General features: G+C 57.2%; 1 protein-coding gene across 1 annotated transcript; it reads right to left on the bottom strand.

The window, feature by feature from the left end:
• Positions 1–60,201: 60,201 nt before the first annotated feature.
• Positions 60,202–118,564, bottom strand: COL6A3 (collagen type VI alpha 3 chain). The gene is given in 44 exon segments (XM_090285131.1): positions 60,202–61,009; positions 61,725–61,889; positions 66,753–66,851; positions 68,028–68,291; positions 69,430–69,923; positions 71,953–72,055; positions 73,311–74,009; positions 74,639–74,735; positions 76,397–76,890; positions 76,983–76,994; positions 77,095–77,131; positions 77,215–77,247; positions 78,416–78,478; positions 79,422–79,484; positions 79,911–79,946; positions 80,122–80,172; positions 81,263–81,325; positions 82,197–82,259; positions 83,685–83,747; positions 84,464–84,526; positions 85,096–85,131; positions 87,273–87,326; positions 87,739–87,804; positions 88,394–88,456; positions 88,913–88,966; positions 89,083–89,127; positions 89,232–89,258; positions 89,938–90,009; positions 90,808–90,861; positions 91,385–91,477; positions 91,732–91,877; positions 92,822–92,900; positions 93,468–93,805; positions 94,420–95,019; positions 95,898–96,512; positions 98,090–98,695; positions 100,672–101,274; positions 102,606–103,178; positions 104,378–104,977; positions 106,574–107,158; positions 111,189–111,411; positions 111,413–111,792; positions 116,379–116,996; positions 118,452–118,564. Coding segments are annotated over 44 exon segments (9,624 nt in total). The 5' UTR covers positions 118,543–118,564; the 3' UTR covers positions 60,202–60,968.
• Between the last annotated feature and the right edge of the window lie 22,958 nt (positions 118,565–141,522).

Consider the following 141,522-nt stretch of genomic DNA (forward strand, 5'->3'; position numbering starts at 1 on the left):
GACAGAAGCCAGGCTGGAGGTTGAACTGATCCCCAAAGGGCAATGTGTTACCAAATCATGGCGACGTAATGAAGCCTCCATAAAAGAAACAAAGGGAGGGAGTTAGCTTCTAAACTGGGGAACCGAAGCACCTCTGTGTGCCACCATGCTGGCCCCAGACTTCCCAAGGGCAAGAGTTCCTTCTGGGACCTCACTCCATGTATCTCTAATCTGACTGGTGAGTTGAGCCCTTCGGGATCCTTTGTCATAAACCAGGAATTCAGCGAGTAAACCAGTTTCCTGAGCTCCGGGAGCCCCTCTCGTAAATTAATGGAACCCAAGGAGGGGGTTGTGGGAACCTCTGATTCATAGCCAAATCTGTCAGAACCCCAGGTAACAACCTGGACTTCCAGTTGCCATTGTAACCACGTGCCACGGTGGGCGGGTCTCCAGCCAGACCGGCGTCACGGGCACTTTGGAAAGACGCCTCTCCCAGGGCGATGGGGCACTCGGCACGGGTGTTGCAAACGGGAGCACTGGGTGGTCGCGCGATGCGGCTCTGCAGGCTCAGCCCCGGGCGAGGAAACGAGGTCTCCGGCCGGGCAGGGTTTGCGCGTGCGGATCTGAGTGTGGGAGGGGCCCCCGAGCCGCAGACAAAGCAGCCTGAGACCTGACGGTCCGGTGACGCGTGGGAGTTCAGCGTGCAGAAAGCACAGCCGCCTTGGACGGCATGAGGAACCTGTCCCAGCTCACACGTCAGAGGAAGGCCAGGGGAGCCATGCGGTCACCTCCCTGTCCTCCTCAGACCAGTGTCTCTGTCCTTTAGCAAGACCCGAATGTTGCTTCCAAGCGGAAATAGTGGAAAATTCTTTTCATTCAGCCCCGTTTTGCTTGTTCAGCATCCACGGGAGCGAAACGTTTGCTGTCAAACTTCCTGGTTCCTACATCCTGATTCCTCGCCAGTGGAACACACGGCAGATGAGGAAATGTCACCAAACCTGCAGGGCTGAAAAGCAGTCATCACCCCATCACTCTGACTCCTGTGGAGCCGGGTCTCCCACCGCCGACGGGCGGGCTCTCAGCCACGTGCGACACCGGCACGCAGACCCGCGGCACTCAAGGCTTTCCTCCCACGACGGCCCACAGAACATGAAAACCCAGTTCTGCATTCTACTTGAAAATCCAAGACCATACCCAGCGGATCTTCCTTCTGTCAAAGAACATCCTATTTATTTTGCTTGTTTCTCTCTGATGTAATTTTTCACAATCCTCAAGTCCAAGCGTGGAGTCAACATGGCTGATTTCCGGAGTCCACACTGCCCGCCGGCAATGATGAGCGCTCCTTCGGGTGACAACAGTCGAGCAATGGCCACGGATGAGGGAGGGACCTGCCCCGGACTTCACCCCACGGAGGCTGGCTGCAGGGTCGTCCTCCACGCAAGGCCTGGAGCCGTGGCCAACTTCAAACTTATATTGAAACAAGTCAGAAGCTCTCTTAGGGTCATTGGTTGCAGCAAAGGGCAGAAACTCGTAAACGTGGGTGGGGAGGGAGGCTGTTGTGTGCTGCTTTAAAGCGCAGTCTGTGTGACTTGGCCGCGCTCGCTGAGCTTGGCTGGACGCTGCTGCTCCCGGGGCTGGAACACGGCGCTCCTTGGTGTCAGGAGCCGGTGATAAGACCCAGTAAACGTCTAAGCGTGGTAACAGCCCACGGGAGAGCGGGCTTTGGCTCCACAGAGATCCGGAGGGGAGGTCCAGCTGCCTTCCTCCTCTTCCCAGCCGCAAAGCTGCCCCTTTGGCTTCCTTTTAGAAAACGTGGGAGGGAAGTTGGAAGGGGATTATTCAGGTCTGGGACCCTGATCTTTGCCCCTTGTCCCCCCATCTCTGGGACAGTGTCTCATGGCTTGGCTCTGAATGCCATCCCCCCTGAAGCGGGCGGGTCTCCACGTAGAAAGGGTCTCAACCCCATTGGAATCACGTGGGGAGTTTAAAGAATTCAAGGCCTGCGCCCACCCCAGCAGCTCCGGTTCCCTTGGTCCGGGGGAGGCCTGGGCGTGAGGTCTCCGGCCTGCAGGCCCAGGGTCTTCCTCGCACATAACGGGTGTCTGAGTCAAGATGGGGTCTCAGTGCGGTCGAGCTGCTGTAACAAAAGTACCCTTGATGGGTTCACGTCTCACAGGTCTGCAGGCTACAAGTCCAAGGTCAAGTGCAGGCAGGCCCGGTGTCTGCTGATGGCCCACTTCCTGGTTCACAGCTCCCGTCTTGTCACTGTGCCTTCATGGGGCGGAAGGGGTCAGGGCACTCTCGGGGTCCCTTCCACAGGGCACAGGAGTGAGAGCAGGGCCCCGGACGGGCTGCGCAGTGACACGTCCCGAACCCTCAGCTCCGTGGCCGCTGTAGACCCAGCTCGGCTGACCGAGCAAACGTGCAGCCACACGGTGCCATCGGGATGCTTCTGGGCGTGACAGAGTTGGAGCACACATTTCACATGGAGAGAGGTTTCTAGAACATTCATTTGACTCAAAGGGTGTAAAACAGTGTGTGAAACCCTGTCCCAATTCTATGCGAAGCCGTCTGCACATTCATACTGAAGTGAGTCTTTATAGTCCGACAGAAAAATGGTGATGGCTTCCTCTGAGCTGGGGGACCTCCAGCTTAGGCTCAAGGTCACAGAATACACAGTGTCACCACCAAGTGGGACCGGGTAGCAGTGTCACGGCACACTCAGACCCCGTGAGCACACGCGGCTGGGGTTGCGGGCCCAACCATCTAGATAAAACCGAGGTCCGTCTCCTTGAAAATTGCCTGGGAAACTGCTCCTGGTGAGGCGGGAATGATCTCTCTGTTTCAGACTCTTTTTCTGGGAGGAGAGGAGACATCTTGTAAGGAAAGTCTAACTTGGAACGCAGCCCTTGGCTGATGGCCTGTGCCGGCCCGGGAACGTCGTGGGCCGCACGAGGAGGACCGAAGCGTCCCTGCCCGCCCGTGGTGCCGTGACAGCCCCGGGGCGCTTGCAGTGCCATCAACAGGGAGCCCCGCTCTGTCCCCCGACTTTCCCTTCCAAGAGACCTGGAGTCTGGCCTGGAGGTTTTCGGTTTTATCTTCTGCTCAGATACAGATAGGAGCTCCGTCAGAGAAACCCGAGCGGTTCTGATAAAACGCTCCCCCCTGAGACAGAGGAAACGATCTCTGAAAATCGCAAACATATGCTGACGAGGCCAATAAAACCGTGTGCGCACCGCCGGCTGCGCCCACCGCACTGTGTGTGACCCGTGCCGTCACCCCTCGTTCAGCCGCGAAGGCGTCCTCCCTGCCCGCGTCGGCAGACGAGTGGGGAGCTGCTCTCTCCCTCCCTTCCCCCCTCCTTCTCTCTCTGTCTCTCTCTGTCTCTCCCTCTCTCCCTCTCTCTTTCAGCTGGGATCACATTCCACACGCACATGGCTTTGCTTAGCAAGGCGCACATGCTCCAAACCAGTGTCACCTGCGGCTTTTGATTTTCTTTCCCTTTATGGAAAAACCTCTGTCCAGCCTGGGGGTGGATTGCCTTTGCTATCCTGGCAGGGCTGGCCACGGGAGGCGGGGGGCGAGCACAGGGTCTTCCGAATGCTGGTTCTTGGGCACGGAGGGGGTTCCTCAAGGTGCCCATGACACAAACAGCCGGGGGACGAGGGGCCTTCTCCAATGGCACTTCCGGAGAGTGCGCCCTAAGAAAGGTTTGCTGGGTTTCAGGGTGACCCCTTCCAGAGAAGGGTAAATATTTCCCATCACCCACGGACCTCGTGTCCCTGAGCTAGACTGAATCAGTCAGAAACGCTCTGTTGTCTTTTACGAGAAGCAACAGAACAATAACTCGGGGGTGGGGAGTGTTTTCCTCACATGATAAGGAAAAGGCAGGCACATCATGGGCTGGCATACGGTACAAGATCCGCGCAAAGGGACAGAAGGCCCTTTGCAGGGACGACACCTAAGACCCAGCTGAGAAAGGAGAATGTCACCGTCTGCGGCAGGGTGTGGTGATGGCAGCTCCGGCCCCTGGGGGGTGAATTGAGGGTGTCTCTGAGCAATGAGTCTTGACCTGTGAGAAAGTTGAATAGCGTGCCGACTGAAGTCTGCAGATTGTCGGAGTGAGACCCAAGCGCGGACAACCAAAGGACCTGCAAGGCTCTCATGTGGTTATGCATGGCCCAACAGTAGCGTTCATTCCACACGGGATAGTCCAAGTCCTCGTGGGAAAGTACCGCCACGTGGCAGGCGTGGTGCAGGGCACTGACGGGCCCTCCCACGGGGAGGATACTGCGAGTACGACCCGGCCCACTTTCCCGCGATGCAGAGATGGACTTGTTCCTCTACGTTTCCAATTAATTGCTCAGAACACCAATGTTCCTCTTGCACACTTGATAGCCCTCCCCTCCCCGAACTATCCCAAAATTCAGCCCCAGTACGCTGCAAGCTGGAGCCCACAGGCTCAGTGGAAAATTACATGGGGTCTTCCACTCCACTGTCACCTCAGTGTGATTGCTGGGAACAGAGGCCACTCCGTTGACAGCGGAAGCTGCCTGTCCTTGGCCACCAGCATGACCATTGCTCTGGCCCAGGCGTTGTCCATGATGGGGCCCCAACGGGCGTTCATTCATTCACCAAACGTCAGTGAGTGCTGACTCCGCCTCGGTGCGGGGGTGCAGCAGTTCTGTGGTTGTGGCTGCCCCTCACATCCTCAGTGGGGGCGCCAGGAACGCGCTCACCCAGCACCCTTCCCGCGGCAAAGCCTTCTTCTCCGTGCCCAGTGGGATGACCTCCCAGACCTGCACTCCCTGGGGGGTAAGTTTAAAAAACAGTCTTTAAGGCATTCATTATTATTTTTGGTTTATAGAAGACATATATGAAGCTCTGCTGGGTTAAGTAATTTGCATAACGAATAAGTAGTAAAGAGTTTTGAGTCTGGCTCAGTTTGTTGTCTCTCTAATTCACCAGTTTTCTCTTACTCTGAAGAAGGTCGCAGTCTAGGAAGCAGAAGACCCATCAAAATGTGCTGTAAAAGGTATAAATAAAATCTTCTGTACTCACAGGCAGAGGTCTTGGCTACCTTCTCCAGAACCTGACGCTAAACGAGGAAGGATTGGGTACAGGGGGGTCAGGAGAGGCTTCACGGAAGGGGTGGCACCCAAAGCAGGCCTTGAAGAGCAAGGCGAAGATGCCCCCCCCACCTCTGCTGAGAACTGCACTAACGATCTCAGCCATTGCAATAAGCCAAGAAAATGGAATTAAAGGCTCGACGGTCATCGAGGAACAGCAAACAAGTGAAATGGCCTCCTCGGGACTGTCCCAGCAGAGACCGAGGAGGAGAGAGCCTTTGTCTGCCCGCTCTTGTCCCCACATGTTCATGGTGGGCCGCCCCTCTCCAGAGCTAGATCTGCCCCCAGCCCAGAAGACCCCCCAGAGCAAGGGGGAACCCCTCAGGAAGAGGGGAAGAGGGCACAGGTGCTGGGAGGTGGCCAGAGCTACAGGCGAGCTGAGGAGATTGAGGGTCCCCACACTCAAGCATAAGCCAAAGTTGCTACCTCTCGCTTCTAAATAATATCACGTTTGGTGGTCAAGTCACCCCATAAAGTAAAGAACATGAAGAGAAGGTGTAAACAGTAGAAGGGGGTGTACCAGGGCCATTATTAGACATTCACAGCGGGAACATCATGTGGTGAAGACACTTTTCTTAAACAGGCGCTTTTTATTTGTGGCAAAATAAATGGAGGTCCCCAGTGGCCGGAGCTGAGGAAAAGATGGCAGAACCAAACCAAGCCACGCGCGCATTTAAACGCAAGCCATTGCAATGACCTGAAAACGGGCGGAGGGAAAGATTTCAGAGTGAGTCCGCCTGCCCCTGCACTTGACAACGGAACGGCCCGTGCACTCCCGAGGGTGAAATGGGGGCAGTTGTCCCTCAGCTGGTCCCAACCCCCAGGACCACATCGCAACGCCAATCTCAACGTGTGAGCACCTCGCAGCACGGGTGGGATGCATGTGTTTAATGACAGGTATCTCTCATGCTGTGGTTTCCTTATATCATTAACTGCTCAGAAAACTTAGAAAAGTAAGGACGATGTCGTATGAACCCACGAGAAAAAGTGTGTTGGCCTTCAGAATGAAAATTTCAGTCAATTGAAAACGATATTTGCAATGCAAATAACTGAGATGGATTGGCAAAACATATAAAGATACCTTACAAATCAGTAAGAAAATGATAAGTGACATAAAATGACCCAAAATGACCTACAGGTGTGATCAGGCAACTAAGGAGGAAAAGAAATCCACAGGGTCGTTAGATTTATGAAGACGTTTCCACACTTCTTGGTAATTAGAGTAAGTGCTAATTAAGTCAATGAGATATAATTTCACCCCATCAGAAGGCAAAAGTTAATGATTCTGAACAAATTTTGGTGATGTCTGCAGGAATAGAACTCATTTTTTTTTTGGCAGAAGTATGAAACCTTTTACACGCGATGCACATCAAAGTTGGTGAAATGCAGGCTCACTCAGCAACTCTACTCTGGGCCATCTGGGAGTCGGTTCTTGGAAAGTCTTGAAAGAAAATGCAAATCTAGAATTCTATACCCAGCAAAATTACCCTTCAAAAGCGAAGGGCAAATAAAGACTTCCTTAGACGCACAAAAACTGAGCAGACTGATGATCAGCAGACCTGCCCTGCAAAAACTGTTAGACGTGGGTCAGGTACTTGGAACCACATAAGGAAAGGAAACGCATTGGGGCAGAAATACATGAAGGTAAAATAAAATCATCTTTCCTATTCTTAATCTTAACTGATCTAAAAGAAAGTCGTTTGTTTAAAGCAATAATAATCACCGTGCACTGGGTTTTGATGTCCTGCAGGTAAGAGAAGCACGTTAGAGCACCAGGAGGAGGAATTGGAGCTGTTCTGTCATAAGGATCCCACACGCCAGGCGAAGCGGTGGAGTGTTCGTTAAAAATGGTGGTGGATTGTTTAAAAATATATTGTGTTGGCCAAAAAGTTTGTTTGGTTTTTTCTGTACGATGGCTCTGGTAGCGCTTAGCTGTCTGTAACTTCATTCAAGACAATTTTGTTAGGTTGCATTGTGACAGCTGTCCTGTCAGCGTGGATTAAAAAAACACCAAAATTGGTGGCTATTGAAAATGGAAGAAAATGCACAACATTTTTGGCACATTATGCTTTATTGTTTCAAGGAAAGTAAAAGCACAACTGAAGCGCAAAAAAAAGATTTGTGTGGTGTGTGCAGAGAGCGTTGTGACTGCTTGAATGTGTCAAAGTTGGTTTGCGGCTGGGCTTCTGGCCAAGATAGAGGCCTAGACAGACACACTGCATCTCCCTCCACAACTAAGAAGGAACACAACTACGTCCAAACTAGAGACAACCAGAAGGTCTAGAAAATCTAGCTGCATGGAAGTCCAGCAAACAAAGATATAAAGAAGAAATACTCACCCAGACAGGCAGGAGGGGCGGAGCCGGGGCAGAGAGGACGCGGTGTGGTGGTGGCAGCAGTGGCAGTGGCAGCAGCAGGCCAGAGGAAAGCAGTTACACATTTTAAAAGTCAGGAGGGACACCTGGGGAGCGCTCCCAACACCAGACCAGACCACACAGCTCACGGTCCCAGCGCCGGGGAAAATCAAGCCTCATTGCTTCTGACTGTGCAGACCAGTGGGGGTTGGGGTGGAGGCAGAAACTGCTGGTCTCTGAGCAGAGTTTGCTTGTTTAAAGGGCCCCCATGGTCCTAGAACGTCCACAGACCTACCCACTCTGGGAACGACAGCCAGGGCAACAGCTAGAGGGGCGCCAGTCCCATACAGAAGTGGGAGAAGTGCCTGGAAAAGGGGCGAGTGCTGAGCAAGCAGCATTGTTCCCTCTCAGACCCTCCCCCACACACAGCGCCACAACGTGGTGAAACGGGTTACCCTGTACTGACGAATCCCTAAGGCTCCGCCCCTTACAACATAACAGGTGTGACAGCTCTACCTAAGACACCTAAACTCTACCTAAAACTAAAGCTCTACCTAAAACTCCCCAAATTTGGTGAAGGAAATAGACATACAAGTCCAGGAAGCACAGAGAGTCCCAAACAAGCTAGCCCCAAAGAGGACCACACCAAGACACATCATAATTAAAATTCCAAAGGTGAAAGATAAAGAGAGAACCTTAAAAGCATCAAGAGAAATGCAGAGAGTTCCCTACAAAGGGGTGCCTATGAGACTCTCAGCTGATTTCTCAAAAGACACTTTGCAGGCAAGAAGGGACTGGCAAGAAGTATTCAATGTGATGAAAAGCAAGGACCTACAACCAGGATTAGTCTATCCAGCAAAGCTCTCATTTAGAATGGAAGGGCAGATGAAGTGCTTCCCAGACAAGGTCATTATCACCAAGCCATTATTATATGAAATGTCAAAGGGACTTACTTAAAAAAAAGAAGATCAAAACTATGAACATTAAAATGACAACAAACTCACAAGTATCAACAACTGAATCTAAAAATTAAAAACAGAATCCAACAAAGCAAACCAGAATAGGAACAGAATCATAGGTGTGGGGATCATTTGGAGGGTTATCAGCTGGGAGGGGGGAGGGGGAGAAATGGGGAAATGGTGCAGGAATTAAGAAGCATAATTGGTTAATAAAAACAGACAGGGGGAAGTTAAGAATAGTCTAGGGAAGGATGAAGCCAAAGAACTTATATGTACATGGACATGAACTAACGAGGGTGGGACTGCTGGAAGGATGAGGGGTACTGGGCAGAGGGGAGCAAAGGGAAGATATTTTTTTAGTGGTTTGCAAAGTTTCGTACTAGAGATTCCTTGCTAGGTAAAGGCTCCACATTCAGGTAGACCAGCTGAAGTTGATAGCAATCAAATTGAGACATTAATTGAGAACAATCAACTTTATACCACATGGGAGAGATCAACATACTCAAAATATCCAAATCAATAAAGTTATTGATGAAAATGAAAAACATGTTTTTTATTTTACAGAAGAAATACTATACGGATGCTCTGGCAAACACCATGTATCGTAAGCATAAGACCAGCACTAAAATGTTTTTGGAGGACGTTTAAATGGCAAACCACCAGAGGAAATAAAGTGGAGACACATTTAATGCTGAATGAGAACCGAAGAAGGGAGGACTTCAGTGCGGGAAGGTAGAGTAGACACACTTCTAGCGAGTCCTGGAGGTCATGTGTAATGATCTATAAACGAACGTAGGAATTCATGAAAGGAGGAAAGAAGGGGGAAGATGGGTAGGGACCTTGGGACCAAAGAACCACATGGCGGTGAGTCCTTGGGGGTCCTTGGTGCCTCATACCGACCCATGCTGAAGGGGCTGGTAACCCAGAAACTCTAAGAGGTGTAGGCAACCCCCCACCGCCCGCCACAGCAAATGCTACTCTCTCTAGTCAAAGGGACGGGGCGTCTAGCAACAGAAAACTTTTAGACAAGAATCGCTCTGCTCCAGGCAACAGGAGCACACTCGCCAGCTCTGGCCCCTCAGCCACATCAGCAAAGGCCCCCCCTTCTCCACGCTCCCTGAAGCGTCCTCACCTCCCCCCAGGGAAGTGGAGGCAGAGGAGACCAAGCAGGGAGCTGGGGCTTCCGCCCCCACCAGCAGGGGAGACCTAGCGGGGACCCAGGACTTTCAGCACCACCCCGAGGGAACGAGGCCACCCTCCCTCCATTTGGGGAGCGGACCCCTCCTGGGGAGTGCTAGCTGGGCACCCCCCTGTTTCTCCCAGTCAAGGAGGGAGCAGCGGGGGCAGATGGCAGCTGGAACTCCCACCTCCACCCAGGATAATGATACCACCACACCCCCACCTTCCATAGAATGACACCACAACGTTCTGATTTCTACCCGGAATCGCTCATCGTACAGAGGACCAGGAATCTCGCGCCTGAGTAAAAACAGGAACAACGCCGCGGCGACAGAGATGAGGCTTCTCTGGCAGAGATTCTAAAGCAGCCGCCGTGAGGTGTGCCAAGGAGCCGTCACAAGCACATGGGAACAGATGCTGAGGAATAGTCTCAGAAAACAAACAGAAGAGGTAAAGGCGACCCCGAGGGGGACGTCCCGCCCGAAGCCAACATTCCAGTCTTGGACTACGTCCCGCCCGGCCCCGTGTGTCATCCTTCCTGCGTGTGGCTGGGTTTGCGTGGCAAGTACTTTGTTGTGGGCTTTCATGTCTCTGTTCTGGCCTGTAGTTTCCCCTGAAGTCTTTGTCTGGTTTGGGGAGCAGAGTCGTACTGGTCTTACAGAATGAATTGGAGAGTGATCCGTCATGTTCTTTTTTTTTTTTTAATGATTTGTGAAGGATTGGTGTTAATTTTTTCAATGCTTGATTGGATTCACCAGTCAGGCCATCTTGTCCTGGGGTTTCTTAGTGAGAAGATGTTGGATGAATAATTCCATCTCTTTATTTGATATAGGTCTGTTGAGACTTTATATTAATGCTTGATTTCATTTCAGTGGTTTGTGTCTTTCTAGGAGTTGGACCCTTTTGTTTAGGTCAAAGGATCCCCTTATAATACAATATATAATTTTTAAAATTCTGTGAAGGTCTGTAGTAATATTCCCCACTTTTAATTTGCATATTCTGAGACTTCTCTCATTTTTCTGGGTCACTCTAGCAAACCTGTAGATTTTTTTGCTTTTTAATCCTTCGTTAGATTAAGAAAATCCCCTTTTAGTCTTAGTTTCTTAGTTGTTTTATGGGCTTTTTAAAAAACCATGGATGGGTGCTGGGTTTTCTCTGCTTTCTCTGCTTCTGTGGAACAAGCTCACCCCCCATCTGCCACAGTAAGAACCACAGACCCGGTGGTATGAACACCGCTGGGGTGCACGCACGTCACGACAGCAGGGCTGCTGTTTTCGTTGTAAATGCTGCGGTGGCGTTGTCCTTTCCAACTCGTGTGCATGTTTTCACTTTTTTAAAAAGTGTTTTAAAGAAACATGTAAAATAATGTGCATGCCGTGTTTTTGAGGAGAAGAATTTATTCTGCATATTACTGATCTCTCAATATATCTGTAAATTCGAAGCAATGCAATAAAATTCCAATGGGCCCCTGGCCGGGTGGCTCAGTTGGTGGGAGCAGTGTCCCCTACCCCACGGAAGGCTGCAGGCTGGGTTCCCAGTCAGGGCACGTGCCTGTTCGGGAGGAGGGGACAGACCTGTTCGGTCCCCGAGTCAGGGCACGTAAGGGAGGCAGCCAGTCGGCATCTCCCACACACATCCAGGTCTCTCTCTCTCTCTCTGTCTGCCCTTTCCTCTCTCTCTAAAATCAGTGAGGATTAAAAAAAGTCTTTTAATTCCAATGGGAATGTTGCCTGCTAGCATGGCAGAGAGAAGAACCCGGGAGAAGGGCTAAGAAACGCTGGGCGGGGGAGGAAGGAGAAGAATCACACTCACGCTCTCAGAGCCTCAAACGCACTGTAAAGTGACAGCGGGACGTTGGACCTGGACAGGAACAGAAGGCACGTGGGTGGAATGAAAGACGAGACAAGAACGTAAGTAAGTGGAGGAGACATAATTTATGATAACAGGGTTATTTCACATCTGTAGGGAAAATGGATCATTCAACAACACTTTGGGGACATTTGTAAAAAAAATAATAAAGCTGGATCTTTGGACCATTCTTAATATTAAAATAAGTTCCAGATGAATAAAGTATTTAAAAGAAAATTATAAAATCATAAAAGAATAAGAAATTATTTTTGAGTGAAATCATTAACAATACTCAGAAGACCAGTTTCGAAACCGAAAACTTAGAAAATAAAAGAAATAGATTCAAATATATAAAATTGTCATTTAGAGAAGCATAGTTAAAAGGAAACTCCACTGGAACACATTTTATCATCAACGATCTATTAAGAAGAAATCGTTGCCACATAGAACAGAAAATGATTAATTTCCTTAATACACTGCCAATTTAATAAGAATTGGAAAAATTAACAAGAGACTTCAGGGCTTTCTGTTAAGTAATTGCCCTAAGTTTCTAGAGGTTTAAAATTTTAAATTTAGGTATTACTACCTATTTTTTCCTTCGTGATTTCTTCTTTTCCTTTTATGAATGAAGTGTTTTCCTTATTTGAAATTAACGTCTGCTTGTAATTCTTGTTTCTTAAGGGACCTATTTTTCACACGGAGCTCTGCTGTGTTCAGAGTCCTGCCAGGGTGTTGGACGCCAAGTTCAGTCCAGGACCGTTCCCCTCCGGGCCACTCGCGGCCCAGCAGTCCGCGCTGTGCAGCCCCTCCCTCCCAGACTGTATCACGTGTCTTAGGTGGGTCTCCACGTGTTGGGCCCTCCTCGCCTAAACTCACACCTCCATCTGTTTCTGTCCGCCAACACCTCGCTGGGGACGAAGAAAATGAAGATCAGGGAAGGATCGTGCTTGGCACCAGGTCACGCAGCTGGTACAGGGTGCGGTGGGGGTGGGGCCCCCGTCCGTCCCCAACACCCCCCCAAAACAGTGTTGTCTCCCTAAGATGCACATTCTCCCAGCCAGGCTTCCCATGAGGTGCGGAGTGATGACTCCAGCCTGCCCCCCCAGAATACCCCAGCCTCTGCTCCTCTGTTCGGGAGGAGGGGAAGAGACCCGTCTCGTGGGCAGGGGCCCTTCCTACGCCACGTCTGTGGAAGAGAGGAGCATGACTCTGTGCTGAGTCCGGCCTGTGTCCTCGGAAGCCACATTCCACGAGAGAAGGTCCCCTGGCTGGAGAATCAGACACTGCTCCCTCCCCGTCCCAGAGGACTCAGCCTACCTGGGTGCTGTACCCAATGTGCCTGGGCGCTGGACTCAAGCTCCCTGAGTTCAAATCCCAGCTCTGCCACTTCCTACTCGAGGGACCCGCTCTGTGCTTCAGTTCTCCCTCTTGAGAGTGAGAATAACAGGAATGGCAGACTCACGGGGATTTTGTAAGGGTGGATGGCACTAACCCATATAAGGGGGTTAGCACAGAGCTTGTAAATAGATGTTAGGAGTAAAGATTAATTTTCTAATGTTACTCCGTTGAAGTGTTATCTAGTCAGCTTTATAGTGTTTATTTTAGAAGACATCTCTCCCTGTTTACTGTTGGAATTGGCACTCTGGACGCTTGTTGTCATCCCCCCACAAAACCAGCCCGCCTCCTGAGAGCACACATCCCCCCGGCCCGTGCGGCCGAACCGCGAGGACACGGCCCTTGCGTGCAGATGCAGGTGCTTTCCTGACCGAAGAGGAGAGCGATCGCGGACGACGCGTGTCTTGTTGACAGTGCACTTGGGGAAATGGGTGTCTTGCTCATGGTGAAAACATTCTTTTTATCTCCCTGGGTCAGGAAAAACAACAGACTGCAGAGACAGAACATTTTTGTCTCATGAAAAACCGATTGGCTTGACTAACGATTGATTGAGCGGCTACGTGCGGTTATTCCCCGGACAGCAGGAGTCCTGTGATCATGGAACCTCGCAGGCAGAGGTCATCTGTGGTCAGCGAGGGCTCACCAGGGCAGTGCTCTCCCGGTGCGATGGCCCCCAGCCCCACAGCGCCTAAGGTCCCGTCGGGGGCCTGGTTTGGGGTAGAGGACATGTTGCTCCCGGAGCCCCCATTCCCCACCACTTCCTCAGTTTCCCTAAAGCTCAACAATCGGAGAGGCCATGTGAGGTTAGGGCAGGTTTCATTGTACGCCTCTCTGCCCAGCTGGGCACGGTCCAGATGAGTGGCGTCAGCTCTCCGCTTACCTACCCGGTAGGTCCAACTAGGTGACAATTTGAAACCCAATTCTTGTGTTCCACTCAGAGAGGTGCGGCCCCATCGGGCCAGCCGAGCAGAACAGAAGAGCTCCACGCAGCCGTGCGCATTTCTGAGATTAGCAGAAAGCCATCCGTTTGCGCGCCCCGTGCTTCGTTCACACGCGCATCTGCATGCCTGGCATGCATGCACACACGTACACACTCATTGCACACCCGCTTTTCCAGGGTGGCTGAAGCGCAAGTGTCAAGAGGAGCTCAGGGTCCTGAGGGCCAGTGTCACGGCAGAGCTCCAAGACCCAGCTCCTCCTGGAACTGCTGCCAGGCCTCCCCGGTCCGCGCCGGCGTTCCCCAGGAAGAAAGCGCGCCCTGGTCTCGCGGGCCACGGTCACCCCGCCAGCCTGGCGACAGATTCGGCGGGCCTGGACTTGGAGCCAGCGGGGTCTACGGAAACCCTGTGGGGACGTTCTGAGCCTTGGCCAGATGTCTGGCACCAGCCTCCCGTGGCTGTGAGTGTTGACTCCTGAGGGCTCACAGCTGCCCCTTTCCCAAGGAGTGTCCTGCGGACAAGACAGCTTCCTGGCCCAGAAGGTCCCATCCACACACAAGGCAGTCAGAGGCCAGCCCTGGCCCAGAGAGGGATCCACTCTGGGGTGCGATTCAAGATTCATGGTCCAGGGCTCCCGGGGGAGTAGCAGGAGCTGCCATCGTGCCAGGGCCACGTCCCTGCCCAGCCCCTCCCACTGCCTCTCGGCTGCCCTCCCCCCCCTCTGCTGACAGTGCCCCCCCCCTCGTCCCCAGGCACTCTCCCAAGGCTCCTCGCGGCTCTGCTGGGGAAACCCCTCGCCTTCCCACAGGTCATGGCACCCACCTAGCAGCTTCCACATAGACAGTCAGCCTCCCTTCAGATTGGTGGCAATGGGGACAGTAGTCCTGCCGTCCAGACCAGAACAGCCACCGCCCCTTCCCTGTCTGCCCCCCAGCGGGATCACCACCAGCGTTCAGACCCAGTAAAGAGACTTAGACCGGTAGGTAGGGCAGGAAAAGAAAAGACGCCACCCATAAACCGTGCCTTTCAAAAAGCATGCAGGTAGTGACAGTGTGGTGATCTTTATTTGCCTATTTATTTCTTTATTAAAAACCACGGAAAGTGAGGAGGGTGAAAACGAATTCTACAAATAAGTGGGCCCATTAGCAAAGCCCCAAGGCTCCGGACCACCGCCTGCATTCGTGACCCAGCCTCAAATTCTGACGTGGGCTCTATCGTCGGCCGCAAAGACGGTCGCTGTGGCCCTGGGAGTGGCAGGCTCACCTCATCTGTCCCTCAGCAGCCCTCTGTGAAATGCCCGCATCTGAGAGCCCTCATGTGCCCGTCAGTGTTTCTTTCAGGTGAGCACAGTGTCCTGTGAAAGGAGGGGGGCGCGGGAGCAGGACATGAGCGCAGCTCTGGCCCCAAACGGCCGCGCGAGTGCTCTCTGACGCCACCCGCCCTTCTGCGTCCGTGGGCTGACGTGCTGAAGGCCGGCTTCTCGTTTTGCTCCTTAGAATGTTCAAAAGACAGCCACCTGGGGGGCAAGGGCTGATAGGGCCGCCGGGCGCGCCGTGACGGGGCAAAGGGCAAAGACTCGGCCCACGGACGCGGTCGGCGTCACGGCCTGGACTCCTGCCTCAGAGCTGACACCCTTGTGTTTGCACGTCAGGGAAAACATCAACACCGTGGAAAAGGCACAAAGTGCCTTGGTGGGATTTTTTTCATAAGCTTTTTATTGGAGAACACTTTACATTTACAAGCACATTGTTAGGACAGAGAGTCCTCGTGAGCGCCGCCCCCACATTCCCTTCTGATTAACTTCTTGCACAAGAAGGTACGTTTCTGATAACTGAGGAGCCAATGGCGAAACACGAGAGCTCATCCGCGGCCACTCTGGACGCAGATGTCCTCCGTCATTACCAAACGGCCTTCTTCTGTCCCAGGGGCCCATCCAAGGTACCGCGCAGCATGCAGTCACCATGCCTTCTGCATGCCTGTGGCAGTTTATCAGACTTTCTTTGGTCTGATGACCTGGACAGTTTTGAAGAATACCAGTCAGGTGTTTTGTGGGATGTCCCTTCCCTGCGGTGGGTCTGATGTTTCCTCTTGATTAGACTGGGTGGGCGGGCGTTTGGGGAAGGAGACAGTACAGAGAAAGTGCGGCTCTCGCCCCATCGTTGCCGGGGTGCATGCCAGCAACACGGCTGCTCACTGTTGGTGCCGACCTTGGCCGCCTGGCGGAGGCTCCCCCCTTCCCACCGTCGTCTTGGGAAAGAGGTCGCGATGAGCAGCCCACCCTGAAGCAGTGGGGAGGGATGTCCACGCCATCTCTGAGGGCAAAGGATCTGCCTAAATGTCTTGGAATCCTTTGACAGAGGATGTTTTCTGAGCATTATTTTGAAACCAGATTTGACTTTATGGAACTCGGAAAGGGGCGTAAGGGAATGCCGGACAGTCCCTCAAGCTCCCTACACAGCAGAGCCAGAGTGGGGCGCGTCCGGAGCCGAGGGCGCACGTCTTGGTACTGCTAGGGTTCCCTAGAGGTAACAGTGAGAGGACAGTCATGGCCACTGTCACCTGACAGGCGCAGGTCTGCTGAGGGGCTGAGACCCCACCCGGCAAGCAGCCCAGATCCACAGAGCGCTTCGGCCCAGCGAGGAAATTACCGATCGCGCAACGGAAAAAGGTGGGGCGTTCTCCGTGTGGCTTTCCCTCCTGCGGTGCCGAGGACGGCCTGTGCTGCCCCGCGCTGTCTTCAGTCTACAGGGGGGTGTCTGGCCACCTCACTGAACGCATTCTGCCACAGCTTAGGCTGCAAAACAGGAGTGAGGAGGTCTCGTCCCGATAACCAGTGAGATGACACTCTCGGGGGTGGAGCCGGATGCACGGTGTGGCCGGGCTGGAGAGCTGGGCTCTCCAACATGACTGACGGGCCCGCTCCTCTTTCGGGCGCCACAGTGACAGCCAGTCGTGTGAGCTGGGGACGGGCTCCGACCCGCTTCGGTCAGATATCACCGACAGCACCCGGCCTCGGGCCCACACCGTGCGCCTCCTTGGCACCGCCCATGGGGTGCCCCAGACATTCTCCTGGTGCTCCCAGAGGCACACCCCAGAGAGCTCTCTTAGTCCATTTGGGCTCCTGTAGTAAAATACCACAGAATGGTTGGCTTATCGCTTATTTCTTATAGTTCTGGAGGCTTGGAAGTCCAAGGTCATGGAACTGGTAGGAGCAAGATCTTCCTGATTCATAGACGGCCACCTTCCAGCTGTGTCTTCACATGACAGAAAGGGTGAGGGACCTGTCTGGGGGTCAGGAGGACATCAATCCTATGCACGAGGGTTCTGTCCTCGTGGCTTGATCACTTCCCACAGACCCCAAATACCATCCCCTTGGGGACTTGGATCCCACCTCTGAATTTTGGGAGGAACACAAACATTTGGCCTGCAACAGCTGTTAACTGCCCCACTGGGTAAAGCTCTGAGCAGAGACAGATGGGACCCGGTTCATAAACGCTCCTTCACACCCCACCCACAGCTCTGGTGCCGATTCCTACTCACGCTCCACGTGGCCTCTGTGAAGGGGTCACAGTGGGGTGGGGGGGAGTCCCCAGAGCAGATGAGCTTCACCGAACACCCCTGCCAGCAGCCTCTTCTTTACTAAGACACTTCCCCATCCCTTAGTTCTGTCCTGCACCACTTCCCAGCGACGCACCAGGGTTTGCCTTGGGCCCCTGTCCCCGGGCAGCTGGAGCTAACCCCCAGCCACGGCGGGGAGCGCAGCCCACCGTGCTGCTGCCGCTGGCGGAGGTAGGACCCTCGGGGCTCATGTGGCCGTCCCAGGTCACACGCCCCGCTCAGAATCCCCCACGCTGGCTCTGCGTGTCCTTCCAAAGGTGACACCCTCTCACGAGCTCCCTTGGCAACAGGCTTGCACACGTTCTAACTCCATGAGCTGGATCCGCTGTCTGAGTCACACTCAAACACGTGGTGGGACAGAGGCGGCCTCGCTGGGCTTTTATCTCCCGTTCCTCAGGAAGCAGCTTCCGTGCCTAAAACATTTTTGCCAACAGAGAATCCTCGGCCGGGAGAGCTCGTGGTCGTGACAGAGCAGAACCAGACTCGCGGGGACTTTCCATCTGGGAAAACTCAAAGCGGCGCCTTCCAAACTGTTTTTAATAAGGAAGTGTGATTTTTCAGCTGAAACTTGGCAGAGAAAATGCACAACGCAGATGAAGGAGCAGTCCTGACTCGGTGGCCGAGGGGCGGGGAGACCCACGGGTGCCCCAGCCCGCATGCCCGGTCACCCAGAGGCACCAGCGCCGACCTCAGAGCTGCGGTAGTCTCCAGAAAGGCCGCCGGGGCCGGGGCGTCCCTGGGTCACCAACAGCGGGGTGCGGTTGGGGACGGAACACAGGGGCAGACAGGGCACGGCCCAGGCGGGCCTCCGCCTCCAGAAGCACTTCCCAAGTGGGGGCCTCTCTGTGACGCAGCCTCCGCCGCCCCTGGGACGTACTGATGCCAGAAACGCCAAGGGTCGTGGGCAGGAAGCGTCTGTGTCCTTTAAGATCTTTGGTTGGAAGCAGCAGAAATTGGCCGGCTGCCTCAACCCCCAAAGAAGTTTATCAGACAAACATGGGGTGGCTCACGGAAGCGGAAAATGGCTACAGCATCAGGCTTAGCAGGGGACCCAGCGAGGTCCCCAACTCCAGGCGGCAGGACCTCTGGGTGTGCTCGGGGGGCGGCCCTGTGCGGAGGCAGTGGCGGGGCGCTCGGCCTTCCGGCCCCCAAGCCTCGTGGTGAAGCGGCCGCCCCCGGTCTTAGCTGTCGTCGGTTTTTCATGGCTGTCCCGTTCAGCTGTCGCCGAAGCCTTTTATTCGATGTCTGCGAGTAACAGCTGTTCGGAACCCTGTTCCTTCCCTCTCCCTTTGGGTGAGAACGGCCCGCGGTCGCCCGGGGCCCGGGGGGGCTGTGATGCAGGGGCAGAGGTTGGGAAGGACGCCAGAGACGCAGACGGGTCAGCTTGGGAAAGTTCTGGAGAAACGAAGCCAAGCGCTTAGGTTTTGTCTCTTCCCTGCCGCTACCCGAGGAGACGTCAATAAATATCTGCTCAGTGGATAACTGAGATGTTCTCGAACAAGAGTGTCGGTTCTGCCAGTGTTGTGAAAAGAGAGACCCAGCGGATACCGCAGACGGGCCCTCTGGTTCCGAAATCGTTAAACGCCCAGACGTGGGAGCAGGGTCTGCACGGGGCAAGGGCACGTGGACCGGAGGGAGGCGGGCGTTGCAGTCTTTGGCGTGGAGTTCAAGTTGATTGTGGGAGCATGAGGGAAGCAGTCAGGCGACCTCCGCCATGGGAGGAAAGCACGTCGCGGGGTCTCCCCTGGTGCCAGACTTGGCAGCCCCCCATCACCCCCAAACACCCAGCTGAAGCCCGCAGCCCCGGTCAAGGTCACGGGCCTGCCCGGTAGGCCCACGGCTTCCCCAGACGGGGCCCCGGTGGGGGAGGGGCCTTTCCGAGTGTCCAACACATGGGAGCCCAAGAAGGGCTGGCTGAGCCGCCCCGTCTGTGAAGTGCAGCCTCCTGGGGGCAAACACGGGCCCGCGCAGGGAGAGGTCACGCGGTGTTTGATCGACGGGTGGAGTCCCATGTGACTTACTGGGTTTCAAAAGGAAAAACGCCCACACAAACGTCTGTCCGTGTTGCTAAGGCAGCGAGTTTCTATTTTCCAATGTCGCGTGGAGCCAAGTGTGACACTCGCCGCCGTGGACCAACAGGGAGGCTCCGCACCTCAGCAACGGCCGATGGTGTGAGTTCGCCCTTCGTGACCGTGTCCCCGCAACGGCCTGAAGAAGGAGAGACCACGGCGACCACTCAGCCGGCCACGACCGCGGGGTGGTAAATACAGGCAGAGTCTCGGCAGGGCTCCGCCCACTTCCGGACGCGCGTCCGTTCTTTTCTGTCCTGCCCTTGCTGGTCACAGCCCCGCCTGCCCATCGCCCCGAGCCTGGCAGAGCCTTTCCCGGGGCCCCACGCCCAGAGGGCCCTCAGCGCAGCTCCTGTCACCCCTCGGACAGCGAGCTCCGTGGGACGCAGCCCGGGGACCAGGGGCGAGTGAGGAGCGGAAAGGGACTCGGTTCTGGGTCGCCCTTTGGCCTCAGAGGCCCCCGACGTTCATCCCAAATTCTTCGTTCTTCCGATGGCGTTCAGACTTTGGAATCCGGACGCTGTCCCCACAGGAAGAAGCCTGGGGTGGGGGGGGACAGAGACTAAAGCCATCGCTCTGAGGCCAGCCACCCCATCTGCCTCCTTCCGCACCGCTTCCCACCAGCTGCAATCTCGGCTCAGCACCTCGACTTCCTCCGCCTCAGCGCTCCCAGCGGTAAAACTGACACATGAAGAGGACGCGGCTCGCGGGGCCATGGTCCCCAAGCTGTGTGCCAAGGGCGCCCAGAAGGCCCTGCACACTCACAAAGGCTCCTCAAGGAAGCGTGGGGACGTCTATCGCAGGGTGCTGTGCTTGGGTGTTCCTTTGGTTCTCGGGCCCCCAGGATAGTGTACTGGGGTGCTGAGGGCTCCGTGAGCTGAGAACAGATGGGGGTGCGTGTCAGAGGGCTGCTGTGGGAACCTAATGACAAACTGCACCCCACGGTTGCTACTTATAAAGTGACCCACACATTAGTCACAGTCCCCAACAACCCCCGTCCTCTGGACCAGCTTTACCATGGGATTCTGCTGCTCATGGAAACCACCACTTAAATTCTGACTGAACTGACAGTTAAACGAGGAAATTATAAATAATAATTCAGAAGTCCTTCTTTTCCCCAAGTATAAACGGGAATGACAAACTAGGCTAAGAAACAGTATCTACGTGGGAATGGACAGGCAGCAGAGGTCCTAAGGGGCGTTCCTTCCAGGAAATGGAACCCACAGACGTTACCCAGACTTTGCTGGAACAAACCACTGGGAGAGAGGAAACAGCCCCTCAGCCTGCCACATGGAAGTTCACACCGAAAATAGACTTAATCAAATGGAGGGAAATCTCTGGAAACAGACCATTTTCAACAGCAAAGTGAAGAACTCACTGACTGTCATTAGCCAAATGTCCAGCGCTCTGCTCCTAAAACCCTAAATGTCCCAGAAACAATTCATTCTGTTACTTTTTTTTTTAAATGGATGTCTTATTTGTTTGTTTCCAAGGTACCCACCATCACATTCACTGCTATTTTTAAACCGACCACCACCTCTTGGTTGGCGATTAGTAATATACAAATGTTATGTGTTTAAGCAGGAGTTGCCACGTCATTTTTACAACAAGGATTCCAAGCGGCGCCACGGCCAGAAATCAGCGCTGGGTCCGAAGGCACAAGCCCGTGCACGGCGGGCTGGCGCTCTCCTTCCAGACGCTTTCAGGCCAGCTGCGTTCCTGAGTCTCCTTTCTGAGGATGGAAAGACGCGCCGGATTGAGTTACCCCGGCAACGTGCATGTTGTCCGAGCGCGATGCTTTCAGACGGGAATGGGAGGAGCTGGCCGCCTGCTGACGCCTCGCTCTGGGGTCCTGGCTGCCACGTCCTTTCTGTTAGCCGTGCGGAGATGCCTCTTCCTTCACAGCCAGACGAACATGGCACCCGGGGCCCCAGACGCAGGATTTAGTTGGAACCTAAATTGACCTTAAATAATTGGTTTGTGTTCTAAATGTTCGAATCTTTTTTTTAAGTATATTTTATTGATTATGCTGTTACACTTGTCCCAATTTTTTTCCCTTTGCTCCCCTCCATCCAGCAATCCCACCCCCCTTAGCTCATGTCCATGGGTCATGCATATAAGTTCTTTGGCTTCACCCTTTCCTATATTATCCTTAACGTCCCCCTGTCTGTTTTGTGCCAACTGATTATGCTTCTTAGTCCCTGCACCATTTCCCCATTTCTCCTCCTTCCCCCTCCCAGCTGATAACCCTGCAAATGATCCCCACACCTATGATTCTGTTCCTGTTCCGGTTGTTTGCTTAGTTTGTTTTTTAGATTGAATTATTGATAGTTGTGAATTTATTGCCATTTTAATATTCATAATTTTGGTCTTCTTTTTCCTAAATAAGTCCCTTTAACATTTCATATAATAATGGCTTGCTGATGATGAACTCCCTCAGCTTCACCTTGTCTGGGAAGCACTTCATCTGCCCTTCCATCTAAATGATAGCTTTGCTGGATAGAGTAATCTTGGTTGTAGGTCCTTGTTTTTCATCACATTTAATACTTCTTGCCAGTCCCTTCTTGCCTGCAAATGTCTTTTGAGAAATCAGCTGATAGTCCTATAGGCACCCCTTTGTAGGTAACTCTTTGCTTTTTTCTTACTAAAGATTCTCTCTTTATCTTGAATTTTTGGTATTTTAATGATGATGTGTCTTGGTGTGGTCCTCCTTGGGACTCTCTGTGTTTCTTGGACTTGTATGTCTATTTCCTTCGCCAAAATTGGGAAGTTTTCCTTTGTTATTTTTTCACATAAGTTTTCAATTTCTTGCTCTTTCTCTTCTCCTTCTGGCTCCCCTATGATTCAGATGTTGGCACATTTAAAGTTGTCCCAGAGGTTCCTAAGCCTCTACTCATTTGTTTCAATTCTTGTTTCCTCATTCTGTACTGGTTGACTGTTTTTTTCTTCCTTATGTTCCAAATCATTGATGTGAATCCTGGTTTCCTTCCCTTCACCATTGGATTTTCCTGTTTCACTTAGCATAGCCTTCACTTCTTCCCTTATGTGCCTGCCATACTCAAGCATAACTGTCAAGTCTGTGAGCATCTTTACCACCAGTGTTTTGAACTCTGTGTCTATTAGGTTGGCTATCTCCTCGTCTATAAGGTTGGCTATTTCCTCGTCACTTAGTTCTCTCACTGGAACCTTGATTTGTTCCCCCTTTGGGGCCATACTTCTCTGTCTCCTCATCTTGACAGGCTCCTGTGTTTGTTTGCCTCTGTGTCTCAGGTAGAGCTGTCGCACCTGTTACATTGTAAGGGGCGGAGCCTTAGGGATTTCTCAGTACAGGGCGACCTGTTTCACCATGTTGTGGCGCTGTGTGTGGGGGGAGAGGTCTGAGAAGGAACAATGCTGATTTCCCAGCACTCGCCCCTTTTCCAGGCACTTCTCCCACTTCCGCATCAGACTGGCGCCTCTCTAGCTGTTGCCCTGGCTGTCATTCCCAGAGTGGTTTGGTCTGCGAATGTTCTAGGACCATGGGGGACCTTTAAACAAGCAGACTCTGCTGAGAGCCTGGCAGTTTATTCCTCCGACCCAACCCCCACTGGTCTGCACAGTCAGAAGCAATGAGGCTTGATTTTCCCTGGTGCTGGGACCGTGACCTGCCTGATCTGGTCTGGTGCTGGGAGCACTCCCCAGGTGTTCCTCCTGACACTTAAAATGTGTGACTACACTTTCTGCCAGCCTGCTGCTGCCGCTGCCACCACCACACCGCGTCCTCTCCGCCCCGGCTCTGCCCCGCCTGCCTGTCCTGGTGAGTATTTCTTCTTTATATCTTTGTTTGCTGGACTTCCATGCAGCTCGATTTTCTGGAACTTCTGGTTGTCTCTAGTTTTGAGGTAGTTGTGTTCCTTCTTAGCTGTGGTGGGAGGCACAGTGTGTCTATCTAGGCTCCATCTTGGCTGGAAGTCTAAATGTTCAAACATTTGTTTTAAATAATATTTTAAATCCTCACCTGAGGATACATTTATTGATTTTAGAGAGAAGACGGGAGAGAGAGAAACATCAGTGTGAGGAGAAACACCTGTCGGTTGCTTCCCATACGCACCCGACTGCCAATGGAACCTGTAGCTCAGGTGTGTGTCCTGACTGGGAATCGAACCCACAACCTTTTGGTGTATGGGACGACGCTCCCACCCACTGAGGCACCCGGCCAGGGCTAGATGCTGATTTAAAACCAGAAGATTCTTGTATGATAAAATAACATTGTGAGAGCATGCACACCACGGAGATCTGAAATCTCCTCCACCTAAAACTCTCCCCTCCGGCCTGAGCACGAGGCAGCGATGCCCCGACGCCGCTGCACTGGGAGGTGAGCCCACTCAGTCACAAATGCGCACGGAGGGGCCCTGCCGCCCAGGCTCCTGACTTGGAGTCCTAGAACCAGTCCTGACACTGCTGACTCTAAAACTACCATGAGAAGTGACAGTCATTCAGGGAGCTTGCGGCCCTTTGCTTTGTGACGCGTGTCATCAGGATGGGAGGACTTGGGCATGGCGTCATGTCCTCCCTTTGTACGGCTGTGTGTCCCGTGTGAGTAGCATCAGGTCCTTCGTGGATGCTCCATCCACCTGGGTGCCTGCTTCCCTGCACCCCCACCCCCAACAGCTTGGCGCCTTCTGCCGACGGAACCTCCAGAGCCTGGCTCGCACCCCTCCCTCGCCTTTCTGTCCTGTGCAGGCCGCCGGGTGGGAGGTCCACCTGCGGGGTGATCGCTGACGCCGTGGCCGTCCTTGCTCTGCCGGCTGCAGGAGGGGAGCGTGGGGCTGCCCACGTCGCCCGAGCTGCCTGCGCCCTTGGCGGGCGGGACCGTGGCACCTGCCGCCAGTCTTTCCAGGGTGGAGTCCCCTCGAGGAGCCCAGGGGCAGACATCAGGTCATGCCATCCCGTCGCTCGCAGGAATCCTAAGCCCTCTCATTGCCGGGGTGGAAACAGCCCAGAGCAGGCGGGCAGCTAGCTCCCCGGCTCCCACGGTGAGGTCCCCGCAGGGGAAATCCCTATTTTGTTCCTGAGACACCACACCTGCTTCTCCCCAGAAAGATGCCAGACTCCCTGGGAGGGACGACAAGGCTACAGGAGGCACAGGGATGGGACCCTCTGCAGCCTTCCCCGGGGAGGGGCTGCCGCTCCCATGTCAGTGAGCCCGCCACTTACACGTAGTCCAGCCCCAAGCTCAGGAAGAGACAGGCCACACACCCGTGCCTCCTACCTCCTCGTCGGGCGGGGCTGGAAGCTGATGGGGGGGTGCAGAGGGGACAGGGGAGGGGCAGGCCCAGGCGCTCAGCAAGTGCCACCCCCCCCACCCCCCAGTAAAACTGTGACGGTGACAGAGGATGTTCTGCCGCGCAGACGGGAGGGGGTAACGCCAGCCTTTCGGAGAGAAAAACAACTCCCAGAAATCAAAAGCAGACCTCTGTGCCCGGCCCGGCTGCCACGGAGAGGGGAGACCCCACCCCTGGCTGCTGCGATCGCGCCGGCCTCCGGGGCCTGGCTCCAGGGCCGGGTGCCCGTCCAGATCCCCACCCGGGCCAGCTGCGCGGGCTCCGCTCCCCACGGCCATTCCGCCGAGAAATTCAAGGCCGCTTTCCTTTGAAGTCCTGGGCTTGCCCTCCTCACTGGGGACTACAGCTGGAGGTCAGACACGCGGTACAAGGAGTCCACAAGCGTGCACGCACCCTCGGCGCCACCGTGGGCAGGGCTGCCCGGCCCAGCCGGGCGCTGCGCGTTCTCCCGAAACTCAGCCATCAGGGGTCGTTCGCGACCCGCTGATCGTCACTGACGATGGAGCCTCGGACAGCCTTCTGGTAACGTTCTGTGACTCTCTTCCAGAGACAGGAGCAGGCAAAAGACATGCAGGAATCTAAAGAAGGCCCCAGCGAAGGGTGTTTCTGGGGCAGCCGTGGGAGCCTGTGGCGTTCATTCGAGCAGATGGCTGTTTCAGACTTTCTGCCGGTGTCTTCTCCCCACAGAACATGAGAGTCTGCGCCGATGAGGGTGCAACCAGACCGAACTGCACAGTAATTCAGACGGGGAGCACGGAGTTTGAAGAATTAAATAAAATGGGGGGTGGGTACGCAGGGACTGGCCAGTAAGGAGTGAAGGACCTCTAAGGACTCTGGGACTGGCAGACAGAGAGGCCACCGTGTGCCCAGGGCCCCGTCCAGGCTCAGGGAAGTCTCGCCCCGCCAGGGCCGAGAAGGTTCAGCCCCGTGGGAGAGGACGCAGCGCAGGTCCCTGGATGGCAGGGCAGTTGCTGTGAACAGGAGAACTTGCTGGGAACCAGCCCTCTGGCACTGGCTAGGATCATGTCGTCTACGTGTGAGTTGCCACGGGCCGTGGACGGTGTGTTGGCCGAGGTGCTGGGCTGCGGTGCCGGGGCTGGGGGCTCTGGGCCCTGCAGGAGGACAGACAGCGCACCCTAGAGCCACCGAGGAGAGTCCCTTCCTCTGGCACTGTCTCCCAGGGGCCTCTACGGACAAACAGTGTGATAAGCACCAGCGAGAGGAAAGTATTTAAGGGGCCCGTGGTGGGACATGTGGAGCCTAGAGACCACCACCCAGGAGCCGGCAGCCCCCCCTTTGGCCGCTCAGCCTTCATGTGACCCTTCCCCTCGGCTGTCACCACTGCGTGAGCACCGAGCTCCCCTCTTCTTCCTGCGAGATCCAGCCGCGCGTCTCACCCCTAAAGCGCGGCGACGCACCCTGCGGAGGGCCACATCCACGGTCGCGTGTGTTAGTCATTGCTCACACTCAGCCACGGTCTCCGGAGCCTTCACATGAGTAACCAAATTAATTTCCGTCTTGTCCATGAAATAACAGGAAAGGGAGGTGACGTGGAAAATACTCTCACATAGAACAAGCCAGTGGAAAACAGACGCAGTGCCTGCGATCCCTGCTTCTGTAATTTGTCACCAGGTCTGCGACGTCGGAGGCCTCTTCTTCCCACTGCTGCAGGAGAAGCCGCTCTGGGTCCTCTGTGTGGTGGGAAAGCCACGGCTTCTCTCCCCGCGGGTGTGGGTCTGCGGCCGTCTGGCCTTTTGGTCGGGTTCTCTACTTTTGCATTAAACTCTAACATCAATCAGTTCTTTTATTTACTTTCTTATTGTTGTTCTGTTACAGTTGTCCCAGTTTTCCCCGTTGCTGTCCCCTGCCCCTCTCCCACGGTCGGTCCCCGCCCTGTGGTCCGTGTCCATGGGTCATTTGTACCTGATCCTTGACTAGGCCCTTCCCTTCTTATTTGGAAGGACTAGGAGGCACTTAGGGTCCCCTGGGTTCCAGATGTGCTTCCCCAGCCCCGACTGGGGTCCCAGAAGACCCATCTGCCTGTGACAACCAGAGTCAAGCCCTCCAGCCAGGACAGGAACCCTTTTCAGGCTGTGGGCCCCGTGACATCAGGACCTCCCAATGTCCACATGCCAGTCTCTTCTTCTGGTTTGATGGTGCCCCTGTCTTGTCCCTGGATGGGAGCCCCTCACGTGGGAGCCTGAGCCCTCCCAGCCAGGATGCCACCATCACGCTCGGACCCCCCTTCCCCGGGGTATCTTGGCCCGGATGCTAAGCACATGGTGAATCCCATAAGGCAGAGCCTGCTTTCAATACGGTGGATGAAGCTCCTTTGGGAAAGCCAGCAGGACAAAACACTCACAGGAAGCAAATATATAAATCACGTGAGAACGTTTCAAATTCAGAACGTTGTTTACGCAATGACGATTCTAAAATTTCCAAACTTGTATTGTTTTCCCCTTCGAACGCTATTGCCAGTCAGATGAAATGTTGAAAGACCCTCTGTTCTAGGCGATGGGCTTGGTACCATATTTTTCATTTTATTTCATCTTCATAATCCCGCCAGGCAGGCAAGCGTTAACCTCTAAATCTTGCAGAAAACCAAAAGGCTCTACAATGAACTTATTACTTCTGTAATCATAATTTATGTCACAAGTTAGAGAAATAAAATAAGTCAAGGCAACGTGAGGTCAAATTTTAATATGTGGTTTAACCACTCCAGACTTCTGGAAACATTTCTGTGGCTCAGGCGGGGGCTCCCGACAGCCCCATGTCTGAGTTGCCTTTGGTGTCTGCATGGTTTTATCAGCAGGGGTTTGGGTACAACATCTGTGGGCCACGCCGCAATGGACCCCTGATACATCTTATCTCCTAAGCCCGAGGATTACCTAGAAAAAAGTGTTTCTCGTTCTATTCCTTCGAAGGCGGAGGAGGAGACAGTCAGGGAGAGCGGGAGGAGGAAGGAAGAGGGCAGGCAGGCGACAGGAGCAGGGTTGCTGGGTATGAGATATGTCCACACACGCTGCTAAGTACCCATCCCTGGGAGACGGTGTCCCTCCCTGGGGGTGGGGGAGCTCCAGGGTCCTCACCGCCCGTCTGTCTGGGGCCAAAGCCCGTTTGCACCGGCCAGGTGGTTGTTTGGTTTCCAGCCGCTCACCCACTGTCTGTACTGTCCTTCACAGGGACTCTCCACGGAGCGTGGCACAGTGGCCACAGCGGCTCTCTTGGGACGGCTGGAATGGTGATCACCAGGCGAAGTGACCAGGCAAACGGACAAGTGGCACACAGGATGACCCATTAAAGGGCGCACAGCCTTGTCCCCCGTGGGGTCTGACAGCAAGCACAGCCAGGACTGCGCACAGAGAGACGCGAGGGTCCAGGGGACAGAAAAGGCACGGCGGGCGGTGGCAGTCCCTCCCGCGAGCTGGGCCTCGCTGATGAAGAGCTGGTTTCCGGTGCCATCTCAGTCTGTCCTTCCGTGATAAACTGAACCCTCATGTCTCACAATAGGACCCGATGGGGCATCTCCTCTGTGCAAGGAGCTTTAGCTGTGACCACCGGGGCCTGCAGGGGTAGCTAACGGCCCTCTTCTCCCTGTTGGGGGGGGCAAGTGTGTCCCGTGTCTAGCGGAGGAAGAGTAGGGGTGGCCGGGCGTCCCATGGGCCTGCAGACCGGAGCAGGGGCACCCTCCTGTCCGCAACCTCTCCCTCCGTGACAGGCAGTCCTTGGGGGGTGCGGGTGGGGGCCTGGTGTCAAACCCGCTTGCATGCCCCCATTTCTACAACAGAGGTCACAGAGCAACTGCCTTTAGAGGTTCTCCTCACACATCTGAACTCGGAGAGCAGACCAGCATTGGGGGCAGTTACGGAGGAAGCCCGGCCTGTGGTCACAGGTAGTAAGTGGCCAGTGAAAGGCTCCTCTCAATATTTCGGATCAGCCACTGCTCTGCGCCATCTGGGCTCTCTGGCACATAGGACCAAAGGCTCTGTGCTCACAAAATCCCTCCCTGGCCGGGAATAACTGTGACGAGTGGAAGCACTATTGTATCTGGACCTTCTTCAGTTACTACAAAATAACACGACACCTTATCACTTTTCCTTCCTTCCTCTTACCACCTGGCCTATTCGTTCCCAGCAGGATTCTGTCCCCTGAACAGCAGTGTTTCCAGCTGCACTTCCAACTCCAAAGCATTTTCTCTGTTCTGAGCCCGTCCCTCTACGGCACGCAGGCCGCACGCGGGAGCCGCCACTGCAGCCGGGCAACTCGGTTCCCCAAAATTCACAGGCACGTGTCTCAGCCACAGCGGTTATTGCATTAAAATTAAAACGGCCTCTTGGAATTTTTTTTATTACTTATTAAAATATCCACCCCACACTCTTCCTTGTGTTGATTGGAGGTCTTATCAGTATTATCCGTTCTGTAGTATCTTAGTTTGAATTCCTTTTGCACAGATGCACTCGGCAAAGTGAACAGAGTTTTTTTGCATTTCTGTGGCTCACTGGGTTTGCTCTAATGCTTCTTAGACCCCATGGTCTTCTTGTTCTTCTATTTTTGCATTTTTAACAGGGCACAAGAGGATCACCTCCCGCCCCCGTTTCCTCCAGGAAAACAGCAAGTGAACGGTGATCAGTGGTGACAGACCGCCACGTGCCTGGGCAGCCGCAGCGCGGGGCGGGGAGTGGCCGGGGACCAGCGTCCAGCCCCCAGGCCACGGTCGCTGCTGTGTGGGAACGCAGCTCCGCGTGTCTGCAAAATGCGGCAAGTTTTAAAGAGAAACGTGAAACTGAGACTCTCGTGATCTTTAAACCTTCGCTACTAATTTAATGATAAATTAAACAGACAGAACCCCCCACCCTGTAGGCCAACTCTGCGCAGAACACACACAACTTCTTGGGGTTGGGTGTGACCCGCAGGCCCCTGTCAGAGACACTTTCTCAGAAGAACGACACACGGAGCCAAGCGAAAGCCAGGGGGGCCCGAGCAGGACACTGGAAGTGGCTTGGCCTGTCTCTCATGGGGCCGCCCCCCGCCTGTGCGCGTTCAGAGAGGACTTTCACACCAGCCTCGGCAGCTACAGCCTCCGGGTTTGGCCCCCGCACCCCAGCGCTGACTCACGGGGAGGCCCCGCCAAGCCCCGGGGCCTGGCACCGCGCCGAGTGCCACCGCCCACACCGCCGGGCTACCGGGCATCCGCGTCCCGGGCCCTCGGAGCTGCCCGGAACCCAGGCGCCTCAGTACCCAGCCCCTCGCCTTGGCAGAGGAGGAGCCTGGGCCCAAGAAAGGGGAGACAGCTGTACCCCAAGCCCCACCGCTGGTGGGAAGCAGAGTGACGTCGGGTCTCTTCCAAAGCGGGCACTGCCTCCGCCTCCCGCTCCCCCTCCTTTTCCCAGAGAAGGGCGGGGCCCCGTCCCCCGGCACCAGAAAGCGAGTCTTCAGTGACAAATAGCGAGTGGGAAGGAACGACTCCAAGAGAAATGAAAAAGGTGTGATTTTCTTACTGTATCAGACACTTTTACAGAATCATCTGTACAGGTCCATATAGATTTAAAAATTGAAAAAAAGATGCAAAATATTTGATGGAGAAATGACAAAGAGGAAATACAAGGACTGGTAAATACGTCAGAAGCTTTGAACTTAACAGACTCAACCTAAAACAGTTAAAATTATCATTTCCCAACTCCCGCAGTCCAGGTGAAAAACGAAGAGATGGATGCCCGTCCCTGGGGGCAAAGACACAGAGACCAAGGGATGACCCTCGGCTCCCACGGAAGACAACCAGCTGTAAACTTTCCGACACCAGTCGGGTCCCACGCCCGGTGGCCTCTTGAAGCCTTCCAGGACATGATCCTAAGGGGCGGTCAGTCTCATGGGTGCGATTGGTAATGGCCTCACTGGTGTGATTGTGAAAATCTGGGAGAAATCTACGTGACCCGAAATAAAAATAATCAAAGAACATACAAGCACTGTATGAATTATGCAGGACGATGTGCCGTGGCCCCGGGAAGTCCTTCCCTTCCAACTTTAAGTCCAAAGAGAAAAGTGGTGAAGCAGGTCATTGCCAAGTACGTCCGTGTGTGGACAGCCGCATGAAGGTTCTCCCCGAACATTAATGGCAGTGGGGTTAGGAAGTAGGCTGTAGCCCATGTAATGGCATGTTATGTGAAGAAAAGCGCAGAATTAGGCATTTATTTTAATAGAATAACACTTTAATGTGGTTTAGAGACATACAAGGCTTATTATTTTGTTTAAAAACAGAACTAAGAACAGGCATAATATTGAGATCCAGAATATAATCTTAAGAGAGGAAGAGCAAAACATATAAATTGCTTACTACAGGTTGTAAAAACACACAGAATGAAATCCAAAAGGAAGGGTGTCAGACGGGCACCTGAGATCAGGGCAGGGTGCGGACCGTGGGCTGCTTTTGTTCCCTCTTTTGTCTTCTGGGTTCTTCCAGGTTCCTCAAGGAATGTCTGTTACTGATAGAAATACTGTTGGAAGTTCGGTTTGCCTCCGCTTCGTTATAAAAAGAATGGCCCAGTCTGGGAAAATACATGGACAGCATCTGCATAATTGTGGGGAACAAGTCCTGCCGTTCATACGTAGATAGGTGTCCTTTTCATCTGACGTGTAATAAATAAATTGCATCTCATTTTTCTTTGCTATCGGTCTGTGCGGTGAAATGATGACTTTCTCTGGGAAGATCCTTCCGCTGTAATGAGCACTGATACACCTGCGCTCCACACACATGGGCAGGACCTCTTTTATTCCTCTGCCAGCTGACAGAAGCGCCTACGGCCTGCAGATCACCTGATTCAGGAACAAATGAGGGGAAAATGGTTCTATTTCTGTCCCAAGTGACGTCACGCAGTTTCTTTAGTAAAGAGTCTGTTTCTGTGGAAACAGCTTCTCCAGAGAACACGGGGCTGCCCAGGTTCAAACCTGGGGCCCCTTCTGGAATTCTTAGGAATGAATGATGGTGTGTTTGGATCAACTACAAAGCATCATTTGCCAAAGAAAATAAGTCAGAAGCTGTCGTACTGGGCAAGCTGCTTGCCTCTTCTAGAAGTTTCCCAATCTCCTCTCTTACTCATCAGAGACAACCCTTGAAGTAGCTTCAGTTCTGACACCCAGATCCAGCTTCGGTCCAGCAGGCCACTCTGTGAGCAGGAACGTGGGGACCTTGTCGCCCTGGACACCCCCTCTTTAGCCGGTCTCCAGAACTCTGTGAAGACCTGATTCCTCTCTGGCCCCCCTGACCTTCTCCTCAGCACCCTCTGCCCTCTGGGGCCACTCTCCCAGGCATCTGGAGGTGCACGATGTCCACTCCTGTCTCTCCTTTGCACTTGACCTCTGCGTCCCCCATACTGCATCCCTCGGCCGGCCGCCGGGTCTGTCACCCGCCAGACCACTTGCTGGCATGAGCTCCCAAAAAAGCAAAGAGCTGGGACTCTGGGACTGGATCCCAGCTCGGCCCCTTCAATGGCCATGGGGTCTTGGGGAAGTCCCTCCACTTCTCTGGAAAAGGAGAGAGAGTGGTGGGACCCTGCTCCACAGACTCCCCGCAGGGACAGAGGCGAGGAAGCCCTGAGGTCTGCAAACACCCGAACCCCAGTGCTGACAGAGCACCCACTCCCCGTCATGGCTTCTCAGTTTGTTCCTGCAAACCTTCTCTGACACGTTGTGAACACTAAGACCACGGCTCCGAGAGGGTCCGCACGTCTCCCCTCCCAGGACACAGACCCACGGGGTCCCGGACACACTCGCTCCCAGACCGTGCTCTTCTCTGCCTTCCTGCGCCCTCAGGGCAAGCAGTGACGAGGATCCCCAAATGCAAGGTCAGTCCCACACAGCCCGGGGATGTAATTAAACACCGTCACCATCACTTAGCTGGGGGCAGTTGCTCTGTGAGCAGGTGCTTTGATTGGAAGTAGTTACCCACTCAGCTAATAAATAATCACAGTTATGTAAAAAAAAAAAAAATCCCCATTAATGAATATGTGACTGCAGCCACGAGGAAGCGCACGTGGGGTCGCCGCTGAAAGGACTGAGTACAGTGGCCTCCTCTCTCTGCAGTTTCACTTCCTGGGTTTCGCTTGCCTGATGCCAACCACTGTCTGAAATATTAAAGGAAGGTTCCAGAAACACACAGTTCCTAAGTTGTAAACTGCTCACTGTTCTGGGCGGCGTGGTGAAATCTGGGGCCGCCCACTTCCTCCCGCCAGGGCGGGGAGCTGCCCTTGTCCCGCGTCTCCCCACGTAGACGACGCTCCCGGCCCTGCATCACCCAGGTGTCCCCGCAATCAGATCAGGCACCGGAAGGAGAAGGGAGAAGCCACATTCACGAAACTTCTATTACAGCGTACTGTCACAGCTGCTCCGTTTCATTCTGAGTCGCTGTTGTTCAGCTCTTCCTGCGCCTGATTTATAAATTGGACTTTATTATAGGTACGAACGCAGAGGAAAAGGCACAGGATACACAGGGTACACAGGTGTCCCGTGGGCCAAGGGGCGTATCTGTGGCGGGGAAGGGGCTTTCTCCCCACGAACACAGGCTGAGGGGCTGCGGCCTGCCCTGTGCCTGCCTCCCGCCTCTGCGTCTGTCAAAGGCTGGTTGCAAAGCTGTAAATTGAAGTTTGACTCTTTTTCCATACTGAGCACTTTCCTGCCAAGTGGGGAAGGAATCAGCACCCCCTTGCCAGCTGGCCCATCCCAAGAGGCCACGGCGTCCAGGCTGGGAGAGGAGGGAGCACGCTCGGCCCCCACCCAGCGATCAGGCTCCAAGGCCTGCAAACTCCGCTCTGTCTGAGTCCAAGTCCTGGGAGCAGCTGGAGTCCCGGGAGCGGCTGGAGTCCCGGGAGCGGCTGGAGTTCCGGGAGTAGCTGGAGTCCCGGGAGCGGCTGGAGTCCCGGGAGCAGCTGGAGTCCCGGGAGCGGCTGGAGTCCGGGAGCGGCTGGAGTCCCGGGAGCAGCTGGAGTCCCGGGAGCGGCTGGAGTCCCGGGAGCGGCTGGAGTCCCGGGAGCGGCTGGAGTCCCGGGAGCAGCTGGAGTCCCGGGAGCGGCTGGAGTCCCGGGAGCAGCTGGAGTCCCGGGAGTGGCTGGAGTCCCGCAGGTGGCAGAGGGCCTCAACGACCCCCAGGGAGGGACTGGCTCAGGAGGAGCGCGTCTCTTCCCTGGTCACAAAAGGGGGCTGTGCTTCTGTGGCCCAGCTGCGTCACCTCCGGCGGCCACTGAAACGCTGACCTGTGTTCATTTGTGACCCGCCTTCACGAGGACAGTTCCGTAGAAAGAGGTGCGCCTCCTGTGTCCCCCTTTAGAGTTAACAGTGACGCCGCCTTGGAATTGTTTGGCAGTGCCCTTCAACCCGACGGGGCCCTGGCTTCGTAGCGTGTGGTACGTTTGTCATCCGGGTTTGCAAGCCGAGGAGCTGCTCCCTCCGTCGGGCACTCGGACTTTAAATCGGAGGGGAGACCCTCTCACTTGACCTCTTCCTGCCTCTCAGACCTCGGGGCTGGTCCCAGCTCCACCATCACCCATCCCAGCCCCTCCCGGACCCCCAGCAATGACATGTGCGCCCCACCCCTGGGGGCGGGGAGATCAGAGACACACACACAGGGGGCTCGGGCAGGGCGGGGCAGTGAGCGGGAGGAAAACAAGGAGAGAGCAAGGTCCCAGCGGCCGAGGGAGGTCAAGGGCGCTGGGAGCCGCTGGCAGTTTGGGTGAGATGACAGCAGGGTCCTGTCCGTGGGACGTGGCGACAGGGGGCACGGATGATCCGGGACAAGGCGCTTCCGTGGGGACAGGAGTCTGACGACAGCAGGTATTTATAGCAGCGCTGAGAAGCGACGGGTCTCGGGAGAGACTCGCGGAATGGAAGACGTCTGCCGCAAGCTCTGTGTCTCGTTTGTCCGTCTGTCTTAGGACCGGAGACGGTGGGAGCTCGCGTGGCTGACGGGACGAAGTGGAAGGAACTGTTAACTAATGATGCAGGAGAGACGCGCCTGCAGGATCTAGGTTCCTGGGGGAAGAGAGGAAAGGGTGCAGAGCCCAGGCCTGGGCTCCGGGCTGCAGGGGCCGGGGGCACAGCGCACTGGTGGGCGAGGCGCGGGGGCAGTGCGCAGGGAGGGCGGTGAGTCGTGGGGCCGGCCCTCAGGGAGACCCCTTGGCTCAGAGGCTGCTGCAGAGTCTCCGGAGATGGCCGGGGACACGTCCTTTGTTCCAGGCCGGAACCTAACCTCGCCATGAAATAAAAGCGAGAAGCGACCTTGTCCCTGCGACCCACGCTGCTGTCTCACTCACGGGAGGACCCAGAGGGCCACCTTCAGCAGGATTCGTCTGCATTTCTCACGGCCATTCACACCGACCCTCACCTCGGGAGGTGGCAGGGCCTGGCCACACAGCACTGGGGAGAGTCCGAGCTGCCAGGCTTCCAGACCCCACTCTGACCCCCTTGTAGTGTGGAGCTTTCCACTCCACGGAAAAGTGAGCCCACACTTAGAGGCGGTACTAAAAAGGAATGGATACAAATGCCTGCACTTGAGTTCCGAGTGCACATATGTGGAACCAGAGAAACGCATGTGGGATCTGCAGAGGCAGATCTGGTGGGAAGATCCAGTAAAAGGAAACACCGGGGACCACCCTACTTCCTCCCCACGTCAGATGCAGTGCTCCCCCAGACCCGTCCAGAAGGGCAAGGTCTCCCACAGCACCCAATACGAACCGTGGGAATCACCCATCCTCTGTGTCTTGCAAGAAATCCTGTGCCTCACCCACACCAATGGCTTGAGATTAAAAATTGGCTCTAAGAAGCCGGCTGACCGCCGGTCTCTGGATGCGGCCACCCCCACCTGCCCGACCCGGGAGGGGCTCCCTCTGCATCATTCAGACCCTGTGCACTGGAACCTACCCAGACGTCCCTTTTGTACCAACACGATCTCGTTCATCCCTCCGGTGACTTTCATCTGTTCCGGTTTTAACCCCCGAAGGAGACAGAACAGAGTCTTCACACAGTAGGTGCACCCTCGACCTTCAGATCTTAAGGGAGACACCGATCCTAGCTCAGGACCCTGCGCGAGGGCTCAGATGGCACCCAATGCTTTTTCTTGATAATACTCATGAGATGTTTAAGTTTTCACTTGTTTTCATATTTGTCTGCCCAGTTAGACTGCAAATCCCATGAGGGGAAGCATTACACCTGCTTGTTCACTGGTAAGAGCTCAGCACCCCGTAGAGAGCCTGAGTTAGATGCTGTTTGTAAAACACCCACCAAACGGGTGAAAGAACAAATGAGCAGGTGAACAAAAATGCAACGTGCGTGAGCAGACGGAGAGTCTCAGCAGAGAGAAGCTATTTTTTAAAAAATCAAATGGAAATAAGCACAGATATAAAGAAAGCTCTTCCAGGCTCATTGTTTGATAAAGCCCAGGGATTGCTGGATGTAGAGGAAGGTCAGTGGAAATGACCAAACCATGACACCGAACACGAAGAGCAAAGGCAGTGGGGGAAACTGATCAGGGAACCGGAAGCTACAGCGTAATAAAGTCTGACGTGTGTGTCACTGGCATCCCAGAAAGATGGAAGAAAAAGTGAGAGAGAAAGAATCAAAAAAATACTCAAGATGAAAATGGACATGAATTTATCAAAACAGTGAAAGACACGAGACCACAGACCCAACAAAACAGGAGAAACACTGAAGAAGAAAAGACACCCCTTATATAGTCGAACCTTGTTAAAATAAAGTTCAAGAAAAACAGTCTTGTAGGTGTCAGATACATGACCAAGGTAAGAAAGAGCAAAGGTAAGAATTTCTAGGAGACATCTTGTTTAAAAATGTGCGCGCTCCCTTCCTGGGAGAGAAATCAATCCTGGCCGTCTCAGCTAACCGTTGTCCTCCGGTCTGAGCAAAGCTGTGTGCGTCCAGCTGACTCGTGCCTGGGGCCAGGTGACCACGCTTACCCCCTAACTCACAGTCTGAGTCTCCTGGGCGCTTTGGATTTCCGCACACTTCCTTGAAATGGACCCCTCTGAAGCAGCTGCGGGAGAAAAGGCACATGTTGGTAAAGGGGCTGTTTCCAAGTGTACAGTCAGTCAGCTGTCCTGGACACCACGGAACAGACTTTCTGGCAGGTACAATGACGCATCACCTGCTGGAGGAAAGGGCTTCAGCCCAGAAAGGTGACACTGGCCTGGTACAGCCCGCTTCAGATTCCACGGAAAATAAACTCAGGAGTAAAATTACAGGACACCCCAATGTTTAGGATTGTATTATTGTGGTTTTCAGGAGGAAAGGGGAGATAAAATATGGGTCATAAAGATTTACTTTCAAGTCCGTTTGCGCTCTGCATGTTTCTATTTGAATGGTTTGCCCTGCGTCCTTCTCCCTGTAAGAAGCAGTGAAGCTGGTGGCCAGGAATCAGCTTCCCAGCCACAGCGCTGCGTCTGAATGGCCGTTTGACCTCGGAGGTGTTGCTTTGCCTCTGAGTCTGTTCCTTCATCCTCACGAGGCCACGGTAAGGATGGCACCTGACAGTTCAGAGGAAGAGCTCAGCCTCGCGCACCATACGCACCCAACCGGCCCGAGTTGCCATTGATGTGATGACGGCTTTTGGTTACCAGGCTGTTATTGTCACCATCGTGGGATCAGTCACTTCCGTATCAGCAAGGGTGCAACCCGGGGACTGCCTCTCTCCGGGTGCCTTCTTCTTTGGGTCAGTCCAAAGCCCAACATACATTCTCCTGGGACTCTCAGGGCTCATTGCTCACCCTCCTTTACGGGGTTGGAAGGGTGAGGGCCAGGCCTGAGCGTGAAGTGGGCACAACTCTGCACCCCTTGAAACAGAGTAGGCTTCCCCACAATGCAGCTGGAGAGACGCGCTCTCTCCCATGTCTCCACCGGCATGTGCTGGTCCTCGCCTGCTTTTGAGGCCAAGGGAGGGGATCGAATGAACTTACCCACCACCACCCCCAGCGCCCTCTGCATCTGGGAACGGTTCCTCAGAATTGTTCTTTTTGCAGCCATTATTATCATGCCGGCTGGCTCTGTGCTCCAGCTGCCCTGCCGTGGCCCATCCTCGGGACCAGGGATCAGCCAACGCCTCTCCGGAGGATGGGAGAGTCCACGTGTGGGCTTTGCGGGCTACAGACAACCCTGTTTCATATTCTTCTCCTTTGTCTTTTTTTCCCACAGCCCTTCAAAGACATAAAGAAAATTCTTAACCCGTGGTGGACGGCATGAAAATAGTCTGCGAGCCAGAACTGCCCCACCCCCGCTTCAGTTCCACGACCCCTGCTCTAGATCCCGGCTTTCCTCGTGTTAGACGGCTTGGCAATGGAGAAGGATATGCACTTAAACGACCTTCTCTTTGCCAGAAGCCCATTAAAAGTCAGTCCTGGGTTCAGCCTGCAGGAAGCGGGGCCCTTCAGAGGTTTCACTGGAAGAGGAGAGGTAGGTATTCCATTGAAACACATTTGGAAGTCCGTTGTGTGTCCTCCACACGCTCACGCACGCTCGCACACACATGGTCCTCGTATTCCAAGTGAATAAGAACAGCTGACCTTCTTCAGCCCGTTTCCCTGGGAACAAATGTTAAAACAAAATGTATATTCTCAACAAGCACCAGGTTTCTGGCTGATGAAACATTTTATGAGTTGACTTTGGAGGGTGTTTTATTTCCATTAGTGCCTGCCTGGCTGACTCTGTCCCCCCACCCCCGGGGCCGTCCCCATCCCCCGTCCTCCTTCTGCGTGTGTCCCCCCCTCTCCCGTCACACGTGCTCCTCCTGTCCCCCGGCAGCCGGCCTCTCCTCTCCCCGCCTCTCCGCGCCGCCTGCTCGGTGGCCCCTGGGCCGAGGGGCCGCCATCTGGTTTCCATCGGCCGCGCTGTTTAACCGAGGCCCGGCCCACCCACATTTCCTGCGCATGAATCACTGCTCATCTGGAGCACACGCAGGACCGCTCTGGGGCCTGTTACTCAGCGTGTCTCCTTTTTTAGAAGAACTGCTTCCCCTCCGCAGCGCTCCAAGTCGGCTGCCATCTTCCACGCTGATAATTTTCTCAATGTTTAGTTTTGAAAAGTGGACTAAAGGGGAATTTACTTGAGATAAGGCATTTGAAAACTGTATAAAAGTTAGAGTGGGGTAAAACGTGCGAGTTTACAGAACAGAAGTGGTGGAAAAACAGGCAGTACTAAGCAGACGTGATATTTGATACTTTAAGTAAACGTCTCGGAGGGGGTGGCGGTGAGCGCGGGCCGCGTGTCGCTCCCCCCCAACCCCACGAAGTAGCTCCATGAGCCGCACAGCTAGTGAGGGGCCGTCCCGAGAAGAACCCAGGCAGGCTGGGCCCAGGTCCGTGAGCTGACTTCCACTTCACAAACGGGGAAGTTGAGCGCAGAGAAGTTGAGTTAACAAAACCATTACAACTATTTTCAAGTTTTCCCAAACAGCGTCCCTTCCCTGAGGACCCCTAGCATGCTTCCGCGCTGCGCCACCCTCGTCTGCGGGAACCGCCGTTGCTCCATGTTTCACAGGAGCGTGTGCTTTGCATAGATTTCTCGTCGCCGGCTTGTCTCGTCGGAGAAATAAATATGTCAGGATACTTTTATTGAAACGTTGGTCACGTCCATCTGATGATGTTCCTGCGGTCATAATGTCTGACTGTAGAGGAATTTAAATGAGAAAATTAAAATGTAAATCAAGGTGAAGGGCACAAGGTCCCCTGCGAGTCCCTGCATCGTATTAAAAGGAATCCTCAGTGGTCATTCTGGATGCTCGCTGGGGACTAAACACGTGCCCGTGCCGAGGGGAGGGCCCGTCACTAACGTCTCTCCCTGCACGGTGTGGGCCCCGCGGAGGCAGACACGGACTCAGTGAGATGCTTGCCCGTCACAGATTCTGCAGAGATGTGGCTTCTTGGAATGTGTGGGATCAGCTCGTCCTTCGCCGTCATTTTACAGGTGACGTGTCAGCAGGGCCGTGGGTGTAGGAGGCGGGAAGGTGGGGTCACGCTCGGTAACCAACCACTGCGAAATTGCGGGCGCTCTCCTGTGATGAACCCTGACTTCCCACTCGCATTCCCTGTCCCGTGTGGTCTGGCAGGGGCCCCGGCTCCACACAAGGACGCAGGCTGAGGAGGCCTCCCCAATCCTGTCGCTGCTCCTCTAAGAACACGGGGCCCTCATGAAGAAAAGGGCACCCCTTCTCAATGACAGGATACAACACTAGTTCCTTTTCCTTGGCCGGAACGCATTGTCTGGACCCACTACCTGCAAGACGGTGAACCCCACTGTGCGCTCACATCAGGGAAGCCGAGGCTCTGAAAGGGGGAAATAGCAAGCTCACGGCCCTGCCTCCTTCTCGCTCCACTCCCTGCGGCCAGGGTGAGGGATAAAAGAGCCTTTCGGGACAGGGAGGGTTAAACCGATGCCTGTGAGGGATAATGCGAGGGAGGCGTGGACTCCAAAATACATTGCGATTCAACATAGAACTTGTATATTCCAGGCACGTGGACACGTACTTTGTAAGCATTAGACTTCAGAATCCTTACAAGAACTCCGTGAAGTTCAATGTTTTGCCCCAGGAAGGATGCACAGTTCACCAATGGGACCTCTGGCCTTGGGACACCAGTTCACCGGGCGCGGGGGCCTGTCCTGCTGCCTCACAGGCAGCGCTGCAGAAAGTTGTGCTGTGCAGGGGGTCCTATTAGGGGTGGCCCGTCAGCACCTGACCCGTGCTGGGCAGCCGGACCACTCTGGGGCAAACCGGGGTGAGGGAGTCAGGTCGCCATCGGTGATTATACACCCTGGTCCTGCGACGTTCTGGTGTGGGTAAAGCAAACGGTGGATGTGGAGGTCCCCCAAGGTGGCGGGGAGGGTCCTGATGATGTTACGGGTGTCTGTGACAGTTCAGTGACACTGGGGGGACTCCCACATAAAACCTGCCTTCGTGATAACACCAATGACTCTTCACGGAACACACACAGGCGGTCATGTGGGGTACCAGATACTGGCAAAAATTCTGGAAATAAGTACTATTAGCTATGGATGCTCTGTCCACTTTACACCTGAAAAAACCGGCTCTGAGAGGTCAAACTAACCCAAACGGACTCATTTTATATTGATGCTGTTACAACTACCGCAAAGGTATCGGCGGAAGACAACACCAATGTATTTTCTCACAGGGCTGGAGGTCAGACGTTCAAAATGGGTCTCGCGGGTGCCAAGGTGTGGGCAGGGCCGGCCCCTCCCTGCGGGCCCCAGAAGAGACGCTCTGTCCCCGCCCCTTTCTTCCCTGGATGCTGCGGCATTCCTGGGCTCGCGGCCCCCTCCTCCGCCCGCACGCGGCACATGGCAGTCTCCGACCGGATGATCCAGGATAATCTCCCTGTCTGCTGCTCAGCAAACTTAATTCCCCTCTGCGGGCCGCGGGACAGAGTCCCAGGTTCCGGGGGTCAGGACGCGGACAGCTTGGGGAGGTCCTCGTTCTATCTGCCGCATCGAGGCTGCATTGCTCGCAAGTGGCAGGGTCTGGATTCAAACACGAGTCTGACTACGAGACTCACAGTGAAACCGCCACTTTCTCCGGCCTCTCCCACGATTACCACGCTGCTCTTTCTGCCCCCGGAGTGACTTCTCGAGACCCTTGCGCATCCCTGCCTCCCAAGCCTCCTCTTTCTTCAAAGCGCAGCCCGACTTTCAGCTCAGCTGGGGAGCGTGCCCTGAGTAAACTCTCCTCCAGAGCAGCCGAGCAGCCGTGGGGTGCGTTCAGACCCCCGCTGCCGCCTCTGGGCACCTGTACAGTCTGGGTAAAGAACAGTCCCAGCCCTGCATAGCCCCCCGCCCCCATCGGCCATCTGCCCATCTGGTCCTAAACCTTAGGGGCAGAGAGGACACGCGTACTCTTTCTTCCGTAGAAAAGCTTTCCACGTCTGCGAAGGAAATGGCCGACAACCTCGCTCACCCCCGCATCTTCTCTCCGCCACGTGGCAGAGCTTTTGTTCCTCCAGCCATCTGCAAGGCCAGGCCACACGCCCCCGCACACACTGGAGTTTCCAGTGTCCCCTTACAGAGCGACAGTTCCTTAGGTGAGGCTGACTCAGCCCTCCACCTGGGCCACATTCCTATAAACTCATGCAGCATCCAGCCAGCTCTCCAGGGGGTCTGTCACGGTGTTTATTCGAATTTAACTGAGAGTAACGTGGATCAGGATCATTGAGAATGTTGCAATATGTCTCCACTAAAACACTGTTTTTCTATCTTATATTGGGAGGTAGTTTTTTGTGGGATTTGGGCAAGCACACCAAATAAAGACGTTACATTCACGCTTGGTAACATGTATTTTTAAAGCATCAGCCCCCTTCAACCAAGGTCCGATCACACTCCTGCCCAGTTTCCCACCATCCATAAACAGGAAAATCATGATGTATGCATTTCTGTCCCTGGACTGATAAAAATGCTGACAGTTCATAATTGCAAACAGAGATCAAAACCTTTGGGTTCCTGAGTCAGTGATTCCCGCGGACCGCTAGCCAGTGAGCAATTTGCCTCGTCATACCAGCCCCCACCCCACGCCCCTCCAGCGGCCCACGAGCACATTGTGGAAAGCTTGTCATGTGCCCTGATGAGGAACAGATGATTCCCTCCATCATCTCCCAGCTAAGCTCCTGCAAAGGAAGGAAAGGAGACCTGCGGGGAGCACGTAGTTATTTCCCCAAATCTTCCACGAAGCAAAATGCAGGGATGGAAATGATTGCAAGCTAGTTGCCCCCCAAACAATGACAATGGTCATCTCTGATACTGTGGAGACAGAAAGAATCCATGAGCATCACCACAGAACCAGCCAGCCCTGCGCTGGACGCCTTGGGACGTGTCCCGGGACAGCTGCGCGGTCCTGTCGATGAACCGAGCACCGTATCTGCCCTCCCCGTCTCTCTGGGCCGTGGAGAGCATCGGTCTCGCGGAGCTGATGAGCCAGTGCTTTGGAGCCGTGCCCTCCGGGGCCGGGCCACTGTGACACCACCCAAGCACAGCTTCCCTGGCCCCGCACAGGAAGGGCACACACCTGCTGCGAAGCTCCGGGACGTTCTAGCTGCAAGAACTTTCTTCAGAATGCACCCACTACCTAGGGCCAGCGTGGAGGTGAAGAAAGAGCCTGTCGCTGAAAACGGCAACAGTCCTGCTCCCGGGAGGACGTGAGGGTCACTTTACCGCCACAGCATGAGTGTCACACCGCATGGCCCAGTCTGGGCTGAGGGGAGGCTCAGCCACAGCTCCAGCGTCTGTGGGACGCCTCATCCAAAGGAAGGTGTTCGCCCGTCACATGGAAAGGACAAGTCTCAGGCATGCTCTGTCACGCCTGCTAGCCGGGGCCATTCCGTGAGCAAAGAGGTGACCAACACGGGGGTGAGGGCGTGTCTCCCTCCCTGTCCCCAGAGCCCACGGAGCAGCTAATTGGGGCTGTGCGGGACGTGGCGAAGCGCGGGTCCTGGGAGAGAGGCCAGCGCTCCCCACTCACCCAGCCTCCGCCCTGTCCCCACGGCACCGTCCCCACTATCACACCTTCTCCATCACACTACCTTGTCCACAATCGCGCCCTGTCCCCCATTGTGTCTTCCTCACCGTGGCAACTTCCTTACGACGCCATTGTGAGGGTAAGTGAAGTAACGCATACGACATTGCCACCGCCGAAGCCAGGCTCGACCACAGGACTTCCCGTGACTAACCCAGCACCAAATGTTTCCCTTCAGATGAATCACAGCTCATTCCAGCAAGTGCGGCCTCTGCGGATGAGCTCACGAGGCTTTGATCTCAGGCCCACCATCTGTCATGGGGTCGGGGCTGTCAGGCACAAGATCACAGTCCCTAGCAGGTCGGCTCTGAGTTAAAGCAGAAGCTTATGGGACGCGTGAGGGTTTCGGGACAAGCCGAACACGCCTGTATCTGCAACAAAACCTCCGAACGTGATGAGCGGCAACAGCGTGGCCGGACCTAGAGGACCTTCTGACGGGGAAAGACGGGCACCGTGTGGTTCCAGCTCTATGTGGAATTCACAGCACAAAACAAACCAACAGAACAAAACAAATTCATAGAGACAGGGGGCAAACTGATGGTTGCAAGACAGGAGGGGGGTTGGCAGGATGGGGGGCAATGGGGACGGGGTGAAGAGGGACAGAATTCCAGTTATAAAAACAGGCCTAGGGGTGCGAAGTCCGGCCCTGGGAACCCAGCCGGTCATTTTGCAATCGCTGCGTGTGGTGCCGGGGGAGGGGGCGGAGAGGGGCCACTAGACTCTCAGGGAGTCCCGTCGGAAGGCATGTAAATGCCCACCACCGTGCCGTTCACCCGAAACCAGCACGACCTTGAATGTCCGCTGTAACTGAAGAATGAGAAATAATGTTCTTAAGAAGTAGGCGCAGCGAGACCGTTCGCTCTCAGCTAAGAGACACGGGAATGCAGAGCAGCTTCCAGCTTCAGTGGCCGTATTTATAATACCTTTCGATAATGAGAACAGCCCTGAGAAGAGCTGAATGTCCACTAAAGACAAATATCCCTAACGGTTCAGCATAGGAGAGTCACACAGAACTTTGTGCCGCACGGAGAACGCCCACAGACACCAGCTCAGGGAGCAGGGTCTGCAGACGGCAGCGCGGACGCTCGGCGAGGTCAGGACACTTCCTCAGTGCCACAGCTGCCCCGCGGCTGGGCGGGCGGGGGACATCTGGCACCCTGGGGGGCATGGCCACTGTCACCCACGAGTATGGCAGCAGCTGCTTCCCAAGGAGAGTCCTCCCGTGCTCACGGGGACGTGGCAGGGCTCCCGCATCTCAGGGACACGGCTGTGACTCCGTCACTCCGGGACTGTCACCAGCTGCTCCCGGCTCGCCCACAGCCACAGTCTGGGAAGGGCCGCTGTGCCGGATCAAAGGGACGCAGCGCGGCCTCCCAGCTGGCCCCCACATGCCACGTCCATGAGTCTGTCTTGTGACCAACTGAAAACGTCTTTAAAGCAAGCAAGCTAATCGCCGCACAAATAAATTTAAAAGATACAAGCCCTGAAGTTCACAAAGTACATGTTCAAAGGGATCAGAAGAAGTAAAGAACCCAAAGTGCATAAACTCAGAAAGAAAAAAGAAAACAGCAGACTGAGGTTACAAAGAGCCAGGATGCCATTGGAGAGGACTCGAGGTTTCCCAGGGCAGAGTTTCAAATGATCTGAGAGAAACAGAACACAGGGGACAGGAGGACGGGTGGTGACAGAGCACAGCTGCAAAGATCGGGGACGCTGGGGTCAGAGAAGACGGCCGCTCTAATGCCAGTGCTGAGCTGGAGGAACATGAAAAGCTTCGTGCAAAGGGGCGACAGGACCTCTCCGACCGCCGGCTCACGGGGAGACCAGGCCTGACCCTCAGGCTGACGTCCAATCAGATACTCGGCCTCCTGCCTCACTCGAGGAAGGATTGAGAAGCGTGGCCGCAGAGACGCACTGGGGAAGGGGAAGGGAGAGGGAAGAGATAGGAGTTCACAGACACGTGCAGCCCCATAAATAAGAGAAAAAAGTGGGGAGGACTTTAAAAAGATGCAATATCTGGGAACATCATTCAGTAAGAAAAGAAATCTTTAAACTAGAAAAATAAATATGTCCAGAAGAAAAGTAGCATGCTGGCAAAAAAGACATTCGTTCAGACTGTGCTCCCCTCAAAAGCCAGTTTGTCCACTTAGCGGCTGCGTGACTCAGGTGAGAATGGGCCTGTGGACAAAACGGGGAGCCCGCGGCGGAGTGGGGAGGATGGAACACGACGGTACCAGCCCAGAGAGCAGACCCACTGTGTGTGTTACTGCTGGGCCTTTGCAACTGTTCAGAACACACTCGGTCTGGGTAAAATGTCAACTTCACTGTCAATTTAAATAGTCGAAATAATGCCCCATCAATTCTTATGTATTGAGTTAGCAAAGATGCGATACCATGGGCATGTCCTCACCGGGCAGAGGAGACACGTCAAAGACCATTAGCAGGGGTACGGAGTCATGTCCCTTTTCTGGCGGCGTGTGTGACGCACTCCCGCACACTGCGCTTCTTCCCGTTCGTGCCACAGGAGCGAAAGGATGGCCGTGCCGACATGGACACACAGTTCCTTCTCCCACATTCTTCCCGACAGAGGAAAAGTGAAACAGGGTCCGTCTACTCAGCAGCCCATCAAACCGCCACCACGTCCTCATTCTGTCCCTCGTCACCTCTACCCCTCACCCCTTCCCGCCCCGGGGCTGCCCACCTCCAGCCAGACAGTTAACAGCCTTTGCACAAACCCAATAGTCCATGACCACAATCCGGGGGCCGCAGAGGGACCCCTTTTACCGCAATTAAATGTTTGGTCTGCACCCCTCCGCCTCCGCTGTCTTACACAGAAGTTCTTCTGTGTGGTGAGCAGGGCCCTGCGAGACCAGCCTCATCTCTATTGACTCAGGAAGGGCCCACAATCTCCAAGTTCATGTTCAAGGACACCATCTTCCTCCAGAGCCTTCCAGAATTCACCGAGCTGGGGTACACACTGAGCAGAGATGTCCCATCCTTCGAGACCCCCCTGAAATGCCAACCCCACCATCCGGTCTCCCTGGGGCCCCCAGGTTGACTCCAGTATGCTCTCCCCACTCCCTCCCTTCTTTATTCTCACAAAGTGTCTGGCTTTACTCCCCTGCGTTTCTGCCTCCAAGTGCCGGCGAAGAGCAAGGGCCAAGGCGTTCCAGCTTCTCGTCCCTCTGCCTTTCCCAGGGCCTGGCCACACAGTGCGCCTTCACCAAGGCTCTGGCCGATGACGCTGCACTGACTGTGGACGTGACCAGACCAAGACCGTATCACACCCGTCACTGTCCGCACAGAGTCCAGCAGAGCGACACGCACCCACATAGTCGTTAGAGGTTAAACCTCCCACATGTGCCCCCGCCCTGGAGCATGGCCGCTCTCCCACCCGCGCGGCTTCCGTGGCTACCAGACACGATGAAGGCCAGTCTGAGAAGGGAGACCCGGGGCCTGGACTTCACCTCCAGAATGTCTTGCTCGGGGCGCTGCCTGGATGGAAACGTCCGGGCACTCGGCTCACATGGCCCCAGCGCCCGGCACATCCAGAACAGTCGCCGCCTTGTGTCGAGTGCGGTTTATTCTTCGTGAACACAGTGGTGCTGCTGACCGTGACGGGCCTTCCAGCAGCGTAGGGGCCTCCCACAGCCGGGCCTCTGGACCTACGTCTGCTGCTCCTGAGGCCGAGGGGGCGGGGGCAGTCCACCTTCAGGCCAGAGCTCCAGAGGTCTGCACAGCTGTGCACAGCAGGCCAGACGGCGTGAGCATGGGTGTCCCTCCGCGCTCTGACCGGCGATGGCAGACTGGGGACTCAAGGGCCAGACTGGCCTGCAGGACGCTTACTCGGCACCTGAGTGTTAACCCTTCACACCTGAAGCCCTGGGAGGTGCCGTCTCCCCACAAGCCCCAAGCCCCAGCAGCCCCCATGCCGGCCTTCCCCATCCATGACAGTCCAGCCCTGGGTGACATTTCGTCTGTGACCAAGGCCGCCTGTGGTCTCTGACCTGCGTCCCCAGTGGCTGCTAGGCACTGTCCCATCACCCCCTTTGGAAGCTGCAGTGAGGAAAGAGGGGACCGGTTGACCGGGGGACCGGGCCCAGGAGCCTAAGGAAGGGGAGCCTCACAGTTGGGTCCACACAAGGGGGAGTGGCCTGAGGGGCGCGCAGCGGGCGGAGCACTTCTCTGAAAACCAGGACTAACCTGGGGTGGGGTGGCAGGGAGCACCTCCGCCACAGTGGGGAGGACAGAGTCCCGGGGACCCACAGACGGCTCCTCTGTTTTCACGGTCGGTGAAACCGAGCCGCTGCAGAGCCGGGAGCGCCCCCTCTCCCCGCTGTTTTTAGCCCGCCCCCCAGCCACGCTGGCAGAGGCTCCCTGCTGGCGGCAGGCCACGGGTCCCACGTGTGCGAGTGGGAAGGGCACCCGCCACGCCCCTCGGGCCCCGCGCTTCCCGTAAAAGGCACAAGAAAGCCCCAGGGATGGGTGGCCATGGGACGACCAGCCACGGACCCGTGGGAGACATTCCACCCTGGAGCGCTCCTGAGGCGGCTGCGGGAGCTACTGAGAACCCACGTGGGCGCGTCCTTCCAGGGAAAAGGCATTTTCGTCTTGAACCTCAAATAAGGACAGGAATCTGAGCTGATTGCCGTCTGTCCCTCCGAGGAAACGGGACCCTGGGGCGACTCGCAAAGCCACTGCGCAAACCCCCTTCAGACATTTACTTTACAAATCAAAACTGCTGGGCCGCCTGGTTAGCGCGTGAGACTAAACAGACCCTGTGCTCAGCGGGGCCCCCCCAGGGCAGCCTTGCAGGAAGAAACTGCGCCCTGAATGTGTCCGAAGAGAAGAGAGCAGAATAGAACAGAATGAGAACCTATTCCCCTTTGGGACCTTGACTCTGAATAGTACTGAACATGTGTAAGAGTTTGTTCCTGGCAATGCTTAATATTTATTTTGTTCTCCTGAAATTTTGTCTTTTTATTTATTTATTGAGTAGAGAGAGAGAGCAGCATTGGTTTGTTGTTCTCTGCGTGTAGGCACCCATTGGCTGCTCTCGCACGCGCCCTGACCGGAGAGCACCCTGCAACCTCGGCACGTCAGGGATGTCGCTCCAACCAACTGCGCTGCCCGGACAGGCTGGCGCAGCCGTGTCTTACCACGAGTCATCTGGGTTCCCCTGGTGAGGTGGGAAATTCAGTAAATCATCTACTGTGTCCAACTCGAGGCCAAGCAGCCCACTGCCAATCCCCGCCTTTGCCCACTCAGGTGCGGGGCAGCAGACGGAGACACTGCTGAAGTCATTCGCACACCCTGAACGCACACTCAGTCGTGACGCAGTCTTCCAGGACCCTGTCGTGGGTCACAGCCCCGCCCTGGCCCAGGCACTAGTGACGTCCACCAGGAGACCCTGAAGCGGGGGAGCTGGGCGTGGGCTGGAGTGCCAGGCACCGTGGCCCACGTGCAGCTCATGAGAAGCAGCCACGCGGGCACCTCCCTGGTGGAGGCAGCTGACGTCCCAGGCTTCCCGGCCCACAGAGGACAAGGGGCCGGAAGTGTCAGGAGCCCCATCGTCCAACAGCTTCCCCTTCGCAAAAGCTATAGAGCGTTGTTCCCATGGTTCTGTGTTGTCTGAAAATATCATGAGAGGTCACTGGATGAATGACACTTACACCCTCGCGTGAGCTACATACAACCTGTTAAATGTCACGTGCCAGTGTGCGTCCTGACACACGTGCAGACTGGGGCCACAGTCATGGGCAGTCAGCCCGCATCCTCCAGACCACGGCCCGCTGGCCCTCAGGCTCCCAGCCCGAAGACGGGGGGCTTGCTTGTCCGTCACCTTGCCAGTGACGGTCTTGGGAAAAGCCCCGGGACCAGTGCGACCCACGGAATGCCAAGCCGTGTGCTGGGGAGCTACTGGGAGACATTTCACAGGTGGCCTCCCTTCTCCTCTAAACATGGCCGAGTCCACATGAGACACCTCGCTGCCGTCCTGGGGGCGGAGCCCACGCGGAGAGCGGTGGAGAAGGAACGATCCTGGGTCCCTGACGACACCCTCCAGCCGCCCGTGCCTGGTGTCCTGTGAGGTGGCCAAGCCAATTCCAGATGGGGCTTCCGTTGCTGGCCGCTGGGAGGGTCCACTACCCCACCAGCATCCACACGGCCCTTCTCTAGGCATTACCGCCCGGGTCTCGGCAGCGGGACACTTTGTCTTCTGGAAGCAGTTTCTTGCCCTAGTTCGGGTGACACTACTCTGCCCGTTGTCCCTGCTGCTGCAGCCACTCTGCCTCAGCCCCTTTCGCTGTCACTGCATCCAGATCCCCCCGGCTGATCCCCTTTCTCTCTTCTTCATCGGCGCTGGCAAACGAGGTCTCTCAGCTGCTCTCCCTGCCAAACTGCCAAGGTCACAGCCCTGGCCTCTCCCTGGCCCTGACCACCTTCCTGTCCTCCCCACCCCCCCAAGTTCAACAGGCTCAGGGGAGAGCCTGAGGACCCCACCCGCCCCTGAGAAGCGGCAGGTGGCCCACCAAATGCCACGCCTCCCCGCTTTCTCCTCGTCGCAGCAGAAGGCGCCACCGGCCATTGCACAGTTTCCCTCGCCCACCTGCCTGACCCAGAAGCAAGTCCCACTGAGTCTCCCTGCACAGCCAGCACCTGTTGAGGCCTCCGGCTGCTCTAACCAGGGCTGCAGTTCCTAGCTGCACCCCCTTGCTTGCCCAGCCCCCTGAGTCACCGGCAGACGTGACAGACTCCACGCGGCCGACTCAGGGGAGCCCCGGCCCCACGCCCCTCTCCTCCTGGAGTCCTCTGTCCTCGGGGCGCCCCACGGCTGCTTCCCTCTTGCCTTGTGGGTTTGAGCTCCTAAATCAACTCCCTGAAGGGCTTTTCTTCCCTCCCAGAAGCTCATCAGATCCTCTCCGCCCGAAGCGCCCCCGGCTGCGGTGTGGGCTGCCTGTTGGACCCCCTCTTGTCCTGCCATGAAGGCCGACGAGGGCGGGGAGTGTGCCCTGCTCACCCCGCAGACAGCCCCCCACCCCAGCCCTGGCGCAGGCGAGTGCTCCGCAGATGCCCGTGGGGTGTGCCGGCCGAGGGTCTAGGGTGCAAGTGGCAGAAATTACCCTGGTTAACGTGCCCGGAGGATGACTTATCGGAAGGATATTGAGCAGCTTGTAGCAACACTGGGGAGACTAGAAAATCGCTTCCAAAATTGAACAGGCACCAGGGAGCTGAGCGGCCAGAGCCGCACCCCAGTTCACACCACCGCGGGGCTGCGGGCGCTGGGGCTCTCTCTGCAGCCCCGGACCGCCGGGCACCAGCGAGTCCCGTGATGGCGGGGAGCGGTGACCCGCCCACCGTTCCTCCGACAGCGTTGCTGCACGTGCCGGCTCTGACTAACACGCAGCAGGTAGACGAGCAGCATGTTTGTGTAAGAACCCTGGGGACCAGCTGCAGAAGATACAGGCCCCAGCCTTCCAGCATCCCAGCTCCCGGGGATCTGCTGACCTTGCACCATGGAGCCAGGGTGACGTGGAGCCAGGATGACACACACCGGGCTGTCACTTGCCCTATCGGAATGGACTGAGCTCGTCTGCACGTAGAGAACTTTGCAACCCCCTCCCTTGATCTCTGTCTGTTCCCTCCCCCTCCTTATAAAACCTCTGCCTGCCCTGAGAGGTGGAGGTGGGCTTTGAGACGTGAGTCCCCACCTGCCAGGAGATGGGCTTTGTGACCTGAGTCCCCACCTGCCAGGAGATGGGCTTTGAGACGTGAGTGCCCACCTGCCAGGAGATGGGCTTTGAGACGTGAGTCCCCACCTGCCAGGTGAGCAGCATCTACAAATAAACCCCTTTCCTTTGCACCGGCACCTGCCTCTCGAGTATTGGCTTTTGTAGTGGCCGGCAGCCGCTCCTGCATTCGGTCACAATCCTTTTCCGAAGCAGTTTGCTGCCCCCCGGCTGGTGGGGTGCTGGGCTCACAGTTTGCCGCCCCGCAGCTGGTGGGGTGCTGGGCTCACAGTTTGCCGCCCCCCGGCTGGTGGGGTGCTGGGCTCACAGTTTGCCGCCCCCCGGCTGGTGGGATGCTGGGCTCACAGTTTGCCGCCCCGCAGCTGGTGGGGTGCTGGGCTCACAGTTTGCCGCCCCCCGGCTGGTGGGGTGCTGGGCTCACAGTTTGCCGCCCCCCGGCTGGTGGGGTGCTGGGCTCACAGCGGGCAGTGGGAGAGCTCGGAACACCTGCTCAGGCCGCGAGCCCCCCGTTTCTGCCGAGGAGGGTGGTGTCTGGAACAGACCTCTCCAGACCAACCTCTCTCGTGAATCCGATCTTACGTCTCCACGTCAAGCTACGGGTTCATGTCCCCAGTGGGGGGAAGCCGGCCTTGTCTCTGCTGTGCTCCCCCGCCCACCTGAGCTCCCCGATGGCCCCGGTGGTCCTGGGGGTGCCAACAGCTCTGTCCCTCCAGGGCCCGTGTCTCCAGGGCTTTTGACCTAAGGCCCTGCTAGCAACAGTGGGCAGAGAGTCCCGAAGTGTGGGGACTTCACTCCCCAGGGACACCCCAGCCAAAGGAGATGCGCGTGAAGAGAGAAGCACCAGGTCCCTTCCCGCCACACTGAGCCCTGCTCCGTGGTCCCCAGTGGGAGGGGAGGGCCACCACCCACTGCAGCGAGGCTGGTGGGCTGCTCCCCGTCAAGGCACCTCCGGCTGCCTTTTCTCTGTCCTGCTTCTCAATCCCCTCTTCTGTGCCTCCCACACTCCTGCCTAAACAATCGCCCTGCGACCGGGGCTCCATCGGCGCCTGCTTTTAGGGGAACCCACAGGAAGAGTGGGTGACAGCCCGCCAGGCCATTCCTCAAGCCGGAAGCCCCATCAGACGCGGCTGTTCTACGTGAGGCTCCGCCAGCTTTCCGTGTTGTGCTGTTTCTAAGGCCTCCCGGAAAGTGCGTGAAACGCCGGCACTGAGCACGCCCGGGCACACGCACACGCATGCACACGCGCTACGCTGCCTCCGGCTCCCGCGGCCGGGCTCTGCGCATTCACCGCCGACTGAAGGCGGGAGAGCCGGGTCGCCCTCCAGGTGGAGTGTCCCCGGGAAGGCGTCCCCGCCGCGGCGGTCTCCCATCGCCACCACCAAAGGCCTCTGGGCTGTACGGCTGCCTTTCAAAATGCTCCTTCTCTGGTGCTTCACTCGTTGGCAATCTTACGCCCGCCGCGTGGGTCACAGAATCAGGGCCCGTGTGGAGCGCTCCTTGGCTTGGTCCCCCCCCAGAGGGACGGTCCAGCTCTGGAGTCCTGATTCCCAGCACACAGAAGACCCCCAGAGTCCGATGGCGTGGAGACCCGCCCAGCAGCGGCAGGCGGCTCCGAGGGAAGGCGGGGGCGCTCCGAGCAGGGAGTGAGCCTCGGAGAAGGAGCCGACCCTCGGGCAGGCAGGCCCCCAGATGGGCCCAGCGGCTCGCACCAGGGAGCCCCAGCTTCTCCACGTGAACCCAGGGAGCCTGCAACCCGACAGCAAGGGAAGCTTGGCAGGAAGTCCGCACCATCCCTAACCAATGAGTCACTGGGGGAAGCTCAGCACTGACCTTGAGGGTTTATGCTGCTGGCTTCCATTCGCATCCGCTGTGACTTCTTAAAACTCATGCGGAAAGTTGTGAAGGGCAGTGGGGAGGGGAGCGGGGGCCCCTGTGGTCATGGAGCCAGCGGAGGCGATGGTGAGGGAGCTGGAATGGACTCAGAGCTGAGCCCACACAGATGTCCCCATGACACAGCCCAAGCCGGCCGCTCTCCACACAGCCTGAAACATGAGCTGGGGGTCCAGCTTCCCCTCTGGATCATGAAAACGAGACGGGGAAGCTGGGAGGGGAGGGAGGGAGAGGGGAGGGACTCTGTGCGCGGAGAGTCCCAGGAGGTGCCGGGCAGGGTGCCGGGCAGGGCTCGCTTTGGGCTGAGAGGACGGAGCCGGAGCTCACAGCCGACTCCCGGGGAACATCCCGCGCCCCTGGGAAACGGTCGTGAGGGTCCCACAGGAGCCAGCTCAGCCCTGGGAGCCCTGGGAGAGCTTCTGAGTCATGGTCATTGGCTCGGACACAGCCTCCCATAGGTCACAGCTGGAGGAGCTGGACCACTCTGACCCTGTTTCCCCATCTGTAAAACTAGAAAAATGATCGCGACCAGATGTCTTGTGCGTAAATCACCCCTGCGGCGCCTGACGCACAACTGCAGTTGGATAAAGGTGAATCGCATCAGCTACGGTCACCCTCGCTGCCACACCAGCCCCAAACCTCAGTGCTTACCCCAGGAGAAGCGGAATTCTTGCTCACGAAATCCAAACTGGGTGCTCTTTGCTGGCAAGCCGTCTCCCACACCAGCCCAGCTGGAAGGTCCCCGAGGCTTTCCCAGAAAGAACTGGGTGGACACTGGGGCCTGGGGAACGCCAGGGCTCGGGGTGGGACACGGAGACCCTGGGGTCATCTGGCAAAGGACAAGGCTTGGGAAGGGGTCCCCGATCCCCAGGGCAGGGGTCCTAGCACTCAGACCACACTTGGCGGGACATAGCACAGCTGGACAGGGCTGGCTTCGAGTTTCTTTGTGGGAATGACTGTGGAAAGCAGAACGGGACACAAAAATGATATCAGTTCTCGCATATTTTGGATCAAAATGGACCCGGAGGCCACACTTCACATTTCTGCTCGTGCTCCAGCCTTCGCAGGCGTTACCTCTCCCCTCCACTCCTGCGCCGCCTCGCCGCCGGTGCCTGCCCTCGCGGCGCTGTGCCTGGCACCCCGGCAGCAGCCAGGGGGTGCGTTCTAACCCACAGAAGGGCACGTCAGCCCCAAACCAGCTGCTGGACGATGGCTGGCCTTCCGGGCCACCAACGAGCCCTCCAGCCCCGCCCCACCCGCCTCTGCCCGCCGCCCCCCTCTGCGCACGCCGCGGGCCCACAGGTCCCGTCTGACCACAGCTCTCCTCGCTGTCGGCTCGGCTACCCCCTCACCGCCTTCATGCGTTTTCCAGAGTCGTCTTCCCAGCAGGAAGGTCAGGCCACGCTATGGAAGCCTGGTGGCCGCCGCCCAGGGCACCATCGGCCTCGCCTTCCCTGGCCCACGGTCTTTGTTGTCACCTGGAGCGACAGGCCATTTGCCCCCTGCCCCCACGGCAGACCCTCTCGGGCAGGAGCCCAGCCACGTGTACCCACTGACGTATCCCCAGAGCCCACAGCGGCACGTACGAGGTGCCTGGTCTCCGTCAGCTGCGTCTGCTGAACAAACAGACCCACGGGGAATAGGATCTTCGCGTGCAATGGAAACTCTGGGGTGGCAGACGCACCTGACCCCGCGCCGCTCCGTTTTATAGCTGCTGTTGGAGTCAAAAGCAGCCTTTCAAAGGCCCACACGTGTGGGCGTGAAGGCGCAGGAGCTGGGTGGGGAGGCGTGTCCCTGAGGCTGGGGGTTCTGAGGACAGGCAGCCCCCCCCCCCCACAGTGCCCGTCTGCACGTCCAGGCTCCCTGGGTGCAGGTCCGAGGCACGCCCGCAGGTGGCACCTGGGCCTCAGAGCTCTCCCTTCCTCGGGACCTGCAGGTGCAAACGGCAGGAGGGAACGGGAAACACGGCGGGTTCCCCTTCTCCACAGCGGTCCCCGCCTCACGTCGGCAGGTGCGTCTGCTCTGTCCTGGCCCCCCACCAAGGGCGGCTCCAGGACAGCGGCATTTCCAGGGCCTGGACCTGAGTCTAGCACGTGATAGATATGCAGCAAACACGTGAGGACAGAAGCATGAGTGAGTGGGTGAGTGAATTAATGGTTAAGTACATCCGTACGACACAAACTGTAATATAATTTCAGTTTACAAGTACCGCAGTCCATGTACAAAACAATTGTCGAGTTTAAAATATCTGTTTGAACTTCCGGCCAAGATGGAGGCGTAGACAGACACGCTGCGTCTCCCTCCACAACTAAGAAGGAACACAACTACCTCAAAACCAGAGACAACCAGAAGTTCCAGAAAATCAAGCTGCATGGAAGTCCAACAAACAAAGAGATAAAGAAGAAACACTCACCCCGACAGGAGCTGGGCGGAGAGGACACGGTGTGGTGGTGGCAGCAGCAGCAGGCTGGTGGAAAGCTCAGTCACAGATTTTAAAAAGTCAGGAGGGACACCTGGGGAGCGCTCCCAACACCAGACCAGACAGCGAAGCTCATGGTCCCAGCGCGAGGGAAAATCAAGCCTCATTGCTTCTGACTGTGCAGACCAGTGCGGGTTGGGGCGGAGGCAGAAACTGCCGGTCTCTCAGCAGAGTCCGCTTGTTTAAGGGCCCCCACAGTCCTAGAACATCCGCAGACCCACCCACTCTGGGAACGACGGCCAGGGCAACAGCTAGAGGGGTGCCAGTCCCATATGGAAGTGGGAGAGGTGCCTGGGAAAGGGGTGAGTGCTGGGTAAGCAGCATTGTTCCCTCTCAGACCCCTCCCCCACCTACCGCGCCACAACGTGGTGAAACAGGTCACTCTGTACTGATGAATCCCTAAGGCTCCGCCTCTTACAACATAACAGATGTGACGGCTCTACCTGAGACACAGAGGCAAACAAATACAGGATCCTGTCAAGATGAGGAGACAGAGAAGTATGGCCCAAAAGAGGGAATGGGTCAAGGTTCCAGTGGGAGAACTAAGCAACGAGGGGATAGCCAACCTCACAGATGGGGAGATAGACAACCTAACAGGTGAAGAGTTCAAAACACTGGTGATAAAGATGCTCACAGGCTTGACAGATATGCTTGAGTATGGCAGACACATAAGGGAAGAAGTGAAGGCTATGCTAAGTGAAACGAAGGAAAATCCACACCAAAAAAAAATGGTGAGAGGAAGGAAACTGGGGTTCAAATCAATGGTTTGGAACCTAAGGAGGAAATAAACAGTCAATCAGTACAGAAGGAGGAAACAAGAATTGAAAAAAGTGAGGAGAGGCTTAGGAACCTCTGGGACAACTTTAAATGTGCCAACATCCAAACCATATGGGTGCCAGAAGGAGATGAGGAAGGGCAAGAAATTGAAAGCTTACATGAAAAAATAATGAAGAAAAACTCCCCAAAGTTTGCAAAGGAAATAGACATACAAGTCCAGGAAGCACAGGAGTCCCAAACAAGCTAGACCCAGGAGGACCACACCAAGACACGTCCTAATTAAAATGCCAAAAATTCAAGATAAAGAGAGAATCTTAAAAGCAACAAGAGAAAAGCAGAGAGTTAAATACAAAGGGGTGCCTATAAGACTATCAGCTGATTTCTCAAAAGAAACTTTGCAGGCAAGAAGGGACAGGTGAGAAGTATTCAATGTGATGAAAAGCAAGGACCTACAACCAGGATGACTCTATCCAGCAAAGCTCTCATTTAGAATGGAAGGGCAGGTGAAGTGCTTCCCAGACAAGGTAAAGCTGAGGGAGTTCACCATCACCAAGCCACTATTACATGAAATGTCAAAGGAACTTACTTAGGAAAAAGAAGATCAACACTATGGACATTAAAATGACAACAAACTCACAACTATCAACACATGAAACTAAAACATAAAAGCAAATACAAACTAAGCGAACAACCAGAACAGGAACAGAATCACAGGTGTGGGGCTCATTCGGAGGGTTATCAGCTGGGAGGGGGAAGGAGGAGAAATGGGGAAATGGTGCAGGGACTAAGAAGCATAATCGGTTGGTACAAAACAGACAGGGGGAAGTTAAGAATAATATAGGAAAGGGTGAAGCCAAAGAACTTATGTGCACGACCCATGGACGTGAACTAAGGGGGGTGGGATTGCTGGAGGGAATGGGGGTACTGGGTGGAGGGGAGCAAAGGAAAAAAATTGGGGACAACTCTAATGGTCTAATCAATAAATGTACTTAAAAAATAAAATAAATAATAAATTAAAAAATAAGAAAATAAAAAATAAATAAAATATTTGAGAAAGGCAACAAGTTTATTTTTGAAAAAAGGAAGTGTGGGAATATTTACAGATCGTTTCCGCCCCCACAACAGAGGCAGGCCCTGCCTGGGTGTCATGTTTGCTTTCGGGGAAGGGAAACACACTCGTGTCTGTGCGTGTACACACATGTGGGTGCAATGACCGCAGTAAATGCTCACGTTTGTAGTTTTCAACATTCTGTCGTAAACACCGGCAGGTTACCGTGGTCTCTCGTGGTCGCTTCTCCGCCCACAGTTTGTCACCGCGGCACATCGTGGCCCAAACGCACAGAACGGGAAACCCCAGAAACGAGCGCTCCACGCAGCTGCAGGTTGCATGGAGCTCTGAGGACGTCGCTGCCGCGCGACCTGTGAGCCGCGTGTCATCTCCCGCCTGCACGCCAGGGCGAGGACAGGACCCTGAGGTGCTGAGAGGAGACCACGCGACAGCACTTTTCTGTTGTGAGAATCGTGCTGGTTCACGCTTAGTTACTGCTGTCAGTGTCCCTCTGTGCCCAGTCTGTGGCTTAAACTTTACCATCGGGGTGTGTGTAGAGGAAAACGTGGTTTCCGTGGGGTTCCGTACTCTCCGCGGCTTCAGGTGTCCCGCGGGGATCTCATGTCCCCGTGAGCCAGGGACACGGTAATCATGTGAACCGTTTATGAACATTATGGCGTGGATCACGGCCACTTCCCTCTGCCTTTTGTGGGTGAAGCATCGTGGAGTGAAATGCCCCCCTCTCATGGGTCGTTTTCACGACTCTGATGCTTTCTGTCATTGCAAATAATGATGGACTGAAAATCCTCAACACAGATCTCCGTGTGTCTCCTTGGGATACGTTTCTGCAGGTAAATGCAGCGGCAGAAAAGCAATGAAAACCGAAACTGCTCCCTACACACACAGCCAGGTGGGCTTACACACACGTGTCACGTCGTGCGTGTGAGAGCCACTGGGGGCAAAGCTCATCAGACAGCAGGTGTACGGGGATGCGCGCCATCACAGGCGCAGCTAGCTTTTCTAATGGGAGGGCGTGACCAGCTCTCGCGCGGACAGGGCAGGAAGCAGGATGCCCACCATCCCGCCGCCTCCTGGGCTTTCGTTTCCCGGGGGAAGCGCCCACGGCCAGGGCACAGCTGGCTGCCGGGAGGATGGGGGGGTTAAGTCCCCAGCGAGGGGAGGGGCGGAGGAGGACCCTGAGACAGCCGTGGGGGGCAGCACGTGCTGAAGTTCTCGCCCCGGGACCCCAAGGTGAGACCTTACTTGAAAATAGGGTCCCTGCAGAGGCAATTCTAAGGCCCCAAATCCACCATCACGGGACCCGCAGTCCGGTACAGGAAGACGGGCAGCTGTGTAAAGGCAGAGACACGGGGCAGCCAGGTGAAGACCCTGGCAGAGATTGGAGTCACGTGGCGAAGAGCCAAGAAGTTCCCGAGAGGCGGGAAGAGGTGAGGAGGAACTCTCTGACAAGGTCTAGGGGAGCAGGCCCTCCCGACACCTTGATTTTGGACTTCCAGCGTCCAGAGCTGCCGGAGAGGACACTGCTGTTTGCCGCCCCATTGGCAGCACTGGGTTACGGAGCCCCAGCAAACAGACGATCCCTGACTGCATCCCCCAGCGCACCAGGGACGCGCCTCTCCCAGCCCCTCTGCACGCGTGTCTGCCCGCAGGGACGCACGGGGCCTGAGCACCCGCGGCCTGGGTGGGGGAGGGGCACGCAGGTGCATTCATGACGAAGGGGCCTATTCTTTCGGGGCCGGGGGTGTTGGGGTGGTGCCGCGGAGGAGGGGCACACGCTTCCCACCCACGCAAAGGGAAGTCGTGACCTCACGGGGCCTCTGTAGGTCCCCTGGGTTGGACTCCTGCTAAAAAGGGGGCCCTCCAAAGGTAAGGAGGGGTTGGCATTACTTAGAGGACAGTGGTGGTCCAGGACCCCCCAGATGTGGGGGTTTCTAAAGAGCCCCCCAAGCTTTGAGTCCCCCTGAAGGTGCCCTGAGGTCCAAGCAGGGCCTCTCGTTCCTGACGAGACGCCGGGAAACTCAAATCCCCGATGCTGCGGACGGTGGGGTCCCGACTCCGCCCCCGGTTCTGGCTGGCTCGCCGCACGGGTGTCTCTGCCCACCCCGTCCCTCCCTGGTCGGCGTGTGTGGACTGTCTCCCATGTCTCGGGGACAGAAAACCCCGTTTTCCTGCCAGTGCCTGTGCAGGTGCCCCCCCTGTGGGTGCGTGGTGATGACGGGGACACTGCACTCCCGACCCGGGTCGGGGTGCCGCCTGCCCCCCTCTCCCTGGCTCTGCGCCCTCTCTCCTCCGCGCGCGTCTCTCAACAGGGTCTGGGACAGGTTCATCCCCGATGGCACGTGCGACCGTTCCATCCGCACCCAGAGCCGGAAGCTCTGTCCGGGGAGATGTGTTCCCTCCAAGACACCCAGGGCCCTGCCCACGCGGGCCTGAAGATGTGTTTGCCTTCTGTGTTATTTCTGAAGACAGGAGACCAAGGTCTTTAAGGAAGAAATTAAAAGCTGTTCTGCTTTGTCTCTGAGACTCAAGAAGAGGGATGGAGGGCCCTGGGCCACCTGCATGATGTCATCTCTCAGCCACTGTGGGGGGCAGCAAACTGAACCCCAGGAAACAACCCTTTAAAGAGGCAGGGAAGGAGGTGCTGGGTGCAACCAGAAGTTAGAGGAGAGGGGAAGAGGCACCCCGGCTCTTAAGACCAGAACGGCTCCTGGGGTCCTCAGCCAGGACCGTGCCCAGGTGGCCACGGTGGGGCAGGGCACGGGCTGGAGGCCTCCTGATGGACTGTCCAGCCCCCCGCGCTGGAGCCAGGAGGGTGGTACCAGGACCCTCACCCCCGGCAGAGGGCTGTTTCTGACCACAAGACAGCCAATAACACCAAAGCCAAGACACTCTCCATATACTTTATTAAAAAGTTTCTTTGTATAAATTTCCTAAACATTTTACAATTAAAATTAGGTCCCCCCCACCCCCGCACAAAGAGAAAAAAAAAACACGCAACATCAGAGGAAAGCCAAAAATACTCTCTATTATGACTTCCTTTCTTTTCACTCTTTACGTAAAGCGTCGGTCCCGTAACAGTGCACAGAGATTAGGAGATTTTGCTTCATCCCAACTAGATCACTGGTTAGAAGGCTCCAGAAAAGGAGTATTCTCTCCACATCCAACCCCGGATACTGGGAGAAGAGTGGAAAGTTGGACATGTGTTTATTCGCCGTAACAGGGTCTCCCTCCAACGTCATGCTTCGCTGAGAGGGAAGGACGAACCAAGCGCCAGCAGAGAGTGTAGCTGGGGCGGGGGGCGGGGCGGGGGCTCCCTCCTGGACCCTGCATCTGCCTGGGACAGGCATCGCGTGAGGCTCCAGAGGGGATCGGAACGGCCGGGACGGTCCCCGTGGACGCCAGCAGTGGGTAACTAGGACACGACGCTTGGGTATACACTATAACTGCCGGGAGAGAGGGCGCTGGGTCCACACACACAGTTAGCACCATATTGATAGGTCCTGCGGCAGGCGGCTCCTCCCCCGCGCGCGTGGGAGTCAAAGCTGGAAACGGTACAGTGCCAGGGAGCCTACACCCGGGGCTTCCGCGAAGACGACTTGCCAATGGCTGACCCCTTCTTCTTCGAGAGGTAGGTGTCCCTGGCCAGCCGCGTTAGGTCCCGATGGCAGCAATGACTCCGGGTTTGACGAGCACTGGGCATCGACGGAGCGGGTGGGCACAGAGGGCAGAGAAGGAGAAACCACGTTACTGACCGAGAGGGACGCTGTGCTTCTCGCGCGAGGGCCCCACGGCCCCTAGTTCTCGTCTGCCGTCTCTCCCTTTCCTGCTCAGAACCTGCACTGGTTTCGGGGCACTGCTTAGCCTCGGGGGCTGGGGCGGTGGGGGGGGCTCTCCTGCAGGCTGAGCCTTTTCTCACCTGCACCCCGGCCAGGTCCCCGCACAAACTGACCTCTCCCACCCCGGCACGAGCCCCGGCTGTCGGTGCGGCTGGCCTATTTTATCACCGATCTAATCGCCTGATGTAACTGGGTGATCCCCGTGTCAACATTATCACTTAGAGGGAGCAAAGCTACTTAAAGGTGAATAGCTGGGGTCCGTTACCTTGGGTATGACCTATAACTATTCACCATTTCCCTAATGATCATGTTTATTAACAATATTGTATGAATAACAGGGACTTATAGAGCTCGGTAGGAGCAGCTGGCCATGTGTTTCTTCATTCGCAAAAATTCCAAGCCACAAGTATGTTTTCAAGAAACAATAACCATCCAGAAAATTCCTTTCCTGTCTATCTTCTGTCTCATATCTGCCGCAATCGCTGTAATTCAGCTATCTCAGAAGGCGAGTCACGGACCGGGTCCCCTCCGCGCCCTCCCACACCCACAGGCCCCGAGAGGCCGCACTTACCGGGAGCGCAAACCTTCTCGCACTCCTTCTGCGAGTGGAACCGGTTCTCGTTCCCGCCGCAGCCCCCGTACCAGAACCGGGCGCAGCTCTGCGTCTCCGAGTCGAAGTACCACTTCAGCACGAACTTCCGGCACGTGCCTTCCTCCCGCGGCAGCTTGCATATGTCTGTGGCAACGGGAGGGGCAGAGGCCTCTTGTGAGGGCCTGCGTGCCCCCCGGCCCCCCATGGGGGGCGGGAAGTGCAGCCACCGGCGCTCAGAGGGAGAGAGAGAGGAGCGAGGATGGCCCCCACCCTCCCCACACCACGCGTGGACGCCACGGTCACCCAGGGCTCCGTGACAACCAACACCATCGGCCGGCATCGGATGGGGTGGCGTGCGCCCCGATCCCCGACGGTGGCTCTGGCCCATCGCTGGACAACTAAAGGCGAAGCGTCCGGCGTGTCCCTCTCGGGTCCCTGGGCCGTCACGCTCCACCCTCCCCTGCTCAACCCCCGAGAGGAGACCAAGCTGTAAAACCTCGGGGCTTTCTACGCCTTGGCGAAGGAGCAACTGCTGCCGTCAGACGAGAGCTCAGGAATAAGGCTGGACATTCTGCAAGCCGGCTAGACTGACGGTAGGAGTTAAAGCGGGAAAATGTCCTTCATGAGCGTATGCATGTATGTGTATGTGTGTGTGCATGTATGTGCATGTGTCTGTATGTGTGCGCGTGTGCATGTATGTCTTGTCTTGTGTACGTGTGTGTGTGTGTACGTGTGTCTTGTGGGGTTGTGTGTGCACGTGTCTATGTGTTGCATGTCTGTGTGCACGTGTGTCTGTGTGTGCATGACTGTGGACCGCAGGTACCCGAGAAACCAAGAGAAACCCATTCATGAGGGCCCCGCACTCTTCCCAGACAAAACCCTGGCGTTCCCCATTTTTAAAGCATGAAAATGGGAGGGTTCATGCTCTTGAGAAGCCTTAGCCTCGGGACTCCAGCGCCGCGTCATGCAGGCTGGCCTCGCCGAGCGTCTGCCGGGTCAAAGACAAAAGGAAATTGAACCGTCTCCGTGTCCAGACAGGGCGGGCGGCGGGCCCTCACTGGCCCTCCCTGGCACAAGTCTCTGGGCAGAGAGGGGTCCTGCTTCCACTCCCGTGTGAGCTGCCCCTTGGGGCGGCCCCGCAGGAGCCTGCAGCCCGCACTTTGGCCTGAGCAGCGTGTCTGGCTGTGCCTTCAACCATCTTCTCCGCCTCATTTTGAGAACCCATTGGGAGCCGAAAAGACAATGCAGGGGCAGCGGTGGGGTGTCAGAAACCTCAAACAGCAGAGAAGCGAGTTTCATTTTAAAGGAGGCCCCCGCAGGGCTGCCTGGTCCGGACCACCGTCTGGTTAGGCAGAGAGGGGTCGGTCGCTGGGCTCCGGCGACCGCGCCCACATGCGAGGACAGGGATGCAGGAGTAGCGTCCAGGGAAACCCTATCCAGGAGCCCCGTCTGGTCCCCGAGGCCGAGGAGCAACCTGGGACGCCCAGAACAGCCACACGGGGTGGGGGACACCCTGGAAACCAGTCCACTTTCATAAGAAAGACGCATGCGCGGGCGGGCACTGTGCGTGACGTTCACGCAGCAAACCCAGAGGGTGTGCCCTGGGGCAGGAACACTGCTCACCCGTGGCCACCTGAGCCGTGACCACAGGAGCCGGCGCCGTTCCTGACACTTCCCTGCGCGTCCTGAACGCTTCACAACGAATATCTATCATTTTAGAATTAGGAAAAGGCATTGCTCTTTGAAACAAAATGTATGTTGAGTTGGAAAGTTATGCTTTTTTCCGTAGTTTGATTTCTAATAGTGTCTAAGGCAGCATTTTTAAAGACTCCCGCGTGGACATTTTCCAGAGCAGCAAATCCTCAGCCTTTCGCTGCCTCCTTGTGTAATAGGGGCGGGGGCAGTGGAAAGGGTTCCCACCGGAATTGCAAATGTGTGTAGAGACCCTCTTGAGAGGCTCAGTGTATTCACTCTGGAAGGCCCTCAGGCCCACGCAGTGGGGAGGGGCCAACGCTTCAAGCCTCAGAAGCCAGGACAAGTCATCTGCGTGAAAGAACTTCCCGTCCTGCCTGGGGTGACTCAGTGGATTGAGCTCTGGCCTGTGAACCCAAGTGTCACTGGTTCGATTCCCAGTCAGGGCACAGGCCTGGGTTTCAGGCCAGGCCCCCAGTTGCGGGTGCACGAGAGGCAACCACACATGGCTGTTTCTCTCTCCCTTCCCCTCTCTCTAAGGATAAATAAATGAAATATTTCTTTAAAAACTTCCCGGCATCTACAGTTTGCGCACTGATGGATTCGAAAGAGTACACTATCGTTTTTAGAAGTTACTTAGTCAAGGGATAAGTTATTCCTTTTTTGACCTTTAAAAATACAGATGTCATTCAAATGTTTTACCCCCTGGGGAAAATTTCTAAGGCAACTTAATTACTGAAGGAGGGGAGAGGGGCAGGAGGTTGGGAGGCAGGGGAAGACAAGCTTTTGCCTCCTAATTCTGTTTCCCCGTCTTGAATTTTAAGTGTTGTAAAGGAAACACCCAATTAGTTTCATTCAGAAAGAACTCCCAAAAGTGGCCTCAGCACGCGTGTGCTCCGGCAGATGTTCAGTGAGCAGAGGGGCATTCCGTGTCGTCTCCAGGCAAAGCGCTGCTTCGTGACTGTGAGGACCAAGGACGCGGGGCTCTGAACCCTAGGAAGACACGTGACCCGCGTCTTCACACCGACCAGAGTCAGCAGGTGGGGAAGCCACACGTGAGACAGTGACAGGACACGCGTGCCCTGCATCTGAGAGCTGCGCACCCATCAGAAGGAAGGACAAGCTCCCCAGAGCCTGGAAGACACACCAGCCACAAGTTCCGGTGCTCCCCTCTCTCTCTCACACACGGCGCGGAGACCGCAGTGAGCGAGGTCTGGACTGAAAACGCCTTCCTGCTTCTGACTCTGTGACTCAGTCTTAAAAGAAAAAAAGAGGACCAGGCCAGCCAGATTCCAGATTCCTGTTTAAAGACTGTTGTTTATATTCACTGAACACTGTTTATGTATTCCTGTCCCCTCTGGCCCACACAGAAGGGACCAAAGACCCCAGACTTGCTGTGCTATCTGCATCCAGCCATGTCCTCTCACTGGAGCCCCGAACATGCTGGAAATCTTACATTTCACGTCCCTGTAAGGGGCCAAGTTACCAACACATGGTAAACAAGACACCGATTGGATATCAGCGACTTCAAGGCTATGGTGGCCTCTGTCCTGACCCACGTCTTCGGGGAATTCCTAAAAGCTCTTGTGGCTTCTCTCCGCCCGGGCACCTGGCTGGGACGCCTCGTGGAGGGGACTCCGGAAGGCAGCCGGGGAGGGCTGGGAGCTCCGGTGCCCAGGGCAGGGGACAGAAGACTGCTTCTGAGCAGGAACAAAAAGGGGCCGAGGCTTCGGTGTGCTCCTCTGCCCGCCCCCCAACTCCGCATTCCTACGCCGGGACTGTGTACAGGAAAGGACTGCATAAAATCTGCCACGGATTCCTGAATCGTGCCCATGAACTTACGTCAGGCGGAGACAATGTCTTGCTTTCCTGTCACTCTTTCCGTTCGTAAGGCCTGAGGAGTCTGAAAACCACATGGTGCCTCTCACACAGACGGACTCCTAAACTTGTTTCCAGAGGCGAACAGTCCTCCACGGTTCTCAGCTCGATAAGAGCTCGGGTGTCCCCCCTGACTGTCCGTTTCACGGTTTCACAGCTCCTGCATTGCCTCGGTCACGTCCCCTAACGCCCGACGCCACGGGCCAGTGCGGCTGTTTTACGGGGCGGCCGAGAGGCAGGTAAGAGTGGACGGAAGTGTAGGTGTAGACGCGGATCACAGATCCAGACGCCGACACTCCCCCGCGGACAGAGGGAAGCCTGCTGCCCCCGAGAAACGACCGAAAGAATCGAGGCACCTCTACTCCCAAATGCGGAGTCAGAAGCCACCCGACGTTAATGAAACACAGGCCAGACAGGGTGCAGACGCTACAGGAATGGTGAGACGGAGACACAAAAGAGCACCTTACAAACCGTGGGAAGAGTGAATCGAGAAACCCTCACGGGCAACGCAAAACACAGGGGCTCTTGCTGCAGAGGCGCCGGGGCTGCAAGTCCAGCCACCACGAGCGCCGCGGGGCGCCGAGCAGATGCCGCGGGTCACGGCCAAGCGCAGAAAGGAACACCAGCGGGAGCCCCCCTTCCTCCGCCTGCCGTGGCCAACACCCCGAAACCACTGAGCTGCTGTGCGCTCCGGTGGACTCCTGCGCGAGGGGGTCTCCAGGGCTATGGTACATCTACACGCCCGTGGACTTGGACGTCGGCTATGAGTTCCAACATCTGAAGCAAAGTACATCGACCGTTTCCACCATCCGTCCCTCGGGGGTGAAGGACCCTGGCTCGCGCGCCACTGAATGAGGGGTTAGGGGGTCTCAGGGAGTTTCAGGGCCCAGGAAGGGAAGCAAGGAACAGCAGTCAGCCCGGCAACATGTCCAGCCTGTCCCCGGTTAAAGATAAGACGGACATTCGCCTGGCTCAGGCACACAGAGAGCGGGGTGTAGACTAAGTCATGTGTGTCCTTAGAGAACGAGGACCGGGACCTGCATGCCGTGGGTCACGTCCAAACTCTCGCCTTCCCTGGGGCCCTGTCTGAGCAGCTGCTATTCGACCGGGTCCCTGAGTGGGGGACACCCTTGTCTCCGCTGCACCACAGCCCACACAAACCCACACACCAGCCCCGGGGTGAGGAAAGGTGCCTGGCGACACGTGGCTTCCTGCTGCAGCGCCGGGAAGACAGGGCAGCAGGTGCCGCTGGGCAGGCGCAGAATGAGGCCGTACCCGGCCACCCAGGGACAACCTGGAAGTTTCCCCGTAGAAGCCATCCAGGCCGGACGGGCAGAGCCTCAGCAGCGGGCCTGCAATCAAGGCCGCAGGGCCCGGCCGTGTCTGGGAGGAGGCTAAGCTAGTGCCACCCAGGGACCTAAGATGCACACAGCTCACCTCCTTCGCTGCCAGCCAACGGCTCCGTGCTCACCATGAGGTTGATGGGTGGACTCGCGGCCACCCTTGCGGGCTGTGGAGGAGGAGACTGAGTTTTCTCTACAAAAGAAAAACACAGGCCGCTGGCAGGTAACTCAGAAGTGGGAGGGCTGGGAATGCCCAGGGGGGTGGCAGGCTCGCCCGTCTGGCTTAAGCCTCCACATGCACCCCGATTCCTGCTGTCTGCTGACTCAGGCCCTCCCAGCGGGCAGGCAGAGCACATCCCCGGGCTTCGAACAGCTCTCATTTCCCACGTAAGCTCTCCTCTTCCCAGCCAGGAAACCAGACCCCTGGGCTTCGGCTCTTGGCAGTCTTATCTGCATGCATTACATGGTGACGGGTGGGAATTTCCTCTCCTCGGGCCCAGCTCCTTGATCTGAACAGCACAGGCCTGAAAAGCCAAGAATGTGAGCCTCCCCTCCACATCCCAGGGAAGGCGGGGTCAAGAAGAATGGGGGGAGGGGGTAGAAGAACTTAGAAAGGAGGTGAGGCACTGGGAGGGGGGGAGGGCCGCGGAGGAGCCAGGGGAACAAGAGGCAGAGCCCGAGCTTGGGGGGAGGGGGAGGGACGTTCTGAGGTCCTTCCTGCACGGCCATGGGCGCCCCGTGGCCCCCGGTGAGACTTCATGGACACCTGGCTACTCCCGAAGGGGCCTGTGACTCTCGGGGGCATTTGTATTCCCTGAAACACAGACGTGGGGGCCCCCGAGCCCCAGCCAGGCCACATGGCATATCTGTTCCCCCGGGGAAGGGGCAGCACCCAGGCCAGATGGATCCGGTTTCCTCCATAAAGCGGCCCGGGCCCCAGTGGCAGGGCAGCCGCTCACATGGAACCCACCTTCCATTTAGTTCATTTATCACATCAGGTCGCGGCAGAAACCCCCAGGATCCTGTTCTAACCGTGTTATTTCAGAACAGGGTCAATGAGTAAGAACTGTTCTCTCTAGCCCTGGCCGGTGGGGCTCAGGTGGTTGGAGCGTCGACCCGTAAACCGAAAGGCCGTGGGTTCGATCCCCAGGGGGGCACGTGCCTGGGTTGTGGGTCCGGCTGTTTTTCTCTCTCATCTAATATTTCTCTCACTCCCGCTTCAACTCTCTCTAAAATCAATAATCATGTCCTCGGGTGGGGACTGCAAATAATAATAATAATAATAATAAACAGTTGTTCCCTCTAGGTCCCGTCGCTATTCCGTGTAGAAGCCAGGTCCCGACTTTCCTTAAACGGACCGTGCACTTACTTGTACTGAAAGTCCCTTGGTAGGCGGCGCGGACCTGAGACCGCAGGTAGCAGACCACCGTCACGTGGTACGTCTGCCCGGAGCGCAGGCCCCCGACGACGCGGTCCGTGACCGTGAGGTTCTGCTTCAGAACCAGGGACTGATCGTGGGCTGAGGTGACGGTGAGGTCGTAAAAGTAAGGGCTGGGGGGCTCCGGCCTGTCCCAGTGGAGCTTGGCGCTGTTCTCGGTGACCTCGGACACCTGCACCTCCCGGGCGGCCTTGGCTGGAAGAGACGTCAAAGCACAGTGCGGAGAGGATAAGGGACCCCGCGCGCCCGGCACGCGCAGGCAGCGAGGAACGCTGAGCAGCGTGTGTTGGCAGACTGTGGACGAAACACCGAGGTCGGTGTGGGGGGAGCCTATTCCTTGTTCAAGGTCCTGGGAAATACCGGCCTTCTAACCCACCACCGAGGATGGAGTGCGAAATGAGCCGTAGTCATGAGATCTCCCTCATTCGTGGCCAGGCACGTGGCGCCCTCTTTTCCCTCTTAAAGCCCCCCTCGTTAAGGAGATACTCTGAAACGTCACGGGCCGTGTACTCGTCTCCAGCCAAGCGCTCAGTGCTGAATGAGCTCGCAAGTTAAAATACATTAAGTCATGAAACGTGAGGCCTTGGCGCAAAATCCCTTCAGAGGAAGCTCCGCCCTCCCCTTTCTGCACGGTGGGTGGCACGGTGGGTGGCCCGTATGGCGTCCCCTAGCAGCTCCTTTGAGGAACGTCTGAAACAACGCGCTCCGGGTCCCAGGCGCCCACCCGCCCTGGCCTCCGACTCAGTCCGTCAGTCTGGAGCCCGCTCTCCCAACGGGCGGGGCTGGCACGAGGCCGGCTCTTGGGGACTCAATGCCGGCCACATGGGGCCTTTTGTCCATGCGCCTCTAGCAGGACAAAGGCTGCGGTGACAAGGCTCCCTCCGACGGTCTGGAGCCGTGTCCTAAGGGAGGACGTCCCGGCTCCGGGACCTGACCGGGCACAGCCCACAGCCCCGGGGCCCACAGTGAGTGGCTTCTTTCCCTCCCCCTCCTGGCACTTCCACTTAAGAGCTCGTCCCCTTCACTCACGCGCTGGGTTCCCAGGAGAGAAGGGTCGCGCTGCTGCGCACTCCTCAGACAAAAGGAGCCGGGTGTGGTCTCGGGCGGGGAGTGGCGGGGACCCTTTCGCCTGCTCCTGTACGGAGCTCCGGCCTCACCCGGGGAAGAGAAAGATCGCTTTCTCACAGAGAAGAGGGGCGATGCTTGGACACCCCCTTGCTCTGAGCACCACCTCCCGGACGTGTGAATCCCAGAGCGATGACTCTGAGGGATGCGCCCCGGCTATAGGAAATGAGGATGTCACCGGGCGGCAGCCCGACCACGGCTGTCTTACCTGCGGGCGTGGCAGTGGCTGGCTTGGGGGCAGCCGGTCTGACCGCCGGGGGCTGGGGCGCCTCGGACTTCGTGGCAGCTGCTTTGGCAGCGGTGGGGGGTCTTGCAGCTGCCGGCTTCACTGCTGTCGTCACCGGCTTCGCTGCTGTCGTCACCGGCTTCGCTGCCGCCACCGGCTTTGCTGCTGCCACCACCGGCTTCGCTGCCGCCACTGGCTTCGCTGCCGCCACCGGCTTTGCTGCTGCCACCACCGGCTTCGCTGCTGCCACCGGCTTCGCAGCCATGGGGGGTCTGACCGTGGCTGCCTTCGCGGCCTCAGGCTTGGCAGGAGCAGGTCTCGCAGCCGCGGGTCGCGAGGCGGCCGGCTTTGCGGCTGGCACGTTTACCACAGTTACAGGTTTGGTTGTGGTGGTCACCGGTTCCGTGGCGGTCACTGGCTTTGTCGTGATCGCTGGTTTGGATGTAGGACTTGAGGTAACGTTATTCGGAGCGTTTCTGTTAAAACAAATTAAATATCCCTTCAACCCATCTATATTTTTCCTGCCACCTCAAATGGGCAAAGACCTGGCCTAGCGGACTTATCAAAACGCGCACAATAGTTTACGTATTACAGAGAGTGCCGCGCACACCCGGCTCCTTCCTACCGCGTCTGGGCCACAGAAAGCACGTGGAGCAGCGTATGAAATAGCAGGACCATTAAAAATGAAGCTTAAAACAAATGAGCAAAATTGAACCAGAGGCGTGTAAACAAGGCGCAGACTGACAGTGACCAGGGGGGAGGGGGAGGGGAGAAGGGGGTGAGAAGGGGGAGGGTCTAGTCAAGGAGCAGGTATGAATGACCCACGGACGTGGACAACGGCGTGGGGACTGACTGTGGGAGAGGGGTGGGGGGGAAGCAATGGGGAGAAAGTGGGCCAACTGTAATAGAAAAACGATTTTTAAAAAAGAAAAACATGTATCACAAAGTAAATGAAGCTTATACTGCACTGCGAACACATCTGACGATCTATCTTCACTGGATGAGATAAAAGCAGAGAGAGAACAGAGGCGACAAATACTGAAATGATGGCCCGTGCTCCCTGTTAACAGTACTGACCAGTGAATCCCCACCCGCGTGGTCAGGAAGCGCCCGCTCAGCGAAACGCTGTGCTGAGCCATGGAGTTATAGTCAACGCAGACCCTCACCCCGGGGACCACTGTGCCCCCCTGTCTGCGTTAATTTCTGTGGGGCTGGTGCTGTCTCGGAGCTGTTTTGTTTCACAGTCTCCTCACAATGGCACAAACCACCCCTCGTCCATGTCTTGCCCTGACGCGACACTCCCCAGTTCACGGGTATATCCTGCTACGTGGTCTCCGCAGCATCTTCTCAAGTTGCTACCCTACAAATTCAGGTACCAGGTCTGCTTGTCCTGTTCCCCCAGACCAGGCTGAGCCATCCCGGGGCCGTTCTAGAGGAGTTACACAGACATTTCAGGGCCCAGGAAGAGAAGCTAGAACTGAGGCCGCCGGGAAAGGCCACGGCTGCCCCAAAGCGCGGCGCACCATGGCGCTCTCTTGAGGGGTACAGACTGATGGCACATTGCCTGCGCTCGGCTCCGGCCACCACGTCCCCCTTGCCCGGCTCTCTGTCACACGGCCACACTGCTCTCCCGCCCGCTGCTGGAGCGGGCACCACGCGTGCTGCTGGGCATCGGGTCACTGAGCGCGCGCCAGGTGGCCGGCGCCGGCGTGGGCACTGCGGCCCGCCCAGCCCCACCCTCTCACTAGTCTCCCCAGCAGGACACGCGCGTTGCCTCACGGGCTACCACGTCACCTGTGCAATCACAGCGTGACTTATTTTAGGAAGGTTTAGAGTCCAGTTCTGCTGAATGCACCCAAACCTTCTGTATGAAACCATTCCACACCAGAGACGGCAGACTGTTTGCTCCCTGGGCCCCCGTGGCCCGCCCGCTCTGTCCCCAGGCCACCAAGAGCGGGTCCCCACCCTAGATTCTAGCTAAGCTGGCCTGGGGACATGCTTTGACCAATAGAATGGGGCAAAGGTCACAGTGTGCTGGTTTTAGCCTCCGTCCCGGGAGGCCTTGCACACCCCGCCTTCTCTCGGGGAGCCCTGCCCAGTCACGTGTGGACACGCCCAGGCACCGAGCCGTGGCGCAGAGATGGGCCGTCCAGCTGAGACCACCTAGACCACCAGCCCGCAGTGGAAAGCAGCTGACCGCAGGCATGGAAGCGAGCCCAGGGGAGGCCGGAAGAACTGCCCAGCTGAGCCCACACAAAAACTGCCAGCCCACAGGACTGCAAATTGAATAAATAGTTGTTTTAAGCCACTAAGTTTGGGGATGCTTGTTATGCAGCAAGAAGCAAACAGATACAACAGATTCTTCTAAAAGAACATCTCACGTGACCTTTGGGGAGTCGCATGTTCTGGGGTTCAACGTCCTCACCCCATGAGGTTCGGCACTGGGGGGGCCTCTGCGTTCCCTCTAGTGCTGGAATTTGTGGGATAATTGTTCTAACCACTTACACTTGCTTGTGACCGAACTTCACGTGGTTCTTTGCCGGCTGGTCCCCTGGGAACCAATCACAGTGTTTCCTGACATCTGGGGACAAGTAAAAAGCATTCTCACCTAGAAAGAAATAGAAAAAAATGTATGTTTTAAACATATGTGAATCCCTTACAAACTAAAATTAATCTGCCAGTGAATTAAGTGAATCATGTAGTCGACAGACCATAAATATCTGTTAAATTAATTAATTCTTCCAGACAAGCTAAGGCCAGTGATTTTAAACATTACGTGCTTGGTCCATAAAAAGTCTTAAGCCAATATCTTCTATTTGGCGATATTTGGGTGATTCGGTTAAAGATAATGTTTACTCAATGTGAGCGGAAGACGGGAATAAAAGTCAGTGCAGAGTTCACCCAGTTCCAAGCTCTTGAACATCCAGTGATAATCAAATTACTCCTAACGTTTTCTCAGGGCTGCATTTAACCAAGCGTTTCCATCCCAGGTCTCCCAAAGGCAGGGACCACGGCCTCTGGGTAGCCTGCCTGCCTCACCCTCAGTCCACAGCTTCTTCCCTAAAACGTTTGGGGCACAGGCTCCCCAAATGTGAACGCTGTGGGCAGGGACGCAACCGTCCCCTTGAATCACGAACTCCCCGCATACACACGTTTATTCGTACTTTGTATATGGCTCTCCTTCGTCCAATACCTTCCTGAGACAGCCTGGGCCAAGCACAGCACCAGGCTCAGGGAACCGCCGTGGTAAGGGACACACCTTCTCCAGGGCCGAGCAGCCCACTGCCCCACAGACCCCTAAATGGCTGAGCCACAGGCCCCGTAACAGGTGCACCCAGGTTAACGATACGCCAGCCTTGGGAATGGGGGCGCCCCTGGCAAGCAGGGGTGGGGACGGGTAAGTGTGGAAGACGAATGTGGGTTTGCCGCCATGCTGGAGGGGCCGCATCGGCAAGGACCCAGAGCTTTCCTAACGGGGGGTTGGTGGCTAAGGCCAGAGCAATGCAACTCCTTCTAGAAGCTTCCACGATGCCCCATCAGGTTACACTTCTCCGTGAAATGCCAGCATATTGCATCATGCATGATACAGCTGCCCACCTAGACGGTCAGTTCTCAGGGATGCCAGCCATACGCTGGGAGGTGCCCAGTGAAATTTGGTGAAATAAGCAAGGGAAGCAGGACTGGGTCTCTGTCTGTGCATTCACTGCCAACCCCGCGGCTGCAGGCGTGCCTGGGCCACGGGGACGCCGGATGAATGAACAAGTGAACCTTGTCACAGCAGGTGCCTTTTCCATGCCCATGTCCCCGCCCCCCAGAGCCCGAGGGTGTGGGCTGGGGACCTTGCTGTCCGATGCAGGACTTACTGCTGACGAAGGACGGCAACAGCCTCCCGAAGCGCAGGAGGGGCTCCTCGTTCAGCTCGGGGGACTTATCCACCAGCTTGAAGAAGACGTCGTTGGGCTCGCTGGCGAAGCTGTACACCTCCCTGACGTTGACCTTCCCGCCGATGGCCAGGACCACAAAGAAGTAGCCCTTGCACTTGGCCTGCAGGACGGCTCTCCGGGCCTCCTGCAGCTGCTGTCCCTGCAGCGCGCCCGTCAGCATCAGAATCACGACTTTCAGGTCGCGCGGGTGGGGCGCGCTTTCGAAGACGTGCTCTACGGTGTAGTCAATGGCGCGGCCCAAGGCCCTGGTCCCGGGCAGCTGGGCCACCCCGGGGCCCAGGGCGGCCACCAGCTTCTCCTTGGAGCCGTAGTCAGTCAGCGTGAACTCCACCTTCACGGGCACGGCGCCGGCGTCCCCCACGGACGCATAGGGCGCATGCTGCACCACCGCCACCCTGGCAAAGTGCTGGGAGGCCTTGGGGTCGGGGCTCAGGTCCAGCTGCCTGACCAGGTACCCGATGTACTTCTTCATCTCGTTGAACTGGAACAGAGTGGTGGACTCGGAGCTGTCCAGGATGAACGCCATGTCGATGTCCACGTCGCTGCCCGCCGCGCGCCGGTCCCTGAAGACGGGCCTCCAGTTGCCAAAGCCGCAGGAGGGGTCGATGTTGCAGATGTCTGGAAAGAAGCATGGCGGCCCGCTCACACGGGGGCTCCCGCCGCGAAACGCGACCGCTCAGTCCGCCGGGAGCCGGCCGGGACACCCCGAGCCGTCGCGGCACACAGAAATCTGTTTATAGCCTGCCGACACCGCGGTGGCCAGATTTCCGATTTCACCACAGAACGCCTACTGAACAAACAAGCCGGGAAGCCAGAACCTGTCAGAGGACTGTGGCGTCGGCATTAGGAAGGGAGGCAGGCAGGAAACGAAGAAAGGAGGAAGAAGGAGGAAGGGAAGGGAAGGGACCTTACTTTTCTTGCCACTCTTTGAAGAAGTGTGTTCTAGAAAGTCCCCAAACCCAATCATTAAAATCCGGGCTCCAAAGCCAAAATGGAAGCAGAGGCTACTTTCTCCTTCTCACCTCTGAAATGACCATTCCCTGCCTAAGAGCAGCTCTGTTTGGGGCGCTACTTTAAACACGTCAACTACTACGTGGGGTCCCCGCTGGGACATCCTGGGCTCTGGGCGTCCTCCTGTAACGCACGCCCTGGGCCCAGAGGATGACTGTTCGCTCCAGCGGCAGTGTGTGGACGGGGTGGTCCGCAGCTGCCGCAGGACAGACGTGACCGTTGCAGAAGCACCTTACCCAGGCACACGTGGCATGTCAGGACGTTCTTCAGGAAGTCTGTGAGGTCCCTCCTGGCGGGCAGGACGAGCGCGTGCCCCACCGCGGTGTTATTGATCTGTCCAAACAGAAGGAAGCGCGCTCGGGAGGAATATTCGTGATCAGCAGCTACTTGCAAAATACGGCGGAGGGAGGAATTAAGTCACATCAGCAACACAAGCTGCCCAGCAGATCCACAGCCCCTCGTCTTTTAGGGGAGGGGGGTCAGAGGAAGCACTGAGTTTAACGGAAAAACATAGGTTTTCTTCTGCAGAGGTCAGCTGGGGTTTGAATCCCAGCCCCGCCCTTCCTGCTGGGCCCAAAGCAAAGTTATCGCCCCTCTGCGGGATTCGGTTTCCTGGGCTGTAAAATGGGGTAATGGTAAATTCTCAACAGTTATGTGGAGGAGTAAGTTAGATAATATACGTCAAGTGCCTGCGATAGCTTCTATCAGATAGTGGGGGCTTAAATAATAAGGTTATTTTCAGCAATAAATGACAAACGGCAGACGTGAGCTCCATTCCTCTCTCTCCCAGGTCTAGAAAGGGATTGAATGCCAAAGCCAGCAACCAAATCATTTCCAGAAGATTCAGAACCCCTGCCCACCCCAGCACGCCATCATGAATTACTTATGTAGCGAGTAATTAAATTCAATGAATGGATGAATAATTAACCTTCCAAACTTGCTGCAACCATTGCTGTTCAGACTCACGTGTGGTTCCAGTCCCTCGGCCCACACAGTGCGCCCCTGATCAGCGCACACAGCTGGTGGCCCACGTGGGACCCCCCCGCCCAGGGCTCTGCGCTTTGGCTGCTGTGTCTGGCAGCGTAGACCCGAGGAAGGGCGGCAACGACCCCACTGCCACTTGCTGACCTGCGCAGCGGGGAACCACGGGACACCCCGTGTGGCAGGAGAGGCAGGGAGCCCACCCCAGTCCCCCTCGTCTCTCACTGGTGAGACATCTAAGCCCCAGGAGGTTAGTGAAGGAGACGCGCAGCCGGGGGGTGGGGAGACGGCCAGCGAGCCCCCCACTCCTGGTCCTGCCTCCCTCCGTGCCTGTCCTCCACTCCTCCCGAGCAGTAAGCCCAGAACTCACACAAAGTCAATATAACTGATTACATATAACAAGTAAACACACTGTTTAGCCCCAGCTGGTGCAGCTCAGTGGATTGAGCACCAGCCTAAAAACCAAAGGTCACTGGTTCGATTCCCAGTCAGGGCACAGGCCTGGGTTGTGGGCCAGGTCCCCAGTTAGAGGCACATGAGAGGCAACCACACAGGGATATTTCTCTCCCTCTCTCTCTTCCTTCCCCTCTCTCTAAAAATAAATAAGTAAAATCTTTTCAAATATAAAATAAATACATTGTTTAAGCAAGGGAATCCTTGTCCACCTCACAGGCTGACCCTCGGGTGCCAGCCCAGCTGAGGACAGGCAAGGGCGGTGCCCACTGGGGACCCAGAATCTCAGACGTTTGGGGACCTCGCTTGGAGACAGCAGGCCTCCTGGGTCACCCTGGCAGATCCTCCTCCAGCACGGGACAGGGGACCCTGGATCTGGGACCGGAGCCAGAGGCAGTCCCAGAAACCCCACCAGAGAAGGTCTCAGTCCGACGGGCCTTCTCCAGGACCTGCTAGGAACCATGGGTCCTGGAGGCACCACGGAGGTCACGGCCGTGCCTGCGACCTTCCCAGAGCCCAGAGGAAGCGGGCAGTGTCCCCAGAGCACCCGGGGCTCAGACCTGCAGAGCGTTGGCCAGCTGCCGGTCCTCCTGGCTGGTGAGGAACAGGGGTGTGATCCCGGCGTCCGACAGCTTCAGCACCGCCTCCCTGAGCTGCGGGGACGCTCTCGTGGGCCTGTTGCTGAAGAACACGGCCACTTTCCTCATCAGGAACCCACTCCTCACGCGCTTAAACGTGTTTCGGGCCACGAACGACATGGCGGTTTCCAGGCTCTGCTGCTTGGACGTCAGAGCCACCTGGAGGTTCTTGATCCTGTCCAGGAGGACAGACTTCTTCTTGGAGTCGGCGAACCGGATCTCCGTGGTCACCTCATTGTTGTAGGTGACCACGGCCACGCGTGCCCCCCGCGGGCAGTTGCTCTCCGCGATGGTCAGGTCGCCCACGATCCTCAGCAGCACGTCCCGCATCCGGCTGAACGTGTCCTGGGTGACGCCCTCGGAGGTGTCCAACGCAAAGGCCAGTTCCGTCGGGAAGACGGGGCATTCCAGGGGCCCTGGGCAGCAGGGGTTTCAGGGACAAACTTTACTTACGGACAAGGGGGTCTTCTTTCCTCGGAAGGCGCTCGCACCAGCGGCGTGAACTTACCATAGCAGCAGGCTAGAAAGGAAGCAGAGGAGAGGACAGTCACGTCTGCCCTGGGAGGGTTTCAAGGGTCAAAGCAAAGGGGCGTCCCCGACGGCGGAAGGCGGGTACTTACGGCACTTGTCCTTGATGCTCTGGACAAGGGCACATTGCTTTGAAAGGAGAGAAAGGAGGTGTGAGGACAGGAGGCAGCGGGCTTAGGGACCCGCGTTCACGCTGCATGCATGCCACTTACATCCATCGAGTCGCCTCTGTTGCCCTTGTGACCCTGAAAAACAAGGAAGGACAGGCTGACGTGGGGGATGTGGGATGGGAGGGACAGGCTGGGGCCCACAGACACGTGACGGAGGAAGCTGAGCTGGCCTTTGGCGGGCCCGGCTCATGTCCAGACTCCCCATAAATTTGACTTCACTGCGCAGAGCAGAGGAGAGAAGAGTGAGGACAAAAGGGTGTCCCTGGGAGGGGACAGCTCCACACCTGAAACCCTGGCAGCTCGTCACTGATCCACGTAAGCCACACGCCTGAGCCCGAGCCCAGCGTGGCCCCTCTGAGAGAAGAGGTTCCTAGCGCCTGCCAGTTCAACCCGCCCTCTTCACAGCAGGATCCTGCCGTGCCACCTCGCTGCCCGCCACTCCAGGTCTAAGGTGTCCCGGCCAATTCTGCTCGGGGAGGGACCCTCTGCCGCCCTCGGCATCTCATGCAGTATGCATCCACCCCGATGGTCAAGCGGTCGCCTCGTGGGCCCCTCAGGCAGCTTTCCATGAGGCTGCCCCCCTGCCCGTCCCCCCAACACCAACGCATTGATCTCTCATTAAATGCTCCACTAGTTTGAATCCTAGACAGGTTCACCCCATTAGCTCCTTAACCACTTTCTGGGAGTGGCTTTCCATTAGTAAGTTTCCATGCTTCTGGGAACCTCCCCAATTTCAATGCAGGGAGACGGTACCTGGAGCAATTCAAGTAAGGAAACAAAGAGGTTCGTAGTGGAGGGGCCCCATGGAGGGGCCGCAGAAGGGTCAGCGGTCAGGTAGCCAGTGGGTCCTGACCCCAAATCGGGAGCTCGCTCAGGGCCTTACAGACCAAAGGACGTGTTCCCCAAACCGAGGTCTGACATGGCTGTAGTCCTCCCACAAGCTGCCAGCCAGAGGTGTTCCTTTTGCTTGTGCCCAGCACAAGCCTCAGACCAGGACCCGGCACCAGGGAATCGCAGGAGCAAAGGCAGCCTGCCCTGGGTGCAGAATGCCGCGCGCTGAAAGGCTCTTTCCCGCGCTGGGGTATCACAGGGAAGCAGTCAAACCAACCAACCAACCAACCAACAACATTAACAGCAGAAGCGCAGCACACGCCTCTGGGAGAAGGAGAGAGTGGGGAGCTTTCAGGGGCCCGGGGTCCGGCGACCAGGCCACAGGCGGCTCGATCGCCACGTAGGTACTTACGGATGGTCCTGGGTAGCCAGGGTCTCCCTTCTGGCCAACGGCCCCTGGAGGTCCCGAGTTTCCCTGCAAGGGGCAGAAGCAGCGATGCTCAACTGGGGCAGAGGAAGGAAAACCCGCAGCTCCCAGGGCTGGGAAGGGCGGCGAGGGGGACCTCGGGCAACGTCAGGAAGCTCTCCCTCTGCAGATGCAAACGTAAGGCTGAGGGGCTTCCGCAAAACGTTCTCCGGCAGGTTAGGGTGAGTCTGGGGCTTGTAAGACCCAGTGATACGACCGTCCATGACAGCACAGCAGCAACTGGCAATGAATTACACCGCCACGGGGCACACACAGGTGGGCCAGGGCTCTCGAACCCTCCCGTAAGTAAAACTGATCGAATTCAAGTGTCTTCAATGAGCAAATTAACGGGACAATTATGGTCCAAGCTACGAAGAACTGCTGGAAACTTCTGCCCTCACCTGGGCCACGATTTGCTGATGGAAGACTGAGTGGAACCTTAAGGGGATGAGAGAGCATCCCTGAAGAGAGTAACGCAGACCCCGAAGCGGCTTAAGGAAGAGGAGTCCTAGCAGGGAGGGGTGGGGCCGGGGGCACGTGGTCTCCGCCTGGCTGGCCTCTGAGCCAGGACCCTCGGAAGCAGGGCACGCACCCCACATAGCCCTGCGGCTTCACCGATCTGACCACACAAACGCCTGACATGACCCGCTCTGGGACGCGGGTCCCCTGGGTACCGTGCCGCGAGTGGACTGCAGACCCGTGAGCTCGCTGGAGCTGTGGCAGAGGGAGGGGCTCTCGGGGCCTCCCCGTTGGGGGAAAACGCAGCACAACTGCCGGGGGTCCCGGAAACATTGGTCTTCAGCTTAGGACCCCCTGCCTTCCGCCCTCATGCTCCCCGGCCAGGTGGCGGGTGAGGAAGAAGAGGGTCCTCGGAAGCAGGGGAGGCCTCAGTGGCCGACCACCCTCCCACGCGCCCTCATTCCCGCGGCAGCCGCGGCGCAAGCTCACGTACCCGTCGGCCCCTGACGCCTTTGGGTCCCGGCGCTCCCCCTGCTCCTGGTTCGCCGGGGACACCCTGGAAAAGAACCAGCAAGCGCATTAAGCCCCTGCATGGAAGGTCCAGCCGGGGGTGCTTGGGGCCTCGGGCGGCCCACTGGGATGTACTGTCCCATGAGCAGCTGTGCATGCGTGTCTTTCGCTGACGCCGCCTCAGCTTGCTACACCAATAACGAGGACATCACGCAGCCCCAGCGCCATGAGGTTTACCAGGTACTTTATGGCAGTGCCACTGCCTTCACCCCCACAAGCCCCATGGCAAGTGCCTGCTGCCATCGCCATGTGACAGACGAGGGAGTATCGTAGAGAGAGTGGGGGCCGCCCAAGGCCACTCGGTCCGTAAGGGGCAGACCCAGGCCTAGAACCAGGGCACTGTTTGCAGCCCGCGGCCACACCAGGCCCGTCCTTAACAATGGTGACATTTCCCCACCAGGGCACGGTTTACCTTCGGGCCCGGGTACCCAGGAAATCCTCTTTCTCCCTGTAAGAGAGAAATACACAACTAGTACTTGGTCTCCATTTCAAGTCACCTAAAATGAGTTATTCGTGAGCAGAAAAAACATATATCTCTAGTCATCAAGAGAAAAAATTCACTGTATTCCAATGAAATCTTGAGAAACGATTCGGTAAAAATGCCGGCTGTCAGAAGTACGTACTTTTCTGCCTCTGCGTCCCTCACTGCCAAGTCCGTCTCGGCCATCCTCCCCCTGGTTGGGGAAAGACAGCGTTACTGCAGGTCGCCGGGCCGGGCACGCGCGCCCACCTCTGTCTAAAGCCCCGAGCAGAGGGCCTTCAGTCCCTGAGATGTTCCCAGATCACGGAACAGCCCCGGAAGTGTTCCCGTCCTACCCCATCCGCCCCGGGTAGACAAGACCAAGTCTGTAAGAGGGTGGCCTTAAAGACTCCTTCGGCAAAAGGCCCGGCAGGGGGGGGCGGGGACTAGGAGCTTAAAGAGCGACCCCCAGCTGTTGGTCAAGACAGTACTTGGAGGTGGAATCATAGACTCATTGAACCCAGGAATCTAGGCGTTGGAAGGGCTCGGGAAGGTCACCTGGAATCAATGAGTCTTTGATTCCACTTCAAAGCAGAAGCAGGAGGCTCAGCCTCTCATACCCGCCCGAGGGGCCTGCCACGTCCCTCCCTTCCTCCCAGGTCACGCCACTGGCCCCCTTCTGTCCAAACACCCCCTCCCACGACACTCAGGTCTGTCCCTGTCCCTTCCCCACGAGGGGCTTTCGGGACTGGATTCTAGGTTTCTTTTTCTTATGCAGACGTATATCCTACAAGATTGTTGTTAGTGAGCAGTTAGGTTACATTGGGCGACAATTTTTTAAAAAACGAGTTATCAGATGAATGAGTTCTATTCCTGGAATATCTCACGCAAAGGGAACTGCTTCCGGCGGGACTGAGTGCTTATCAAGCCCGAGTCCCTTCGACTCCGAGGGCACTCATTTCTCTGCAGCGAAGCTCCCCGCGGCTGTGCTCACGAAGCAGGCAGAGACCAGAAACCAAAGGGGTCCGGCTTCCGTAAGCCAGCCCATCCGCCTACCCCAAAACACAGAAGGAAGCCTTGGCCCACCCACCCCCACAGCGACACAGAACTTGGGGTGAGATTTATTTGCTGAGCAGCAGCAGCGGTTTCCCTACTTTCCGTCACATCCCAGTGGCAGGAGAAGCGGCGACCAAGGTCTCTCTCCTTGGAGCAAACCTAACCTGCAGTGGGAAAGGCCAGCCCAGCCCCGGGCCCCAGCAGCCGTTTCCTGGAGCAGAGTCGGCCACGACGGGTTTTGTGCTTACCGTCTCCCCACGGGGCCCCCGGCTCCCGGGTCCTCCCTGCGGTCCCGGCTCTCCAGGCTCGCCCTGCACACGAGAAACAAGGCTGAGGCCCCGGAAGCCCCAGACCCGCTGGAAATGAGAGTCCGGGCCCTATAGTTCAGGCGCCTCCGCCGGCATCACCTTTTACATTTCGATAAAAATGGTTCCTTCGATTGCAAGTCTGTGTGCGGAGCCCTGGCAAAGAACCCAGGGAGGCTGGCGTGCGTTCTTTCCGTGAACGTGGTGCAGGGACTTGCTGACAGGGAGGGAGGGGGCAGGAAAGAAGCCAGGAGGGTCGGCGGGCACTGAATCCAGCAGGAAAACCCGACACCACCAACAGGAAGCCCAGAGAAAATTCTAGGTTCCCAGGAACGCATTTCTTTTACAGAGAAAACGCTGCCCTTTCACGCTGGTTAGGATAAACTGGTTTTTCCCAAAGCTGGTGGAGAGCAGGTTCTCAGAGAACTTTTCTGTAATAAGCGGCTGGTACCCAAGTCAGCCAGGGCCCCGGGGCTGGCCCAGCGCGGCGCGGGGAGCGGCTGTGTGCGCCGCCCACGTGCAAACAAAGTGCGCTCATGCGAGGCTGGAGCTGGGCCAGGGGCCCCTGAGCGGCTCGGACTGACGCGAGGGCGCTGAGCCACGGCCGTGTGCCGGGCGGTCCACAGCTGCTGCCCGCGGCGTCCCGGCCACGAGGAAGCCAGGCCACCGGGCACCGCCGTGTGTCCCCTCCAGGCGGGGACAGGGGTCCCACCAGCCAAGCTGGCTCTCAGCAGGGGAGGCTGGGGTGGGCAAGACCAGAGGGGCGGCGAGGGTTGTGCCAATGAGCAGGTGGACAGGCGGGAAAACATGGGAGAGGCCTCGGGGAGCTGGCCGGGCCTGACCTCGGGGAACAGGCACCTCCTTTGTCAATACAAACCTTTCTCCCCTGGGGACCGGTTCTGCCTTGTTCTCCAGGAGGACCTGGGGGCCCTCCGCTGCCCTGGGGAGAGAGGAGGGCAGCGTCAGTGACGTGTCCACCCTCCCAGCCTCAGTGTCCCAGGCCCGGCCCCCCGCCACAGCCCCGGAGGTCAGAGCCGCACTTCGGAACGTCACAGGCGGGGCCGGGGACCCCAGGCCAACGTGCGTGGCGTGTGCAGTCCCACACGCCAGTGTGCCGCGCGGCCGGCTTGCCCTGACGCCGGCATGACGCAGTTTCCGAGGTCCATACGTACCCCGAGGCCCTGGCTGAGGACAACACCCGACTTTACGTGGCTTTCGTCCACCCCTCCACAGTGCCGCCTGCGTACGCAGGTGTGGGGACCGGTGCACACCCTCCCGCTGAGCGGAGGAACGGGCCAGTGCTCCTGCTCGGGGGACTGCCTGCGGAGCCCGGGGACAGGCCCCGCGAGGATGGCAGCAACCAGGCGGCAGCGGCTTTTGGTTAACGCTGGTCACAGTTTCAAGAGCTCTGCCTCATCCCTGTTTCACCTTAAGGGCTTGATTAATCAGAGCTCACTAAATGTTGGGGGGAACAAAAGCTTTAAAAATAGGTATGCGCCCTGGCTGGGTGGGTCAGTGGATTGAGCACCAGCCTGCGAACCAAAGGGTCGGCGGTTCGATTCCCAGTTAGGGCACAGGCCGGGGTTGCGGGCCAGGTCCCCAGGTGGGGGCGTACAAGAGGCAGCTGATTAATGTTTCTCTCCCTTTCTTTCTCCCTCGCTTCCTCTCTCTTTAAAAATAAATAAATAAAATCTTTAAAAAATTTTTTTAAATAAAAATAGGTATTTATCAGGTTTCAAACCAGGGAAGGACTTTCCTGCCTCCATCGCAAAGCATGTCTGTGCCTTTAGGGAGCAGCAGGCCAGGCACTGCCAGGTGTTAGTCGCTGCCATTTTCCGTAGCAAACGGGAAGATGGCCTGCACAATATGCCACTGTACCCGAGGGACAGCAGGTGTGTGGGACACCTGGCCCCAGTGGGCCGTGACACACGTCTGCTCCTCGTCACCTCTCATTCTGCAGTCTCCGCAGATTTAATGACCATCTTCTGCATGGACGTGAGGATGGGGAACTCCTCACACGACATAACAAACCTCAAAGCCAGTCTCCAGGGGCTGATTATGAAACAATCTCTCAGCATCTGAGAATCTCAGTAGATCTGGAGTTTACACAGTTCCATGCAGAGACCACTGGCCTGTGCGTGGAAGGAGCGGCCCTGGACCTAGAAGCCCCTGGGGCATCAGGAAGAAGGGCTCTCACATCCCCACGTAAATGGCTGTGAGGACTGGGGCTGACCCAGGGTGGGCGTCGCTGAGAGCCGAGCTAGGGGAAGGTCTGTCCTCGGCAACACCACCCACGAAATCTCAGCCTGCTGGGGCCCAAGCTGTCGGCTTCACCACACAGAGGGGCGGGACGAGAGGAACTCACCCGCGATCCGGGGATGCCCTGTTCACCCATCTGGCCCGGAGGACCGGTGGGACCAGGTGGACCCTGGGGGAGGAAAGGCTAAGGTCAGCATCACATCAAGGGGCGCTCCAGGAGGAAGCCCAGGATGACATCTGTGCTTCCCCCAGAGCCCAGGGCTCACACGTGCTGCCCAAGAGGCCCCCGGAGACCACACTCCTGTCTCCGCTGCAGGAAGAGCAGCCCCGGCCCAGAACGTGAATGGGGAAGATAGTTTTAGTTTTAAAAAACACACGTTTGTACACAATGTTCCCAGCAGCAATGGTCATAGTCTCCGAAAAGCGGGAACCACCCAAGTGCCTGACGAGCAGGTCAGTAAGTTGGGGTCCACCGTGAAGTGGAATATTATTCAGCCACGAAAAGGAGAGAGGCCCTGGCGTAAACCTCAGAAACACGATGTTCCATGAAGGGGACAGACGCTAAAGGCCACCTATTAACTGACTCCATCTCTGTGCAATGTCCGGAACAGGACGGAAAGGAAATGAGGGTCTCCAGGAGCCTGGGGTGGGGACAGGAAGACTGACCGTGGAGCGGGCACAGGGCCTCCTCTGGGGATCATAAGGATGTTTTGAAACTAGACGGGGCGGAGGGCTGTCCCACATTGTGAATGTATGAAACACTCCTGCATTGTTCACTTTAAACGATTGATTTTGTGTTCAGTTTTGTAAAGTTGACCATCACCTTCATTTGTAAAAAATGCATCGGCATCTGGGGAGACGGCACAAGGCACGCGGGGTACTGACCTGTGCACCTCTGGCCCCTTGCTCCCCCGCGGAGCCCAGCTGGCCGGGGTCACCCCTGTTGCCCTAGAAAAGAGAGAGGAGGGTCAAGGAGGGGCCCAGATGGTTGGTAGCAGGGCCACATCGGGACGAGGGGACCGGGCGGCGGCCCCAGCCCTACACAGGAGCTCAAAGCCACTGGCCCGGGAACTCCAGGGGGACACATTTAACACGTGAAGCCAGCTGCCACTTTGCACTGTGACCCCCTTGCCTCCCCTTCCCTTCACGACAGCTCTGGGAAATAAGGCGTTTGGTGACCCCAGTCGGCACTGCACGGGCAAGAACACGGGGACACCGAGACGCGGGGACTTGCAAGTGACCGGAGGGGCCGGCACATCGTGGACAAGGGATGCCCAGGAATGGCCACCTGGATCTTGTTCCCTTCCTCCCCTCCCCCTGCCCTGTCCCCACTGGGAGTCACTGTCACCGTCCGTTAGGGAGCTGGGGAAAGGTGGCAGCTGCTGAGTGAGCTACGGGTCTACACAGGGGAGAGGGGGGAGGTTCCAGCGTCGGGGGGCGGACCCCAGGACGGTCCTGAGAGCCCACAGTGAGTCACGCTACGGTGACAGGGAAGAGACACAGACGCAGAGGCTAACCTTAGCTCCCACTGGTCCCCTCCGGCCGGGGCCGCCCTGCGGAAGAAGTCACACGGTGAGGGGAGGCGGGACGGAGCCCGGGGACTGGCGGTGACGGAACACGCCCCTCCATCTGCCATCCGCCGGCCGCCAGGCCCGGTCAGCCCGAGGAAACGCACACTGAAGCACCCCCGCCCAGCCCCCACGCGGCCCCGTTAGTCACCCAGATGGAAGCCCTGAGAATTCCTCCGGACCTGCCAAGCCAAATAGCGAGTCCTGGCGGCTCAGCCCCAGCCAGTGCTCAGTGAGGAACGGGAAAGGGGACATCAGCGTCTGTTTCTCTACCATTTCCCCCGACGGGAGGGAGAACGCGTTCACCAGAACGGAAGGGAGTCCCAGACTCCAAGCCCTGTTGCCAAATACAACACGTCCCCAGTCCAGTGAGCTCCCAGGCACACGTACGTGACCCTGAACGCCCGGGAGCGTGGAGCCTGTGCTTGCGTCTCGGCCACACCTTCCGCCGTGCTCCGGGAACGGCCCTCAGTTCCCAGGAACGGGGACTTGCTGCCTAAGTCACCCCCTAACTCCTCGGGGGGAGGGGTGGGGGTGGAGACGCGGGAAGGTCCTGGGTGCATCTCTGCAAGGTTAGGAGCTGGTATTCTGGAGACTGTCCCAGCCAGCGCTGACCGGGCTTGGCCCATCGCCATGTCCACCCCAGGACCACGATCGTACTCCCAGCGGACCCGCCCAGGGGTCTCCCGGGGTGGCCATCTTGCTGTTCGTCACTGCAGTGGCAGCTTCTTTAAGGGAAGACGTTGGCCTCCTTCCGTGGACAACACATGGACAGGTGGGGGAGGGGCCGGGCCCGGTCACCCCGCCACAGAGGGACCATCTAGCTGGCCACCAGCGCTCACTGATCCATGGCTCAGGCCTGAGACAGCCTGTGGGGGTCCTGCAGGGTGGGGTGCGGGGTGAGGGGGCCCAGCAGAAGGGGCGAGCCTGGCCCTGTGAGGCCCGGAGAAGGAGGCCGCCATGGCGCCTGGCCTCGCGCGGCTGCGAAGGAGGCAGCGGACGCAACGGGCGCCCCGACTGCATCGAATGCAAACCCAAGTCCCCCCGGGGCGCTGGGCTGAAACAGATGGTGTGCGCGACTGTCCTTCAGGACGGCGAGCTGGGCCACCGCGCACACCGAGCTGTGCGGCCGCGGTAGCAACCGAGAACGTCCTCGGGCCTGTTACGTCCACAGCTCGGCAGTGATTCCCAAATAACCCTCAAAACCTTGGAGCGCCTTTTCAGATATTAAGGTTGCTTCTGAATTTTAAAAACAAAATTATGCCCGCAGCGAACCGTCTGGTGACAAACTAGTCATTTCTTTAAAAAGCCCTCCGGGCCGTCCATCAGCTCACCCCCGAAGGTGTCGCTGTCCCCAGGGAGATGGCTGCACGGCCCGCAGGCAGTTCCTGGGCAGAGCCGTGTCCTGGGCACGCGCAGCCGTGAACGCCCCGAGGGTGACGGATCCCAGGCCCTCCTCCCCAGCACGGCCGCCTCCTCCCAGCCCCAGCTCTGAGCACCGCGGGCCCCGGGAGCTGTCAGAAGACCCCCGACACCCTCGGCTTTAGGCGCCCGCCCGCCAACAAGACAGGAAGCTGAGTGAGCCGCTCTGCAGCTGACGTTTCTGAAACGTCTTTAAAAGCCGTCACGAAAGGCAGTTCCCTCGAAAACGGGATCTGGTCTCCCTGCCTGAGTCCCAGCAGCGCCCGCCCGCGCGCACGCCCACCTGCGGCCCAGCCCACTATAAACCCGCTCACGGGCCCACAGCCCATCAGCCGTCCCGCCCCGCCTTCCCGCGCTGCCCCCGGAGCCGGGTGTCACTGGGGTCCTTTGCGGAGGTGGGGAGATAAAGCCTAAAGCCAGGCCAGATTTTCGAAAGCCGTCAAGATAGGACTTTTCAAAGCGTCCGTTCAGTCTGTTTTGGGGGCGGGGAAGGAAGCAGGTCTGGGAGCACAAGGAGAGGAGACAGAGCACAGAGCCAGCGTAAGCCTGGGAGCCGTCAGAAGCCCGATCTGGGCGACTGGGGTTTCAGGAATTCCCGGGGGTCCCCAACAGGAAGCAGCTGAGGACCTCTGCCCCACGCAGTGTTTGGGATTTCGACGGCGCTACCATCACGCGGCGCCCCCGCACTCCCCAGGGGTACTCACGGCATTTCCGGGTCCCCCAGGGCCTCCAGGCACCCCGTCTCTCCCAGGGAGACCCTGGTGTGGGAGAGAAAGTCAGCGTGAGATTCCCCTGGGCAGAGAAGAACGTCTAACCCGCTGATACTGCCCAAGACGCCGCGGCACACGGGGCGGTCGGGCACCTCACAAGTGCGTCCCACTGGGGTGCTGCCCCACCCACACCAGCCTCAGCGTGGCAAGTACTGTCCACAAACATCTAAAGGGCCCCAGTTTCGCCGAGAAGAAGCCCCCCTTGGAAGGGTTGCTTCTGTTCCCTGGCAGAGACTTCCCTCGGGGGCACGCGCCGTCAGCTTTGGGGACCCTCCACTGCCGACCTCACTTGGCCACAGCCTTAGAGACCCCCTCCTTGGCCTCTGGCCTGGGACGAGGCAGCATGAGTTCTGTCCCCTTGGCCCTCTGCACACGGATCTCGGAACGTGGAGCATCATACCATGGGCCCAATGTCCCCGGTCTCCCCTTTCTGTCCTTTCTGCTGGCTGTCCCGTCCTGAGTCACCCTGAAAACAGAACAGGTCAGGGCCATGAGCCACACAGCAGGGAAAGGAGACCTGAAGTTTGCTTTATGAAAAGGAAGGTGTCTGCAGCTTTTCTTGTCTGTGGCTCTATAAGGCCGGTAAGAACACGGTTGTCACCGGGCCAGCCTCTGGTCCTCTGGGCCAGGAAGCAGCCAGGAGGCACCTGGGCACCATCCTCCCCGGGGCTGAGTGTTTGGCCAACCCCACGGTCAGGTTCAGTGAGGGTGGGAATGGGATTTGTCCGAAGGGACTGGCTGCGGAGCCTGGCGTTCAGACCCTCACGAATATTTTTCCTGACCGCCCCGCCCAGCTGGAGTAAAGTGTCCTGAGGCCACATTTTATGGAAACTCCTCAGGCCTTCCTGCGTCGGGGCTCGCAAACACGTATCTCTGCAGCTAGACAGCAAACATATCGCCAGCTACCCCCAAATTGAAGGAAAAAGATAAGCCATGTATTTGACCAACACCTTTTAAAGCCACATCAGAAGTAAAATTCTCCCTTTCCACCTTCTTTCCCCACAACCCTCTTCCCCGGAGACTTGGGTCCCAAATGGCCCCTCCGGCCTTCTTACCGGGTCACCTCGAATTCCAGCGTCTCCTCTTTCTCCTCTGTCTCCTTTCGGTCCTTTGTCGCCCTAAACCAATAATGCGATTGGAGGTGAAACACTGAAGAGGATTGCAATGTTTTGGTCTCCCCCTTAAAATCACATTCTCCAGTTCATAAATCTTAAATAGACCCACATTACGCATTTACTCATTGGCCATGAAGATAAAAGTACTTCCAAGTATTTCTGCTTTGGTCCGGTAATCCACAGATATTTATTAGGGACCTACTCTGTGCAGAGACTGGGATTTATTTACAACAAAATAAACTCAGTCCCTGCCCTTGGGACACAGTCCCCAAACAAGACCATATAATGTAACTCGTCACAGCTGCCGGGGGGGCATTGGGGACGCCGAGGACGCGCCCCCAGAGGAGGTCAGGGAAGGCTGCTTGGAGGAAGCGGCGTTAACACACATGAGTGAAAGAAATCGTCCCTGGATGGACCGTCACAGGTTTTCCATCACAGCAAGAGTGAACATGCACCTACCCTTCTCCCGGGACTCCCCTTCTCTCCAGAAAGGCCAGGCAATCCTTTGTCCCCCTGCCAAAGACAAGGACGGACGTCATTCCTGGCACAGGTGCCGCCCAAGACCGAGTACCGGGCCCCGGGATCTTCAGGACCGAAGCCGCCAGGGCTTAGAGCGTGAGTGGACTTACGTCTTCACCATTGAGACCGTCCAGTCCGATTTCCCCTACTTCACCCTGTGAGGGGGCAGGACACACCGTGAGTCCAAGTCCTTCGGGCAAAGCAGAAGTGAGAAATTCCAGGAAAGTTTGCAATATAAAAAGAAAACCAAGCTCCATACCTTCTCTCCTGGGAACCCGCGAGAGCCCTAGAAAGGAAGGGAAAGGGGGAACATTATCTCCGTCCTGAAGCTGGTCCCTCAGCCAAGGCACTGGGCTGCCCCCACCCCCAGCCCAAGGCCACAGCGTCTGAAAATTCACTATTAGAGATTTAGTTGTTTGGATCGGTGTCTCACCATCACAGGGAGGTGACAAAGCTAATTCTCCTGGACCTGAGCCCTTGGGGGCGGGGCGGGTTTGGCTTTCTGGGCAGGGGGTATGAAAGCCAAGGACAGGGCTCCGAGGTCCCTCTGTGACAGGGCAGGACGGTGGCCCTTCCCTTGGCACCTGCTCTCAGGCAACGGAGGAGAGAGCTCATCAGCCCTCGGATCCAAGTGTTCACACGGAGGGCCGGCGGGTGCAGCGGCCTCTGCCTGTCTCTCGCTCCCCCACCGCCCTGGCTCCTCTCGGGGTCCTGGCTGAAGCCGCGGGCGCTGGCCGTCCCTCCGCCCTGGCCCGCGGCCTGTCTGCCCTCGTGACAGTTCCCCGGTGGCTCCATTTCCATAGGAAACTATTTCTCCACCTCAGGCTCCCTTCCCAGTGTGGCCAGTGCCCATGAACCCCCGCGCGTGGCTGCCTTCCCGGGAGAGGCCATCATGGCAGGACACTGCCCCTCCCCCAGGGGCCGAGGCTGCGGCCCTGCCGCACATGGGGTCCCCCTCACTGTACCTTTATTCCTCTCTGGCCGGGGCAGCCCTGGAAGCCTTGAGTGCCGTTGACACCAGGGGGGCCTCGTTCACCCTGTCGTGGGGAGACAAAGCCGTTGTACAAGCCGAGGCTCCTTGTCCGCAGCCCACCTGGGTCCGCAGCACCGGGAAAGGGGGCTCAGAGAGCCGGGTTACTGCCGGGGATGCAGCGGAGCCGAGGGCCCAGCGCTCTGGAGGGTCTGCAGCCCAGAAGCACCTCCTGGGGGCCCAGGTGGGCAGGACCCCGTGGAGAGCGTTCAGCCTGACCGCCCTCTGTGTGGTCCTCGGTCCCCAGCTCTCCAATGACGGCGGGCCCTGCCCCGGCACCGCCAGCAGGACACGGGACCTCACTTACTCCCTGTGGGGCTCAAAGCCTCTCGGCCTCGTCTGTCCCTGTCCCTGGGATTGTTTCCGGAAGGCTCTGCCAACCCCCAATGGGACCCCAAGGCTCTTGACCATCCAAACCTTCCCTGGGAGGCTTCCCCTAAAGGGTGTGACCCAATCGCAGCCGGATTGGGGCCCTGGTGCCTGCTCCTGCTGACCCCACCTCTGCTTGGGGGTCGGCACTGAGCGGAACCAGACGTGGTGGCCCCGGCCTCAGACACAGTGACCCCACCCTGAGACACGGAAGGAGGGAAAACCCCACCTCCAGAGCCATACTTGTCATGCTAAGGGTGCTGCTCTATTTCCCATCACGTAGGAATCCACCCGACAAAGGTGTTGAGGAAGCCACACGCTAATGCTCCCCAGTGGGGGGGTGCGCCGGAAGCTGAATGACTGGGACCCCCATAATTCCTTCCCAACAAGAACAAGGAGGGAAGGACGATATCAGGAATAAAACGGCCTCACTTACGGGTCCCCCCTCGTCACCAGGGTAACCTCGGTAGCCGTCTTCTCCGGGAATGCCCTAAAACAAAGCAAACCGGTCCCTGGGTTACATCCGTGGGCTCTGGGGGGTGAGTCGTTCTGCATTTGAGCGTCTCCCTGGTCCCGTCCATGAGGCAGAGCAGTGCCCACAGTGAGCAGGGTTCCGGCTTTGCCCTTGAACCCCACAGTTCTCTACTCATCATTTCGGGGCAATCACTCTTTCCGTCAGGATCTTTAAGCCCCGGACCTCTCGCACCAGCCTGTTCCCCGTCACCCCGCGGCAGGCGCCACGCACCCCGGCTGGCCGTCCGCAGGGAGCGGCCGGGGATGCCCGCTGGTTTTCACACTCTCTCCTAACACGCCGGGCCAGCGGGTCAAGGAGCAGACGCAGCCCCTCGCCCCAGGGCCCGGGGGGAGGGAGCGGACATTTGGACCCGCGTCCGCTCCTCCGATCTTCTGTCCCACCACCCGGGAGCCCCTCCCCCGTCCTCCGCATCCCGCCACGGCAGTGACAGACCTCCGAAGTCCACCCTCAGGGGTAAGGAAAGGCACGGCCGCTGTACCTTCGGCCCGATGCTGCCGATGGGTCCGCGGTCGCCCCTCTGCCCCGAGCACTTGCAGGGCACGCCACAGCACGCCTTCTCGGCAATGTTGTCCTGCCGGGTTGTAACAGGGAAGTCCCGGTCTCAGTAAGCCCTCCAGGAAAGCCCAGAGACGCCCCCAGGGTCCCCACGGGAACGGTGGGGACTCCAGGGCGAGAGATGGTGTCCCTCCCGCGGACGTTCACTCTGAGGGCCCACGTGTATGATCTGGGTCACGGCCCCCGCCCCGCGGCCCCTCCCCCGCCGCCAGGCATCACTGGCCCTGAGAAGCCAGGCCCGAGGCCGGGGCGCGGGGACACGGCACCCACCAGCTGCTCCGCGATCTCGTAGTCCAGGTCCAGCAGGTTGAGCCGCAGCGGCCTGTTATACGAGAACCCGCGCCCGAACTCCAGCTGCGTGAGCTGCTCCAGGCCGGCCACGCGCTCCAGGCCCACCAGGATCAGCGCCCGGACACCTGCGGGGACGGGCGCGCTGCTGAAGGCTCGCCGGGGCGCTGGGGGCCCCGGGACCTTCTCTCTTTGAGGACAGCCTCGGTGCACAAGGGGGCCTCGGCCCGAGGCCTGTTTAATCAAGAGCGTTCGCCGTGCTGTTGAGCTGAAACACGGGGCCCTCGAACCCCTCGGAGCAAAGGTCTCAGATGTGGCCGTCCCTAAACCACTTCGTACAAACAGAGGTGGGGACACCGTGAAGCATCTTCACACACAAGTCCGCACACTGGTCCTACCTGACACAGGTATGCTGTGGAAAGAAGCGAAGTGCCGCACCCCCACATCAGGGAAGAGCGACCTCATCCCCCTCGCCCGGGAGAAACCGCCATGAACACAATGCTCTTGCGACAACCTAAGGCTCCCACACACGCTTCCTAACCCGCTGGCGCCGGCGTCCACGGTTGGTGGTCAGAGCTCCCAGCGTCCAGGGCTGCGGGCACACAGGTGCCACATCTGGCGAGGGCCGCCACGGCTCCCCCGGTCACCTTAACTCCGGGAAGGATGCTTTTGTTTACATTATATTAACGTGGGTGTTCATTCATGGTGTCGGGTTCTCGAGCTGGGATAACCGCAAACTGCAACGGCAACATTTTTGGCTACAGAAGTAACTCCTGGTTTCTGTGATGTCACTAAGTGAACAAGTCTTCGTGTTCTTTCGCAAAAGCGCCAAGTCCTGCTTTCTGATGCCGTGCCGCCCGGGGGTGTCTGAGACAGCGGGGCTGCGTCAGGACTCGGTCTGGTTACAGGCGGCTCCTTGGCCGCCCAGCCTCAGCCCCAGGCAGGTGGCCGAGGGTCCGGGCAGGTGGGAGGAGGTGCCCACGGACCCCGCCGCGGTTCCTTTCGCTCCCTCGGAGCCGCGCGTCGGCCTCCCCCGCGTCCCCACCCTGCGTTTAGAACACCCGGGACCCACCTTCCTGTCGGAGGCTCTCCGAAGCCTTTCGCAAGTCAGCCAGGTCTCCGTCCACCCCGTCGGTAAAATGAACGACCACCTGAAAATGGAAGGTGAGTCAAACTCCGGCCAAAATTGAAAAGCAACGTCACAGACCCCGGCAAGGGGGCGTGGCCATCCGAACGCCTCATCTCGCAGCTGGGAAGACCGAGGGCCAAGGTCGGACCCCATTACGCCGCGTCCCCCACTCTCGGCTGGTGTGCGGTTCGTCAGGTGGAAAAGGAAGGGGCTGTGGTGGCGTGTGATTTACTCAGCAGTGAAGAGGAGAGCCGTTCACCTCACACTCCTGTGTACGTGTGGTTGTCTCCAGAGCAGCGTGTGTGGGGGTGGGCGTATGCATACACGTAATAAACACACATGTAGGTGCACAGAGAGGGAAGAAATATGTACAGAGAACAGAACTACTTAACAGGTAGGACTATAAACATGAATTAATCACCAACACAGCTCATTCAGGCTTCATTAGTAATTTCCAGGAGACAGGATACTCTTTAAAGAGCTTAAGTAAACCCAGTAAAACGAGGACATGTCAGGACATTACACCGGCTGAAGGAAGGGCTGTCCCGCCCCACGGGGTCCCCGGCAGCCAGGCGAGGGCCCCGCTCACCTTCACACTGTCCGGCGCAGCCTGCCTGAACTTGCCCTGATAGGCCTTCAGTGTGTCCGCCGTGAGGACGTAGGGGTGCTGGCTGCGCATGTTCCGGAACTTCTCGAGCAGCTCCGGCTGGTACTCGGCAAAGTCAAAGGCCTCCACGGGGCCTGCGGGGGTGTTGCCCATCACGGACACCCGCACGGTGGGCATCTGGCCGCCGCTGCAGCTGAGCCTCTGCAGCTGGCTGATGCGGTTCAGGATGGCGTCCACCTTTGACTCAAGGCCCTTCTGGGTCACAAAGACGTTCTGATCTCTCGACCCATCGAACCCCAGAATCACATCCAGGTTGCAGGCTGTGGGGAGGGGGAGCAGGCAGTTAGCGCTAAGAGGTGCCACGGGGGTGAGCTCAACAGGCAGGCCCAGCCCCGGGCTGGGGACCAGGCGCCCTACACACAGGGCGCCACGAGGCCTCGCGCGGATGAGCTGGGAGCAGCAGGCAGCGCGGCCTCTCTCCTGGGCACCCGGGCGCCGACCATGGGCGCTTTTTTGGTGACATTAGTCAGTGTTGACATGACGTTCAGCTGCCACTGAGATGCCTCCCAGGTTTGTGCTTTAAACTAAACGCACCTGGGAGCTCACATAGTCTGACCTCACATCATCGATCTAATAAATCTATGAGCAGCCACAGGGTCAGTAAGCCTGAGTTATCGGGGGGCGAGAGAACAGGGAGAGAAAGTAGGTGTTATAAAGGCAAGAAAGACGGGCGTCCACGCTCGTGCTGGAAGGCCATCCCGTAACGGGCCAGGTGACCGCCAGGACCCCACCCACTGGGCATGGGTAAATGCCTGACACAAGCAAAGACGTAAGGAACCCCCAGGCCAGCGCTGGGGTCCAGATACGTCTGGGCGACTGAGTCAGCCGTGCGCAGCAGGGAGGCGGGACTGAGCGCACGCCTGCAGGGGGTTACCTCTGGGCACGTCCGTCAGCCCGGGGCACAGGGCCTCGTGCATGGCATCGTCCAGGGTCTCCAGCACCTGCTCCTTCAGCTCCGACAGCTCCTGGATGTTTCCCACGCGGAAGGCCGTGGCGCCGTTGGACGCGATCTTCCCCACCTCCACGGAGTCGATGTTCCCCAAGCCCACCGCGAACACTTTGACCCCGCGCTGGGTGAGCGCCAGGCTGGCCTCCTGGGCGTCCTCGATGGACTTCCCTCCCGTGATCACGAAGGCGATCTGCGGGACCCGCTGGTCCAGGCGGCTGCCCGCCTCCGGCACGAAGTGTCGCAGCTGCAGGTGCTCGAGGCCCACCCTGGTGTTGGCGTGCCGGCCGCCTTTGTAGACCACCTTGTTGATGGCATCGATAATCTGCCGCTTGGTGGAGAAGTCCCTCAGGAAGAACTCGTCCGTGGGCTCGGAGTTGTACTGCACCAGCCCCACCTGGATGGAGTCGTCCTGTCCGTAGACGGTGTCCACGATCTCCGACACGAAGTGGAGCACCTCCTGGAAGCTGGCCCGCTGGAAGTTGATGGAGCCGTCCAGCAGGAAGACGATGTCGGCTTTCTTTTTATCTAAAAGTAGCCACAGCGAAAATGAGGAGAAATCTGGTGTCCACGTGCGCACACCCACACACAGGACACAAACCAGGTCACTGAAAGAAGACATTCCTGTAATGCATTCACAGCGAGCACCTTAGCGCCATCCATGCCTCTGAATTCACAGCCTCCAAAACATTATACTAAAGGCAAGATAAGTGATAAATCACTGCAGCAGAAGGGAAAGGAAGCCCGAGAACTCAGGGAAACTGGGTCCCGGCTCTCCCTTCCAAAATGGTACCCTGCTATGGAGTCCCTGACCTCGGGTGTTTCCGGGAAAGGCCATCGACCACTTTCCTCCCGTCAAAATGCAGGGTGCCGTCTGGCGGGAACGGGGAACCTGAGCTAGAGGCAGGGCAAGGGGAGGCTGGCAGGGACAGACTGCAACATGGGGAGCAGACCCCGCACGCCTTCGGAGGGCTGCCTGCCAACGTGCTGAGAGCTTCGCGGGACCCTGCAGGAAATCAGTGGCATTGGGTCATTTTCTAATGAGATCAAGCGGTCAAGCCCAGAGCAGAGAGGGCCATGGATTGGCCAGCTTCCATGAAGCCGTCCTGTCCCGAGAGTCAACACGGGCGGTCACCCCTTTGTGCACCTGCACAGAACTTTTCGGGGGGGCTCCCTTAACCTCACAGAAGCTCGTGGAAATCTCGTGGAGGAATTCGCAACCCTATGCTTTCTGGGATCTGCGTCCTTCTACCCCTTCGACTAAATTATTATTCCAGTATTTAATTTCTAACATCTTCTGGAGCCACCACCCTATGGGATGGAAATCATTCAAACGAATGCTAAGCCCATTTTGCAACTGAAAGATTGAAGCCCCGCCCCGTAGTCCCGGGCCCCACAGCGCGTACCTGTCCGCGGCGGGAAAGTCGGGAGCCCTCCCGGAGGCGCGGGCGTGACCCCGGAGGGTCCGAAGGAGCTCAGGACACTGCCTTCCAGGTTGGGGAGGTCTCTGAACTCTCGCACCGTGAACACCAGTCCCGGGTTGTTGGTGATGCTCTGCAGCTCCGCCCTGTCGGCGTGTCTGTCTCCGACCCCTAAACTCACAATCCCCGAGGAGCGGATCACCTGGGAAGACCTGGACACGTCGTCCTGGGCCTTCCCCCCCAGAAACAGCACCAGGTGCTGGGGCACCCCGTCTTCTATCCGGCTCCCCGCAGACTTGACGTAGAGGTTCCTGGCCACGAATTCCAGGGCTTTGCCGGTGCTGAGCGGAGACCCGCCCTTGAATCTCAGGCGGCGCAGGGCGTCGATGACGGCCGCCTGGGACTTGTAGGTCTTCAGGTAGAACTCGGGGAAGACCTCGTTGCTGAACTGCACTACGCCGACCCTCACGCGGGCGGGGCTCACGTGGAGCCTCCGGACGACCCTGATGATGAAGTCGCGGATGTGCGCGATGCCCTCGGCCCGCACGCCGTCGGAGCTGTCGATGAGGAAGACGATGTCCGCAGCATCGCTCTCCACCGCTGGGGGCGAGAGGAAGAGGAGGGCCGCTCAGTGCCTGGCGGGCAGCCCTCGGCTCCTGCTTCTACACTGGCGTCTGCGTTTGGTATGTCATCCTGAATTGTGGGTATTACACCTCAATATGGACGTTCAAACGATAGCCCGAGGCACATGGGCTTCTCTCTTGGGTTTCTTTTTAAATAATCAGTAAAAGTGGGCCATTCTGCCCTGGCTGGTGGGGCTCAGTGGATTGAGCGCCGGCCTGCAAACCAAAAGGTCGCCGGTTCGATTCCCAGTCAGGGCACAGGCCCGGGTTGCAGGCCAGGTCCCCAGGTGGGGGCACGCGAGAGGGAACCACACAGTGATGTTTGTCTCCCTTTCTCCCTCCCTTACCCTCTCTCTAAAAATAAGTAAATAAAATCATTTTTTTTAAATTGGGCCTTTTCACCCAAATGGTATGCATTTCTTGAAATATTTTAAGTTCGCCAAAATTTTCTGAGTTTACTCAATTTTAATTTGAGCTTTGCAGTCTGGGTTACAACTAATTTTAAAAATAAAAAGCAATATTTAGAAACAAATCCCGGAAACCAGTATCTACAGAATCATGGACTGTTACTCCCGGAAGGAACTGAGCTCACCCAGACCAACAAGAAGAGGGAGATCGTTGAGGTCAAAGGTCCTGCCCTCCCCTATGACCCCCGCTTGGCTCCTGAGCACTCAGGTAACATCCCCACTGTCTCCCGAAGGGCCGCGGCAGCTCCCCAGACATCACAGTATAGCTTTCTGCTCACATCCCTCTCGCATTTTCACAAAGTTTTTATTTTCCATATTTCTCCTCCTAGTTCTTTACGTGACTACATTTTTTCACTATGAAATTAATCAAAACGTCCTGAGTTCCTCTTAGTCAGGGTTCTAGGGACTTGCTGGATGCCGTGTACTAAACTGCTCATAGGTTTCCACGCGACAGATTCAGCCCGTCCGCTGCTCCATAAACCACCAGCTGCGCGTGGTGGGAACAGCACAGCGAGGGCCGGGCCAGCCGGGCCACCGCGCCATTTACGCTGAGAAGGGGCCCAGCGGTCCCCGCGCACACGGCAGCCTCGGGCTCTCGTGTGGGACCAAAGACGGCAGGGGACCTCCCATGGGAGACAGCCACGCGGTGGCCACGACGCGTCGAGATAAAAATGAGGTCCCGCTGTCACCCCAGAGAACGCTGACCAAAAGAAGGCAAAACTAACCCAACACCCCTCTCTCCTAATAGGCACGACCGTTGCTTCCTTGCCCGTCACAGCTGCAGCCGGAGGATTCAGCAAGACACCCCATCATGGAGGTACTTCCATGTCTGGACAACACCTGATCCGGCGGGGTCCCAGGCAGAGCCACCTGCCGCACGCTCAGGTCCTAGCAGGAGCCTCTCCTCACCCCGAGGTGCCCCCGGCCCACCTCCTGCTGCCACAAGCAACGGGCCGGCCTGGCTCCATCTCGGGCGCGACTTTACTATCACTCCACTCACCGTGAGCACCGTGGACCTCTGCGCCCGCGCCCTCGTGATATCAACAGCGCCCCGAGGACGCCGGCCACACCAGGCAGCCCTGCTCACCTGGGGAGGGGTAGCGCGTGCTGACCAGCAGCTGCTGGATCTGCTGGGCGGTCAGGGTGGTGATGGGCGTCAGAAGCTTCTGCTCCAGGCTGGGCAGCTCCCGGAAGGTGCTCACCGAGAACACGTACTCGGGGCTCAGGGAGATCTTGACCAGCTCCTCCGGGTCCGCGTTCCTGGCGACAGCGAGCGGGGCCACGCCCGCCTGCTTGAGCTCGGCCGCCGGGTCTTCCACCTCGTCCCCGGATTTCCCCGACGAAATGAGGACCAGGAACTGGGGGACGCCCTCCTCAATGCGGCTCCCCAGGGGCCTCTTGAAGATGTTCCGCGACACGTACTCCAGGGCGCTGCCCACATTGCCCTGCCGGCCGCCCTTGGGCCGCAGCCGCCTCACGGCGCTGCGCACCTCCTCCTTGCTGGTGTAGGCGTTGAGCAGGAACTCCACCCTGGGGTCCTCGCTGAACTGGATGACGGCCACCCGCGTGGTGTCAAAGCCCACGTCCAGCAGGTCCACCAGCCTCTCGAGGAAGGCACGGATGTGCTGAAACTCGGGGCCCGCGCTCTGGGACCCGTCGATGAGAAAGACCACGTCCTTCTTGGCGCCAGCACCTGTGGATCCAACGAGACCATGGGTTTCGCCTGCACCGGCACCTGATTCTCAGCCTGAACAAACCACCGGCCGGTTTGTCACGGAATCACCACAGAATGGGCAAAGGGCCCTAATTCTAACTATTCTAGTTAAAATGCCTGCAGCCTGGCACAGTGAATACAAGTTGGGGAGAAGAGGGGGAGCCAGCCAGAGTAAGGCAGGGTCACTCCGAGGGAGGCAGAGACTGGTCACCCAGAGCCACGTGCAGATGATGTGGGGGTGGCGTTTGAGAAGGAGGGGACTCAGCCGTGACAGATGCTGTTTGTGGATCAAGCCCGGTGGCACCTGAGAATGGACTGCTGGGTTTTGCCAGAGGGCGGGCCCTTGGGAAGAGCAGTCTGTGCAGCGGCATGAGGGAAGGACAGACCGGCTGGTTCAGAGCGGAGTCGTAGAGAGAATGGGGTCTCAATGGAGACCGGGGCGCCGCGGGAGGGGGCGTGGGGCCCCAGGAGAGAGAGAGCAATGCCTTCCGATCCTCGGTGGTGAACGATGATCAGGAGAGAGAAGAAGCAGAGGACGCCCTTGCGTTTTAGAGGAGAGCCTGGGGGCAGAGACAGGTCACCAGGGTCATGGGGGGGTGCTGAGGAATGGACCCCGGGGGCTGGGAGAGACCATGTGGTGCTTCTGGAAGTTCTCCCATTCCCCGGCATCTCCCAGTGAAACGGGGCTCAGAGCCCCGCCCCAGAGCAGGCTGGCAGAGCAGGGCAGAGAAGAAGCAGCGGAGGAGGAAGGAGGAGGAAGGAGGAGTCACTCTGAGGAGCGGAAGTGCATAGGAACCGTGTGACTGCGGGAATGTACGCCGGTGCCCCTGGTAAAGAAGCTGCCCGTCCGCCGTGAGGGTATGTCCCACGGTGTCCCTGGGACGCTGGCCACTCGGCCACGGAGGGTGGGAGGACTCCTGCAGGAAGGGAGCCTGGGAATGCCACCTGCCGGCTGTATGGAGACCCAGGCACAAAGCCCGCTGATGTGCAGGAGCCTCCTTCCCTGTGTGTCTCACTGTTCCCCCCATTTGCTTGGTGACAAGCACTTTGGAACATCCATGGACGCCTGGGGGCAGCTGCCCTCTGTCCTGGACACCGGCGAGGAGGAGCTGGCCCCGCGGTCACACCACGTCAGCCCCCCTCCCCTCCCTCATTTGCCCAAATGTGCTGCACCCGGGCTGTGGCCCTCCCCCCTTCCTCCCCCTGCTCCATGCCGTGAGGTCCGGGACGGTGCTCTGGAGCATGTGGGCCACAGGGAGCAGACGCAGCTGCCTCCTCCCCATTGCGACTGTCCCCCCGCCCAGGGGCCCACGGAGGGGACGCACATTCTCAGGCCCCCTTCCTTCCCGGCGTCCGGGCTCCCACCGTCTGGTGTATTGGAACCCGGCCCAGGAAACCAGGCGGGGAGGAGGACACGGAGGGGACTGTGGCCACGGGCAGGTGGCCTTCCTGCAGTTAAGACACGTCTCGGCACCATGAAAATTCAAAAGCCACCTTCACACTTCAGTTCTGGAAAGACCAGTATTTCGGAAACTGTGCTTTAGCTTGACAAAGCGCCCGGGGTCCAACCCAGGCCCTGGTCATGGAAGGCTGCCGGCTGGGCCTCCCGGGGACAGCTGAGAGGGACAGAACTGCTCCTGTCAGGGGGACGGCCGCGCCCTGGGGACACCGGCACCACGGCCTTCCAGCAGAGCCAGAGTGGTGCATGGGACGGCCGGGCACACACCCTCCTGCCAGACTTGACTTCGGCCCGAAACATGAGCCTTAGCATCTCCCCAGCCTCCTCCCCCCTGGCCCCCGAGAACAAACACACGAGGCCCCTGAATCTCCGTGGAATATTCTGGTTTACACCCTGTACAGCACGGGAGACGAAACGGAGGGCACTGTAGCCCACGGCCCAAACAAGCCGCCCCAGACGTTTTAAGGAGCAATGACCCAGGGAGTCCCCTCCTTACCTGGCCTTGATGGAGGAGTCAGGACTGGAGGCAGCCTGTTCAGCTCTTGCCTGCTGAGCTGGGTCACCCTCTGGGAGAGGTCCCGCTGGACGTCCGTCAGCCGGCCGAAGGTCGGGACGGTCACGGCGAAGTCGGGGACGTAGGAAATGGTCTGCATCTCGGTGATGTCGGCATTCCCGATGCCGATGCCGATGGGCACGGCCCCACCCCGCTTCAGGACCACCGAGGGGCCGCTCACGTCATCCCCAGACCTGTCCGCTGTGAGGACGATCAGGAGCTGGGGGACGCCTTCCGCGATCCTGCTTCCGGCCGAGCCGATCAGGATATTCCTCAGGACGAAGTCCAGGGCGGCCCCGGTGTTAGGAGCTGGCCCGCCCAGCAGGGTCAGCCCGCGCACGGCGCTGACCACCCCCTGCCGGTCCATGTGGGAGTTCAGGTTGAACTCAGACCTGGTCCGGTCGCTGTACTGCACCAGGGCCACACGGACGCGGTCGGGGCCCACGTCCAGGCCCTCCACCACTCTCTGGACAAAATCTTTCAACAGAGGGAAGCCGTTCCGGACACCATCGGAGCCGTCGAGCAAGAACACCACGTCCCTTTCCCCTGAAACCGGGAGGAAGACAGCCCGGGTGACTCAAACAGGACATGAGGGGGACAATTTCATACAAGTTGGGGTGGTCAGCCCCACAAAAATGTCCGGTTTTGAATCCCCAGAACCTGACTTTGGGGACGTCCTCATAAGAGGGAGCCAAGAGGATCGGGTCCGGAGGAAGAAGATAGGGGGTGAGGACAGAGACCAGGCTCTGTTGCTGGCTTGGAAGGTGGCGGAAGGGACCACTAGCCAAGGACTGCAGGTCCCTGGAGATGCTGAAACCTCCGGGAAACGGACAACCCACGCAAACGCCCCGGAGGAACGCAACCTCGCTGACATCTCGATTTCAGCCCAGTGAACGCGGGTTTTGCGTTTCTGGCCCTAAAACTGTGAGACAGTGACTTCACTTCTGTTTAAAGCCACTCCGTTCATGTTAATCCACGACAGCAGCCATGGGGGGGAATGCACTGATATACAGAGACAGCACATGTATTTGAGAGTGGTGCCAGGCTGGAGCGGCATTGCTACCTTCCCAGGGTGCGCTCTGGAAACGCCACGAGGGGCTGGAGCGCACGGACGGCAGAGCCGCGTGACCATGACCATTTGATAGGTGGGCGGTGCAGAGGATTCCCTGCAACTCACAGCAGGTCAGGTGGGGAAAACACAGCCCAGATGCCCGGGTTACAACCCAAAACCAACAGTGTGTGGGCCCCGCAGAAACACTCAATTCCCACGGTTCCAGCAAAGGGATTACTCATGAAGTTAATTACTCTTTTCACTGCCTTTGTATCAGCAAATGGAAGGGGCTGGACGCAGGGGCAGGTACTGCGGATGCAAGCTTTCCAGGCGGCCTCTGCGGTGGGAATGTGTCTGCCGCTCACCACGCCTTACGTGGTTAATGATGCAGTGAAGGGATCTGAACACAGCGGCGCCCACTTAATATAGAACACGGGGCGGGGAGTAGGAAGATGAGGACTGGTGCCACCACAATGTAACCACGCCCGGCGGCTTTTCTTCTGCGCGCAGTAAAACTGTGTTTCTTAAAAGGATCTCTAAGCACTAACACGTCTAAATCTTTAGCACGTATCTTACTGTGAAAGAGTTGAATGTCCTTAAGAATAATCGCCCTGATTCTCCTGTTTTGCCCTCAAGAGCAGCTAGAGAGTCCCAGCAGGGAAAGAAAAGGCACATTTCATTGCTCCTGCACGAACCACCTGTGAATGTTCCCCCTTCCCTGGACCCCCAAGGAGGGTCCTAACCGGAGGGCCCGCAGCCCGCAGCCCGCCACCCACTCACACGCTGGGGACCCGAGCTGCAGCGCGCCCGGAGCTCCAGGCCGTACCTGGTGCCGGTGGCCCTGTCTGCACCGTCTGTAAGAGGTTCACTATCTGTGGCTGAAGGTCCCCGATCTTGGGCAGCGACTCAGCAACCAGGATGAAGGGGGGAGACAGCACAATCTGCTCCAGCTGGGCAGCGTCCGCGTTCTTGGCCTGCAACGCGAAAATCACCACCCCGCTCTGCTTCAGCCTCTGCGCGGCCTCTTCCACGAGATCGAACGACCGCCCGGCCACCAGCAGCACCAGGAACTGAGGGACGCCCTCTTCGATCCGGCTCCCCGCGGACTTCACGAAGACGGCCCTGTGGGCGTACTCCAGGGCGTAGCCCACGTTGAGGGTTTTGCCGGTCTTGATCTTCATTCTCTTCACCAGATTCAGGATTTCGGGCTTGTTCTGGTGCTCGTCAAAGCGAGACTCCATCCTGACGTCGTCGCTGTACTGGGCCACCGCCACCCGGGTCCCCTCCGGCTTCACGTCCAGCTCGTCGATCGTCTTATAGAGAAAGTCACGGACGGCTTGGAACTGGCCCACGAGGTTGGCGGAGCCGTCGAAGAGGAAGAGAATGTCTCGTTTGCTTTCTACAAAACAAGGGGACGGGGACACAGTGAGGTCCAAGGACGTGGCAGACACCCAACGGGCGTCAGCCCAGCAGCACCAGCGTTGGCAACGGGAGTCCACGCAACACGCCTGACGATCACCAGACCAGCAGGGCAAGACAAAACCCCCAGCAGCAGCCATTAAGACGCCCCATTACCCTAGTTCTTTGCGAGCAGGGAGCACCGGCACGGGGCGGGAGGAACAAGGTGGCCCTGCCCAACCCAGCATGGTCCTTCCTCCACAGAGCAAGGCACCGAGAAGCCCAGAGGGCTGGTTTCTGGCATCAGGGGGCAATCACTCTGAAACAGGCAGTGTTTTCAAATTATAAACTGAGCTATCGAAGCTGGGGTCCTTATTGTCCCTTTGCTTAAAAACTGACCTACCTCTAGCGACAAAGGCTGATGGGGGTCACTAAGGGAGGATACCTGAGTTACACACATGTATCTGTTCTAACTGGATTACCTTCCCATTCCATTGCAGGCTAGGGGTCAGGACCTAAAATAGTGTCCATCATTGCTCTGCGGGTCACTGCGTCCCACAACAAAAGGCCAACGGCCCCTACGGGGCTGCACCAGGTCACAGAAACACAACTTTCACTGCAAACTGTTCTCAGAGCCCACTCGGGTTGGTTTCGGGGGCCTCAGCCTTGCTCAGCACGCTGGGAGAGCAACGCAGCCCTCCCTTATCCCCGTCCTCACTTGCAGTGAGAACCGTGACCCCGGCCTCCTCTGGACACCGTCTTACCCTCGCAGAGAGCTGCAGCCTTGGCTCCGGATACAGCAGATTGTGCACGTAAAAATGTCACGTAAGGAAAAGCACTGCGACTCCTAATCGACCCCAAGGCATCCTCGTGCGTGACGGGGACCCATCACTACTTGCCGATACCCTCTCGCTTCCGCCTACAACTGCACCCCAGAATCGGGGAAAAACTGCTTCTCAATCCAGGGTGGGATGAGGTGGGGGAAACTCTGGCTGAACTCCTGCTCTCGCTTTCATTCATGAGCACCCTTCAGACAGAGAACGTACAGGTAGGGTGCAGTATCCTAACCTCCACTCAAAATACTTCGACCCAAGGGACGCGGTCAGCTTCCTGCAGAGCACCACACCCTCGAGTTCCGGCTGGGCCGCCTGCCTACCAGGGAGGAGGAGGAGGGAGCCCCGTGCGGCGGGGGAGCGTTACCTGGCTGGGCGAGCGGGACTTCCTCCACACCGCCACTAACATACGTGGTTAGGGGCTGAATCAGCTGCTGGGGCAGAGCTGGCAGGGAGCTGAAATCGTCCATGAGATACACCAGGCTCGGGTTAAAAGCAATCTGCTCAAGCTCGGCCTTATCCACCTGCTTGGCTCCCACGCAAAAGGTCAGGACGCCCTCGCGGGCAAGCGCATTGGCCGCTGGCAAATAAGAGTCCTGGGAGCGGCCGGCCGCGAGCAGGAGCAGGAGCTGCGGGACGCGTTCGCGGATCCTGCTGCCGCCGGCTTCGGTGAAGTGGTTGGCACGGACATAGCGCAGGGCAGAGCCCGTGTTCAGGCCCGACCCTCCCCGGGGCTGCAGCTGCCGCAGGTGAGCGAGCACCTCTGCCTTGGTCTGGTATGTGTTTAGGGAGAACTCCGTGACCGGAGTGTCGCTAAACTGCACTAAACCCACACGGATCCTGTCGCTTCCCACATCCAGGCTGTTAACTACGGTCATGACAAAGTCCCGCACATAGGGGAAGTCGGTCCTTCCGACGTTGAGCGATCCATCCAAAAGGAAGACGATATCCCTTTGGTTGGCGTGAACTGCAGTGAAGCACAGAGAACAAAGTGAGACAGACATACGCACCCGCGGAGGGTGTCCTCATGTGTGCCTGCAGCAGGGGCACGCATGCCAACACGCAGGACACGGGGACACGGGAGGCGAGGCGCGTCCGGCTGGTGAAACACGGCAGAGGGCTGCGAGCCTCCCTCCAGCGGTGGCTGGCGCTTGTGAGCGTGGGGACAGCCGAGGGGCAGGCCAAGCTGGCTCACAGACACACAACACGAAAGGCACAACACTTCCAACCAACAGAAATGACGGGAGCCCTTGAGACCGAACACCCGTCCTGGGAAGGAACGTCCAGGGTGCCGTAGAGCCCGGCTGCCTGCGTGAGGCAGGGTCCTTGGGGTTCACCTTGACTGGGAGCTCCGCTTCCAGGCAGATTAGAAGCGTTAACCCGAGTTACCCTGAGAACACGAGCTCCTCAGGCCTGAAAGTTCTTAGTGACGATGAGTCTGTCCTCATCCCGAGGCTCTTCCCAGGAGCTCCCACTGGTCACGGCCTACCGTTCTCTTTTCTGGACAGGGCGCCCACGGAATCCCCCCCGGAGTGCGCGCATGGGAGCGTGGGAACTTGTTCAGTGGAAAGCGTCTCCTTGCCTTGCTTGGCTGAGGTCGTACGCGTGAGGCACCCCAAGTGTGATCCTCCAATGGGAGGGCCTTCCCCACACCCTCAGCCCGTGCCTTTGGGAACATTGTTTCCCATCTGTTCCCTGGTGTCTCACTGAAGTGTCAGCCGAGCAACTAACTTTATTCTGTGTCCTGTCAAAGTGTGCTTTGGCTACGGAAGTGTGGATTGGAATTTTTAAGCAAATGAGAGAGAGAGAGAGAGAGAGGAAAGCGTGCGTTCATGCAACGTAGGCCAAGCACCGAACACTCTCAGGAAAAGCTCATGAGGCCGAAAAGCCGGCCTCCGTGGTCCCTGTCTTCATCAAGGACAGCGAGGAACGCTTGTTCATGAGCTCATGACTGCCTGGATGTTTTGTAAAATAACTGCCCACGACAACCACATTCAGCGAGGGATCTGAACAACCGAGGGCTTTTTCTCTTCACCCCCACTCGCCCCTATGCTTCCCGCGGAAGGACAAGACCACCCTTAGCGGGAGAGGACAGTGGGTTAACGCTCTGCCCTGGTCACTCAGAGGTGGGCTGTCAGCTCAGGAGAGGAGCCCAGGCCACATCTCGGGGCAGGAGAAGGAGGCTGGACAGGGGTCCCCGGTCAACGAGGGACAGGAACTGAGAGGTGGCCTCCTCAGCTAGATGCTTCAGAGACAGGGGTCCCGGTCCCATAGTTTAAGTCCTACGGTTCTTATCTGATGACCTTGGAAGGTGTACAGATCTCGTGGGACATCCTAGGACATGAAGTTGTATCCTATGGCGTCTGAGTCCCACAAGGGCCGGCTCAGGGCCAGCAGAACCCTGAAATCAGTGCCGTTTGTCACTCTTGTCCCCACCGTTTATGAATTGTCTCCGAACAGACACACGGGAAACAGCCGTTTGCTGTGCTGCTCAAAGGCTCTGCCTGGCGGCCCCCCGCCCCCCGGCGCGCCTGCCCCCCCCCCCCCACACCCCCTGCTGTACCTTCAGTGGTTCCGGAGAGGGTTCTGAGCGGTGACAGCAAGCTGGGCAGCAAGGCCTGCATGGGGGCGGCTTGGAACTCGGCCGGCGTGAACACCAGGGACGCATCGAAGGCCATGTCCGCCAGCTCGGCCTGGTCAGCAGCCCTGCTCCCGACGGCGAAGCACATGATGCCGCTCCTCTTCAGCTCCTGGGCCGGCTGGCTGACTTCGTCGAGAGACTTACCGCCTGTCAGCAGCACCAAGAGCTTGGGGACGCCCTCGGCGGCCCGGTGACCGGCCGCGCTCGTGAACAGATTGTCGCGGACGAAGTCCAGGGCGGCGCCTGTGTGCAGCGCCGGGCCGCCAATGGGCTTCATTCTCCGCACAGCGGTGATGACCTCCTTCTTGCTGGGGTGGCCTCTGAAAAGAAACTCGGGCTTCACTTCGTCTGCGTACTGAGCCACGGACACCTGGATGAGGTCCGGTCCGATCTCCAGCCTCTGGATGACTTTGGCTACGAAGTCGCGGATGGCGTTGAAGTTGGGCTGTGGCAGGGCCGAAGAGCCATCCACCAGGAACACTATGTCCCGTTTGTTGACTTCGATGACTGTGGGTAGCAATGTGAGAAGGTGAGGGGGACAGTCTTACCAGCCACAGGCGACTCTGACCCTACACAGCTAATTCCGTTCCAAGAACGTCACCTTTGGCTCTGGCTAACATGATGTCAGCGGGGGGACCTTGTCATTACACACACATAAGTCGTGACAGACAGCTGCGTCCTTCCCGACCAGGTGGCAGCTTGGGCTCCCCGTCCATCCCCCACCCACTTGGCACTTTTCACAGAACGGATGCCCAGAGAGATTTAGTTTTAGGAGCCACCTGGTTGGCTAGCAGGCTGTCGCTAAAAACGTCTGGAAGCTCTTTTCTGCCATAAATCTAAGGCTTGGGCCCCGAGGTCAGCATGGAGCCATGCTCCCATCACTAAGGAAGCAATGAGGGGGCCCTTTGTGTCACTGTCTGGGCGTCACAGACACCTACGGCCAAGCACCAATGCTGAGCGCACCAGCACCCCGCTCCTTCCAGTCTAGTCTCTGTGCCTCGACTTCTCAGGCAGAGAAAGGAAAACGCCAACAACCTGGCGTCATAAAACTTACAGAAAGGAAGTCCATGTCACAACCAGGAAGAGGCAGGGAAGTCTTTTCAGCAAGAGCCCTGCATTGTGAAGGCTCTAGGTCACATGGTAAGAGTGTGATAATTCAGACAAACCACAAAGCAAGACCGCTGTCCCCATGCCAGGTCACCGTGTCGGCAGCTGGCCTGAGTCACGGGAATGGAAAGCTGACATCAGCCCCCGGCCAGACACTGGTAGGGCCTCGGGGACTTCCAGGAACACCCGTGAAGCTGGGACAGGCGGTCTCAGGTTCGTGATTATCCGGCCTGAGGGGCCACCGTCGTCCTGCTGCTCAGACTGGCCACCGCAGCACTCGTCCTCACTTGACATTCACGATACTGACATTTATGGGTCCACGCTCCCCTCTTTAGGAGGAGACGGGGAAACGCACCGAGGACAGGCAGGGACCACGGCTTAGGCGTCAGGGTCAACAACGAAGTTCAAGGCCTCAGCTCTGTAGGGATCTGCAGACACCTGGGAGCTGTGCCGCACGTGCGGCTGAAACTCACTGCCTGTTCCAAACCATGCCCCCTTCTCCCTCTCCTCTGCTCCATGCAGGACATGTATGTAGCCATGTGTGCTCTCTGCACACGGACGAGGATAGCGGACACCCCTGGGTCCGCACTCTCCCGCACACGGAACCCTCAGCCCCACAGTCGGAGAAGCGGGCGCTGACTCTAACGCAGCTTCCTGTGTTCAGCGGGAGGTGGACGCCGTACACAGTGGATGCATGGGAACACCCGGATGGTCCTGGTCCCAGGGCGCTCACGTCACCTGCCTGAGTGTGAGTGGCAGCCCCCTCCCCACCCCGCAGAGAAACCTCCCCCTTCCTGACCAGATGCCAAGCCAGAGGAGCCTCTTCACGCTGCCACATGGTTCTGCTGGGGTTGGGTTGGCAACACCCTTGTTGGGGGTCGAACGCGAGGTCCAGCCACTCGGTCGGCTTCAGCCTCACCTCCCCGGTGACTGACACTAGCATGTCCCCCAGGACCTGGCTCCTCTGCAGCCCTGGCAGCCCAGACCCGGCGGCTGTCCTTGACCCCTGTCGCCCTTCCTCACTGCTGTCTCCTCTCCACCCTACTCAGGGGAGCTTCAGGCCCCACCCCCTCCGGCCACAGCTGCAGCCCCGAACCTGCTCACCGTGGCTCCCAGTGGGCCCCTTGCCCCCTCCACTTCTCTCTCCCCGTTCGGGGCCGCCCCCCCCTTCCCCAGGGCCCTCCCTGCATCAGACACACCTGACAAGGCCGGCACCCTGCCCCTCTCTTCTCTGCGCAGCTCCAGGCAGTCACACAGCCACCCGCCTGCGCCGCGTCGGAGCCAGGGCTGCCCTGGCGAGCTCCGCTCCCCCCCCCCCCCCCCCCCCCCCCCCCGCAGCAGGGCTCTTCCGACTCCGCTCTCTGCTCAAAGCCGTCTCACCGGTGGGCTGGCCCTCCGCTCCCGCCGCGCGCCCGCCAGTGCCCTCCACGTGCGCACAGCAGGGGGGCCTCTAGGGCTTCATCCTGCCCAGCTTCTCGGCAGCTCGGGGCCCAGGGGCTCGGCCGCCACCCTGGAGCCACACTCTCCTCGCGGGCTTCCAGCGCCCGCACCCGCTCCTCCCGGGCCCCTTGGCACTCTGTTCCTTCCCTCCCCGGCTGTGCAAGCGCAGGCCCTGCCGCCTGGTCCCTTCGACCTGTCTCTCCCCACCCACACCCCCAGCCCTCGCCTCCCCACCCACGAGAATGTCGGCACCCAGCACCCAGGTGCAGGTGCATCTCCGACGCGCGTGCGCACAGTGAAGCGGCCCCTGCCTCTCCGGTCTCCCCATGCAGGGGCCGGGCCCCGCGAGCCGCGGGCACAGGGGAGGTTCCCTCCCTTGGCCCCGCCCCTCCATGGCCCCGCCCCTCCCCTGGCCCCGCCCCTCCCTGGCTCCGCCCCCTCCTTCCTGCAACCTCGAAGGCTGGCCTTCCGGGCCACCCCTCTAAAGCGTTCTGCGTTCTGCCCCGCTCGCCATGACAGTCCCCTTCAGTGTCCTCGCTGAACCTGCCACACCCTGGGAGTATCTGGTTTAGCCCTCGGTGACGTTTTCATTACCTGTGTCCCCATGAGAGCCCCACAGTCCGGCCGCCATGCGGGCCTTGCCCACCAGCCCCGCGTGCCCCAGGCCGGCCGGCTTCTCCCCGACAGCCCAGCGTACCTGCTGACTCCTGACCGCTAGTCACGGAGATCAGAGAAGATGCTTGGACATGAGGAGTCAACACTTTTGCTGGCTAGTTAGCTGGTGAAACTGAAGGGAGGGCGAGGCGGTCCCCCCAGCGAAAAAGAACGGGGACATCCCCCGGAATGGAACCACGCCTTCACCGAGCGGGACTCCTTTGACACAAATGGAAGACCCTGGAGCCGGAGCGGCCGTGTGGCCAGTCCAGCGTCCCGCAGCGGATTTCCACGGGCTCCGGCCCCAACGGCCAGTTCCCGCCCCAGCAGCCACGGCGCTCGGTCAGTGGCCACAAAGCCTGCGGAAACTGTGTGTCTGTTTCCACAAGTTTCCAAGCCCAGAAAAGCCTTAGTAGGTTGCATGCCAACCAGAGGCATGTCTGGAAATATCAAGAGAATCTTCTGGATGTAACAGCACATCAATTCTAATGGACCGGACCAGCAATAGGCCTGTTACCACTGGTAAGGTCTCCGGTGGGCAGATGGGACCCCCAGGTCACGTCACGGGGGACCTGTTCCTGCCGTCCTAGAACTGCCACAGCACCCAGCACAGCTGTACTCTTATCTACACATTGAAATCCATGTCCCACCTCCCGCAGTTGTTACACGGAGATTTATGGGGCTTGATGAGTCGTATATTTTTTTAATGACTTCAATTGGGCTTTTCACCCCAGACCCTCATTTGACTGTATGTAATAATCTCTCCACTCAAAAGAACTACCCCTAAACTTGACAGGCACAGGGGAAAGTCTCCCCTAAATACTGCACCAAGCGAGTGCTTTGTTCCATCTTACCTTCAGAAACACATCTCTCAACGCCCAGCACGCAAAGGACTTTGGGGAGACCCCATCATGTATCGGTGAGAGCACTTCCCGCGGGCTGAGCTTCAGGGTCAATGCCATTACCCTGGAGTGACTTTCTTAGGATGCTAATGAGCCCTCGAGATCCATTTTTAGCATGACTCCATCACAAAGAAACGGTACAATGAGGTTTGCCGTCTCGAAGGACCAGGTTCGTTGACCTGGCCTTCAGAGCACTCTCTCTTGGCAACTCGCCATCTGACGAGAGCTCCCCACTTCTCACAGATCTTTAGTATCTTAGGAATCAGGCCACCAGGGACGTCACATCCAAGAGCTGGCTCACCTCGTGAGGACTCGGCTGCGGTACTTACAGGCTCTCCTGGGCGAATCATTCAGGGAGGTGCCCGCCTTCCTTCCACAAAAACCAACACACCCAACACCCCGCTCCCCCTCAATGACGAGAAGAGCATACGTACCTTGTGTGACAATGGTTGGCGGTTGCAAGACAATGAGCCTTTGGGCCACACCAACAATGTATGACAGTAATTGTTCCTGGAGGTCCCCAAAGCTACGGAATTCCGGGACAGTAAACACCAAGTTGTCATTGGTGGCTACGTACTGAAGCTCTGCCCTGGGGGCGGCCTCAGCTCCAAGGGCGAAACAGAACACGCTAGCCTGCTTCAGCGCCACCACCCCCGTCGCGGATCTCGTCACTAGAAGGGCCGGCACTTATGAGGACCAGCACCTGGGGAACCCCTTCTTCCACTCGGCTGCCCCCTGCCCGGGTGAAGTGATTCTCCACCACGAAGTCAAGGGCAAAGCCGACATTGGCCGACTCCCCCCCAATGAACCCAAGGGCCTTGACCGCGTCCAGAACCAGAGCCTTGGTGGCGTAGGTGTCCAAGGAGAACATGGTTCTGGGCTCATCGCTATACTGGACCACCCCCACTCGGATCTGCTGAGTTCCGATTGACAGTCTCTCAAGGAGATTTACAAGGAAGTCCCGAATGACTGTGAAATTGACACTTCCGGTGTTGTCTGATCCATCAATAAGGAAAATTATGTCAGCAGAGTCTTGTGCTTTAAAAGAAAGAAATGCAAAAAATGTGAAAGCGTTAGAACAAGTGACCACATGCATCATTCAGTGTTCTGACATGTTTCTTTGGAAACCAATAAGAAACACGAAATACAGACAAACAAAACACATGTTGATTAAGGAATGTGAAATTCTCTTTTTGTTCTGCATTCTGAATGGATAAGAGGCAACTCCTTAGAAACGAGGGTGTAAAATAGGGACCTTTCTAGCACATGTTCATTTGTGCCATCTTTGTAGGAATCACATTTGCTTTTCTATGGGAGAAAAGCATGGCTACATGTTCTAGAAATTTCCACTAAATTTGGAAGGCAATGAAGTTCCGTGGGATTGTGCATTACCATGCCTACGGAAGAAAATAAAGGAAGACATTAACAAAAGCCCAAAGATGAGTTGGACGTTTCTCTTATTATCCTCAAGTGATTGTAAGAATTTTCTTTGTCCAAAAGGGGATGTCAGATGCAGGGTTTGGCAGCTCAACACCCCAGGACATTAAACACTTGATTCCTTGGGAAACTGTTGCTTTTTTTTTTTCTTTTTTCCTTTCAAAACCAATATGACTGCATAGATGCAACTTTGTTTGTGTGAAAGGAAGAACTCAAACGGCACTTGAAGTTTTAAAATTTCGGCTTGATTTTCCCGTTTGCGCAGGATGTCTGCTTGCGTGAAACTCAAGTGCAGGTCTGGGACTAGGCTACTGCCTCCTATTCAATCACATAATGCAGAACCACGGTAAGCGGGTGATATGAAATCAGCCATGACATAATTATCCAACTCTGTTTTTATGACACCCTCAGCTACTCCCCTCACGGGACCATGCACATCTGATAAGCCCTTAACCAGAGCTAGCTCTGGGGATCTACACGTGGACATAAAAATGGATGGCTGGCCGAGAGCTCTTCTGTCCCCTCCCCCTGAGGGCCAACACGACACTCCGATTCCGACACTCGGAGCTGGGATTTCATAGAAGCGCCGAGCAAGCGATAAATCTACAGACCTGAGGAGATTCTTTTAAAGGCTCAGCTAGAGCATTTAAATCAGACTGACTTAAACTACGGGAAAAGTACAATTATTCTGGTGTTTGTTTAGTTACTTCAGTGCACGGTAGGACAGGAACAGATTTCACGTGACCGTGTATGATATGTACATCCTGAGATTTTAGGGCACTGGGTTTTGGGTAGAATCATAAGATATATAAGACCATTCGTGCTGATCTTTTCAATGGCAGTGAAAAACATTTTCTATTTAAAATTATTTTTCTTTGTGCCAACAAGATTGCTTTTATTTGCACTGTGGAAACAGGATGCAAACCTTGCCTCACGAAATTGGAAAGTTTTGCTGCAGTGAAGTCAGTTGCCACCTGGGCTCTGCCCCCGTGTAAGCCGAGCCAGGGGCTGCTAGAATCAGAACTCCTCTCTTTTTTTTTTTTTTTTTCCTCAAATACACACCATCCCCGACAACTTTGCAGACGAATTCCTCGCACAGGGAAAGATATTAACTTGGCAATATCTTGTATGATTCACTTGGAAGTATAGATCTAATGAGCACAGTTTTGCTTGTGTTTTTAATCATCGTCACACCAAAGACCTGAATAAAACTGGGCCTTTGCTAAGAATTCCAAGGCAGTTGCCACTCTTTAGCCAAACCACGGGATTCCTGAAGGACCACAGAGGGCGGGACCAGCAGCGTGATGACTACCTAGCGGGCCAATCACACCGCAGAATTCCTCAACACATCTCAGGCCTAAACCAATGACCCTGAGGGACCAAGGAAGGTCTGCCACACACACAACGCAGCAAGACATGTAAACGAAGAATTAATGATGATCCCAGGGTCAGTAACAGGAAATATCACAGGATAAGACATTTCTTATTAATTTATTACTTATCTTTTATTGCCATCTACAGCAGTATAAGTAAGCTAAATGAAACCTGAGGGGACACCCTTGAACCTTTCTGTTCTCAAAGGCTGAACAGCTGCAGGTCATAGAAAAACGTTGGATAATTTGTCATCACTGGAAAAACAACATTGTCCTCTTATGCATACATGATGGGACATGACATGCTGTGTTACCCGGGAGACCCAAAGCCTCGGGGACACAAGAGCCGCAGGCAACTCGGAGGGTGATCAGATCCACCGAGAATGAACACCGGGAGCCTCTCCAGTTTCCTGCCTTCGCGGTCCCCGCCTCACACCCCCTGTGGCACTTTCTATGGCGAAGTTCCGCAGCGTCCGTGGGAAACCCATGGGCTTTTCACCGCCATTGGAGACACTACCTTCCCGAGGACCCGGTGTGGGCACAATGCCTTCCTCAGCTCATGGAGCGCTTCTGTGTTTCTCAGGCAGCTTTAAAAAATCACCCTTGCCTTTCCTAGGCACATGCAAAGTAGTCGGTAGGCTTCCTGAGTTCTTGAAATCTTTGTGTTTTGCAGAGCAAAGAAGGCAGATACCGGAACCCTGGCTGACTATGGGTCACCCTTAGCATTTGCTTTAGTTTAAAGCTTTTGTGTCTTGTAGCCCCTGGCAAAAGGGGTTTTTAAAAACACCACTTTCAGAGATGGCTGGGGTAGAGTTCATTTAGAACAGTGGCGATCAATGACATTTTATACGTATATATATTTATCTATTTATTTATTTACAGGGCAAAGCTACGTGGTGGACCGGTAACGAGCAGAAATTGCTCTAACTCAGTAAATTACTCTCTGTAGTGCCCCCCCCAACTGGCTACCTTTCCCCAAAACCCTAAGCAGGAAAGTATTATTATTGTTTTATTGTTTCTGTGGAGCATGCAGTGGGGTATGATTCTGGAGAAATTGCCGAGTGATGTGAATTAGAAAAGGCAACATAAAGGGATTAATAGTCCACCCTGGTGCTGCTAGTGGCTCAGGCACTAGAAGACAGAGATGTTTTCTCAGCGTAAAAACAAAGGTTTTATCCTCGGTGCAGGGACATCCGGGCTGGCAGGCTCACTGAGCGTTCAGGTTCTAATCACCCATCCACTTATGTAAGGATTAAACCTAAAGGCAATCCCGGGTACCCTTTTTCCTGATCTGGCCAGGACATCCGGAAAGCAAAGACATCCCGTGTGCTATTGATCCCCTCGCTATTTTTTGACATGAATTAGTTATTTCCCCTGTATTTAGAGAAGTGATGGTCAGAACAGTGTTGCCACTGCGGCCACTGCCGCCCACGCTAACCTCTTGCCGTTCCCTCGTAGCCTGGAGTATTCGGCGTGGGGGGCTCTCACGGGTCCCACGTCTATTCCTGTCATTAGCAGGATCAGCTCTAGCGCAGAGGGGAAGCGTGTCATTCGAAGGAGGGGACGCTCCTCAGTGTTATCTGTCAGGGACCCAGCCTGGCCCTCACTCCACTCTGTGAGGAGGAGGCAGGAGCCCTCTCACCCCGTCAAAGCTGAAATCACGGGGACCCTTCGGGGGAAACCGTTTCATGACCAACCTAATGACACACCCGGGGTGGGTTAGCCCTGAAGTCCTTCTCCTGAGCAAGCGCTGCCCGCCCAGGACTCTGGCTCCTTCCCCCAACCCCCTGTCCTCCCTGCCCTCCGTCTCAGAAGGCAGGCGTCCCTCCCTGAGGCCCTAGGTCCACCTTAACTTCCTGCACGGGCTCCTAGAACCCTCTGTTCTCCACTGGCACCCAGCTCGAGGGACTAGTTTCTGGACAAGGGGGTCCCCCCACCCGGCCCATCACTACCGAGGAAGCCTAGCCGTGGGCACTGGTCAGGGCGCTGCGTGCAGTAGATTTCACACGCTCCTCGACCGGCGCCTTCCCTCTCGGTCTTTCTGACCTCGGCGCTGGAGAGCGCGCCCTCGGGTCTGTCTGGTGAAACAGCATGGCAGCCGGTTCGGTCCACAGGTGTCTCTGCGGCGCCGGGTGTTCTCAGTGGCTCTGGTGGGCCGGTTGGGACAAGAGGACCTCTGTGGGCACAGCCACGGTTGTGCCGTGGACGTGGGACAAGACCAGACCCAGAGCCAGACCTCGGGGCCTGCAGCTCAGACCCTCACTCACTGCACGCCCGTTCCCTTCCGGCACTCAAGGCCTCCCCGCAGACTCGGGCTGCGTCACATGTAAGGTTCCCTCCGGTCCTAGTCCCTCCATCCTCTGCAATAAGCGCCATCGCGCAGGAGAGCGGCGCGCGCTCTGGCCCTCCATGGACACTGGTGGGCGCCCTCTCTCCGCTGTCCGCGTGCTCTGGCCCGGCGCCTTCTCTAAGGCACAGCCCTCGGATCCGACCACAAACGGCCATGCCGAGGCCTCCTTTTCAAAGGACCCTAGAAGCGCGCTTTGTGGGGTGTGAACTTTCTGAGTTAAAATGTCATTGTCCCTAAAAAGCACCCACTCGGATGTGGGGGCAATGCTCTCTCTCAGAAGGAGACAGCAGAGAAGAGTCAAACCTTTGTTTTTAAACCTGTGAATGGCCATCTCTCCCCCTCGTCCCCCCCAACCCCCACCGCTGCCGCAGCCGGGCTGCAGGGGCCCTTTAAGGCCAGCAGGTGCCAAGCCAATCTCTCCAAAGCACCGCGAGGCAGGCAGCAGCGTGACGCGTGGCCATTACCTGTGATGTCTTTAAGGGTCTCTGTGCCTCCAGCCCTTCCTGGAGCCACGGACGCGTGGACAGAGGACACTAAGTTGCCTACTATGTCATGAAGTGAGGTGGCATTCTCTAGGTGGAAAACATGCATTTGGAACGGCTCGCTTGCTAGTTCTCTTAAGGCTCCTTCATCCGCATCCTCAACTCCGATCGCAAAGACGTTAACGTCAGCAGACTTAAGTTCCGCTGAGGGCAGAGCGAGGCGGTCGTCCGAGCGTCCGTCGGTCAACACTACGACCACCTGGGGGACGCCTTGCCCGGCCCGGCTCCCGGCAGCCTCAGTGAGGTGGCTTTGCATTACGTACTCTAGTCCTTTTCCGGTCTGATTGCTTCCCCCAGTGTAAGGCATGTCGGAAATGTGGGAGAGGACCTCTTGTTTGGAACGATACGTGTTTAACAGGAACTCGGTATGTGGGTTGCCGTGAAACTGGACCAGAGCAAAACGGAAATCGTTTTCTCCCACAGCTAAAGACTTTATAACATCGTACAGAAACTCTCGAATGAGTTGGAAATGCTCCTTCCCAATGCTCCAAGAGGAATCCACTAGAAATATTATATCGGCAGCGGCACCGTTTTTGACATCTTTAAAAAAAGACATTGGTTTAGATTTTTCTCCTGGTCAAGCAGGTCCTTCCTAGCAGGGCAGAGCCTTCCTAAGCTAATCCCCTTGATGCTAAGCTGTCACTGAAGAACTCACACCTCGCTGGCCACACAGACAGGTGGGCTCACTTACCTGGGGAGCGGGGACTGGGGGCCAGGAACTCAAAGCTGCCGGGGCCGCGTCAGTGGCCCGAGGCCCACACGCAATCAAGGTGATTGCACGCCGCTCTGGGGCAGGGTCCAGAATGGGGAAAACTGCCCTCCGGGGTGTCTTTTAACTCAAGCATGACTTAAGTGGCACTTTGAACCCCAAAACCCACCTGATTGGACCAGAAGGATAGCCTATTGGAAGTGACCCACCATCATGTTATGAATTCACTCTTTGGTTTTTGGGGATGTGGAACTCGGCCTTGGCAAGAAGGGATCGTGGAAATGAAGCTGTGTGACATTCACTAACCTCCGATGCTTCGGACAATCGCACGAGAAATAAACCCAACACATGAGTCTTCCTTAATCAGTGACGAAGACTCGTGTCCCTGCACAGAAAGGCCGAGTCTCATCGCCCTCAGACCGGGTAGCATGGAGGACGGCGCCCTGACCACTGACTACATATTTGCCAGGGCCAAAAACGCCTCCACAGACGTTGGACATAATTTCTCTGCTCCGGAGATGGATCCCGCGGGCGCAGGAAGCTGGGGGCGGGGGCGGGGGCGAGGCTGCGGTCCTGCTGCTGCTGTGGTCGGCGGGCGACCCCGGCGGGCTCCCAGGCTCTACTCGCCTCAGGCTGACCCAGTGCCCAGCCAAGGGCGCCTCCCCCTGAGCTGGCATCCAGCGCCCATCTAACAGCTAGCAGGCCGGGGGGACGGTCCCCACCAGGGGCCGTGCTCTCTCCGCAAAAGAGAGGAGGCCCTAGGCACCCTTCCAGCTCACAATGCATGAAGCATTTCCCGGTTTTCTAAAACTCTGCAAGCAAATCCTTAATAGGCTTCATGTAGGATCGGTTTTTTAAAAATACTTTGAGGAAACTGATTTCTAAAAGGTCTGACGATTCTAGATGACAAATGTTTCTGTGTCCTGAACTGTGTTTTGTTTCCAAGGAAAACAATGCCCTCCCCTGGTTTTAGGGGCTCAGAGACCAGCAGGCGCCAGAAGCGTGGAACGCTGCTCAGAGGGTAAACCTTGTGTGATACAAACGTTCTGTTCACACCCAGTGTAAAACCAACCACTGCGAACCAACTCCGAGACACACACCCAAGTTCTAGTAAGAGCAGCTCTCGGTGGGTCACGCGTATCTGAGAAGGTTTGCAAACTAGGCGGACGTCCCGTAAGGGTGGGCTCTTCTCGCTCCCGACAGCCCCCGTGAGCTCTGCAGCCACCAGAGAGAGCGCAGGGCGCGGCGCCGTCTAGAGAGCGTGGAGACGCGTGTCTGGGTCTTACCTGCTTGCTGCTGTTGCGCATGAGTCACTGCAAAGCCTGAAAGCCAAAGGCAGAAGATGGCCACTGAGGGCAGGAGCCGGTGCTTCCTCATCCTGAACGTGTCTGAGCACCGCGGGGGGCCTGAAAGAGAAAACAGGCCAGAGAATGACCACGGCTTGACGCGGACGCGGCTGCCTAGTGAATGACGGGTTTGTCCCTTTCGTGAAAAAATAGCTTTGACCGAACCGACCAAGGAGACCCTCTGAACGGAGCGGCTGAGTGCCTGCGGCCCCCGCTAAGCCCCGGGCCGCTACACCGGCCTTCCTGTCCCGCAGAGGCAGGCGGCGGCAGCCGGGCCCCAAGAGGACGGCAGCGCGGAGAAGAGTCCGGAGGACCAGCACGCACGGGCACGGGAGCGGCGGGGCTGTGACTCCCAGCGTCCCTCTGAAATCACGTTGGGAGGAAGCCCGCCCGAGAGCTCCCATCCAGGGGGGGAGCGGGCTTTGCCCAGAACACGGCCTCTGAAACGCAGCCATGGCGGCCGGGCCGATTCAAACCTTCCCCTTATTCTGTTAATACTCAGCACTTGCCCCCCTCCCCCAGCAAAAGCCCACTGGGCGCCCACCTCTGTCTCGGAGCGGAGCGCGCCCACGGCTCCGGAGGCTCCTGGGGGCCGGCGCCCTGCTGCGCGGTCCCCACACCAGCAAATGCGACTTCCCGCCATGCTGGCGTCCAGGTGGGCTCGCTAGATGGGACCCCGGACCTCTTCCCTGCCAGCCCACAACACCCTGTCCCCCCCCAAACCCGAAGGCAGCCCCGCCCGCACCAAACCTGCCCGTCAGCCTCTGCACCCGCCCGTCCCCAATCCGATGAGGTCAGCTCCAGAGCCCGGGCTCTTCCAAGAGACCCTCAGCGAGCTGGCCCAGGCCTTCTCTGTCCAGGTGTGTGTCCCCTGGCCAGAGACAGCACCTCTCTTCTCCTCCCAACTCCGTCCTGGCTCACAGGTATGCAACCCGCGCTGGCCAACAAGACCCGGTGCTCACAGGGCCCCCACACTTGGTTTAATGCTGTTCTGAAATTCTGAGTAACTTTTGAACAAGGGCCCTTCACTTTCATTTTGCCCTGAGGCCCACTAATGACGGAGCTGGTCCCGGTGTCCCAGGGTGCTCAGGGGGTCCCTGGTCAAGGGCGTGGCCAGCGGTAGAGAAGAGGGGCACTGGCTTTAGCCTATGACGTGACCAAACCGCTCTTTCCGATGCCATGACATCGAAAGTGACCCAGCACCACCAACGATCCACGCGCTGCTCCTCACCATTAACCTCCTTAACCTCCTGCATCTTCCCATTATCTTTCCAGGCCCGTGTCACCCCCACGCTTGTAGAGAAGAGACCAGGGCTCAGAGGGTAATTGGCCCCAATCACAGAGCTCCGAAGGGACGGACCCCTCGCTACTCACATGGGCCCCTGCTCCGAAGGCTCACAAGAAGATGAGGAGCAAAGCGCTTTAATGCTCTATGACAACATGTGGATCCAATGCAACAGCCTGAACTCGGAGCCATTCAGAAACAACGAGGGAGTCCGTGGCAATGAGGAAAGCCAGGTGCTTGGAGTCAGACGAACCCGGACCCTGGGTCCAGCGCACGCCGCTTGGGCAGGTCATTTCACCGGCCCGGTCTCCTCATCCGAAACATGGGGGCAATAATGGCAGTAACGTCTCCTCGCCGGCTGCCTGCGAGGATGGGGACGCAGGCTGCTTGTTACATGCCTGGCACAGAGCGGATAGGAAGGGAATTCTAACTGCCACTCTCTTCCAGGGGAGCACTCGTTCCGTGACATGTTCTCGCAAAAAAAGGAGGGGTTCCAGACCTTTCCATCCACTCATACCTTCCTTCCCCACACTCTGCCTGACCTACTCCTGAGGGGGGGCTTAGGGGGGGAAGAAGCAAGTGCAATGTCTGTGACATGTTTTGGGGTTCTCAATAACTGAGGGCACATGCTTCAGAATAAGGCAGAAGGATATGGGACATGTGTACTTCTTGATTCTTTCTATTAAAATTAAATGCTGGAGTTTTATTAGCAATCAGCATCCTACTAAAAAAATGGGAAAATTGTCCACATGATTTAAATTTTACTGGATCTTTTCTAGAAATACAGCTCGGCCTTTTCAAAACAACCTGTACTATTACCATTGCTCAAGAACATTTTTCTTTATCCTCACCCGAAGACATTTTTTCACTGCTTCTAAAAAGAGGGGAAGGGAGAGAGAGAACCCTCAATCAGGTGCCTCCCGTATGCACCCAGACCGAGGATCGCACGTGCTCAGACTGGGGATTGAACCCGAAACCTAGGTAGGTGCCCAAACCGGGAATTGAACCCACAACCTTTCGGCTACGGATGCCTCTCCTGCCAACAGAGCCACGCCGGCCAGGGCTGGTCAACAACAGATTTTAAGATGGAATCCACAGATGGCAAAGGACCTCACAACCTCCCCCAAATGTATACAAAACTGTGTGTGCCTCTGTTGGCTGCCCGGGGTCCGCGTGTGAGTCTAACCCCCCACTCAAGTTTAAGCACCACCATTCAATGAACATTTCTGGGCAAGTCTTCCAGGGGCTCCAGCTCAATGGGCTTAAATATTTCATCCACGCACACGACACGGGGCTTTAAGGGGCACTCCCAATCCATTCTAAATCCAAATCATACCAGGATGACATCTGTAACATCGCTGCGGCACTACTTCCTGCAACTATTTTCTAAGGCAGATGATTTCCAATTGGCTGAACATCACACAGAACAGCTTTTATTTCTGAGATGTTGATCTTTAAGCGAGCAACCCCCACAGCGAATCGCTTCCCATGGGGACACAGAGGGATGGAATAAATGTGCAATGCACAGGATTTTTTTTTTCCAAAATCTTTACAGACATTGGGGAGGGGGGGGGGGTGAAGCTCTTCCGATTCTGAAGAGGAAGGACAGGAGGGATGTTTGTGAGCTCACGAGGTACCCAGGCTCTGCCGATGACCTATGAACTCACAGGACTGGGTGCGCAGGCGGGAAGCCGCCTTCAGGTCCACACTTCTCCCCGATCCTACTCGGGGGGCCGGCCATGTGGCCCGCGTGCTCCTAGCCCAGCTGCTGACTCTGTTCCTGCTTCTTTTTTTGGACATTAAATCTCATCTATTGTTTACCCTGTCATGGAGTCCTAATTTTTAAACCTGAAGCTCCTGGCAACTTGGAGAAATATTCTTTTAGATTATTAAAAGATGTCAGTATTACCATCCCAAATGGTCACCTGGCTTGCCTATTTTAATTCGGGGGAATGAGGCGGTGACCTCCCCCAATCCTGCCCCACCCTCCCTCCCCCAGGACATAGAGGCGATGCACCAGGAATATTTACTGGGTTCCTCTTCTCCTGGGTGGGATTTCATGCCAACAACCCAACAGCTGCTTACCACGCCCCCCACCCCCACTTCCGCAGCTGGGAGACTAAAACCAGGTGAGAGAAGTGACCCACCCGGCGCTCCACAGGTAAAGCAGAACCAGACCTGGACCAGAATCGTAACAAAGGGCTGCGTTTCCAAAGCCCACGGGAGAACCCCAGGAAACCCCAAAGGCTGTGAGAGACTTGGCCCAGCTCGAGGAAACTCCCCACGTCTCGCGGGGCAAAAATAGCCTTTTCTGCTGGTGACAAACCACAGACTTTGTGTCAACAGAACCCATTTGTTCACTGCTGTTCTTTCCAACATGAAAAAACTTGGCTGCCTGAGACCCTTGGGTGGGGTGGGGTGACGTGCGCTCTGTGTCGCACTGTCCCCAAGGCACAGATTTAATAACAGGACTTCAGTACATTCTTCGTCTTCCTGCTTAGCGTTAGCAAGTCCCTTTTCTGTTAATCGGCCTCCCTCTCAAAAGGATGTGGGGGACCTTGAAACCTAGAAAGACACCTCCTTTATGAAGCTCACTTCGCACGGCCGTTCGCCGTGACCTTGTGTTCCGTCATATTCCAAAGACTTTCCCAAGCTATTTTGCAAGCCTGTGAATTTAGTTTTCATGAAGTCTCCCCCAAAGCTTGTTCATTTTCCACGTCTGGAAATCTTTTTTAAGAAAGAGACACACACAGGCACACAAGGAAGCAATTTGGAGACAAAGGCTTAAGTGCATCCAGAGCTCCCATTTCGCCCTCCTCCACGCGCCGCCCCTGAAACTGAGGCGGGTCCCCGATCGAGTGCTAGGACGCCTGTTAACTCCTCCCTGCCCCAGTTGACATCGCAGCTGCAGAAATCATCGGAGACCCCGGGACAGAGGTCTGCCATCTGCGGTGACACGGGACGTCCCGTTTCAGGAAACCCGAGGTGTCCTGAGCCTGCAGCGCCCCCTTCTCTGTCTTTTCCTGATTCTTCTCCCCCGTCTGCCTGAATCCTGCAGAAGGAGTCCCCGTCCTGAGCCCCAGCCAGGAAGCTAAGAGGGGCTTTATTGGGTCCCCCCCCATTAGGAGGAGGGTGGGGTTTAATATATTGTTGTCACCCCAAAGAGCTTTGGGGGGGACCCTAGAAAGCGAATGATTGGGGACAACCCTTCAAAGAAGCACATGAGAAGCCCGCGCTTCCATTCCAGGGAAATCCACCTGGTATGCAGCGTCGGCCACAAATGTGTATCTGGCAACAGTGACACACTCGCCCCAGGCTCGGAACGCGGCTCCTGCGGCAGCAGACTCTGAGCTGCCACTCACTGGGGTTCCTGCTGGACACTGAGTGGCTGACCAGAGCCTTCAGCTCTGCCTGGTCACTTCAAGTGAAACAATCCCTGCTCAGCAGCTAGGGACTGGAGGAGGGCCGCACAGAAAATGCGGTTGGGATGTCCCCTCGAACACAGCCTCCTTGCTAAGTGGGGCCACGTGGGAGCCTGTGCTGAGCACATGGGGTTAGCTTCCTCCCCCATGAGGGCAACTTCCAGAACTTTCCCAGCAACTGCCCACCTATTTGGAAATTCATGGAAAGACCTAATCCCAGGGTCCCGGACAAGGACCCTCAAGTGGAAAGTCTCATCTCCGCAGCAGCTGGAACGCTTGATGCCACAGTGCAGATGTGAAAAACTTTTTACCGTCTGTCATATAAGGCACCCCAACAAGGCTCTCTCCGTTTACACAGCTAATTATAAACATTAGAACAGGTTCAGATTGACCTTGGAGGTAGACTGCCTCAGGAAATGCTTCCAAAAATGCCACAAGCTCCCGTTCCATTCCAGCCCCGGAACAGAGGGTGCTTGGTGGCTCTGGCTTAGGGTCCGGCGTCTGTCCCCCTCACTTCCTTTCCTGGCTGTGAGCTTCGGGGCTCCTGGCCTCCCCCAAACCACAGTGTTCCACCATACAGTTATTCAAGGTGGGTAAAACATTCTCCTACTTTCAGGAAAATTTAACATTTTGGTTTGTTTTCTGGCCTGATTCATGATCAAGTCTAGAAGAGATCCTTATTTGAAATAGAGCCTTCACAATAATTAAGTTGAAACCTCTGATTCAACGTCATCACTCTGGTCTGAGAGTAACAGCTGGGAAAATGCTCCTTCATGCCGGTGTCCGTCAGCAGGTCCCCAAGTTCCTCACAGCCTAGTTTCCGTGTAAAATAAGGCAAGTGGCCCGAGGATCGCGCATCTCACGGCAGGGATTCTGCACCCACATACTCCGGCTGTTACCCTGGGCTCTGGCCGGTGAGAGTTTCCCGCGGCCCCACCGGACACAGAGAGCCCCGCTCCACGTCACAGCCTCAGCTGAGCTGGCTCCGGCCCTGAGCTGCAGGATCGGCTGATGAAGCTTCCAGAAGACAAACCAGTTTCCTGGAATGGCTTCCCTGGAGACCTGAGTCATCTCCAGCTGCGGGTCAGTTTTTAATTTCGAACTTAAACCTGCCCATGAGCTCTTCCTTCCAGTAGCCAACTCTCTGCGCTCCAGATCCATGAAAAGCTGAATGTATAGCCCGAACCGGAGGGGCGGGGTTGGGGGCGCTCAGAGGCATTTCCCACTGCGCCCTCCCTGGCCTCTCCTAACTCAGAAATGTTCCTCTGGATTTCCTGAGCCCTAACGTGGGGGAGAACAGCTGGATTACACCATGCTAAGTGCAGCCAGACCCCTGCAAAAGGCTAACCATTTGCCTTTGGGAGAGGGTTTGGCAGAACTCTGCGTATTTGTCTTATTTTTCTTCTCTCCTTTTCCTTTCCATATTTTTTTTTAACAATAATTACCTCTTGGCTAAATAAGCTTAAACGACACTCCTCCACAGAAGGCCAGTCAATGCAAAGAAGGGCCTTTCTTCACACGATACTCACACCTACACTGCCGCAGACATGTACCCCCGCGAGGTCCCGGGTCCCAGCGTCCATCCATGGAATCCACAGACAGGCAGGAACACCAGGAGACAACGACTCGGCTCTGCTACCAGCTCTGTGATCTCAGGCCACTTGGGCCACTCAGTCCCCGCTTCTTCAGCTGCAGCGTCCGGCGGGGCAGAGAAACCCACCACCAAGGCAGCCATTTTTTGATATTCTAAATAGCCAGGCGGAAATCATACTTACCGACCAGATTGGAGGGCTTATGTCTTCGTCATTTCTGTTCCCCGCCCTGGACCCCAGCGCCCTGCCGTGGAGCACACGGGCTGCGTGAGCGTCGGTGAGCGGGAGAGCGGGGACCCGGCTGAGGGCCAGGTTCCCTCTCGCTGAGCAGAAGTCCCACAGCGCAGGCCCCGAACCGGGCTGTCTCAGGCTGGCAGCCCTGATCTGAGCACCGGGGATCTGCTCTGTGCTAACCAATGTTAAGTGGGGCACTCCTAACTGTAGTTTGGGTGCGTTCTTTGCCATATGTGCGAGCAGGGTGCCCCGCAGGAGAAGCCAGCCAAGGGCGGGTCCGTGGGTCAGTTCATCTCAACACCACACCTGGCTCTACGTTTCCAAACTTCTGCGCCGTTCGGGCGCGGCAGCAACGCGCAGACTTGCTTCGGTTCTGAAACAACGCATGGTTCACTCGGACTTTTCTTTGTAGGTTCTGCAAACGTCTCCTTTAGAAGTTCTTACCTGGGCAGTGCCCTCGGGATGCCGTTACGTGGGCACGCAGAACACCTCGTTTCAAAGCGTAACTGCACCTCGGTGCATTCACACCGGAGCTAGAAAAAATATTCTAAATGTCCCTCCACTTTGGAGGCGGCAGCCACACTTTTTTAAAATTTTGTATTGAAACCACCCCTTGGCGGTTCCTGGAGTTTTCCCCCAGCTCTGCGGAGATCGCTGCCCACACCCTCCCTGCAGACCCGGAAACCCCACCCTAAGGACTTCTTAGGATTTTTTTTCTGGTGCTCAGAGGGATATACCGCCCTCTGGGGGGAAAGAAAGCCCACTGCACTTTCTGGGACCAGCCTCTAAGTCACAATTCTGTTTCCTTCCCAGAACAGACCCTGTGAGACCAGCAGGTATTAAAAGTTATGTTTCTGAGTTTCAGCAGAACTCATTTCCGAGGGAAGCCCGCTCTGTAAATCAGGAGGCCGTGTGGGCTGATGGGGGCGTGGGGGCGCCGTTACCCCGGGTTGGCGGAGGGCAAGCCGTCTTTTCTGGGAAGGGTGGGATTATCCCAAGAATTTTTACATCGGGAAGAGAGAAACCATATCTCCAAAGACCTAGTTCAAAGCTGTCTGAGTTTGCAGGCACTTTTGAAAGCTTCCCTGCTTTAACACGTGAAGCATTTGGGGGTTTCGTTTCCTTAGCTAGAGCGGGGAGGGGAGAGCCACGGAGGAAAAATGGGGACAACTTTAATAGATAAAAAAGGAAATTTAAAAAAAAAAAACCGTTTTGAATGTCAGCTGCTCCTCGGTCGCCCACTGCATCTGTGGGCAGAGCTGGCCCGCACTGCCCCCACGTCCCCAGCTAAGACACCGGGAACAGCCAGCGTCCCAGGTCACCCTGGGAGAGTCACCAGGCACAACGTCCCGTTCAGACGGCACATCCCAGGCCACGCCCAAGTCTCCTCCGAGATGTTACCGACCCCCGGGTCCTTCCCAGAAGAGCAGAGACAGGAGCCAATATTCAAAGGAGACTTCTGGCTGAAGTGACTGACGTGCCTGCGTGACAGTCTCATGCTGCCGCATTCATGACTCGCCGTCGGCTTTTACACCCCAAATGTGGAATTTCACATAAAGGCGGGCGCCACCACACCCTGCGGGCAAGGACCACGCTTCACCCGCATCTGAACACCGAGCGGGGAGACGTAAACCCCAGTGGCCCAGACACTGCCCAATTTCTATGGGGAAGGGCGTCTAGTTTCAAACCGGCTTCCGGGGGGTGGCAGCTGGAGCCTCCTCACCCCGAAGGCCAGGTGGGGAGCCTCGTCTGAGCCAATGGTTGATTGCTGATTGACCAGAGGGGTTTCTTCCCCCGGGGTCCCCACCGACGTGATAGGCCCTGAGCTCTGAAGCCCAGAGGCGCTGTGACGAGCAGAGGAGACACTTTGGAAGTAAAGGGGGGTGCAGGAGGAGGACAACTCCTATTCAGGGAAATGCTTTGCTTCCATCAAAAATGTCCTTCAGACCCAAGTGTGAATATTCAGCGCATGCTCAATCCCGAGGGCCCCAAGCACGTGGAGGTGGGCACTCGCCCTCCCGAACATTCCAGAAGCTTCCCCAGCCACCTCCCAAGAAGATGGGGTGGCCACACCCTCCCGGTCCCCAATTGGGAAAAAGCAGGACAGCCCCACTGCCGGGAGCAGGGAAGAGGACCTTAAACTCTTGTGGCAACCAAGAAGCCATCTAGACCACGTGACCATTCTTGAGCCTGAATTCCTCCCAAGCCCCTCAGCCCCCCACCGCGTGCCGGCACCCTCAGCTGGAGGTCCACACGAGGTGGCCCGGATGAGGGGGCCGCTCGGGTGATCTGCGCACAGAGCCGGCGCCTGTCACTGCGGCCAGCTCACCTGTCCAGCACGTGTCTCCCCGCTCGCCGGTAGGAACTCGGGGAGCACACACAAGCTCCCCGTCACTTGTAACAGAACATGAGAGCAGGATGTTATCTTCTGGGGGAACAAAGCAAGCAGCACGTGCCCAATCTGGGGGGAAATTAGCACGGGGTCTCCGCTGTAGGCCGCCTGTTTTCCTGCCATGGTCCGGATTTTCCTGCCATCAGCCGCCTGCTGATTCTGTGGTCTCAGTAGGTAACTCAGCCTCTCCGAGCACCTCCTCCTCCCTCCTCAAGACTGCAGGGCCACGCCTCAGGGCGCCCTCCCAGGAACTCCCCCATGATCGGTGGCCTAGCAAAGACCCCAGAAGTTGCAACCACGTCCAACACCCAACTGCTTCTCGGCAGAGTGTTGGTTAGAAACAAAGGCTGCTTGGATTGAAAGCCACCTCTGTCCAAGTCTCTGATGGGTTAAGAACGGGTCCCCTGGGAGGCCGGGGGTCCCAGGCCAAGCGTAATCTATCCGCATGAGCTCACGTTCTCAAGGACCCGCTGGCACGGACACCAGTCCCCTGTCCCTCGGGTCGCAGGGCACCCCCACTACACTTGGAGCGCCTCGTTCTTGGGGTCCAGGCCAGCCTCTAACCCTGCCCCGAGGGCCGGCGGAGAAATGCTGATCTTTTGAGTCCCCAAAACTCCACAGGGCCCCTCCTAGGACGCCACCCCCACTCCGATTCCCTAACACAGTAAGCCCTTGAAAGAGGTCCCCAAGGCAGGCTGGCAACTGTCGGAGAACACTTTCCATCCTGGGCGAGAGGACTGAGCCCCACCCTCCCGGCCAGGGAGCGCGCTGGGGTGTCCCAGCTTGGCACCCGCCCCCCATCTAGGCAGCACCAGCCAGCCCGTGGCCCCAAGGACCCCCCGTTTTGTCCACTGGGCAGGCTGCCAGGACGCCAAACGCCTTCTCCTCGTCTGACCCTGCAGCGCCTTTAAGCAACCCCAGGGGACAAAGACTTCAACAGAGGTTCCTGAAAAGATGAATTCCCGATGGGCCAGGCTAACTCTCTACTTGGCCCCGAGCCTCAACACCAAGGTCACCGCAGTCCCCAAAGGCGACAGATGTGCTCCACCGGCCACCACCCACGTGAGGCCCTGGGCAGAAAACCCGCCTGGCGCACCTGGGAGAACTCGGAGACCCCTCCCCAAGGAGAAGCCAGACAGGTAGCTTCGAATTCTCCCGAAGACACTCCTGCTAACAAAGCAGATGCCCACTGAGCCTTGGAAGGAGGGGGACGGCGTCCCACGCGCCGTGAGCCCAGAAGCACAGCCGCCGCAGAGCCCGGGCTGAGCTAGAACGCCCGGGTGCCCCGCGGCAGCAGCCCAGGTACCCCCGTGGGCAGCCTGCAGCCTTGACCCAGTCAGGGAAATCCAGCGGCCACGCACCGAAAGAAAACTCAGCTGAACCTTCCAGAGACTGGCAATTTGTAAAGAAAACGGACGCTAATGGAGTGGCCCTCAGAGCCACCTCGGAATGTCACCAGCTCGAAAGCCTTTCATTCGTGGCCGCAGGCTCGGGGCCACAAGGGGACGTCACACTCACCCTGAGCGAACCTGAAGTGGCGGGTGTCCCTGGGCTTCTGTGTTCAGTCGTGTTGGCTCTGCAGCATGTTCTCCCCGCTCCCAGAGCGTCCTTTTCTTCCTGTAGGAGCGGGGACCCGAGCGGAGGAGGGACACTCCCCGGCGGTCCCTGCAGGAGGCTGGAGCAGCGGAGAGCGCGGAGCGACCTTCAGTGGAAGATTGAGCTGCACACTGGCGGGGGTCCAGGGGTACAGTCAGGGCCTCCTCCAGCTCCTCCCCCGCCTCCTCCCCCACCCCCACCCCTCCCGGCCCCTCCCCACCGCCGGCCTGCCCCGCACTGTAAATGAAAACCAGACTCGGCCCTGCTGCGGCTGAGGTCACCCTCTGGAGGCTGTCTTCACCCGACACGCATGGAGCGCGGCTCCTGCAAACCCCAACTCCTGAAAAAAGAAATTCACTCCTTGTACGCGTCACCTTCTGGGCTGGGCCCCCAGCGGCAGAGAGGATAAATTCTGGAATTTTTTCGTGGGTATCCATAGTGCTCCCGCAATGTTTTCCACACCAGCGGAAAGGAAAACAGGAAATGCAGGCCCCCTCCACCCTCACCACGCCCGCCCGTTTCTTCTTGAAGTTTCTGAATAGAGAGTTCTCCTAATAAGCTCCCCTTTCAAATATGAAGACCACAATTCTGGGCGCCCGGCTCTCCACTCCCCAAAGCCCTGTTTGCCGGGGCAGAGACAGGGGAGGAGGCTGCATCTCTTCCTACAGTTCTAGATGTAATGACCCTGACTGGGGGGCTGGGGACCCCATGCCAGGACACGTCTAAGGGGAAAGAGAACAGTTCTCTCACTCAGAGTTTCAAGAAAATTCTTGAGAAAGAACGTGTGTTTCTACGCGGCTTTGTGCGGTTCACAACACGTGATACCCACACTCGCTTTTCTCGCGAACGGCGGCACCCAAGCCCTTCCGATGGAAACGGGTCATTTCTTGTTGGTGAGATTGGGGTCCCGTTTTACAGATGAGGAAGACCTGGGTCCGCGGCAGAGCTCAGAACCGCGCCCTGGCCTCTGACACTCACCAACGTCTCGCTGCTCCCCCGTCCCGTCGCCCCTACGACACCCCGGTCAATGTAAAATGTTAAGGCTTCCTTTCCAAGGAATAAGGGGAGACAGCCCCCAGAGATCCTGCCCGTGCCCCTCCCGCAGGTCCAGGGCACCCCAGGGTCCAGCTCACAGCGTGTCAGGCGAGGGGACAGGGATGGATTGTGGCAAGGCCCCACTTGTCACCGGTCACTGAGAAAATAAGCAGAGGTTCAGAGGAGGAGCCACACTGCCCGTGGGACGTGTGGAAAGGTGACATTTAAAATAGCTGAGCATAGCCTGTCCTTGGAGGTAGGAGAACAAGATTTAAGGAAAGAGGGAAAACGATTCAGTCAGGCACCGTATTCTATGACATTTAGCTGTTGCCAGTCGTCGGTGATCTAGACTCTCCAACGCCATGGCCAGTGGCTCTGGAGACTCCTGAGGCTGGTGGCGGTCGGTGGCAGCCCTCCGGTGGCCTCCCTCGCTGCGGGGAGGCGGGGCCTCGCTGCACTGCCCCGGTGCTCTCTGCCACTGGGCCCCAGAGCACCATGTCCACTGTGGTCAGCACTGACCTAAACAGTGAGGGTCCCGGGTCCGCCTGGCCCCCTGAGGGACCTCATCAGCCACAGCCTCTCTCGACTCTGTTTACCCTTCAGGGTGGGGCTGAGCAGGTCCTGACACACCCTGTCTCCTTCTGCACTGCCGGACCGTCCCCCCAGCTCCCAGGCTCCCGTAGGTGCTCAGCTGCACTGTAGGGAAGGTGGGTGAGGGCACTGGACGAGCCAAGAGGTGCCTCACCACCCCCCACATTGGACAGGCCTTTTCTGGGTCACAGCCACACCCCAGCTCCTCGGCCCCATGGATGGTGTTCGAGACCAGAAGGAGCTTCCCAACAGGCACCAAAAGCTTCAGAAACTAACGAGCAGGCGCAAAGACAACAGCATTCTGGGTAAAGAAAAATCTTGGTTCTACACAACTACGCCCCCATCTTGAAAGATCACGGCATTCCTAAAAGAAAAGCTGCGCGCCACTTTCCAGGGTGACATGAAAGGAAGGGGCCGGCAGTGTGCGTCTCCCTGTGGGAATGAGGACGGGCGGGTCCTCACGCTGGGGCGCAGCCCCCCGGCCGGCGCCACTCAGCTGGCGGGAGCGTCGTCCTGGGCACAGCAGGTGGCGGGTTCGGTTCCGGTTCGGACGCGTACGGGAGGCCACCAATCGATGTCTGTCTGTCTGTCTCTCTCTCTCTCTCTCCTTTTATTCCCTCCCTCTCCATTTTCTATCTAAAATTAATAAAAATATGTTAGAAAATAAATGAAGTTGGGGCACGTGGTCAGAAAGCCTGGCCCATCAGAATCACCGATCAAGCGTAGGAGTCCTGAGTCCGCACACACTTGCCAACGCTTAGGACACCCTGAGCAAGGAAGGAAAGCAAAGTCAGGGGCTTTTCTGCCTTTAAGATGAAAACCCAGTTCCTGGGGAGGCCAAGCCCGGGCAGGGGAGGGGAGAGGCCTGCCTGCAGACTCCCACCTCCAGAGCCCCCACAGGGGTCTGCGTCCGCAGTCACGGTCACGGGTCACGGCTGTGCTTGTTGGGGGGCTGAGGGTTCCCCTTACAGGGGAGGGGGTATCAGCACGGTTCCAGAGTCAGCTGCAAGTGGAATGCTCCAAGCGGCAACCCTACTGTCCCAGGAGCGGGGGTGTGAGCGCAGCCTGGAGGAGGCGCTGAGCTCTCCGCCGACCCCACAGCTGGAGGGCAGCTGGGGCTCCTCAGCCCCTCCTGGGACCCACTGGCAGGCTCCTTAAGTGGCACCGTGGGACGCGGGAACGAGGCTTTCCTGCTGCTTGTCCTGGGCAAGTCGGCTGCCGGGGCTCGGTTTCCTCATCTGCAGAATGCATGGTCGCCGTCATGACCACGTCAGGACCGGCCCAGCGCTGAGCCCCCGGGAGTGGGGCTGCATCCGCCACCGGGGCCTGTGCAGGACCTCCAGCCCCGGCCTCAGGGCGAAGGCTGCAGAGGGGGTGCTGGGCTGGCTGCCCTGGGCACACGCCTTCTGCCGCGGTCCCCCGCTGGGCTCCTCCACTGCTCAGGGGGTGCTGTGGCCGCAATTTCTTCTCCAGTTACCAAAGCAGACCCGCGACGAAGGAAAACAGAGTGCCGGGAGGGGACATCTGTTATGTCATTTGTCTAGACCGCACTTCCCTTATGAGGGGAAAAGCCCTTCCCTGACTCCATCATGTGCTTCTGGAGCGCGCTGCCAGCTTCCTGCAGAGCCTCAGGGGTGGGCACACGAGTCACATGGGCAGCTGGCCGGCCCCAGGCTTCCCCACGGGTGCCCGCAGCCAGCCAGCATCGGGGCTCCCTGGCGTGACCCCAGGAGCTGCCCTACTTGCAGCCACGACGTGAAGGAGCCAGCAGAGAGGAGACAGAACGGGGGTCCTTGCTTGCAGATGTCCCAAGACCCACCCCTCCCAGTTTGGCCCCACCCCACCCGCCTCAGCTCTCCCTCTGATTGGGGGAGCCAGACGTTATTCTCTTCTTACACTAATTTGCGTTGGGTTCCCAAGACTTGCACCCCATGCCTCTGGCCGACACCCAGATATAGCAACTGTCCCCAAGGCCACGTGCAGCTTCCGAGGCCGCCGCTCCCTGATTGCTCGGATTGCCTTGTCTTCTCTTAAAGCCATTTTCTAATCGAGCAGACAGGCCGTGACATCCTTGTCACTGAGTGGCACATGGACACAAAGCCTGATGGGAAACCAGACACGCGTCGCCCCATGAGGCGTGGGCGGGACTGGGAGCCCTGGGACTAGGACCTGAAGGGCTTGGGGAACACCCTGTAACCACACATGCTCTTGCAAAGAAACTAGAGGAACTTTCTACTCACCTGGGATCAGTGACTCTGGGGGACCGTGGGAGCCCCTCCATTCGGGGAAATGAGGAGATTGCTTCGGGTGGAAGTCACGCGCCAGCCCTGAGCTGGCTCTAGGAAAGTCTGTGTAACACTGCCGGTGAGAAATGTAGCAAACCTCCCAGAACTGTGCGAGCCACCAACCAGGCTCGGCTGATGAACGCCAAGGGTGGCAAACCCAGTGGGAGACGGTCCAGGACGCTGTGTGCCGCTGACTGAGATTCAAAAACTTTTAGCAAGGAGATATTTGGTGTTCCCGTTGCCAGACTACACCCCAGTTCCAATTTGACTCATTTTCTTTCTTTTTAACTCTGCACTATAAATTCCATTTGGACAGACATGGGTGGGTCGGGTCGGCGCTTTCTTGAACAGCCGCAGCCTCAGGGCTGGTTTTCTCTTAGGCGTCCAGTCAGACGTCTACTCATTTCAGCTTCACTGTCTCCGTCCCTTCGCTTGTTCGGCCCGGGACTGAGGGGCTATTGTGTGCGGAAGCGGGGCGGGGGGACCGGGGTGGAGACGGCCCTGCAGGACGGGGACAGGGGAGGGCACCCGGGCTGCAGGCCCACCCCAGGGGGAAGCAGAGGCCTGGGGACGCCCGGGGTGAATGCCACAGGCGGCCAGTAGAGGGCGGCCCCGCGGCCACCTGGGAGCGCTCGGGCAGGTGTGTCACTCGGGAGCAGGTGCCATTTAACCTCCGAGAGCGAGCTGAGGCAGGCAGCGCAGGATCGGCTGGACTCTAGGTGGCGAGGACGCAGGCCCCTGGGTCCTGCCCGTGCGGATCACGCCTCCGACCCCCCAAGCAGGACAGGAGGCCGGTTTCAGGAGCAAGGAGCTCCAGGCCCGGGGACACGGGGCACAGAATGAGGCAAGGGGGAGCCCCTAAAGGGACAAGGGAAGGGCAGGGGGTGTTGGGTGTTCAGTAAAGTCTCGGTGTGGACGAGCCCTCAGCCTCCACAGCAAGCCACGAAGCCACCCTCTCTCTGCCACCGTGTCCCAGACCTGCGGTGACCAAGTGCCTGAAACAGCAGCCTCAGCTCTGGAGGCCGGAAGCCCAAAGTCAAGGTGTCGATGGGGACACGCTCCCTCCGAAACCTCTGGGGGAGGTCCTTCCTGCCTCCTGCCAGCCCTGGGGACTCCAGGTGTCCCTCCGTGTGTGGCAGCATCCCTCCAGCCTGTCTCTGCCGTCACATGGCTTCTCCCTGTGTGCCTCTGTCTTCACGGGAACACGGCGGTCGGATTGGGTTAGGGGCCACCTTACCCCTGCGTGACCTCCCCTTAACTAAGGACGTCGGCAGCGACCCTGTTTCCCAATAAGGACACACTCAGCGCGTGGACAGAGCAGGGCCTCAGGCTAAGCAGAGCTCAGGCGGCTTTACACACCCAGAGACCGCAGGTGACCGCGCGATGGCTGAACACAACACTTTCCTACCTAAACGCCAGTCGTGGCAGGCAGGCCTGTCCCAGGCTTCTGGGCAAAGGTCCATCTTTACAGGAGCTGCGCCTGTCCGTTGTCTTTCTGCATCTGCGTAACACACCCCAGGAATGTCAGGGTCCTCTCCTTCTCCAGACCCCTCGGGGCACGCCCTCCCACCAGGGCAGGAGACAGGCCCCCCTCGAGGGCCTCTTGCTCCACATTCCATCCCCGTGGGCCGGCAGTGCCCGCTGCTAACGGTCCTGCACCCGCCGCCGCACAGGAAGGCGGGGCCTCCCCGTGTTACTCTTTATCCAAACCCAGACATTTCCCCAATTTATTTTCTCGCACCCCCTTACTCTAATGTATAAAATAAGCTACAAAAGTATCGTTTCCAGAGCATTTTCTCAATCCATTGAGATTTTTGCTTCCTGGCAATTGTTGCCAGTTTGGCTCAAAAATACTCACAAAAATTCTGTACAGAGCTGAACTCCTTCACAGCAACATGAGGTCCTGAGAGTTAGGACTTAGACACACCGTCTCGGGGAGTCGCAGGCGAATCCATAACACTCAGGAGAAAACCAGGAAGTTCCTTCATGGAAAAGGTCACTGGAACGAAAGAAAAGATGTTCAGATGCCTTACGGGGGGGGGGAGGGGGGGGTCCCACCTAAGCGGGTAAGTCCTCGCCCGGCTGTGAAGGCCATCACTCAGCAGGCCCGTCCACGAACACAGATGTTTAACCAGATTCTTAGGCCCCCTTCTTACATATGAACAGCCAGTCAAACCCTTAAATGAGAATGAGAAACTTCAACCAGCAGGTATTACTTTATCAGTTAAGAGACTCAGAGGAAACAGATAATGCAGGAAGCAGAGAAAACCTTTCCTCTGGGCAATGATGACTATTCACAGGAGCCAAAGACAGAATATTGCAGACATGAAACAAGGAAAGAATGCTGTTTTTTAGAGGAGAATATTTGCTGACTAAGGCAGCTATTTAGAAGTTAAAAACACCAGAGCAAATCTTTCCTATATACGGATTCTAAAAAGGTTGAACTCACAGAAGCAGAGAGTAGAATCAGTGACCAGGAGCTGGGAGCTGGAGGCAGAGGCGGGGGGCTGTCAGTCAGAGCTGCTGGGGAGATGCTAATGCAAACTCCGCTAGAAGCTGAGTAACTCCTGGGGGTCTAGGCTACCGCATGGCGACAAGACTTAATAAAACTGCATTGTGGCCTTGAAATTGGACAGGAAAGCGGACACGAAGCCTTCTCATCACACACACGAAACGGTAATGATGTGCAGGGACGAATGTGTTCATTATTGTGGTCAACACTCCCCAGTGTATCCAGATGTCAAAACGCCACGCTGTACGCCACAAATACACACGACTTCTGTTTGTCAATTATGCCTCCGTTCGTCTGGGAAAAAACACCATAGCGAAACTAAAACATCAGGAGAAGCTTTTGGAAGACTAACTGGAGGGAATTTCTCAGGAAACTGTGACAAAACGTCAGAGAGAAAATTAAACAAATAGAGAAGAAAATTGCAAGTCTATTCAAGAGGTCCAATATCCAAGAAATAAAAGTAACAGAACAGAAGAACAGGAAAAAATAGGGAGATTATTAGATAAATAATATTTTTAAAAAAGAATAAAATTGTGAAACAGAATAGAATAGACTGAGAAATAGGATGGGGTGGAATGGAATAAGAATAAGGATGGGATGGGATGGAATGGACTAGAACAGAACAGACTAGCACAGATCTGGGACTTCGCCCAAGCAGCCGAGGAGTGAAGGGCAGAGAGGAACAAGAGGCCTTGGGCTGCACCCACCGCGCGCCACTGACTGACCGCGGGACGACGAGCCGGCCCCCAGCCTGAGCTGTGGTTCCCTGGTGTCCTGGGGCCGCCGTGGGCTGGCTGAGGGCGGTGCGTGGAGGAGCTCCGTGGCCGCAGGCGGTCCTAGCGGACGCAGCCAGTGAGGAGCCCCACACCTTTGACAGTCAACTCCCTGCACGGCGCCCTCGGCACACAACAGGGGGACCCCTCCTGCCACGGAGCCAGCAGCGGGACTGTGCTCGTCACCTCTGGAGCCCCGACACCCTGCTGACCCACAGGATCCGGGACCAGGGGACCACGGGACAGGACAGCAGCAGCAGCCCCGAGGGAAGAGGGGCCAGGCACCCTTGGGGGAGGGGACGGATGGGAGGCCCCAGGCAGGTGGGTGGGGACGCCCCGGCAGGATGACATGCAGTGAGTCAGGCTGGGAGCGAGCAGAGGGAAGCCAGCTCACCGGCTGCCCACCCCTGCAGCCGCCGGCCGGGCGGGGCTGAGCACGGAGCTGGGGTCGCGGAGGCCCCGGGGCGGCGCCGGCAGACGGCGCCTGGACAGGCACCCGCAGTTCAGTGCCACCTCGCCCTCCCCGGGGCGGCATGAATGGGGTGCTCACAGGGACGCGTCAGCAGGGGCGGCTGCGGATTCACGGTTCCTAAGCCACCGTGAAGGCCTTTTTCCACTGGCTACACGCTGGGAACAGTGACGGGCCGTGCCAGCGGGCCCGCCACGCCCTCTCCTCAGCTCACCTCTCCAGCCCTGAGCCGCAACTGGGGACGTGAAAACTGCCCCATCGCCTCCCAGCCACACAGCAGCGGCTGCGTGCCGGGGGGACACATAGTGACTGAGAAAGTCACACAAGACTTACGTCAAGTCTGCCTGCCAAGTCCTGGGAGGGCTCGGGGCGGGGCTGCCGGCCTGGGTCTTAGAGAAACCACGGGGGTGCAGGGTGGGGGTGCAGATGTGGAGGCCGTGCTCTTCCCGGCAGGATCTCCAGCAGCGGCAGGCCCAGGAGCCTGGCAGCAACAAGGCTGGGTGCATCAGGGCTCCATTCACTCATTCGTTCATTCATTCATTCATCATTGTTTCATTGCATTCATCGTTGCTCCACTCATTCATTCATCGTTGCTCCACTCCTTTGTCATTACTTCATTCATTCATTCACTCATTCTTATGACCGAGCCGTCCTCAAGGGCTTTCACACAACAGGACCTGCCGGGGGCAAGAGGCACAGACACAGACAGATGTGGGTGGTTCTCAGTGGCAAGAAGGGCTTACACATTCTCAGGACACCCTTCTGTCACCTACAAATTGCCAAGAGGGTCCCCTCCAGGTCCCACTGCAGAGAGATGCCTAGTGATCAGACCCTCTTGGGGCACAGTAGAGGCTCCAGGGCCAGAAAAAGCTCCAGAGACACCCCCCTTTCAGGAATTGCCCTGACAGGCATACACCTGTCAGGATGGGTCACACCTGTCGGGGTCAGGGTTCTCACAGCCACACCTTTGGGTGCCCCCCAGCCCCAGGACCCCTTTCCGGCTCAGGGGCACGCACTGCCCCCTGCTGCAGGTGCGGCTGACCAAGGCCCACACTGCTCCCTCTCTGCAGGACTGTCCTGAACGACTGGTGAAGAGGCTCACACCGGCCAGGACGGTCAGGCTGCTGCACCGGCTGCTCTTGGAGCTTCTAGAAGCCCCTGTGGACGCTCCCATGACTGCGGGCTGGCGGTCCTCACTCCTCTGTCCCCACATCACCCCGGGAGAAAGTGGATGAAGCCCTGAAGACCAGGCCTCCAGAGCCTCTCTATCAGCGACTGGACCCTGACAATGACCAAAAGGTCTCAGGGTGCCTTCTAGAAGCTTCCCTCCCTCCCCACCCACATCCTATGAGGACCCTCAGGGGATGCCCTTGCTGGGTGAGAAGGGGCCGGACAGAGGTGAGGAAGCTGCTTTCTACACCAGACGGCACACAGGACCCAGCTCACAGGTGGGCGAGCCCCCGGGCCTGCTGCCTGAAGAGCCAGCCATGGCCACAGAAGGAGGAACAGCCTGGCACCCTTCCTCAGCCACCGCAGTTGCCGGGGCCACTCACCAGGGACCCTTAAGATGGGCTGCTGGCACCGGGACCTCAGGACCACGCAGCACGGATGCTCAGGGACTTCCTGGGCATTTCCTGTTTGCCGGCCTCCGCTAGGCACGGGTGGCCCAGGGCAAGCAGCAACGGCCCAGCCCTGGCAACACTGAAAGCATGAAATACACACAAATAAAAGAGAAGCGGGAGTCTATTGCCTGGATTATTTTAGTCACACAGCTCCTTTGTAAGTGAGGAAGTCCACAGTGATTGAAATGGGTCTGACAGCAGCAAGCTCCGGGCACGTATTGGTGTAACGGTGTCATTTCAATAAAAACACTACAGCAGCCTTGGGGGAGGGAGGCAGGGGATTCCCCCAGCCCTACCCACCCCCCACCCCCTGCCCACCGTCAGTGAGGAGGGCGGCAGCCCAGCGCCCTGCCTTCCCTGTCCCTTGCAGCTTGGTGGGGGCTATGCTGCTGATTAAAGAGGTCCCCTTGCCCGCAGTCCCGCGGCTGCCCCTCCAAAGCCCAACCAAGCTCTTCCGTGTGGGACTCTCCGCCCTCCTGACAGGTCCCACGGGGAGACGGAATGACATTAACCAGCCGTTTTGTCGAAGCGCTTCAGAAAGCGGTGCGGAACCCAAACGGAACCGGTGGACGCCAGACCTCACCATTTGTTACTCCACGCGCTCCGCCTGGGCCGCGACGCAGGGCGATGGGACGCACAGGTTTTTAAACTCCGTGTGCTCCACCTGGGCCACGGCTCGCACACGCCCGGTGGGGCAATGAGACGCGCAGGTTTTTTAAATACCCGTCACTACCCAGAACCAATCAGAGGAATTGACAGAGCCCTGATAGCTGTGCCCTCTTCAGATTCCTCAGGCCTCCTGCGATCACCTCCTTTCGGGGCACTGTCTAAGGGGAGATGGTCACCTGGGTCTCCTCATCCTCCAAGCCAGTCCTCACCACAAAGGGAGCCCCAGGGAGCCGCAGAAAGCCAGCCGCTCGGGCTCCACGCGCCTGGCCCCCCCAAACGCCTCCTTCACCACACCCTCCGTGTCTCCGGGGCCCAGCTGCCAAAAAAGTCACCAAAACCATTTTCTGTGGAAGACACGTCAAGACAAGGACTTGGTCTCAGAAGCCATATGATTAGTTCCTTCTATAACCAATTTAAAAAGAAGTGTTACTGCTCTTGATCCTGATGGGCACCCCCTTTTCCAGCTGATCTCTCCTTTTCTCTTATTTTAATTCCCTGTTACAAACGGGCATGTGTGTGTGCAGTAAGGAATTGCAATTGCTGTGGGTCAAAAATTCTGGATAAAAATGATCAATTATCATATTTTACAGAATTAATTATGTTTAATTATAGATTTAGTTAATTAATTCATCATTTAATTAAACATACAACATAGATTTTCAGAAACCAGTTCTAAACAGTCTTTCCTGGGATGTTTCCTCTCTAGAAGAGCTGACTGAGATTTCCGTAGCTTTCTGGAACCCGGAGGACTTCAGGCCAAGACCCAGCTGCTCAGGGCTGGCCTCGCCCTTGCTTCCCCGGGTCCAACGTCGCACGCCAGGGGGCCAGGCGCCCGACCCTGGACGCTCCAGACAACTCCAGTTGTAGCAGCTACACTAGGTACAGAGGTAGAAAGACGGATGGATGGGTGAATAGTTGGATGGATGAGTGGGGAGGCGGATGGATAGATACATAGACAGACATCAACACACTCATGTGATGTGTGTGTTTGTATGTGTGTGCATAGGTATGCATGTACAGCAGTCCCTCTCTATATTGCGGTTCACTTATCATGGCCTCACTGTAGCGCGGGAGTTTTTAAAATATTCTATTTAATTATTTATCGCGGATTTTTCGCTATATTGCGGGATTTGCGGTACTGTATACATATGTTGTTAAAGTGACGTAGGTTTAAAAGTGTAGAATAAATGTAAGGTTCCTACTTTGCGGGGGCGTCTAGAATGTAATATCCACAATAAGTGAGGGAATATTGTAAATACTTTCTGGAAACAAGTTCAGGGTTGCTGGGCTCTGGCTCGCCCCTCTCTGGCCCCTGCCCACACCCCATTTCAACAGGTCTGTGAGGTGAAGATGGAGAGAACCCCCCACTGCCCCATGGAGGTGCCAGCCCAGGGCCCAGAGCTCCCAGCGTTTCAAGAGAAGCTGCAGATGTCACTTCCTGTGTGAATATGAATTTTTTTAATGTTGGAGCAAATTTCCTCTGAAATAAAACCTCCTGCAGGCCTTCAGCCGTGACCTCTGTCACAGAGGGGGGAGCGCTGGGGCCAGAGACCTGAGGTCAGACCTCAGCGCCGTCTGGGCTGATGGCTGACGGGCGGAGGGATCACCTCCCAGCCCCGCTTTCAGACTCCTCCCAAGCCATCCTGACAGGGTTGCTAGTGCCCCCTCGGTGGGCTTCATTAGAGCGTGAACTAAATCATAAGCTGCTCTGTTCGAACGCCGCCGGGCTGGTGAAAGCCAAGGCAGCAATCGGAGCTCCAACCGTTTGCCATTGACCCACATGTGAAAACAGTAGAAGCCGTCGGTCTCCCGAGGTTTCTGGACAGCAGAGCATCCAGCCGATGACGCGCCGCTGGGGGACGTCACCAGGGCAACGGGCCCCAAACAGAAAACATCAGCGCTTCTGAGGAACAAGGCAGCGTCTCTGGTACACACGCCTTCCGCCCCCTTCCTTTCTTTCTTTCTTTTTTAAAAATCCTCACCCGAGGACACTTTTTTAAGTTTTCTTTTAAATATATAGAAACATCTATGTGAGAGAGAAACATCAACCAGTTGCCTCCCATACGCACCCCGACCAGGAATTGAACCTACAGCCTCGGTACGTGCCCTGACCGGGGATCTAAGCCGCAACCCTCTGGGGTGCAGGATGATGCTCCAGCCAGCTGAGCCCCCTGCCAGGGCCCACCCGCTTTCTGTACCCACTCCTGCTCTTATTTCTACCATTCCTTTCACGTGTTTTTATTGCTGCAATTTAAGGACTACTAACTCCCTCCAGGGGCCCTTTCTGACTCACCCCATTGTCTACAGCGGTCGCGCTGGCCCCGTCTACAGGGCAAGGCTCTGCGGACACTTCCACCTTGGCAAAGGGATGACTCTGTGCCCCACCTCAGGGGTCTGGCATCCAAGGAATCGTTCACGAGGATAGCAAGGCCTTGCTCAATGGCCAACTACTCATCTCCAGAGGAGGGCCAGCCCAGGATGGAGCAAGGCCAATGTCAAGGTCCCGCCAAGGGTCGTGAGCCTGGAGACAGACT

This window comes from Furipterus horrens, unplaced genomic scaffold (genome assembly GCF_987537825.1).
Source record: "Furipterus horrens unplaced genomic scaffold, mFurHor1.1.pri manual_scaffold_1, whole genome shotgun sequence".
In the NCBI taxonomy this organism is placed as follows: domain Eukaryota; kingdom Metazoa; phylum Chordata; class Mammalia; order Chiroptera; family Furipteridae; genus Furipterus; species Furipterus horrens.